The sequence below is a fragment of the Ptychodera flava genome, assembly GCF_041260155.1.
Source record: "Ptychodera flava strain L36383 chromosome 3 unlocalized genomic scaffold, AS_Pfla_20210202 Scaffold_27__1_contigs__length_13241970_pilon, whole genome shotgun sequence".
Taxonomy (NCBI): domain Eukaryota; kingdom Metazoa; phylum Hemichordata; class Enteropneusta; family Ptychoderidae; genus Ptychodera; species Ptychodera flava.
In genome coordinates, this window is record NW_027248281.1 from 3,299,791 (window position 1) to 3,440,941 (window position 141,151).

A 141,151-nucleotide genomic window follows, 5' to 3' on the forward strand; every position below is an offset into this window, starting at 1 on the left:
TGGGATTGAGAAACAAAATGCGTTCGGAGGACTTCTTTTCCCAGCTCAGCAGCTATACACTACCACAAAACGCATGCACGCAAAGCTATAGTGGTATTTAATGTTTTATCTCAGTGCGACCTCCATCTGCGTTCTACCATAGACAGTAGAGGGGGGAAGATCGTTCTACTAAATTTAAGATCGTTATTGACCATGCAAACAATCAGGTAGGATCGCCAGGGGGGATTCTTTAAGTTCAGGGTTTTGATTTTGAAATCGTTCACAAGCCAGGAAAAACCATTACTAGCGTTGACGGTTTATCGCGTAGGAAATATGATGAGGTGTGCGGTAATTCTGATCTCTTTAGCGAGCGCTATTCAATTGACGATTATCAAAAAAACAACTCGGCTACGGGTTTGGCATCGGAATAAGCGGAGACTAAGATAGTCAAATTGCAAAAGGGAATGTACTAAAACCACATTGAGAATAAATGATGTGCGTTTTCCAAAGACGTGTCGAAATTCGCAGACGCAGGAAGAGTAATGACCTTGAGTTAGGCCATACACGACGAAGCGGAAGAATGGATAAACGTTTGCAAAGAAAGGAACTGGAACTAGTAAAAGCACAGTTTAGGTTTATAAAGAAAGACGAATTGCTTGAAAATGACTAATTAACACTATACAGTGCATTTGGTAGTGATAATAATGTGATTGACGGTGTGTTGTATCATTATTGTAACGCTACGAGAAAGCCGCAAGGAAGAATAGGTGTGTTAAACAATTAGTTGACCCGAAATCATTACAACTGTACCTGGGTTAACGATTACATTACAATTCTATAGAAAATGATGAACACTCTTGCGTGCTAGCAATCTTACAAATTGACAAATGGTTGATTTGATAACATGATTTTTCTATCTCCGATATTTGCATTACACCAGGTATACCAACAGTCGTCTTTATCATCTTCACAAAGCAGGTTTCTCTTCCCACGACTCTGTACACTGATATGCTATCACCTCAGACAAAGAGGTCAGGATGTCGTCTCAGGACACATGTATCCCTTTGATAATAAAGACTTACTTTACTTAGATAAATGGGCCGGGTATTCGTGCGACAAATAGGTTTAACGAAGCGTCATCCATTTCTGTTTATCTGTAAGGATATTTCAAGATGGCGACTGCAATATGGTTAGTCTCTACACTGTTGTCCTTAGCTACTGTAGGTCAGTGTGTTCTATGGGTACCAGACCCTGATCCAGATCCACTCCGTAAGTTTTATTCGATTCTTTCCAACTACGACATGGCGTATTATTTTCCGCCAGGAACGATGGAAATATACAAGAGATATTTTACCAATGCTTGCAAGCAAGGATGGCATACATTTGGAACTGAATTGAATCTTGGATGGTAGTTTACCGTTAACAACTTGTTAGTACGATAAAATGTCATTCTGTCAAAAATGACACAGGCATCTGTGAGATTAGGCAAAGGATAATCGACTCTACAGGAGTTTGATGGAATTCTTCTCCCATCAGCGTATCTATACCTCAGCATCATTCTTAACATATTCCTGTCTACCACAGTCAAATTTGAAACTTTTTCAATGTCGCTGGCATGAAGAATAGGAATATCCTGGGAAATGCATTATAACGTTTGTTGTATAAAAACTTAATATGTATTATTTAAGGCCGTCAATATCAACTATACTGTGCATATTAACACCTCGATTTTAATATTTGTCGTTATAAGTTGGTTATGGTGCAGATCCAAGCCAGATATCGGTCAGTGGTATTGGATCGGGAGGTTACATGGCTGTACAAGTACAAGTGGCATATTCAAATAGTATTATGGGATGTGGAACTTTGGCTGCAGGTAAGCGTGACATTAATTACTGCATCCATAGGGGCAGGAGATAACACCCTGGCTTTGACAAAATATTTTTTCCTCCAGCTCTTCTGGCTCTTCCAACCAAATGTTGTAAAGTTCTAACCCTTTCGTGGATTTTACAGAATATTTCATGTTGACAAATTGCTATTTCTTTCAGCACATTTGCCCAGTCAGTCAATGTTTATGATATCTCATTAACCATAGGCACCTACGAGTATCTTTCGTCGCAAAATAATCTCTGAACTGAATGCCATGAAACTTTGACTCCGGCCACAGTGGAATTGTTGTTTAACTGGATACATCTCAGCTAGATCATCTCAGCGAATTACAAAATTATTTTCTTCAATTATACGGACTCCGAGTCTTAGAATGAACTTTTTATCGTCTTATTTATTTTCTTCCTTGCAAGGACCATATCACTGCGCAGAAGGCAGTACGCTTAGGGCACTTGGCGCATGTTCTGATTCACCTCAAGACATTGACGTCATCAGATTGATTGATTTCACATACTCTGCTGAAGGTTCTGGAGACATTGACCCCGTGACAGGAATTGCTGATGATAAAGTTTATTTGTTCAGTGGAACTTCAGACACAACAGTTGTACCCGGTAAGAATGTCCATTGGGGCTGTGATCTTCAAACACTGACAAGTTCAGTTCTGTTCACATATACGAATATGTAGATGTCATGAGTTACGAAGCAAAGACTCAAAAACAATGACAGAACGTATAGACGTTGAGCGTACAGAAAGCTATTGTAAGAGTACATGAAATTTATACTTCGCTCGTTGCCTTGACAACATTAATTTAAAAAAATACAATTGGACTGACGCATCCAAACACATTTTGAAGCACAGAGATGTAAATAACGGGATTTCAAATTAATTTTGTTTTGTACATTGGGAAACAGGTGTGGTATTGGAATTGGAAAGCTACTATAAAGAATTCATTAATCCGACTCAAATCATGACGGAGTATGGCACCAATGCAAACTTTGCTATGGTAGGTACAGTCGGAAATGAAATGGAAACGACACTATGCCAATGAAATGGCTAAGGGTACGACATGATCTATCAGTCTTTTCATATTCAGATCTCGTAGGTGGATGTTACCCTGTACAGTTACCAGGGTTTCTTAACGCTGACAATGCATCATCTAGTAAGACTGGCATGGCAAAGTTGATATGTTTCCATTCAGCTACTGAGAAACAATTGCAATAATTTTAAAGTTTTCAGAGACTGTATACGAACTCTACTATGTACAAATGAAGTCAAAAGTGATAATTTCCTCAGTTTTTAACGTCATATATATGATTTACTGTGAATGAATCGATTCATGCCATGAAAACAATGCCACGTTTAATCCATCAATATAGATGCAATACTTTTACACAATGACTACAATGACATTTGCAAGACTGGATGTCTAGGAGAGATACAAGCACTACCACAGGGACCTGCACGAAAACCAAGATATTCATATATATTTCCAAAGAAGAACTGTATTTTTTACCAATGGTCTCCTCTTACTTTAATAACACTTTAATCGGACCCCCCGATCACTTCACCACACACTGCTGTTTGTCTCTGAACACTGCCTAATAAGCTACCGTGTTGAAGTTATCTGGGGATTAAATAAGTAAGTCATTATCAATGATATAAAGGATTGTGTGAAATTCGTACCAGTCCCTGTGGCCATGCTTTGAAAGTAATGTAGATTACATTCATCTTCAGATCACTGAACACTATGGTAACGGTTGTACAACAAGTCGGAGACCCTACATTAACAACTGTAACTATCCTGCTGCATTTCATCTGATGAATCACATATATGGAGGTAATTTGCAGGTACAGACTCATCTCAACAACTTTTTACAACTTGAAATTAAGTGTCATTGAATAAGCTTACAGCGCGACATGGTATCTGACATGTCATAGCGAATTTTACGCGTCGTGTAAGCTTACACAAAACGTAAACTTGGTATAGGTCTTATCGCAAATTTGTGACAAATTTACGTGATTTATGGAGCATTTGTAGTAAATAACTTTTTTTATTTACTTACGACGTTTCAATACATAAGCTTGATATTTGCTGTAGTATTCAAAAATCAAGTGCAGTGCCCAGGATGATACTCCTTTTGCCATGCAATTCATTTCCATCATATCATCAAGAACGAATACATAACGCACTGACTGATAGAGCAGAATAAATGTATTCTGCAAATTTAGCATAAGATAAAATAATCTGGAACAAACTTGAGAATTTAGATTCAAAGATTTTTGGAAATGCAGCAACTCACATTTATGATCTTCTGGCAAGAGTAATCTTCACAGCCATTACACTAGTAATTTTTAATAAAACCGAGCAAGTATTCTTTATATGATAGTATTTGCTACACTCCCTCCGCCTGTTCTCGGCCAGCACCTATTCTCGGCCAGGGCATGAAAAAGAGTTCCGTAAGTCGTTGTTATGATATTTTTCGTCAGTTCCGTGGTCCTAAGGATTATTGATGTAATCAACAATCTCGGCACCAAATTTTAGGATTCCATTACGAATCAGCAAGTCGATATCAGGTATAAAAAGAAGAGATGCTCATGTCGATTCTCACTGTTACTGCGCATTTTATGGTCGCTACGATTTTGACCAGTTTTTCTCACTACATTTTTGGAAGTCGAAAAGAATTTTTTAACCACCAAATACTCATAAATGTTCTCTGGTAGTATGTCTATGTTACGATGTGTGTTATTTGTCTATCATTGAAGAATTTCGTACCGATGTACATGGTTGAAAAAAATTGTAATTTGCCTGAAATCGGCCATACTTCACGCTGACAGGTTCATTCACATTTTGCAATCGGTCTGCCTGATGCATTGAATTTTTCGTGTGTACATACGAATATATTCTTGTATTCAATAAAGGGAAAGCAACTCAAGGCAACACATCGTTCATATCTTAGTTCATATTTACATTTGTATGTATACGATCAAGTAGTTTTATATAACCTTGTGGATTTGCCTCCGGGATTTGCCTTGACGTCTACCCCGGTTATATTGTTGGCGATATCCAGTCACTGCGTAGTTATGTTTTGCTGTCTTTTTTATGTATCACTTCATTTTTATTTATTTAGTCAATATATATTAACATTTGATATAAATCTGGGCAGATATTAATAATAAATGCTATGGGAAATCAGACAAATAATGGTTGATTTGAACGCGAACTCCTGTATCCCACCGTTGTTATAATACACAGCACCATGTCAGCATGAACTAATTCAACCACAGCGCAGACCCAGGACTAAGCTACCTCTGCAAACTGTTATTTTTACGGGATTTAAGTGCGGTTTCAGTGTTTCTGTGTGCAGTTCAACCCTTAAACATTTTAAGATAACAAATCTTCATAAGCATGTGTGAAATCGCTCTATATTTGGCCACAGTCACGCTACAAACGCCAGGTCAACACTGTGGATGGAAATGGGGCGAAGTGGCCGATAACGGGAAGAGCGATAGAGCGCACATTTGTTGTTGTTTCTCTTTAACCTTTTGCCCTTTGACCTATGTTTGTGATTGGTTGTGAAGGCATAACTCTTGCCTACATTCAAAACACGTTAGACTGGCAACTGCCGCTTGCGGCCGATCGTTAATATCGGTTTTCATTCAAGTGGCCGAGAACTGGCAGAGGGAGTGTACCTTAATGTGCGTTTAGCTGAAGTTTTCAACTTCGCCGCAAAACATTTTTCGCGTGCTTTCTTATAGTTTTCTTTGTTTGTTACAGAGACCCTCCTACACGGCTGCACCTGGTGGTGACGTAAGTTTTGTAGAAGAATTGCAAATTTTAAAACTTTGAGCAATACAGCATGACACACGAAAATATCTGATTAAATCACACGACTTAAGTATGGTTGTCTTCGAAGACTATAATTCGATTTTTTTCGAGAAAACTTTACACAACCTACAAAAAAGTATGTTCGCGCAACAACACAAATCCAGCGAAGCTAGGATGGGAGATAATATTAAAATAAGATACACGCTGTCGATCAGACTTAGATGAATGAAAGAGTAAATTATACATACATTTTGCTTCTTGTTATAGTTGCTATCATTTGACCAGACCGAACTGGAGCCTTCTGTCATTGGTGGTACCAGCCTTGACAGTGTTGGCTACATATACGTACCGACAGGCTGCGCTCATAAACCAGGTAAATTGGTTTAGATATTCATAAAACCACGGTGAATTTGCAACAGACTGATCAGTTACCACAAATTGATATGTTAGTAAAACTTGTTAACGAAAACATGGACTTTTATCCTGTGAAAGTCAAATTTCTTTCACAACAACCAAACGATATCTTCCGAAGATATTGACATGTCCCATGAGTGTATGACTGACTGAGACTGGAATTACGAATATTGTCAACGGAGAGATCATCCTAACATTTCGTGAGAGATTTAGTATTCACAGTGTCACTCCACAACAATGTTGTCCATCTTACATCTTTGTTACGTTCTTTCTTTCGCTGCACACAGGTTGCAAGTTGCATATCGTTTTCCACGGCTGTAGTCAGGGAAGGTAAGATAAAATTTGCTTTGAACTCGTTAAACGAGAGATATCCTTCTCAATAATATTTATCTTTTCAGTAATATTGGTTGGGTGAGAAATTAACTTAAATAACAACCAAAACGTAGCTGTTTTATTCTCCACACATTCCTACTGGAAGCAGTGATGTCTCATCATGATTCGATATTTTTACAGAAACACACTGGAAGAAGAATTTGTTTTAAACTCAGGATACAACGAAGTTGGCGAACTCAATGACATCATCATCGTGTATCCCCAGGCAACAAGCAGCGCCGGAAACACCAATGGATGTTTTGATTGGTGAGGGTTTTTTATGCAAACAACTTAAATGATTACAGTTTGGTGAGACTAAAGTTGTGAATGCCTGAGTGAGGTCGTCGTTAAAACATTTGTTGTCCTACAATAATTAACAATCACAAATCAGCCTTAAAATAGATTTTGCATTGTAAAACAATGTTTGTGAATAACATTTTCGATACCACGTTTATTTCTTCTCAGGTGGGGTTACACAAACAACTCATACGGTAAGACAAAAAATTGACAATTGAATATGACTACAGCTTTGGTAACTTTTTCAGGCAAAATATAAAAAAGGAAACAGTTTTACAAAAATACTAGTTAGGAGATATTTTATTCCATTAAAGACAGTTTCTGTCAAACCATCTCCCATCACTTGACCACAACGTTTCACTTAATGAGATAAGATCAAACATACTGGACAAAAATACTCCAAAGGAATTCACAGACATGGCTACACTGTATTTTCTCGATGACAAAGTTTACAGAAATCCCCGTGCTTTGCTTTTAACAGAGGATTTCAATTTAACTTGTTATACCTCAGTGTTAAACGATAACTAGACGAATCATCTGTAATGGATTCATTTAAATTATAAAGTAGGTTACTCTTAGGTTCACAGCGGTCAAGTTGCACATCATTATATTGTGTTTTTTATTTCCTTTCTGTTTTTGCTTGCAGACCTGAAGTCCGGAGTGCAGATGCAGTTCGTCAAAAATATAATCGACCGAGTGACGTCAGATATGGAAGTTTGTGCCGTAATGGAAAACATGTTCTCCAGATACCAGTGTGTACCAGCGCCTCCTGACCCAACGGTGTTGCTTCCCAGTACAACTTGTCCTCCTGTTTATTAATTTGACTTTTAATTGTCTTATAATTCATAATTTTGGGAAATAAAGTCATCAGATTAACCGGCATTTTATCTTTGAAGTATTTATATGTGGCAGTTGCAGTTTTAAAATACGACAAGAATGAAACAGATCAGTAGCATGTTTCTTACCCTTCATATCGCTATAAAACAGTTTATAAATTACAGAACACTTGTGCTGTTCTTTATCGTTTAATGGCGGACTTTCTAGCGAAACAGTCACTATGGATATCATGGTCAGTGTGGTCAGCAACTCGAGGCCACATATAAATCTGATTTTGGAATATATTAGGACATGTGGTTTTGGATTGATCATGTCAAGTGAAGGTAGTATGTGCCTATAGATGACATAATTACATTTTTGTTCAAGCTTTCCTCTCGAAATCTTTCAATCATACTCTAACTTTAAACATAAAAATAAAAATTGTGGGGGTCACCATGCAAACTAGGGAAACAATTACCTTAAATTTATCGATGTTTTAGAATTTAACATGGCCGCCATCCCTGCTTTAACTCAATGGGTGTAAAAATAATATTTTCCATTTCTATAAAAGCATCAAGACACTGACAACTTCATTCAGCCAAACAGCTTAAATAATTATTCCACACAAGCGGTACATTAGAAAAGTATTGTAAATATTTGAGAGTCCGTATATCTGTCCCAGAGGGGCACTCTACCTCTGGAAATCAAAACGAAAACGTGTATGATTTGGATTATTGCAAGAGCGTTTCTAATGGCTAATAAGGACACGAAAAATAAGTGCTGAATACAGGGAGAGGTTGGTCAGCACCATACTACAAGTCAGTATCCTTTAGATCTTCGGCTGTTCTCCATAATGAAATGTTTCTATCAGCAGATATTTCAACTCAAAATTTTACAAAAGTTTTTACATAATCGACCTCTTATAATTTTGCACTGTTATCACACAACAACAACAGGCATCGAAATTCCATAGAGATGTTATCTCCAGTCATCACATATAAATATTTATCTCTTGAAAACTACAGATGTTAATTGTCCTTGTCACCTCTAAAAACGTGTATATACAATAAGCCTTGGCAATGTCTTACATCTTGCAACTTTGGAATCGAGAAGTGATCACGGTTAGTTGTCTAGTATAACTTCAATAAAGCTTTTAAGTAAGGCTGTTTTGATGCTGAGAAGACATTAAAACAATTTTTGTGCTAAGTCTTATGTTTATCATATGGATTTTGATCAAGATTCTTTGAATTGGGCAAACATCCGATTTTGCTAAGATATCCATTAATGCATATCGATAACACATACATGTTCACATCCAAGACACATACCCGCATAGTCAGACACATCCCGTACATTCCCAAACACAGAAACACATTAACGTATGAAACGTCACAGAACCGAGAGTCAAATGTCACCACAGGCGACCCAAGTATTACTGAGTTTTTCACACTGTTTTCTCTATCATTTTCTCTTCTTTCTTCATGCTCTGAATGATCGGAATAAATAAAATAAATGGTTTATATAACCTAACCTAACCTAACCTGTGACTCTTTATTTATTTTACACTCCATTACAAGGACGTATATCTCTCATACACACATGCTGTAATTAATTTGTCAACACAACTAATTATGCTAATCCGTGGACTTATCAGAGGTTGGTCACATCGGAAAGATAGTGATGTTAGTAACCATTCCTATCTTTCGCGATGTTGACCAACCCGTAAAATCCCTGATAAGTCCACGGATTAGCATAATTAGTTGTGTTGACTAATTAATTACAGCATGTGTGTATGAGAGATATACGTCCTTTCAATGGAGTGTAAAATAAATAAAGAGTCACAGGTTAGGTTAGGTTAGGTTAGGTTATATAAACCATTTATTTTATTTATTCCGATCATTCGGAGCATGAAGAAAGAAGAGAAAATGGTATAGAAAACAGTGCGAAAAACTCAGTAATACTTGGGGTCGCCTGTGATGTCACTGAATGTATGACAGTGTCCTTTTGACGTGAGAACTGGACCAAGTATTGTAAATAAGTATGAGAATAGAGGAGATACACATCAGATAACCAGTTCAGCTCACCACAGAGTTGACTAAATGAGAATGAAGTATGTCTTTGTCAGATAAAGGACGGCCCCGACGGACTTTTTGCAGCAAAACGTGTTATTTTACCTGTGCTAGTTTGAAGGTAGCCGATACAACTGCAGGTAATCTCTATAGTCATAGTTACAACAGATGACGAAACGAATGCAAGATGAACGTGTCGACAGATCTAGAACGATTGATTTATGGTCGGTATCTGTACATGAAATAATACTATCATTTATATTTTATAAAAAAAACTTTCAAAGGAGTTTGTTCTTATGTTGTCTTTTTTCTAAGTTTCATTTTCCCCCAAAACAATATTCCATTAGTTTCCATACAAAAACAAAAACATTTTATTTATTGAAATATTGAAATTTGTTTATCCCCCAGGGGTGGACTTTTTGGAATTAAGTTTTTCTAGTAAAAGTATGACATCGCTTGCAGTTGAGTTATTTCACAAAGTTTGAAGAATATTCTTGTGTTTAAAGAGTTAATTTGACAAATGACGATGTACATTCAGGTACATCTCTACACCATAGTGAAGCCACGCGCAGCGTTTAATTATCTGATATCAGTTATCGGTTCCAGCTCGGCTGAGACTCACCTTTGCATCGGACAGTGACAAGTATTTAAACGTAAATTTACGTATGCGTTTACATTGGGTATAATATATCGAATATAAAGTAACATAAAACATTTCCGTGCATGCGCCCTTATTTGATGCATCTTGTCGAGAATATATCGTACAATACTCTATGATGCGAAGTCCACAGGTTGAAGCGATAGGTGTACGATAGTATGACGATACTTTAAAAGTAAAACTAATGGAGCTTTGTAGGAAAGTAGTCATTCGTGGCAAATAATGCTGGACGACAGAAGAATGTCCGTTACCACGTCATGCAGTCAAACTGCAGCTATTTTCAACTTGAAAGAGCTTTCCTGGTGACTTGTAAAACAAGGCAAACGCCATGATCTTGACGACAAAATATTACTATATGATTTGTGTCTGAAGTATTCCGAGAGGAGGGGAAACACGGCCAACCTAACTCATTTCTCGGTGACGCGTCATACGCATCATCGCGTTACCAAGTTAACATTTCTCCATTTTCTCTAGTCAGACTATAATACTTTGACACAAATTGGCAAAAGAAATCATTTGGACCAGAAATCAACATAGAATGCGAGGCTTAGAGATATGACGTCAGGGAAATTATTTTTACGACACATATACAATCGGAAAGTTACGTCAGACTCTATAATCGATGATTTCAGAGATTGGTGTAAACCGGTGGAAAACAGATTTGCATTGATATCAGACCCTGAGAAAACACAGCCAGGAATTTCGTTGCATAAAAATTCATGATTTAAGAGTCATAATACATATAAAACTAGATCTGTTCTGAGGGGTTTTGATCAAATGATCAGCGTAGAAAACTGTGTGCGCATCATTGATTTACATAAAATTGGCTGAAGAAGGTTTCTCACACTGAAATAATCAGATTCCTGAATTCCTTAACGTATACGTAATCAATCAAGGCACACAGCCTTTTTGTGATTGGCAACAACAAATAAAAATTGCCATTTTATATTATTTAATTATGTCACTCGTATCAAACCGCTCAATGAAGAGATTCAAGTCTTGAAATTATACGCGATTTAGAATAATACATTGACCCTCACACAAAACAACGATACCGACAATATCAGATCAAAAGTCACAACTTTGACAAACATTTCATGACAATTTCAGCTTTGTATGGAGCGGATCAAACTCAAGTCAAATGTACGTTGCCTACTCCTCAGGCATCATGGATCAGTAATTTTGCTGCAGGTACAGTAACGCGACTCTCTTGTAGAATCTGCCTTTTAACCACAGACAATTTTTCTTTGTCTTTTTACATTATACACTGTCAGTGATAAGGTTGAGAAAATTACAGTTCCTCTCTTAACACAAACGACACTGTGAAAACTTTATTCACTCTTCTGGTTTTAAAACGACCGACACATCAGACTATCAGAGTATTGTAAACAAAATCAGCGTCAAAAGATTTGTCTCTGGAGCGAATTCTACTTTTAATAAGCTTAGTGTTCATCTTTTTCCGAAGATGTGATTTCAGAATCAAGAGCGAATTTTCTTATACTGTTATAAGGGACACGGTTCGTAAATAGGACAGTCATTCGTATGTGACAGACCTGTTGGCTGTTATACAACATTTGCATGTTTCAAACACGTCAGTTCAGATGTATAACCATCATAACAACGGGAGTTTGTAAGTTGTTGACATGTGAGCTCTAATGAAGATCTGCCTCGCTGAACGTTACACGCTCCGATGATGGTGATACGCATGCGCATTCATTCAAAGTTACATATACTGTGAATACGCTTACAAAAAGCCTATTTTCGACGAAGTGATTATATTTCATTTATCAGAGAATCACCATTTAAAAATGTTTACGACAGATTGTGTTTGATTGTGATATTGTGGTAGCTTTAGAGACAAAAAGGCACCATCTCTGAGAAAGAGTGTCCGTCATTAAGACGGTGACTTAAATGACAACTTATTGGATACCATATTGTTACGTCACAACCAATCAAAGTCCTAAAACAGACATTGCGGACATTCAAATTTCAAAACCGGTGTACACCATGTTAATAGGGTGAAAATGACGTCAGACAGTGCAGGTATTGCAATGATTTCCATATGATGTGAAATTTCTAGAACGAATCAAGCTGATTTTTCTGTAAGGATTCGTCATCACTTCCACTTCGTCATCAGATTTCATCCATGTGACGAAAACATAAACTAGAGTATATTTGATTATTGTAAGTCACAGATTTGTTTTGACGGCCACTCTTAATTTCTCTATATTTTGCTTTTCCGATCGATAGAACCTTTCTCTGTGATCTCCCCGGTGCCAGAGACCGGGGCAAGGTAGCTGGCGGGGCCGCACACGCATCTGCCGGGCAGAGTTGTGAGCCCCGTTCGTCCGCTGTAGACTGACCCCCGACAATAATACAAGTTTTGAGCCATGCCTCTCCCCGGCGACAGAGGCCATTGCAAGGCAGCTCGGCGGGGTCGCTGACGCATCTGCCGGGCAGAGCTGTGCGCCCCGTTCGTCCAGTGCATGGCGACCCCCGACAATGTTGACTCACTTGTGTTGTCAGACTATGGGCATGCAATAAGCTAGCAGCCTAGCCGGTTTACTCAAACCAGCAACTGAGCCGATAGGGGATATCAGTTGATCTGAAAGAGTGTCACTTAGATGATATTTATGAAGGGATGATTCGATAAATATATCAATATATTATATCTTTACTGCTATCACTGTCATATGTGTAAATTCCCAAGGATATCTTACTCTACCATATTGCAGTATTTCAAACGTACGTGTTAGTTGTCTCCGTTTTTTTACTGTTCGTCACCTCGCCTTTCCACATTTATAAACATACTTTCGCATTACAAGATAGTCGTAATACATGTAACATTAGTACAGCCAGAACTATCTATAAACTCAACCACTCAATTTACATCCCTTACTCACTAAATCACTCTTTTTGCCACTGTCTCTTTCTGTCTCTCTCAATGTCTGTCTGCATGCGTCGATCGGAGATGTCCATGATGAGACGAGATATCATTTACGAGATGCTCAATCTCTGTACTTGCCCCTTTCTCTCTAAAAGAAGATTTCTGGCAGTTAAATATCCACAAAACATACCATACACATCGCTGGGAAACGTGTCGCTCTTCACCAGACATCGTTCACAAGATTTCGTGTAATTTATCATCGTTACAAATTTTGACATGGATAACGACACCGTCCTATAATTTTTGGATTTATTGTGTTGCTGTTTTAAGATGACATTTAGGTTTAGATTGTTCCACACGTCGGAGTATATTTGTTGCAGAGCCATGATGTTTTTATCTTTTTCCATCCGGGACATGTCATGCTTAAAGTAATCAGATAATGGGAAAAAATCCGACCGACCTCAAATTGTGTCACACTGCAATTGATTCGGAATAGATAAGAGTTGATGTTTTCGGCAGCTGTCAGTGCGATGTGGCTGTATGTCTGATTGTCTTCAAAAAGTCCCCATCGTATGTAACTCTAAGAGCTGCTAACAGTACAAAGAATGGAACGTTTTGTTCTGGGAGTTTGTCTTGCTTCACTGCTTGTCTGTTTTGTCCAAGGCTGCCCGTACTGGTGGTGCCAACCTTCTGAGGACCCACCACCGCTAGGTAAGTTAAACTTAAACTGAAATCCAAGTCACAGAGGACAAGTCCACGGACTTGTTCCCCTTCGAGTTCAAGCAAGTCGAAGTTGTTGTTGTTGTTGTTGTTTGCACATTTAAAATGTATCAGCGATATATATATATATATATATATATATATATATATATATATATATATATATATATATATATATATATATATATATATATATTAATTACATATGTCCTTGTGGGAAATAACAGTGCTCGATGGTGAAGCAAAGCGTCATAAATAAATCAAATTAACAAATTACTTCAAGTACAAAGTAATTAAATTTGTTACTTAAGTTTCATCCATCTGGCAATCTTCTGAGTCTGATCTCATTGTGAGTACAAATATTAATGGCTATAGACTATGTTAGCGTTCTTATGCTCTTTCAAATTAAGGTCTACATTCGTACATCGCTATGTATATTCAATTCAGCATTTTTGAAATTTTAATCCATTGATTCAGCATAAGCTAACACTGTCTTACGCAACTCTTATTAAATTTCATTGTTGGCAGAGGGTTATGGCGCCGACAAAGACCAAATATCAGTAAGTGGTGTGTCGTCTGGTGGATATATGGCAACACAGGTACATGTAGCTTATTCAGCGAGCATTATGGGATCTGGTATCGTTGCCGCTGGTGAGTTTACACACACAGTTCTGAGTTCACTCATAAAGATAGACTTGCCTCAAGTCTGTGGACATATAATTATCCATGCAGAGTAAATTGTAGAAATAAACTTCAGCAGACTGTCGCGTTGATGGTGAGGGGATTTCGAAATTGATGGAGTAATATACTTTGGCAGACTGTCTCGTATATGAGGTGATCGCCAGCTCGGCCAGCAAGCAAAGATATACAGCATGGGGAAAACCAAACGACTAGGGAATCTGTCCACCACGAACACAAAGCTGCTTGTTTATTTGCTGTATCAGTAATATAACATTAACATGCACAGAAACAGCCATTTCAAAGATTCATGCATTACAAACTGCAACGGTTGTTGATTTTGATCTTAGTTCGCGAAAAATGTATAAGAACAATTTACTACGAATTAACTATTAAAAGTGAACTTGAAAATTATAATTGTAAATGACAAGTTTGATAACATTAAGAGATTTATGCGACAAATAAATTGTGATGTTCTTTTGTCACTGACAGCGATGAAAACAGCGACATGATAGTGACGATAATGACCACAACGACGATGATGGTGATGGGACTAATTTAAGTACAGTTCGTTTCATTCATTCTTCATTTTTCATTACCGTCCCTTCGAGTTGTTTGACTCGATGTATTTCACTTCACAGGACCATACCATTGCGCCCAGGGTAGTACACTAAGAGCCTTGCAGGATTGTATGAATGCTCCAAATAACATCAACGTACAACAACTAGTTGATTTCACGCATGAAAAGGCGCAGAGCGGTGAAATTGATCCGGTCTCCTTCTTCGAAAATGGAAAAACTTATCTGTTTTCTGGGTCGCAAGATACAACTGTTGATCCGGGTAGGTAGATAAATAATGGTGACATACTACATCATTTCTCTATTATTGTCATTTTATATTGAGAATCAATCTCTTAATAAAAGAGAGTTTCATTGAATAACTTCAAACAAAAATTCACAAATACTGAACACAAATTTAGTTAACAGATAAGTACACCGAAAAAAGTTGTTCATACAACGTCTTTTTGTATCGTTAAACCCACCATTGTGAAGAAATGAATTCCCAAAGAGTGTTATCGGCGTAAGAATCTACATGACCTATGTTGGTTCAGATGTGTCTAGATCTTTGAATGAATGATTTAAACAATTAGCTGATAACGTTTCCTGAATTCCAATATACAAACTTGTTGACCGACAATGACGAAATTGCCATCATCTTGGAAAAACGATGTCTAATTTCAAATCAAAATTAAATTTCTTTGATATCCATAAAGCGCGATTTCAACTCGATTTTACTGTATTTTCATAGCTTATTGGAAAGCCGAAAATTGACATTAATTTGTCTGGCGTGATAAATACAGTGAAAGTTACAAACTGCTGCTTTGGTCTTTCAGCACCGGTGAATTTGCCGTTTACCTTGGTATTTGTGTTCACAACATGGAGATTATCGAACTTTTCCGATTCGAATCATACCTTTCTCTCGTAGGTGTCATGTTTAAATGTGAAGATTACTCAAGGAATTTTATGGCAGATCAAGATATAACAACTGACTACAACATAGCTGCTGGCCATGCCATGGTGAGACACGTGTCTTCCATTTTGCTGCAATTTATAATGATTACATATTCATTTCGAGTCTCAGGTCTTATTGGTTTGTCATTTTACTGATGTATTGGTTGGTGTTCGCGTCATACTTCTACAAGTACGGTTACAAGCATAGTAATGTATACGTATTATAGTCTCCTCTACAGTAAAATTAGTATAATTGTGAGGTCGAGACGAAATGTCGATCAAATGTTAGACCCATCGATCGTAAGTAGTAAAGAAAACGTGGGCAACTGGGATGAAGTAAGAATTTTACACCCCATTTTATTCATTTATCTACATGAAGCGAAGGAAAAATTAACCATCCATGTAACTAAAGTATAACCCTGACCTATATACGAACTCACGCACGCGCAACAGTGCATTGTCCTGAACTAAGCGGGGAAATTCCCTGCTGAGTCATTCACATTCCAAATGGAACTTGCGCAATACAGTAGCTATGACTCACCCCCACTGAGCAAAACAGAACGACATTCTATTCTCTCTCTCATTTGTTAGATAGATTCTGACTGAGCCGTACCGGAGCTCTTACAAAGACCCGTATCGGAGCTGCGGGTCTCGTTTCTGGATGTGAATTTTATCTGCTGGCTGTTCCCTTTTCACTATGTTTGGAGTCGTCGGAACGAGATTTTTCCCCTACCGGAACACTGTTGCGCAATACCCCTATCGGTACGTTTTCAGGCAGGAACTTTCCAGTAGGGAATTTCGCAATACCGTTCCAGTTGCTTAGCAACTTATGATGTCATGTTCAATGTCTGTCATTCTACAGTTTTCAGACAAAATTTTCTGTGGAATTTTTTCTGAACCTAACTTTCATATCCATTCAATCCTAATATCGTAGATATCGCTCCAGCGGCGGACTAAATCCTTCTTGTTTTTGTATTTCTAATGCCTGATGAAATATGTTCTGAATAAGTTCTGACCCCGGAGCCTCTGTTGTTGCGCCTTTTTCTTGTATTTGTGTAAGCAGCTGTTTATATTGAACGTAATAATGTTTATATTTCTCTCGTCTCTTTGCTACACCAGTTTTCCCTTGTATCACATCAATAATAACACCTGGTATAGGAGTTAAGGCTAACAGTACCGGAACTGTTGGAATTGCTGCTATTACAGCAGAGCTTACAGAATTCCCTTAGTAATATTGAGAGCCATATCAATTCGACCCATTAATTTATAACTTCGTCGATATGCAGCACTTGTTCTTTCTATGTAATCAGCCAATTGTTCAACGCTTTCAACAACTGAGATGTGCATTTTTTTTTACTGTATATGTAAGGGATGATAAAAAATAATTGTAGTAATATAGAAATACAATATGGCAGAAGGAGGAGAAGATATACCACTCTCAGGATTCGATGATGCAAATGTAAATGATGATGATGACGCTACTGCTGAAACATTCTTTATAGAAGATGATAATGTCCTTGCAGAAGTCGATCCTTACCGGGATAGCCCACAGGTGGATATTTTAATTAAACAGAGAAGAGAACTTACACAAGATATGGCTGAACAACTCTTAGACAAATATAATATTACTGATCAGTATGCACGAGACGAATTGATTATGAATGCTGATATTATTGGTAATGATCTGTATTATAAAAAAATCAGAGTTACAACAGAAAAAGGAAGTAGATTTTTAGAGAAATCCACATTAAAAAAGAAGGTAGGAGGTTCTGAATTTGTAAACAAAGTATATAAATATAGTGAGCCCGAAAATGTGAGTTATACATTGTATTCTGTAGATGTGGAAAACGATAAAATACCGGCTGAGAAGATGACGCCAAAAGACATGGGTATATACAAAGATAAACTGACAGAGTTACGACAAGATGCTTCTGGTAATGCAGATAAAATACAAGCTTTTGAAAATAAAATCGAACAATGGAACAATCTAAATCCAGAATATAGAGCTATTAATGATGAATTAAGGATTGCGAATATGCGTATTAGCGACCTTAACACAGAAAAAGTTAAAATAAGGCTATTGAAAAGAGAAGCTGAAAAACAGTTAAAGGAAATTCCTGAAGATCACACCAAGGAAAAGAAAAAGCCAAGAAACTACTAGCTGAACTCATAACAAGAGAAGCTAAAGTTGACAATCGAATTGAATACGAACATGGTAAGATCAGTGAGGCACGTGAAAGTCTGGCTACGACTAGGTCTCTTCGTGATGTAATTTCCGATCCAGAATTGTCACTCAGGCTGAAGCTAACAGAGTTATTTAAACGAAATGGTATTACAATCGCTGCAATACTGACTGCCCTTGGAATGACAATATCAACAATTGCTCTGGGTGTGACTAGAGGAGGAGGAGGGGGAGGAGCGGGAGCAGGGGGAGGAGGAGCAAACGCAGGAGTTCAGGTCCGCCCAAGTATACACAAAAGCTAAAGAAATTGTAAAGCAATTTGGCGAATGGTTAAAAACCTGGCCGCAAAAAGTGCTGCTGCAATACCAGGTTTAATCGGCTCCCTTGTCAGTTTTCTATTAAAAACAGCAGGATCGGTTGTCGGATTTGTCGGAGAACAGCTATGGATATTTTTAACTGGATTAACATTAGTCATTATAAATAAAATTATGTATTAATATATGACACCCCTACGGCATCGACATGTTTGGTGAAAAGAATATTGCAAAGTTTCTTTCTAAAAATAAAGACCTGTTTGGTTTCTCTGTCGAATTGGAATGGTGCAAACTCCGGCGGGTAAATCGACATATCCTTCGAGCAAATCCAGGTGTCCGACTCAAAGATGATAATCTTTATCATAACATATTAGCTTTCGTGAAGGAATGTCAAAAGACTAACTTCTTTAAGCGACTAGAATTCATAAACGTCTTTCAGGAGATTGACAATGATGAAATGGAAGTCCAACATTTACAAGAATATTGGGTTCTTCGATTGATTCGCGACACAGGCAATCGATTTATCTTTCAGGCAGACGGAAATATTTACGTAAAGATGTGATTTTTTCTTCTAAGTCATTATATACACGAAGTGAAACTTAAGATGTGATTAATTTTCTTTTTTTCTTCTACTATATACATTACACGAAAATGGGGTACGATAGAACATTATCACCGACTTTCACCAACCGAATACCGAATGGAACGAAGTCAGAAAGAACTCATCATGTGATTGCTCATAATCCAAGTGAGGCAGATCCAGGCCAGACACTTATCATACGATGTCCGAAGTTAGAAAGCGGAGTACTCTTAGTTCCAGATACTTTCGACCTGGTTTTTGATCTCGAAGTAATGGGAGATGAATATAACCGAGTAGTACAAAATGTTGCAAAAAATTTGGTGGAGCGTATGAAACTCACATTTGAGGGTCAGACACTTTTCGATTTGAATAAATATAACCTTATTGAATGTTATCGCGATCTCTTCAAACATAAAAAGGAGAGAACTAACATGACACTGTACGGAATTCAGAACGAAAATCTAAGAAAATTGAGAAGCGGTTCTACCGATGCAGATCAAAACGTCGTGGGCGATAAGTTACTTTTCGACACATATAAACAAAATATGCTATTCGTCTCACTCACCCCCCTAATAACAGGTCATGGAGTTGCATATCCAAAAGCGTTAGGGAGTCATATTGAATGGGAAATTACGTTGGCACCCGCCCCCCAATTACTTGTCAGTAATCAGGTTGTTACAACCAATTATAAATTAAAAAACATTCAAATGGAATACGAGACAATTTCTGACCTCGATCTCGCGAGGTCAACTGCTGGTTATTACAACGGTGGAAAAAGTTACCTTTACGAGCATATACATTATTTTAGAACAATCCCATTCAAAGAATCGGACACGGTTATCAATGAAAATATAAATGTACCACGACGTAGCATTAGAGGTATCGCTATACTCTTCACTAAAAATCAGAATCAGGCAGAAATGAACAGTGAACTTTTCTTTAACCATCCATTGAATCTGTGTCTGTATCAATCGAAGGCATTGCAAATAAAGTGTACGCTCAGAAGATGATACCAAGACAATTTTGGAAAGAAACACGACGGTATTTTGCTGAAGATAAAGATTGGTGTGAAATTGATATAGATGAGGCCGATTATTTGAAGAATAAATTCTGTCTATTTATCGATCTGCATAGCTTTAAAGATATTGAGTTTCATGGAAATGGTTTAAAAGTAATGAACACAAAGGACGGAATTCAACTTGAGTTCCTGAAGAAAGATACCGCGTGGGTTGGCGATGACGCTCACAATGATAATATATTTGCCCACATTTATGTTATCAGTGATGCCCTGGTCTCTATTGAAAATAGTAGATTAATGTCTTTACAATATTAACCATGACCCGTCGTCCGTCCTATCGGCCATGTTTCTGCCAGCCATTCGCCTGTGTCTGGATTATAACTGTACACGTTTGATATCATTTGGTGCCATCATGATTTTACTACGCTTTTCACTACGGATTTCTCCAGCCTTTTTCCGTACAAACTGTACAAACTGTGCCGGCTCCGGCTTCTTCCCAGTTTAAAACAGATCTTTATAATCTTCAAAGTTCAAATGTTTTCTAACACAAACATCTTTCACCCCTTTATTTTTTTTCGTCTCCGAAGTTGGAGTTCGAAAAGCATACACTTTCGAGCGTATGCCGACAAAATCAAGAATAGGTTCACCATTCAACTCATCTTTAAATTTACCTATCACTTTTTTATTAATCTTCGGAAAGTTGGGGGCGGGGCCGCTCATCCCACTAGTATCATATATAGACTTCTCACCATTCTTTTCAACATCTTCTCGGACTATATCATTGAAAGTTACGTCCGGGTCCGGGATCGGTACACTGTAAACAAAACTGTCAGTATCCATGTAGGCTAATCGTATTCCAGGGAACTGGGCCTGAAAGTAATTGTAATGCGTCTCATACATAAGCAGCTTAGAAAGTTCCAGTACTGCGGCGCCGATGAAAACTGGTTTTACATATCTATGCTCATCCGTTTTCAGTTCCAGTAGGGCACTGTCGCAGGAATCGCCATCCTCTTCGGAAGTTATGAAAGTTATATGTTTCATCTTTGGATTATACTTCTGAATCTTTTTACGTCCACTATCCGTGCCGTTCCAGTCCGAAACAAATTTAAAGTCTCTGTACTTTCGAACATCCTCTATTGTCTTACCGAACATTGCATTATTCATCAGCTTATAGAAATTCTTTTCAAAATCTGTCTTCCCGTTTGCCCTCATTTAGTGTTAAAGTCGATATATTTCGCGAGACATGGAGCTTCATCGAAAGCAAGCACCCGATAATCTTTTCAATCTCACCCGAAAATCTTTTCAATCTCATTCCCATCCGAAGATAGAATTCCAGCAACTTGTAGTGTAAGACGTATCTCTCTCTATCCATCACACTTGTAATCAGTCGACCGCCCTGCCTCGGAAATTCATAGTGATGCGGTGCTAATGGCAAATCGCTGTGTTCTTCATGTAATTCGGCTGGGTATTCTAAGTCTACTTCTAGAAAACTTGGTGGAAAGGTGGAACCAGGTCCCCACGCTCCGCCAGCTCCGCCCCGCTCCGCCGCGGTCCATTCCTCCCACTCTTCCATCGTCATCCAATGAAGTCCGCCCGTAGGCATTGCCTGACTCATTGCCCAGCCGTAGAGATTGTTTGCATCGAGATATTTTATTTCGGTCACCGGCTTCTTCTGGATCGTAATTCCCGTAAGCCGGATGATTTGTCTGTAAATAATGAATATTACACTGGCTGATACCGCCTCGATTCCCCGTTGTACGAAAGTCATCTGCTCAGCATCTTGAATGAGTTTAAACTTATTACCCGTGTAAAGTAACATAGCATCCCATGTCAAGCCAGGCGCTGACATGTAATGGGCCGGATCTAACTTATATGCTTCTAAACATGTGTCGCGAAAATTTTCGAATATATTGCAAGAAGGAGAACATCCGTCTCACAATAGAATTCCATATAATCACGAATCGTCTTACATCCAACTTCGTCCCATACTCTTAATGCATGTTCGTAATCAGACTCCGAAATCCCTCTTCCGTCAATTCGCTATAAAATTCCCCCTCTCCGGGAGCTCGTCCTCTCCCAGTCTGTCAACCGAGTCTAAATATTCGTAGGGGAAGAAACCTTTCGCCCTTTGAATGTCCGGGTACGAAAGTGGCGCCGCCGTCCACCCATCCTCCGGCACAGTTTTTGCCAACTTCGCCAATGACCCCATCATCAGCTGAGCACTGTCCATAAACTTTATAGAAAAGAAACGTCTCTTTATCTCCCTCTTCCCTCCGGCAACAACAATTGAGGCGTGAAAAATAAATGTTTTCGAGAGACCCATAATTCCTCCATTGCTCGTCTTAGCTATGATTTTAGGCTCTGGTCCGGAACCCCATCATCTCCTTCGGTAACGATTTCATGTAATTCTTTCAAAATAAAAGAACCATCGTATCCCTTGAGGTTGTGAAAGTAGATAGGAATGGTTCTCGACGGCCGGCATCCTTCGCAATAGAAGGTCGCCTCCTCCTTCACTACTCGGTATCCTGCCGGCTCTCCACATGCAATACAGACTGGATCACATCCGTCGCGCCGGTAATTAGAAGGATCCCTCATCGGTATTATTTTCCAATAATACGATTTAGAATAATACTCGGCCCGTTCTTTCATATCCTTTAGAAAGTCTGTAACACAGGAGAGACCTGTGAATGTTCTTTTACCATAAACAGTGGGTCGGCCCGGGCCTCGTTCCGAAGGTCCCCCACCCCCGTTCCACCATAACATACGAAAGACAAATTGGAATGTGCCGGCCGGTCCCCTTCTCAATAATTGCCTCAGTATCTGCATAGACGACGTAGGGAGAAGGAACCTTCTTCCGATGTCCTTCAAATTGACACACTTCCTTAGGAAAATCTGGCTGGGCAGTGTCTGTTCCACAGTATACCTGATGTTTTTCTAATTCTTCTGTTGACTTAAAACCTCTTTTACAAACCATACAAATACACTTCCGTCTGCGCTCATTCTTTCGATTAGTACGAGAATTACGAAGGCGATTTTCCGCAGTAATTGGTACGAAGTGAGAACGGCCGCCGTCTTCGCCAACTATCAGTAAGATATTGCTATTTGATTCCTATCGGCTTCACCTTCGGAATGGGCACTATATAACACAGTTATGTCGGACGGGGGAGCGGGATCATTTTCGTAGATCTGAAATACTTGAAGTTTGATGCTGGATTTTGCTGCTCGAAGCGCCTGAATACAGTCAGATCGGCGGGCGTAGGAAAGGGAATACCTTCCCAACAGTAGTCAGCCATAAATGGGGCGTACGTATTCCATTTTCTCCTTACCTGACCACATTTCTTTTCACGAAACTCGGGGTCGGCCAACTTTAAACTTGCTACGATGGCGTATTGAAAACAGTTCTCGCTGCCCGAAGGTAGCACCAGATCGCTAACACAATGCTTATTTTTTAACCATCTGGGAAGTTGGACTCCAGCCGGGCCAGCCCCGAGTAAAACTTCTACTAGAATTACTTCAAAATTAAGTATCTCCTCGAGAACGAGACCAGAACCCTCAACATTTTCAATTGTATCAAGCATACGATCGTAGCGATCTATTAATTGTTGCCCCACATCCGATCCCGATCCTCTTACATCTTTTGTGTATGTATCATTTAATTTAACATACAATGAACGCGGTTGTGTATTACCAGTTTTCGGATCCGATAATTTGACTTCCATTTCGGTATAAACAGAGTACATCTTTCGTTCTTTGACCATACCTTCAATATCCACCAGCTCCCCGATATCCTTGACTCGCTTGACTTCAGGAAATTCTTTTCGTAAAACTGCTCCCTTGAATGCTGTATGTAATCGACGGGCCATAATAATCTTTATGATATATACTATCCTAAAATTTTAAAATGAAAAATAATTATTCTATGATAGGTCATCAAAATCCACTATAATATTTTTGGCAGCATTTATTTGTTTATATATCTCGCCTAATCTTTCTAAGTCGACTAGTTCTTCCGCATCTTGAATTTCTGGTTTATTAGGCGCAGCACAAAATAACCTCTCAACAGTGAAAGAAAGAGCACGCTTACTTAAGCGCGGTTTAAATGCTAAGAATTCTATCTTACTACCTTTTCGGATATTACGAGGTACAATAGCAGGATTTTCTCGGACTGGTAGTAAGGACTCACTGTTTTAAAACGCAGTCAATTTCTTGAACCATATCAATACATGTAGCGAAATCGTGATTTCTCCCTCTCCCTCTTTTAAACTGAAATTTAAAATACGCCACTGGCTGAGGCCCCTCGCTCCCTCGCTTCTGATACACTTTAGATGGATTGTAAAATCCGGTAGTATTCTTGGAGTGAGCGGCCAGGCTTGCAGCATAACTTTTAGCAGTGCTTGCATCGAAACTTTCACCTAGGGTACGGAATATTATTAAATCAGTAAACTTTTGAAGACTCGGTTGCCAACGGACACACATTTCATCGCATGTAGCAGGATCGTTGGATCCATATTTAGGTCCGATGTTGAAAACCACTTCTAGCTCACTGTCTACATATATATAGGATCTACCAATGATTCACCAAATATGAGTTTGCCGTCACTGATTTGAATATTCTCTTCTCCGGTTTCAAGTATTTTTATTGCAGTTGAAATAGAAAGGATTGTCATTGTCTTATCGTATATATCTTAATAAAAATAATTTAAAAAATTTTTCTATGATATAGTATCCAAAATGTCATACATATTCATAAATGGACCAACTGGAAGTGGTAAGAGTTACGATGCAGTAAATTTGGATCCGTATCACGTACCAGAATTTGACACTAGTTTTTCCAGCAACATTGCCGACTTTATAATGGGCGCCACGTTTCGATTGCCGATTTTCAGAACAGTTTATAGAACATACTCTTAGTTTACAATGTCAGGCTGGGAGGAGGAGGGAGGTTACTCCCTTCAGAACAATACATTATTTGTGACTCTTCCATAATTCAACATCTGACTTTTTCTCGAATCCGGGCGTGGCAACGGAAGGAAAAAAAGATTGTTTCTAGAGCATTTGACCATTTACCCAGTTTCATTATCATATTCAAAGATATGCCTTGGGATTATTGCAGGCGGAATGTGTTGACTCGAGCCAGGTCGTACGAAATAGGCGCCTTAGAAGAACTAGAAGAGATTCACAACAAGTTCAAACAGACTTTCTTAGAAATTTGCCACGACTACAGACTTCCATGTTTGGTAATTCGGAACGCTCTTACCCCCCTCGTTCTCAAGAATATACTTAATCCAACAATTGATACCGAGACAGTCGGACCAGTAGAATATCCACGAGCTTTTGACTTTGGAATTGCATGGAGCGGCGGCAGCCAGGGATTTTTAATAGACGTTTTCAAGGAGGAGGAACTTGAAAAAGCGTACTTCCCACCTGGTCAAGAACAACTAGAACAACCTCGAGTCTCACTAAAGAACCTACACAAACTTCTTAACGCTTGTGAATCTGTGTGTGCTTATAATGCTTCGTTTGACCTACGAGCACTTGACATTATGAAACCCTACGGTTCTGAAAGGGACTTTGAAGTTACTTGTCTATGGCTCATGTCAGTTGTGTACATTATACTTCAACCAGAACTTATAGATAAAGCTGAAAAAGGGGGACTCGAAAGAACGGACTATGGCAACATGAGAAGTCGTTTTGAAGATCTTGCAAACTTAATATGTTCAGGAACCGAGTTACCACCTCATCCACATACGGCCGAAAAAGATGCAGTAAGTGAACATTACTTACGACAGTACATGATAAATACTTGGCCAGGTGGGGGGTGGAAGTGGGTGGTAAACTGACACTTTCGGCTTTCAAGAAATTAAGACTTTTTCCATGGTACTTATTGAATAACTTTCGTAAATACTTACGTTAGTACTTACGTAGTACTTGACAAGTACCATGGACAGGACTTACGTAGTACTTGACAAGTACCATGGACAGGAACTTACGAAGTTCTAATAACATTTTCCTCTGGCTCCCAACTATTGAAACTTTCTGGATAACCTTTCATTTTATCAGATAATATTTCTTTCCTCTAATTTTTTTCGTCTTCAAAATTCGTTCTACTCTGTACAGCTCGTCGCTGAAAGGGCGCTCTGAAGTTCATCGGATAGAAAGTGCCGAGTATTTCCTCTCCATTCAGATCTTTTATTTTGTAAACTGGTGGCGTTCCCAGTCCAGCTGCGTACACAACTTTTGAAACCACGAAAATCTCCTCTGTCCAATTTGGTAAATACCTTTCTTAAAGTGGTCTTGTATTTTGTAATTCGGACCCGTTCTCCGGCTTGAATTCAGGGTTAACTCCCCCGGCTGCCAACTCAGGACCGAATAGTGTATAAAATGCCTGCCAATCGTTCTCCTCTGTTACGTCCCTGGGTTTCATTTTGATACTTCCGTGAACGGTGTTATTGTAATTCTCGAGAAGTTCTGGTAGAATAGAAAGCCATTCACGTGTCTGTTTATATGTAAAGTATTTCCACATCATCGTCTTAAGAGTCCGATTAAAACGTTCAACGACGCTAGCTTTTTTGTCACTGTAGGTGTGAAACCAGTGAATTCCCACCTCCTCCAACCACCCCTGCATTTTTTCGATTAGTAAATTCCCGCCCCTCATCTGTCTGAAGTTTGTCGGGCCTTCTCCCGGATTTCTTAATCACGTCTTGTAGTGCCTGCAACGTATCATCTGCCGTTTTTGACTGTATCGGCCTAGCCCATGCGTATTTACTGAGTACATCGATTACTGTTAGCATGTATCGAATGTTACGGTTCTCTTTTGCGAACGGGGGAGGGAATTCCACGAGATCCGCTTGCCATTGAGAGTCTATCGATGTTACAAAAACGCGACGGCCGCCCGTAGCATGAGAACGAGGTACCGGTTTATGTAGATTATAAGTTAGCTGAGTTTTTAACCACTCCTGCACCTCTTTCTTGGTCACTTTCAGTCCGCTGGCCCGTGCTGCGTCATACAATTTTTGTACACCTCCAAAACCAGTTTTCGGGTTGTAATATAATTCTCTAAGAGTACCTTCGCTTCAGCTTCCATAATTGCTATATTATACGAATAATTTTATGTCGTACGGATTCCGTAAACGAAATACTAGTTTACATTACTGAATGGCCTACTTTTCAATTGCTTGATTAGGCCCACGGCTTCCCGTTCTGACACCTCCATTCCATATTCTTTTATAATAGTTTTGTTGTCTATCTTGTTCGGTGTGTAAAATAGTACTAACATCTGTATGTTTTCCCTAAATGGTTTACTAATACTAGTATATTGTTGAGTCAGAACCCAGACAGATAATCCGTCATGTCCTTGCGCTGAAACCAAGTTGGACTAAAACGTTACTGCGCTTCTTCATATCTTTGGACGAGGCGCAGTCATCGAGGATTATTAAAGTGTTCGTTCCAGCCCATTCTTTATGCACGTAGGTTAATGTATCATCCACTGCATCGAGTCCGACTGAAATATAAACACATTATCATCGGTGAAAATGAATCTTCTATTATACGCTTTATTATTCATGAATGTTGGGCAAATGAATATCACATATTCGAATTTCCTTAAGTACGGACCGGTGAGGAGGTCCAACATAAATTCTGTTTTGCCAGAATATGTCGGTCCAGTTATAATCATGTTGAATGGTGGGGTTACGTATATTGACATTTCCTCTGGATCTATATACTGTAAATTAATGAATCTCTTCTAGTTCTTTTAAGTTACTGGTTCGAGTTAGATGAAACCCAGTCACATCGACAGCATCTGAATGAACTATATAGTTAGTGACTTTATTCCAGTACCTACAATAGTAATGAATATTGCTAAAGATAACAAACCAATTTTACCATATTCGTGAATAGGGTCTGCAGATGCTGCCCGTTCCGGGGAGGGGAGGGGAGGGCCCCGAGTCGTGTCATTGTGAGTGGTGGTGACTCTCCGGGCTCGTCCTGCCACTTCACAGGATCTCCCCTCCTCCTCCTTCCATCTCGTGTACAGCACTTTCTCGAACTTCCGTGTTTATATCACCATTCACCCCGAAGGACATAGATTCTGTTGCGTATTGCAATTCATTATTATAACCTGAGATTGCCGGGCCCGAAAGAATGACCATCTCAGACGGTAAGAGAAGTAAATTGGGCGAAACTGCCATATCAAGTTTGACACCAGTATTCATTATTGTGTCTTGATATCGCCTATAACTAATTACTTTGTCGGTATTGCGAATTTCATCTTCGAGGAGAACGCCGAATTCTTTTCGGACTTGCTCTGCACTGCCAGTATCGCCCACTATGGTACTGCGAATATTTGCTTGTGCGCCGAGTATGCAATATACGTAGGCTTCAAGGCTTTCATTGAGGCGAGCGAGACCGGCCTTTGTTAGTCCCGAGTCTCCTGTCAGAGGAATGAAACTATTATATTGTCCCTCCGATCCATCATTTCGGAAGAAATAGTAGTGCGGTCGGTCTTTGTCGGACAGTACATGTTTTTTCTTTCCAAAAATTGTATGTGTATAGAAAACGCCTCCGTCGGCGGAGAGGAAAAAGTCCGACCGTTGTATATCGCTTTTGGCTGTCGAACAGGCCCACGATTAGTGTAATATTCATATCCATAACCAAGAAAAAAAAAAAAAAAAAAAAACAAAAAAAAAAAAAAAAAAAAAAAAAAACAAAGCGGGAGGCACCAAGGTACTTTTCTAACAGATTAGTGTAATATCATATCCATAACCAAGACCTTATTTTGACCTTTTCGATAACGAAAGTCGGACTTCGTTGGACTTATATTTCCAAATTCAGTACATAGAAGTTCATATTGGATGAGATTGTACGAATTGTCGCCCGCTTTGAAGGTGGGGGTATCGTCTGGAAGTGCAACTCCCATTTCGTGAAGGATACGACGTATTGTAAAATATACATGGAAACGGCAGAATGATCGTATTTGGGGCGGAAATTTCTTATCAAAGAGATGGGCGAATGATATACCACAACCAGTAGTGCTACACCATACAGCGAAATTCAGTTGCTGGTCCCAGTATTTCATCTTTGGGCTGCCCAGCCAGACATTACTTTCTTTAGCTGATCGATGAGTGATTACGTTATCTTTGAACACATCCCGAGGATGAAAAGTAAATTTTTCTGTCGGCGTTACATATATTTCTAAGTCCATGAGAATAGGTTTTATTCCCCCGTCCGGTTTGGAAGGAATATCAGCATGCTGTACTGTTGGTATGCTCGTCTTATTCAATTGAAAAGCAACTGGGAATAAGTCTGTACTCATTATTCGTGTTTCTATATACATATAGATTTAAATGGAGGAGAATTTTCCCGGAATCCCTGTCGGAATCCCTATCGGAACGTTAGGGGTACTAACATTCCAGACTATGTTAATACTTTATTTCGGATTCAGGTTTAAACGAATTTTTTATTTTTTAGTAAGAATAGATAACATACTGCAAACAATGGAGAATTTAATAAAGTCATCAGCAGCGGCAAATATGGCAGCGCATTCCGAAGGGGCTTCGGCGCCTTCGGTGCCTTCGGACGCTCAATCCATAATAGAGACAAAACGTGAAAAAATACTCTGTGTCATCGCAAGTGGTCAAAGTAAGTTATTTTTTGGTAAGGAGTTTACAGTTAGAGAAGTGGAAACGTGGAAAGATGAATTCATAACACGAGCCTTTAAAGTCTATGAAGCGAAATACAGTTCTCTTATAAGTGATACCATCACTCAAAGTTTCATAGATCTAGGAGCCCGTGCAATAAGTCAGGTAGTTCCAATCGATGATCGAGATAACTATGCCACTGATCTTAAAAGGATTTATTCTAAACAGTGAAATAAAACGATTATCAGGACGGATAGCTTACACGTGGGGGCCCCTGATTGCTCTAATTTCCACCGGTTTAATTACGGGTAAACATTTAAATTTTAAAAAAATCGGGTTTAATATAGTACCTGAAATAAATGGATTCAACTTCACCGACTCAGCAAACGGCTCCGCCAGGGACTCCGTACCAGGGACGATCCTACCACCAACCCGTCACCTCCGACACAGCGCAACATAGAGAAAATGACGTTACCGCCGAAGCATCCAGGGAGAGTTGCTGCGGGCAAGAAATTAGCGGAATGGAACAGGCAAAACAGGGAGAAGAAACTAAAAGCAATGGAGGGGAATGGGGGGAGCGATGCGGTAGCGACTGAAGCAGACCTACCGCCTACAATGAAAGAACAGTGTGATAATAATTCACGCTGGTATAATAAATGTTATCTTGTTTTAGGAATTGTGGGAGTTTCATTGACTGCATTAGGGCTATATTGGGGGCGTGCTCGGCATATTTGTCCCGTTAATCGATCGAGTCCAGATCGGAAAGATCCTCCCCAAAATAAGAAAGCGGAAAAAACAGAGCCAGTAGCGGCTCCGGGGGCCAGCTCCTCTACATTGTATGAGATGGATTAACTCCCCATATTTTTTATTTTTATTTTTATTTTATATACTAGTCAGCAATCATGGATATTAAAACAGTTGTAACACAATGTACGATGGTATTGTAATCGCAGGACTTGCGATGGGATATCTAATGATCTCCAGCAAATTTCTGAAAATAGAGGTTGGCGATCCAAGTCGACCAAATTTAACTCGCTTGGCAAAATTAGGCGGTGCGACTGCTGCCGCGGTTGCGACCAAAGATCTCCTTGAACAGAAAAATATTATTCCTGCAGAACCTTATACTGTGTAATGGGCACCTTCGGAATAATAATAATATTCATCGAACACTTATACTTAGTAATATATACAACGTACAACAATGATCATTTGGATTGAAAGCCAAACAGGTGAACCAGTCACTGTTAATTTTTACCCTTGCATTGACACGACGCAGTTTACGAAGATAAGACTGCTAGAGTGTGGACTATATAATTCATGGCATAACATAACATCGACGAATAATGTAATAAAATATCAAGAAGGTGACCAACCGAAGAAGACTAAATCAATACGTCCAGGTAACTACAATATCGATACGTTAAACAAAGCAATCGGGTTGAAGCAAAAAATTAATTTTGAAAAACATCTGCCGACAAACCATGTTTATCTAACTTTGGTTAAAGATATTAAAGTCTATTTCAATGCCACAGGTAGCTTCGCCAACGTCGTCGGCTTTTCAGATAAACCTGAGAACAACCCAGTTATAAAAAGTACTATGAGTCCGAAGAAAGTGGATTTCTTAACAGTCACTAAATATATAGTTCATTCAGATGTAGTCGATGTTACTGGAAATTATGTTTCATTGGTTCGGGTGCCTCCGGAGGATACATACAGGGGAAAGTATCGAACTGTTTACAAATACTTCCCATCCGGGATACGAGAGAAATAAGTGAAAAGGTTACTTACGATTTTAAAACGGAGCAATTTCTATGCCATTGAGAAAAGGGGAGATTACATGAATTCAATGCGTATCTGGATAACAGATCAGGATGGGAACATGATCGATTTCAATAACTGGCCAATTAGCTTTTGTATTGAATTATTGTAGTCGTTCCGCCTACCGGTGTAACATAAACCATCCCACGACCAATCCTCCAGCAATATAAATCATTTCATATTTCTTTTGCTCAGGACTGGGCTGATAATAATCTGAGAATTGAACTGCCCCTTCGGAACGGCTTTGCACCGCTTCTGCTTCTTCCAGGATTTCTGCATCTGTATCTCTTAATTCTGCCGCAGCATGTGCGTCCTTTGCCTGATTTTCTCTTTCCCAGTCAGCCTGTAGTAATCTTTTTTCTGACCAGACGTTGCGATCATGTTCAAATTTTTCTAATGCTTTATCATGTCGGACTTTCTCTTCAATAAGAGCATCACCATTACCAGAAAGCTTTTGTCCGATAATATTTCCTCCTGTGAATGCCGTTGCATTTAATACAGCACCGAGAACTGTCATTCCTATAGCTGAAGCCATGATTGTGTATATTACAAGGCATTATTTTAATTTTCACTGTATATAGGTCCCTACGGAGTATGTCTGATCCAAGTGGCTTCGGTCTAGGTACAATTCGTATGCAAAATCTTGAGCTTGAAGATCTGAGTGATGTTAAAGTTAACAATAATACTAAGATGGCTGCTAATCATAATAAGGATTACGTCCTTCGTTATAAAGACCGCGAAAATATTTCGTTTTAGCCAATGCCGCGGCGCCACCCCACGAACATGCTGTAGAATTTTCCGAACTTAAAGACATTGATGAAACTGTAATTGACGCCACAAAGGCTTCGAATGATTCTACTCCTTTTGCTCTGACATGGGATTCAGCTAGTCAGAAATTCATGCCTTATAATGTGCCGCGTAACATCTTAGATATATTGGATAGTGAAATTGCAGGAGGTGTTGCTGAACACCAGGAACTCCGAATGTGATTTATTTTGATAGCAATGTTAACAAATACAAGTTGCTAGATTTTCGTAGTTGGCTTACTCCTACGAATCCATACATTGCACTTCTTGGTATACCGATTCACCTTAAAATTAGTCCTCTTAATACAATAATGAAGGCAGATAATACACTAAGAAGGTGGATAAACGAGGGGGAGAATTATTGCTCGTATACAGCTAGCGGAGTTCCAGTTAGATTATTTTGGGACACAACTTTAAAGAAACTGGGTCTTAAAAGTGTCGGTGATGAGGCAGCTGAATTAACTTTACAGACAGTAAATCAACAGATGACAGATAATATGAAAATACTTCAACATGGTACAGTTCTCATTAGATGTGTAAAGTTAGCTACTGGAGATGAATTTGACGATTTGGTTGGATATTATGCTATGAAAACAGATAACAGAACAACTTGTGATATTATCATAAGTATTGATAAAGATCGCAATGAAATGAGTATTGAATGTTTTGTTGGCGGGAATAGAATAGAGAACGACTTAGGAACTACATTTGTACGTAAAGATAAAAGAGTGAACACTTTAGATATCAGTACCATTCATCTGAAACGACTCATTTTGTTTGAAGTAATGGTCTTTCGTCATATTTTAAGTTCAGAGGAAATTACTAAAATTTTATCTATCGGGTGAACAAGTTAACTAGAGTCGTTCAGAAAAAATTCCACAGAAACCTATCGGAACGATTTTCTGAAAACTGTAGAATGACAGACATTGAACATGACATCACAAGTTACTAAGCAACATTCGAAGCCCGGTATTGCGAAAGCGGTATTGCGAAATTCCCTACTGGAAAGTTCCTGCCTGAAAACGTACCGATAGGGGTATTGCACAACAGTTTTCTGATAGGGGTATTGCGCAACATCCCTATGGTTCCGCTCGTTCCGACGACTCCAACATAGTGAAAATGGACCAGCCAGCAGATAAAATTCACATCCAGAAACGAGACCCGCACCTTCGGAACTGTTCCGGTACGGGTTGAAGAGCAGACCAGCTCCGGTACGGCTCAGTCAGAATCTATCTAACAAATGAGAGAGAGAATAGAATGTCGTTCTGTTTTGCCCAGTGGGGTGAGTCATAGCTACTGTATTGCGCAAGTTCCATTTGGAATGTGAATGACTCAGCAGGGAATTTCCCCGCTTAGTTCAGGACAATGCACTGTTGCGCGTGCGTGAGTTCGTATATAGGTCAGGGTTATACTTTAGTTACATGGATGGTTAATTTTTCCTTCGCTTCATGTAGATAAATGAATAAAATGGGGTGTAAAATTCTTACTTCATCCCAGTTGCCCACGTTTTCTTTACTACTTCGTAAGAATAATACACAAATGCCTTGTCATTCAATCTCTACTGTACCCTCTGTCTCTCTTCGAACTGACAAATACGGAATGAATGAATGAGTGATGGATGGATGTATGGATGGATGGATGGATGGATGGATGATGGATGGATGAATGAATGAATGAATGAATGAATGAATGAATGAATGAATGAATGAATGAATGAATGAATGAATGAATGAATGAATGGATGGATGGATGGATGGACGAACGGACGGATGGATGGAAGACGGATGGATGGATGGACGAACGAATGAACGGATGAATGGATGGATGGATGGATGGATGAATGAATGGATGGATGGATGGATGGATGGATGGATGGATGGATGGATGGATGAATTATTTGTTAGCAGCAATCTTCATTGCAGAGAATGACACTACAACATTTTTTCATAGATAACACAATCGTATGGTAACGCCTGTTCACAACAAAGAATGCCATACATCAACAATTGCAACCATCCACTTGCCTACCTTATGATGAATCACATATATGGCGGTACATTGCAGGTTAGTTTAATTCACATATACCTTTAACACATTCATCTAAGTACTGAGATGACTGAGTCTCGCTTTGTTTCCATAAATTGCATTCATTTCTCTACCTTAATGACAGTTTGATCTACGCCATAGACAGATTCATTCAAAGAATGTGATATTACTCTTTTTAGCACTTTTAAGATCAGTTATACAAGAATGGTGAGGGAATCGTCGCCACACGTTCACGTACATCATTCACTTTGATATACGCTTTTCATTCACAGAAACCAGATACATATGGCGTTGAACTGCCGGGAGATGTAAGTTATTCGTTCTTTGATTTTCATTGGTAATTTTGACGCATTTGTGCCCTATTTTGTCGTAAACCTGTTTGTGGAAAAATCCATGGTGGAGATGCGTTGGATATCCTTGGTAAATAGGATGAAATTACAGTGTTATGCGGAAGAAGAATATGATACTGTCGATTTGCAATTATGAGTTTCCACAATGGCGGCAAGCCAACTCGTTTGATGTTTAATGATAATAGAGACTAAAATATTGCAAGGAGCGCGTTGCATTGTTGATTCTCATAATAAACGTTGACTGGTTTGACTACCGATTCCTCGTGTCAAAATTTGGAGTCATCGAGTTGATTTCACGAATCCCAATGTAATTGTGACATCTAGGTTTATCTCTAGGATGAAACAAAGTCTCTTCTCTGCATGAAGGCTTACATGATATTGAATCATGATCGATCAAGAACACTCAAAATCAATCAGTCACTAAGTAGATCGTATTTGGTGACTGAAGTTCAATAATTCACTTGTTGTGTTCATGTAGATTTTGGCATTCGATCAGACTGAACTTGAGCCAGCCTATAGCGGTCAGACAAGTCTGGATACCGTAGGATTTATTTACATACCGTCAGGATGCAGAAACAATCCAGGTAAGTACTTTCAATGCTGTACAAACTATTGATCTGATCATTTGAAATCATTTGGAAATTATTGAAACCTGCTTTCGAAATTCAAATAATACATCACGGCACATACGGGATCTGTATTACATGCAATGATTGGATTTCAGCTGTTCAGTACAATCACCATTCTTTCAGAGTACAATCACCATTCTTTCAGTACAATCACCATTCTTTCAGAGTATACATTGTAATTCGTTCATTTTCTATCCAACAATAGGTTGTAAAGTTCATATTCAATTCCATGGATGTCTTCAAGGCAGGTAGGTCTTTTCTAAGAAGCAAGCGTGACTTATATTTATTAGAATAATTTAAAGTTAGTATTGAGCTACATGCTTTGATAAATGACGTGTTGTCACGGCACAGTAGCGGAGAGTCTTCATCGGTAAGGTGAAACAAATTGCGAGGATGGGGGCGATAGACAATCTGATTAATAAGATGTAGAGAACGGCGACGTTTATACTTCCGCAGTGTTCTCTTGCTGTCGCCTCTCATCAGATCGGAGCGATAGACTGACTTTACAGTAGTGAAATGTAGATGAAAGCCCGCCCTCAATGATAAACCAGCACTGAGGAAATTGTACAAGGGGTAATGTTGCCCGGGTGACGTTGTTTTAACGAAAGAAACAATTTGATTCTTTCAAATGCTTGGTAATCTATTCCAGGGGCAATCTTGATGAAGAATACGTTCTCTACACTGGTTACAATGAAGTCGGTGAACTGAATAACATCATTATCATACATCCTCAAGTTGTTTCGTCGATGGGAAACACAAATGCATGCTGGGATTGGTAAGTATGTCAAATATCAAATCTTAATAAATCAAAGTCATTGGCGATGTTGCTGAACTTGCTGGAAATTTTGTCTTATTGACAAATTAACGAAACTTGAACCTAGTGGTTCGAAAAGATGTGCATCATAAGCTAATTTTCTGAACCGTAATTTTTAGAATGTTGGTAAAACAATGGTAAAGAGAGTAAGACAGTTTGTTTCTCTTCATGTTGGTATCTATTAATTAATCAGTGAATAGAACTTTGGTCATCTTATCTAAAGTTATGATGTGAGAAGTTATAAACAGTTGGTTGTCTTCGTCGACTTAATTTAAACGGTCGCACGGTATTCTTTTCTGTGTTTGTCGAATCAAGTAGATAAGTGACATGCACATGTTAGCTAAGTCACTCTACGGGGAATGTGATGCTAGCCATAATACAAACACGTTCTTCCAACAAGAGCGGGATTTTCCGCTTTCCGTCATTAACATCATCCTAAATCCTGCAAACGTTCTGATGAGTGGAAAAATACAGTGAATATTAAGACAGCTGCCGCATTGAATGAAAGTTGCTCTGAAAACGCCTTAAGCTTGTTCTTGTATTCTCGCTCATGTTATGCAACACCAGTCATGTCTACATATGACAAACTATCGGCTTCTTTCTTACAGTCATCCGTATATTCTCTATTTTGAACATGTAAACAACCATAACTTTACCTGTACATGATGCCCTCTGTGTAGTAAACTGTAATTGTTGCGAGGCTTTGGGTAATAGCTCATCGGCAATCTTACATTTTTCACAGGTGGGGTTACACTGACCAGAAATACGGTAAGAACATTCAATTCAAACTTAATGAGTTACTTCAAAATGAGTAATTCATACATACAATATGGCATAATAAAAAAGTCAGTTAACCGTTAAGAACTTTGCAGTTCACAAACATCACATGAAACCGTGGTCTGTAATGAGCTGCTGCTGTCGAAATGCCTGCATACTGAGGTTAATACCGTATTAATGTAAACGACAGTTAGTCTGACTCAATACCAGTACAGATGAAAAATACGTGCGACATTGCGTTTGGATGTGCATGGTGCACTATAGTTTAAGTTGTGATCGCATAACATTAATAAAAAATGCCTCTTTTTAGTCAACATATATTCCACTGAACATATTATAGCAAATTAAAGGACAAACGGGAGAGATATGATTTTGTGACTCGAAAGTTGCCCACCTCTAACTATTTTATAGAAACTTAACATGCCGGGGAATATTTCACGACTGAGTATGTCTACCATTAAGTCAACTCAAAGAAATCTCTACCAATGTCTTATTCTTTTCTTAAAAGATCTCAAAGATGGTGTCCAGATGAGGTTTGTCAAGAATATAATCGATCGTGTTACAAGTGAACATCACGCTTGTGGTGCTGTGAGATCCAAGATGTTTAAGAAGCAATGTATTCTACCAACGACACAAGCCCCTCAACCACCACCACAGTGTTGAGTCTTATTATGAATAATCTTTGAAATCACTGTTCAGTTGCGTCTCTGAAAAAGTTGTGAATTTCACCAATTAAAGTTAAATTTCAGTAAAATGTTATAAGTTTGTTCGTTTCCTTATTGTCATTCCGATAGTTACTACAGGATCTGTCTTAAATTATACATGGTATTATTTGGTCGTAGTTACTGGCTATTCCATCATGACAAGTTGGTGACTGTTTAGATTGTCACAAAAAACATATTTTGCTAAATTGTAAACCTGTTTATCAAGGAGGCACATCACTTCCAAGATTCCTTATTACACTTCATGGTATCAAATGGAGTCTTCAGTGATTTGGGGAGGGCGGAAATGGGGGCTGTCTATTAAGCAAAATGACCCTCCCCATTCCGCTTTCTAAAATGTGACCCTCTCCTTTTCCAAATTGTAAAACAAGCTGGTCCGCCCTACTTTGAAAATTTTAAAAAGCGAGTGTATCTTGTATATTTCATAACTGGAGGCCTGGTATATTTTTTTTCAAATTACTGTGATAATCCGTGTCGAGCCAACCCAAAAAATATTGACACAAACGCTGTCCTGCAGCATTACAACCAATTGTCTTAAGTGTTCAGTGGACCATGTCATAGGGTGAGCGTGGAAGATGTTTTTGTGGCAGTTTATTTTTTCTCTGGTGCCTCTAAAGAATCTATTATTCACTCCAAGACATGGCAGATATTTTTCACACTTCACCATGGTAACAGAATGTTGTGTTACCGCACTGCGACAATTCAGTATGTTTTATCGGATTCAGTATCAACAGCACATACATGTATTTACAGTTCCCTTTGAGGTCAAAGTTCACTTGTCAAAAATCAAACGTATCGAAAAGTTCACATTTTGAATTTGATGCTCTATATCATTTCATGTGGAATTGACTTTACGCTGTAGGAGTGTACTCTTGCTCATTTAGTGGTTGAAGTAGTGACAGTTGCTGGGAACAAATTGTAAATTGGCTGTGCTTCATGAAAACTCTTATTCTATTTTCTCAAAATATGAAGTTAAACTGTTAAATATTGTTGATTGAGAATTACAATAAAGAGTGAAACTTGCACTACAATGAGCAGTCACCCACTACTGTAAATGGATCATACATACAACATGTTATTGTGATAGGATTGCTCTGTAGAGCAATGACAGATTTGTTTTTGCTGAGATCAGATAGAGGGCAGTATATCACTGACTTGTGAACAATTGTAATTTGTAACAATTCTCTGATGAGGCTATTATCACTGGAGACACACCTATTCACATACAGACACGCAGAAACCACACAACTACACCTAAATTATGTTTTCATCACTGATACTTCCTGTCACAGAGATTTCAACTCAGAGGGGCAAGGCATCATGGGAAATAAACATATGTGACTCAAAGGGGATCACTTCAAGTGTGAAACTCCTGCATAACAGAATCTGAAATGATCTGTAATCTGATGATCATGCTGTATTCTAGTACCTTCATTGACATGCAAACCATCGACAAAGAAATTAACAAAACTTGAAACCAACACCTCAAACATTTAATCTTTGTGTTTATCTTTACTACAAGGAGCATGTCAAGGTGGTGAGGGGAAACAAAACCAAAATACTCCTTAGTTTGTTTATTTCTTGGAAATGGTGTGAAGGGTGTCTTGAAATGCTTGATGAATTGATTTGGTTTGTTGACATCGTCAACTTCATGTGTTGAAGTGAAAATAAAACTGGAGAAGTTTAGAATGTATGTATGATACTCAGAACACAGTGGAAATGTATTTGCTTTGTTTTATTCTCCAGAAATATGAATTGTTCTCATTGTGTAGAAATGATGATGTAAGGTCTGGCTTTGGTGATTTCAAAATGTTCTTTCATAGTTTGATTTGAAACATATAGGGAGTCTATTGGATGTTCTTTCAGTTTGAAATCAGACAGTAATTACACTAGTACACTAGTACTATGCCAACTACAGTTTTTAAAGTTTGTACTTTCTTCTTGAAAACATTCACAGCCCTTGCAACTTTAGATGTAAACCATCTTTGATTGTTTTACTCTTTCTTTATCCAAAATTATTCCAATATATCATGAGTATTGGTCATAGGAGATGACTGTATCTGTGCCATTCATACAGAAACATTGAAACTGTCAGACTCTGGAGGGAATTGAAGACCACACAGTCACAGAAGCTGTGTATCACTGTTGTAGATGTGCAAAGACTTCCTTTAGCCCACTCCCCTAAACCTGAAATCAGTTCAATATCGGGCCATTCCTATTGTATAACCTTGAGGAGTGTGTTGTAGTGTGTGCTTTCCAAGCTGACTGACTATGTGGACAATTCTCTATAAATAATACACACAACAGATCACACATTGCTTTCTGTTGTTGCAGTTCATTTATTGCTGACTTAACAATTCTGTTGGAACAATTAATTTGTCATCATACAACATGAATGGGCAAAGAACTACAGCTATATCCTTGTAGCATTGACCATGTCACTCTGTGTGTATAAAATATCACTTATAACTTAATAAAGTTGAATACAAATTTCTTCTCAAAAATAATCACTATTTATCTGTGGTATCTACAAGTATGTAGGCTCATATATTCTGTTGGTTCTATAGTACAACAAGTTGAGTCAACATGGTCTTGCTGGCGAAGAGAAAAAAGTTCCAAAAGTCACAATTAGAAATAATATTTATGGCAACAAGGCATTCACTATCACTTTAAGGACAATTTATATTGCAATCATCTTTTTCATGTAAATCTGGGTTTTATTGTATAAAATGCTGTAAGATTGTATATTATAAATTTTACATTTGTATATTAGTGAATGCATTCCTAGGCATATCCATTGTTTTGACAAAGGCTGGATAAACAACTACAAACTGATATCATCCAAAATACGTTACTATTTCTGCAGCATAAGGGTGCTATTGGCCTTAGTGTTGAAAACAAAAATCATCTGACATTGACCTAGTATACCAGTACATGCTAGTCTATACAACTGTGTGAAAAGTTTCACAGCAAACAAACTGAGGATGGCCATTAAAGCAGTGTTTGAAGCTAAGTATTTTAAAGTGTATACATTACATTGCAAAAACATCTGTCAAAGATATTCCTGGTTAGTACAAAAATCGAATATCTTTCCATATACCGGTATTTGAAAATATTGGAAGCATTCCACAAAGCTGCTCACAACATCTAAAGCTGTTCTAAGGTGACACAATACGGTACAACACTCTCTGAGTGTCCCGTCACAATGTGCAAAGTACATCTATTGAAAGTTTGGACCAAACTGATCAAAATGTTTGTAAATATGAAATCTCTTCTCAATTCAGTGGTAGTGTGTCTTTACTGACAGTTGTAACTTATCATGAATCAATTACAAAGGGACATGTTCATGTCTTAAAAACAAGTTCATTGAAACTTTTCAACTCCAAAAGGAAACAGGGCATGGTAGCAGATACAGGTATACTGTCATTCCAGCTGAGATGTTGTACAAACTTTGGACATTTCAATGTCGTACACAGCATGGAAGTATCATCAATAAATTGATAATTTTAACGCAAATATGTTGTACTTGGATGATATCTTCTCCACTTCTAAACATGAAGTGACAGATGTACCGGTACATGTAAGAATGCATCGGAGTAACTGAGTACATGTGATATCAATGTTTGATTCTTGAGAAAAAGAAACAAGGAATTCCTGGTGAGTCTTTGTGAGTAAGTAGTCTGTGCCTTGTCTCAGCATTTACAGTATGTTTGATCACACATGTGATTTTACTATCAATATCATTTCAGTATCTATCAGTATCATTCTAATCATCATAGTCATCATCATAGATATCTTCATCATCATTATCATCAGTGGCTTCATCATCATCCTCATCATCATCTACATCACCATCACCACCAGTATCATATTCACTATGATCATCCCCTGTACCATGACAACTGTTGTCATCGTCATCATCATCATCAACTTCATCATCATCATCCTTATCATCATCATTATTACTGTCACCACCTCTGTCACCATGGGAATTATCATTGTCATCAATACCTCCATCTTGCTCATCATCATCACCACCATCATCATCATCATCATCATCACTGTCATCAGAAACATCATCATCACCTTCAAGATCAGGTTCAAGTTCAAAGAAATCCACAGCCATTTCAGGTATATGTATGTCATGTATTATATCCGGCCTGACATCCTCTTCCTGGTCTCCTCCAATGGCTTGATTGCCATTATCATCATCATCATCATCATCATCATCATTGGCATCACCTCCATCAGCTTGAAGGTTAGCTTGTAGCATGACATCATTGACAGCCTGTCTGATCTGTGACTCTGGTTGAAATAACGGCTGCAGACACATTGGACAGTTACCACGGAACTCCAGGTGTCTTGCAAGGCACTTTGCATGAAAAACATGTCCACACCTGGTGATTCTGCCTTTCTTAAGTGGCAGCAAACAGACTGGACAGTCATCATCATGATCCATCAGCTGTTCATCTGTTGCCTTGGCGATATCAAGAGTTCTTCTCATTCCATTAAACATCTCTAATTGAGCAATTTTGACTTTAAAACAAGGAATATACAAATTTGCAATGCATACAGTGATTGTGTTCACCCATGTAATTGGACTTGTTAAGTAAAAATCTGGGTCATAACCTTGCATCCATTGAAAGATTTTCAAGATAATGAGAAACAATGACATCATCACTATAATACATTGTTGCCATATAATGACTTGGTATTCTTCAAATCCATTCAAGTTATGTAAATTAAACCATATACTACTGGAAACAGACTTAGGACTTCTGACAGACGGAGGGATGAAATTAAATTCATGTCTGATAGTGTCAAACATTTCATCAAAATGATCTTCAACTAAACTCTGCAGCTTTCCTTGAACTTGGTCTTCGATGACAGCAACAACAAACACTGCCAAAATGATATACAATGGAGTTGATATGCTTATCTCACTCGGTAAATACCAAACTGTCATAGTGAGGTAGAAACAACAACGAAGTAGTTGGTTTCTTCTCATTGCATACATGGACACGGGATGAAACTTGACTTCTTTGTTTATCATGACTTGATATTGCCATAGAATGACTAAGATGCCAAGCAGATGATTCACAAAGCGGAGAAGTAGTCCACCACTGAGTAATGCTGTAACTCCAAAGGTACTTTGTAGGAGACCAACAAAACAGCAATGCTGTATGAATCGTGTTCCAACGTTGAGATGTTTGTTGTCATCAAGAAGCAGTCTTTGCAGATGATGCAGTGCACGTACAGGCATCACTATGAACAATCTGATACAAACAATTAGCAATACCTTCATACATGTCACAGAGGCACGTCGGAAAAATGATGACACTTTCTTCATTGTTTCGGTAAAAGACGCCATGGTTCTGTGCAGCGTATAATCTTTCTATTGTTAGACAAGGTGATGATGCATTGATGGAAGTCCTAGCTGACAAGATTTCATCACATTGGAAATGATCTTGAAATGCTCCCTTGTACTGGTAGTTGACACGGCAGCTTTTACATCTGTAATGAAAACGACAATATCAGTGGAAGCCGTCACCTATGACACTCTGATTACCATGCTAGTACATTACAAAGTGGCAAGATACCCTAGTTGTAAACAAGCAGGTTGCAAGTCACAGGATGACTTAATGCACCATGTAATGAGCTAGTCTTTGTTTGTGCATGTGCATTGTACACTACATTGGGATTACTGTTCACAATTGTTCACTATGGCAAGCTATTAACATTAATGACACTTACTAAAGTAAAAATAGAACACTTGTATAATGGTGAGTGTTAGTAAACATGACACTTGATTATTTTCCAGGTATTTCAGTAAGAATACATTTCAGAGAACCATAACATGACCCACAGTGTGGACTGTGCGTGACCACAACAACACGTCATTGTTTTGATGAATCAGTGTATCTACACTGAGTGTTGATGATGAGATGCCTTTCTTTTCACAAATCTCTGACAATTTTTTTGTGTCTTTTTGGTACTAGATATACTTGGTACTGTCTGTCCGTGTATCTATCTATCTTGGAAATTTATAAAGAGCCTAATATCAAATTTAAACAATGCTGAGTCAAAATTTGCATAATGAGGAGAATGGAAATGCTTAAAATGTTTATAATAAGCAACTTTTAAAAGTGTTGACTGACACTGGAGAGTTTTTTATGTCCCAAGGGTAGAGAGTTCCAAAGATTTTCTAATGGGAAATTGCTAAGGAGGCTAGACTATACGACATTACAAAATATATTATGCTATCACTTGTGCATGTCCAAATTTTTTCTGACTACATACAATTATTTTACCAGGAAACCATTGGTGGTTTCTACTAAGACTTTGTGAAGACAGAAAACTTTGGTCATGGTCAAATCAAAGCTATGCTGCCATTTTAAATTGAAATGCTGGTCAATAAAACTCTAACAATTATGAAGGAGTTTGTGTCTGAAAACATCTTTCTCATTCAAACTTTGTCAGTTGTTTTCACTCACACTTCTGTAAACATGATTGGAACTAATTTGGGGTACTTGGATGGTGAAGTAATGTCTGTTTAATCTGCAAATGTAAGCTCATTTCCTTTTCTTTCTAAGTTACACACTTGTCTTTATAACTAATTTGTAATATAGCAACATTCAGCTATAGGGCACCTAACACTTTTGAGAAATTTGAAAAACATGAAGATCCAATTATCCCAAATTAGTTCCAATCGTGTTTGTATAATAGCTACAATAATTGTAAAAAATGAACTGACTACTTGTATTGTGACCAAATGAGAAAACATCTTTCAAAACATTTCACAGGAAATCAAACTCATGCAGCCTGTAAAGTTAGTACCTGTGGTTATGCTAGAGCTCCTTATTGTGTAATATCAAGATGTTAATTGTATCATGAATTCAACAAAACTGATGCAGAAATTCCAACGCTATTTATCTTTCTTAAAAAAAATCACAGCAAAAACAGCGACATCACTTAACTGCGCATATTTTTCTCTTTACAAGATGCACTGTCAAGCGTTGTACAGTTGTGCAATACGTCAATGCATTGAAATGCACAGAAAGGCTCTTTGATCACTGCATTGTAACTGACAAGGTAAACATACAAAGACAATGTGTATAGATTCACAGGTGAACTACCCAATATTGATCTGAAGTGCATCAAATCCTAGTAAATACCTCAATGTAACAATCACAAAGTGACTGATTTGAATTTTATTTGCCTGTTTTTACAGTGATTTACAACAATAAAAGAAGTCTAGCAGAAAAAGAAATTTGATTCCCTTTTCTATTGGGCATGAAGCACAAAATGTGAATAAAGCAAATCTGTTCTGTATTTTTGCTACTCGAATCTTTGCACACTTATTGAGGTAGATAATGAGAGTGTTTGTCAGCTGTATCACAAAGACGACAATGTACTCCAACCTGTCTTGTCTAGTTATGTTTCTTATCTATTTCTTTCAAAATGTCGTTTCAAAAAGGAGAAGTAGGTCAACAAGAATTATGATATGAAATAATATGCTAGCATTGGAGTAGATGTGCACAATTAGAGTTTTGTCTTTCTTTATTAACTGTAACACTTTAACATTAAGACTAAACGCCAATATCTTTTGACCAAATTCTGATACAGTATCGGTATTTGATTCAATTAGAATACATGTTAATTAATATTGCCATGCAGACTGTAAAATGATTAATACCATGTTGTTAAATATTTATCTCTGTCAAGCCAAGCTGTTTAGGGCCAGTCACTGTCACTTTTGATTATTTTTTGTAAGTTTGAGGGCTACACCAAATCACTGAGCTATGGGCTACACTGGATCACTGAGCTGTGCACTACACTAGATCACTAAGCTGTGCGCTACACCGGATCACTGAGCAATGGGCTACACTGGATCACTGAGCTGTGGTCTACACTGGATCACTGAGCTGTGTGCTACACCAAATCACTGACCTATGGGCTAGACTGGATCACTAAGCTGTGGGCTACACCGGGTCACTGAGCTATGGGCTAGACCGGATCACTGAGCTATGGGCTAGACCGGATCACTGAGATGTGGGCTAGACCGGATCACTGAGCAATGGGCTACACTGGATCACTGAGCCAGGGTTACACCAAATCACTGAGCTATGGGCTACACCGGATCACTGAGCTGTGAGCTACACCAGCTCACTGAGCTATGGGCTACACTGGATCACTGCTATGGGCTACATGGATCACCTAAGCTGACCTCTACACAGCTCAGTACAGCCAGATGGATATTGCAAGCAAGCAACCTGCTGGACTTTGAGAGAGTCTACCTATACTCTATGCTCGAATATTAGTCAGTGATGGTTTTACAACTTATTACATTATTATTACTACAACTTGGCCATTACAGAGGACTTGACATGTTTAGTATTGACATATCAACTCACCTAGTTCCCTAGTTTTAGGACTTGTAGTACCTGAACGCCAATAAATGAATGCCATCATGTTAAAAGTGCAAATAAATATACTGATAATTACATTGTCCTGTTAATTAATGTATCATTTATCATGATCATCATCATAGTTTATTCGCTAATGTATGTTTAAAAATAAAAATACACCAGAAATGTGATTCATGAGATTTGAATACAAAATTCAATAATGTCTGTTTCAGAGACATTATTAGCAGCGGAAAACTTCCTTGATGCTCTTGTGCCGGGCCCATCATCTGCCAAGCCAGTAAAAAGTGGTATTGAGTCAAAACCTACATCAGTATGTCTGTTCTGACCTACTTGGCATGTGGTATCTAACAGGAACATTTAGTGTCAATAAAAATCGCATTTACAGTATCTTTGTTTTCAAGGGCCTTCACACGTTCATGTCTGGCTGAAATGCAACAAATGAGATATATTATGCCTCACTGGTTTTAATTTAATGTTGTTGATATATGAAGTTGGCAGGATAAGGGTTAAACTCAGCCATTTACAATGTATCTCGTACAATGTGCCATTACTTCAACTGTGACCCTACGTATACTGTGTCATTACTTCGACCGTGACCCTTCTATGCCATTACTTTGACCTTGACCCTACTGTTAATCCTAATTGTGACCTAACCTTTCTTCACCTTTGTTTGTCGTTTACAGATGCAACTATTACTACTGTTAGGGAAAATTTTGTGACTGATTGCCTTATTTATCTGTCCTAAATGTAACCTGGGTTTACAGCTGCTGAACGATAATATTATGTAGTGACTTTAACACAACAAAACTTACAAAAAGATGTGTATTAGAACTTGCCTTCTAATCACTTTGAATTTTTTCGAATTTTTTTGTAAAGTAAAGAAGAAGACATTGAAATCACAAATAACATCTATTCAGTATTTTAGAAAAAAAAATCCCTCAACCCACTATGTGTACTAGTGTAGAGCATTAGTGGTGTTCCTCTCACAAGACAGGCCTGTATTAACAGCCAGAAGAATACTCTATTCCACACTGCATAATCACACAAAAGCTCTGTAGCACATGTCTGTGTCAACCTGTATTTTTTTCCATAAGGGTATCAACCGTGTTGCGCTACCATCTCACCCTGGCAGGTGTACCTTTGCTCTGAATTTGGTACAGGTGTATCCAGTCACTTCAAACTACTACCGTGATGAACACAAGTGGTCTTTCAATGGGGAGGGGTGTCAAAAGTCCACATTTTGGCCTAGGCCTTCGGCCTATTTACTATATAGGCAATACACCGATGTCAAAAACGCTATGATGACTAAAAAATCTCAATAGTCACGCTAGAGTAAAAAATAAGGGTAAAGGTCTATATTTCATCAAAAGTAAATAGTCTACATGAGGCGAAAGACGGTTAAACCCGTGGTAAATACTCCTACCATAGGATTGCTCCATTCCAGCTTTTGGCCATACAAATTTTGACGTGGGCACTATACGGTCAAGGCCCTGAGAACCGGATAGTGCCCACGTCTATGAATATTCAGCGTGAACGAGGGCGATAAAACTACAAAGAATGCTTCGGATAAGGCTGGCAGGAACGCAAACAAATTATCTCGACTTTATTCCTAATTCTACACTTGGCTCTTCTAAGTATTTCTCTGCACTCCCACCAGGTCAGTCCACAACGACTGGATTGTCGGTAGCTGAGAACAGAGACACCAAACGATATTAGTTTAAACGGATACTAGCAAACTATTAAAGTACATGTTATGTTGTAAAATACCAAAGTCTACAATTTTGGTGGAAAATGAAAAGAAGTGCCTTGCGACACACGATAATTTTGAGTATTTTAAGCCCCACAGTCCCTCAAACCACGGCCGTACATGAACGCGCTCGCTTATGTCCATACGCTCTATGCTGACATTGTATGGTATGCAGTACGCGTCAGCGACAAGTGCTACACTTGCATTCATGTCGATCGTTGCGACGGTATGACAAGTCTCAATGGTCCAGTTCAAGTGACTTGAATGTCATGAGTTGCGTACAGCTTCCATGTGTTCGCGGCGTAGCCAGCATGTACTGGTAGCATTTTTTCTGTTTGTCTGTGATTCAATATAATGAGTTAGTCAGCATATTAAAACCAGATATGAACTGTAAATGCTCACGTGTTTCATTATATATTGAAGTTATGTGTAAATTTGAACCTTTGCCACATGTTTGCAACTTCATTGAAAGTATTATGATCAACATAATGAACAATATTCACCGTAGATTAACTTTATAGGCCATTAAGTATTCAAATACGCAATTAGCTGAAATAGAAATAGTTAATTTCTTTGACTGTTGTATCACCACTTTATATAGCAAGTGTAATTGCATGCCTTTGGTCAAGTCCTTCAAACTATATATTCCAAACTTTGAAAGCTCATTAGATATGCAAACTATAAATTAGCTGACACGAAAACTTAAGTGTGAAACGACTATCAATATTGGTATAACCTGGTATAATCATCAATGTACATAGCATGTTATGCCAACTTTGATCAAATAAATCCAAGTATATATCCCTAATTAGGAAAGTTCATTAATATACAAATTAGGAATTGGCTGAAGCAAAAATGCTTAATGCCTTTCAATAATGTTAGCCTACATAATAGTATCTTTAATGTACATAGCAAGTTTTATCAATTTTGGTCATGTAAATTCAAATATATATCCCTAATTTCAAAAATTCATTAAATATGCAAATTAGGAGCTGCATGAAGTAAAAATGCTTATGACTTTCAGTAACGTCGTATCATAGTATATTTATGTAAAAAGCAAGTTTCGTCAACTTTGGTCTAGTCAATACAGATAAATATCCCAAATTATGAAAGTTCATTAAATATGCAAATAAGGAATTGGCTAATGTTCAAATGCTTAATGACTTTCAATAAAGTTCTATCATAGTATCTTTAAAACCCTTTCCTGCCAAGTCCATATTTCACCATCAGGTCAAGATGGTTAAAATTAATGAAACACAACGTATTCCATATGATGTATTTTAACATAATACTGTACATCTGAAGGCTTGTTGAAAACATAATACTGTTAAAGTTGATTTTTTTTGGACAAAAGATGCTATAACTACCAAACCAAGTGGGTGAAAATACGTCATGTTTTGGCTCAATACCGCTTTTTACTGACTTGGCTGATGGGGAAGTGATACAGTTATTACTGTCTGGCAGGAAAAGGGTTAATGTACATAGCCAGTTTCGTCAACTGTGGTCTCGTCAATTCAGATAAATACCCCTAATTAAGAAAGTTAATAAAATATGCAAATTAGGAATTGGCTGAAGTAAAATGCTTAATGACATTTAATAATGTTCTATCATAGCATCTATAATGTACATAGCAAGTTTCATCAATTTTGGTCATGTAAATTCAAATATATATCCTTAATTTCAAAAGGCCATTAAATATGCAAATTAGGATTTGGATGAAGTAAAAATGCTTATTGACATTCAGTAATGTTAAATCATAGTATCCTCAATATGCATACCAAGTTTCGTCAATTTTGATCAAGTAATTCAGATATATATGCCTAATTAGTAGATTTCATCAAATATGCAAATTAGTAATTATCTTTCACGTCCATCCCTTAATAACTTGCACAGCTGATATATCTTGATGTGATTAACATTTGTAGCAAATCTCATCAAATTGTGTGCAGTCGTTCTTAATGTATAGCCGTTTTTTCTAAAATCATTAATTATGCAAATGAGCAAAAAGTAAGCAAGCCACATCCACCAAAAACTAATCATTTCTTGCCATTTGCAACTGAATGTATGTGCTGGATTTGATTCTGATCTGATGAGCCGTTTTTGAGATATTGAGCACACAGACAGACAGACAGACAGACAGACAGACAGACACACAGACAGACAGACATCGCTGCAACATATGCTCACGTGTGTCAACACGTGAGCAAATTAGACTACAATATATCAAAATAGGACCACATATATATCTCACATGGATATACTAGGCTTACATTAGAGAAAAGATAAAAACAGTTAACCGCCAGCTAAGTACAAAGCTGGGATCAAGGTACGGCCCGGGTACAGGCTATGAAAGCGAATCCTTTTCCCTAGCGCTCACAACATTGCACGCCAACTTCAAGAATCATGTCTCAATTTTGTCTGTTCTCCTCCAATAACCCCAAGATGATTTTACTAACAGTATTACACTATTACAAACCAGTCTTGTTGTGAGTGGACTGTGGATACACTAAAGTTTTCGATTTCATAAACTAGAATTCAGAGCTCTCCGTTCAAGTGACGAAGTTTCTCTTAAAACTCAACCAACAAGACTCAAATTATAACGATCGTTCTCTCTCATATGAAGCCGTAGCAGCAGCCATAGCTCTCGTACTTTGCGACGGAAAAACTCCTTTTTTCTGTTGTACGATTCGGAGTTTCCCGTTGCAATCCATATTCGTCCGGGAAAAACGAGAGCTACGACTGCACAAATGAATGTCGCCGCTTCCTTGTGGAATAGACTTTCTAGTCATAATCATTCAGCATCAAAGACCTGCTTCTTTGAGAAAGCATCGTCATGCGACACTGTGTAAAGCGCCATTGAAAATTTTGTTTTGCTTTGTCTAGAAAACTAAGGTGATTGTACTCAGCTTACGTCTTTCTGAAGTTTGACGATCTGCCGAAAATAACGTTTATGACCCGATAAACAAATTGTTACACTTGGTGGGGTTGTTCATGATAAGTGGAACGGCGTTTCTGTCCTATCACTGGCTATGCTTGGTTTAGGCCTCAAATTTAAATTTCATTGTTATCAGTCAGTACATTTTGACACACAGACCCACTAACTCATTAGGCTGGCAAAAGCTCTTGCAGAAATTTGTATGGCAAAAAGCTGTCATGTCCCCTCCAGGATCTGACCACATGCAGACTGAGACTGCTGGCTCATGTGACGCTACAAACAAATACAGACCAAATGCATGTCCAGTGCTAAATCTGAAAACGTTTACTAGTATACTACTACTGGCAGTACCTATGGACTAGGCTCCCATTGGCTGTAAACTTGTAGCCCTACGGTGAGGTGTTCCATGGTTTTAGTTTTTGGTATTTGGGACCTCTCTCACCTAAAAAGCATGGCCCGCCTCATTGTAGGGCTAAAAGTGTGCATGCAGCTAGGCTAGAACCATAGACCATAGACATTAATGTCTATGCATAGACCAAGCCCCGCGTACGATTCTGTATGTTACCGGCGTTGTACGGCCTCTGTGGTGGCACTGGGAGGCCGTACAATGCTGGGAACATCGAACACACAGCATCGTACGGAGGGCAAACATATACCTGCCAAGACTACGTTGTGGATGTCATTCTGACTTTGCTAATTACATGAATAAGTCACCATGATACTTACCTTTTAGCTAGTTAACGGTGCATGTTATACTTGCAGCTGGATTTGGTGATTCTGAACAAAACATTTTTTTTCACTTCCGCAATCAATCTTTGCGATCAAGAGTTTGATCACGTTTAACTTGTCCGCCTTCGTCGTTTTCGTGGTGATTATACAGTCACATTTATGTAACGGTTTTGACTTCTTCCACTCACATGTTTGATAAGATGTACCATCACTTCATCACAAATAACACATCCCGTGAGGTGAAGCCATCCCAAATTTACAGTTGTTGCACTTCCTTGTCTGCTTGCTAATATGACCTTGTATGACCCGGAAACGATGACCTGCCTGTGGCACTTTCCCACAATACTTTGCGCCGTAGGCACTTCGATCCTGCATGCCCAGTGCCATGACGCGCCGGTGCCGTGCCGATTTTATCCCTTGCCGATTTTGTCCCCGCGCATGCGCAGACTATCCAACAGGGCTTCACTGGGATAAGATCGGCAGCTATAGCTGCCGATTTCGGTTCTGGTTGCCGATTTCGACCCTCGACGCAAAATTCAAGTTCACGCTAAAATTTCTGCCGATTTCGGTCCTGCAGTTGCCAATTTTGACTCTCGACTCAAAATCCAAGTTCACGCTAAATTTCTTCCGTATAAATCAATCCGGTGGTCACTTTTATGTGTCTAAATAAGTTGAAAATGTAAATAAGTTTGGATCAATCATAGACCTTAAAAACGGAAAGTCTATGGATCAATCGGTGTAATTTACTCCGGGAATTTAGGCCTACTTGGAACATAGAACTGCTATAGCTGCCGAGTTGCCGATTTCGACCCTCGACTGAAAAACGAAGTTCACGCTAAAATTTCTTTCGTATATAATCTATGCGGTGGTCATTTTTATGTGTCTACATTAGTTGAAAATGTATTATAAGTTTGGGGAAGTGCATCAATCGATGTAATTTACTTGAAACATAGAACTGCTATAGCTGCCGATTTCGGTTCTGCAGTTGCCGATTTCGACCCTCGACTCAAAATCAACTTGAAGTTCACGCTAAAATTCTTTCGTACAATCTATCCGGTGGTCAATTTTATGTGTCTAAATTAGTTGAAAATGTATTATAAGTTTGGGGAAGTGCATCAATCGATGTTATTTACTTGAAACATAGAACTGCTATAGCTGCCGATTTCGGTTCTGCAGTTGCCGATTTCGACCCTCGACTGAAAATCCAAGTTCACGCTAAAATTCTTTCGTACAATCAATCCGGTGGTCAATTTTATGTGTCTAAATAAGTTGAAAATGTATTATAAGTTTGGTGCATCAATCGGTGTAATTTACTCCGGGAATTTACTATGAACATAGAACTGCTATAGCTGCCGATTTCGGTTCTGCAGTTGCCGATTTCGACCCTCGACTCAAAATCCAAGTTCACGCTAAAATTCTTTCGTACAATCTATCCGGTGGTCAATTTTATGTGTCTAAATTAGTTAAAAATGTATTATAAGTTTGGGGAAGTGCATCAATCGATGTTATTTACTTGAAACATAGAACTGCTATAGCTGCCGATTTCGGTTCTGCAGTTGCCGATTTCGACCCTCGACTCAAAATCCAAGTTCACGCTAAAATTTCTTTCGTACAATCTCGGATGCGTACGCGATCTTGCCAGTTTGCGCCCCATTATCGACCAATACTGTTTCATCTGCAGGAATTTCGGTACAAGTATACGATTTGACAGGCTATGATAAGAATGCTTCTCAACAAAAAGTCGAAACGGCTGACATAGAAGAAAGTGGCTTTAGATTCGGGGCTACATGTCTGGGGCCGTTTTATGAATAGAAACCATGTTGGATAGTCTGCGCATGTGCGGGGACGAAATCGGCAAGGGATAAAATCGGCACGGCACAGGACGCGACGCAGGGAGTATCAACTATTGTGTATAACCCTGATAACAGGGTACAAGCAGTCACAGGATCTCGCTAGGCAAGCCTAAAGGCCTAGCCTTGGTGACCCTTCCTGACTTTGGTTGTTTCTCGCTTCTGTACACTCGTCTGTGGGGCGAATATTCCCAGAGCTGAATAGCCCACGAGGGACTGTGCACAGTCGTTTGGAGAGCTATTCAGCGCTGGGACTATTCGCCCCATAGACGAGAGTACAGAAGCGAGAAATACCCCAAGTCTGGAAACAGAATGGCTATAAAAACCACGCCATGTCACATTCCGTGTCCGATTTCACTGTGAAAATTAGCAAGTTCATCTATCATGCAACCGTCGATCGTTCCTATCATTCTAAAATTTCATACCTGATACTTTATCTGATTCAAAAACGCTCGTTTCGTGTGATTTTCGGCCGAATTCGACGGACACCTCGCCAAACCTGGGGGTGAGCAACATTCCGGTCACCTCTTGGGTACCTCCACTTTACTGACGTTGGCGCCGCCTACCCATGAGGGATGACTGGAATGTTGCTCACGCTTATGTTTTGGCCAGGTGTCTCTCGAACTCGGCCGAAAATCACAGGAAATGAGCATTTTGTAAGCAGATGAGTATCAGGTATGAATTTTCGTGTGATATTCGGCCGAATTCAGAAGACACGTCGCCAAAACATAAGGCATGAACAACCTTCAAGTCACCCCTCATAGGTACGCGGCGCTAACGTCAGTAAAGTGGAGGTGCCCAACGTCCACTGTGAGGTGACCGGAATGTTGCTCACCCCCAGGTTTTGGCGAGGTGTCCGTCGAATTCGGCCGAAAATCACACGAAACGAGCGTTTTTGAATCAGATAAAGTATCAGGTATGAAATTTTAGAATGATAGGGAACGATCGACGGTTGCATAACAGATGAACTTGCTAATTTTCACAGTGAAATCGGACACGGAATGTGACATGGCGTGGTTTTATAGCCATTCTGTTTCAAACTTGGGGTATTTCTCGCTTCTGTACTCTCGTCTATGGGGCGAATAGTCCCAGCGCTGAATAGCTCTCCAAACGACTGTGGACTGTGCCAAGCCTTGGCCTTCGGTTTCGTCAAGCGGGTTTCTCCCACAGGCGCTCCTTAGCTGGGTAGTCTGTAGCTCTGCATGGCAGGGCTGTGTGTTACGGCGTTACACGGCCTCCCACGGAGGCCGTGTAAATTTTTTGGCACTGGAGGCCGTGTAACGCCGGTAACACACAGCCCTGCCATGCAGAGCTAGGTAGTCTGCTAAGTAGATCGATTTTCGGATCGATCAATTGATCCCGTAGTCGATTTGCCCGCCACTGCAACCGTGAGTATTTAGGTTGCAGTGGCGGGCAAATCGACTACGGGATCAATTGATCGATCCGAAAATCGATCTACTTAGCAGACTACCCAGCTAAGGAGCGCCTGTGGTTTCTACCCCCATCCCAATCACTTGTTCCCAACAACACGTACATGTACCTGTGAGAGTGACCCACAATCACTCAATGTGACTCATGCTACAGGGCACGCAGTCCCTCCACAATCCGTCTTATGTGGATCGTGTACAGAGCCAGGGCGAACGCCCTATTAAAGTTTGCATTCTACGTCGGGGACGTTTCGCTGAGCATCTACACTGCTACAAGCCACAGGAGTTTGAAAAAGATTAAATCATGAATTCACGAAATAATTTCATGTGAGGAAACTGCCTTGGTCATTAAGCTTATGTATCGGAGAAAAAAATTATTCAGTGATTAAATTATTGAGATAAAGCTATAAATTAAAAGAGATAAACACATGAAATAATGAATGAATTAAAACTTATGAGATCGTTGTAAATGATTGAAGGCGGGACGGTAAACATCTCAAATGTGATGTCACAATGAATTTTGAAATTATATTCTAGACCACCGTCCCTCCACCCACTAGATTATTGAATTAAAAATGTAATAAAAGCGATGAAATGATAAAATTAGATAGTTAATAATGAAAGGATAATAAGATCATTGAAATTCAGTCACAGTTGGAAAAAAGTGTCCTTGTAGTACTTGTTCAAAAGTAATGGCTAGACGTCTTTTTTGCACCTTTTAATAACTTTAAATACCTTGTCTTATTACAATATTGTGGAGCTCTTCAAAAGTCAATTTTGAGCAAAGCATGAAAGTATGAGCTGTTACACATATTCAATTTGCATTTTTTACAAATGGATGTGTAAAGGAAACAAATGAGAAAGTTCTACATCCATATATGATTAGGAGAAAACAAGGGATTGAATGAATGATGAAGAAAAGCGGATGATATCAGCAAAAATTTTCAGAACACACTCACTGTCCACTCCTAAAGCTGGATGTCTGATGTTGTTTTCTGTGGAATGTGTTCACAATTTGAATACACAGGTTCTATGTATTTGTCATCAAACAAGTTTTGTTTATTTGCTGATGATGTCATAAAATGAGGAGTTACATCTTGGAAGAGAACAGAGACAATGATTGCAACCTGACAATTACATTATACTTCCTGGTTTATTTGAAGAAAACTTCATTTATGAAAAATAGTACAAAGCAAAACAGAATGGACATTACACAAACAGCCAAGGAACTGTTGGCTGAGATGAGAAGCAATTCAGAATTTATCTGGGACAACCATGTTTACTTTTTGATAAAATCATAGAATCACTACCAGTGCTTTACAATGTTGTATATTTACAATGTTGTATTCTTTTAACATCTCTGTATTACTGGAAAAGTATATACATCTTATTTGACTGCAAGGGAAACAACATCATCCAAATTATCATCTACTTTTTGAATAATTCACAATTCTTACATTGTTGAAATATTTCTGTTGCTTTCAGTACACCCTTGTTTGGGACTGCTACTGCCTCCAAATAAATATCACACTTTCCAGGGAAAAAATTCTTTCACTGTTGAATGACTGCAAAACAGATTTTCTGAAGTAACAGATTTGAAAGTTATTCAAATAAAAACATATTTTTTACATAAAATGATGGGAGGCTGTGTACATAAAATGACTTGACGTTTGCACTGAAACACACACTGTTTGAAAAATAGCAATGACTAGTAATAAATACAACACTATACATCTACATACCATCTGAATCAATATGACTGAGCAACAGATCAACATTAGGAGATAGATATATCTTATTGTTGTTCCTTGTTAGGAACTCTATGATGTTCACTTACATGTACATGATGTATGTGTACATGTTGAACTAGAACATATAATGGTAATGCAAGTATTAGACAATGGAAGTTACATCACAGTATGGGTAATGTACATGGTCTATTAAACTGCTGTATAACTTAACCATTTCACATAGTGGTTTGGTCCAAATCAAATGTCATCAATGGTGATTTTGGACCTGCTGATGGGGAACTGGGGTGAACAGATTAAACACATGCTGTGCAGAGTCTTACTGACAGTCCGTGATTGTAGCATACCCTCTGTGCAAATTTTATACACCACTGACTTTAGACCATTCTCTCTGATGCACACACATGTACATGTGTACGTATACAGCCCTGTTGGGTGACTGAAGGAAATTTTGAGACATTGCTAGATTGACTCAAAGAGTTCAGAAATCTTGAAAATTGACTCAAAGAGTTCAGAAATCTTGAAAATTGACTCAAAGAGTTCAGAAATCTTGAAAATTGACTCAAAGAGTTCAGAAATCTTGAAAATTGACTCAAAGAGTTCAGAAATCTTGAAAGTTGAGGACAAAGTATACTGCCTGCTACTTTGACACAGAGTTTCATGTACCTCCACATATTTTATCTTTGTTAAAGACTTACACTTTGTTCTGATATTTTCACTTGCCATTCAATATCACTGTATGTATTCACATTCTGAGCATTGGCAATTGACATAATGAAAATTTAAATAAACTAAAATTAAATTGGACCAATGTCTGATCAAAGATTCATCCTAGATGTACATGAATTCTAGAATGACAATGTCATCAGACAGCTGTCAAAGTGTAATAAACAACAGTTAATATCTTTCTGAATTAAGTAGCTATCATTGTTCTTTTGTTCATGTATTCTATATGTATATCTGCAAAGTACTTTAAGAGTCTATCTGTCTTTGTGATGGAACTAGCCAATGAATTCACTGAATGATGGCTTGCATAATCTGTCAGTAACCATCTGGTGTTCAAACCACTCATCCATCGTGTTGTAAATGATGTAGACATCTATGTTGGAATTCCTAGACAAATCTATCTGTTTCGTTGCTTGGTTCAGTACCAGCTCCTTCATTGCCTTTAAGTTTCAGTGCATTGTCCAGTTTGTTCTCAGCAGCTAGGTTCTTAAAGTGCTGTGAAAAGAAATGAATTGCAAAAAAACACTTAAGAAGAGCAAACACCAACATCATGATAAAAAATTATTCCATGTCATGTACATTTTGAAATGTATAATATGGCCTTTTGCTGTCAGAGTATTGGTTGATATTATATTCCTCTTGAATTGGAGAAGCAGTCCTTTTTTTGAAACAAAATATTCTCAGCAATGCTTGTCTATTTATCAACCTGTCAGTGTGTCAAAGTACATATTGTTCATAGTTCCATGGACTACAAGAGGGTTGTGCTACATTCCTCAGCTCACATATGAAGAGTGTTTGTGGACTTTATCAGATATGTGCAAACAACTGTCTGGCAACTTACAGAGTAAACACATACATGTATGAACTTGGACTAGGCTATCAAAAATATTATACTTAGTCTATTGCATCAATGGGTGCATTGAGCTAAGTTCTAACTTGAAGATTTTTCAAAATGAGTCAGTTACTCCCTGTTATTTTTACTGTTCTTAGTGGGAAAATTAATTTAAGGGAAAAACACTGCCATAGATTACAACCTCAGCATCTCAAATAACTTAAAAATATTCCGTAGTTTGCAAATTACCATATCATTTGAAATGCACTTACTTGTGAATTTTTAAATTCTGAATAAAGAGTGAAGAGTACATGAAGACTCTGTATTTTATTTTTATAGATGGGGATATCAAGTACGGCACAGATCATTTCAACATATTCTGACAGGCTACAGTCCAGTTCAGCTGTGGGTAAACCAACTTTGTTGAGAAGATCTTCAAACTCTGGCGGCCATTCTTGCATTAACTCATCAATGTCTGGCATGGTTCTGAAATAAACAGAGGATACACATGTTAATTTGTTGGGGATCAGATTTACAGAACTCCAAACACAGCATCTCAGAGGCACAAAATACCAGCTGGGACATAAAAATATTTGAAAACATCCCATGGGATGCAGATATTTATTGTTTATTGCTTCCAAGTAAACTATATTGACTTATTTTGCATTGAAATTTCATGATTCTAAATGATACATCCTGACATAGCAGGCTACTCCTTCCTAAGACTCTAATTTATTCAGTAGACATTGCCACTCTATTTTGTCCTGTAGTCATTGCCAATCTGTGACCTTGTACTACACCTACACATGCAGGGCTTGAAATTAACTTTTTTCCCTGGTAGTCCACTTGGGCTACCATTTTCTGAAGTAGGTAGCCCAGTGACAATGGCTGGTAGCCCATGCGCATTTTAGTTCAGGGATATCTTTTTTCATTAACCAGACAAGAAAAGGCTATTTTTCAAGAATCTGCCAATTAAGTGAATTTTCTAATCATTTGATGTGAATATTGCACACCTTTAATACCTAAGGAAACAGGTATAATGGACGATAGTGATACTCAAAAGTTTGGTGACCTATTTGACAACCACTCTCAGAGTTGTATGCAAATTTTAATAGTCGTCATGACAACAACAAGACCTCCTCGACACTGAGACATACTGTAGCAGGGCTAAAAGTAGACTATGGAGTAGGGAGGAGGCATAATTTCCGTGTGATTATAATTGATACATTATGATCAAAATGCAGCAAAAATGCGTTTTCATTGGCTATCATTTCCTGTGCCTGTCATTCAAGTCCGTCAGTTCAGATATTGAAACTATGTTGCAAAGTTCCGCCACATAGCTGGTCGTCTTCATAATTTGCTTAACAAAGCCATAGTATGGACTTTCTGTGTCCAGCTGGGTTTGACTGCATTTAGATGCCGTATGTTGTGAGTTTGTAGCTGATTGAAAACTGACGTATTTTACGAACCGGACATGGCGTGCAAAGTACTAATTGAATTTCAGGTCCCAGGCTTTTGTAGTCTGTGTGGGCTACCATTTCATGGATTTTGCTAGCCCCAGAGAAAATTGGTAGTCTGTGGATGCAGTACTATCACTAATTTCGAGCCCTGACATGACTAAATGTCTTTCTTTGCTCATAATGAATTATGGGTGTAACTACTGAGACAGCTTTCATGATATGCCTCTTGATCGGACAAGTATAAAGTTTTTAAAACATGACAGGTCAAATAACCCTGCCACAGTGGTCAGAGCTCCAATAGTTCTTTGGCCATACCAGCAGACATCTTGATGACTCTGACTTGGTACATGTAATAAACACAGCAGTTCTACCTGCAATCATGGGGGAACTGTCAAACTGCTGTAGACTTCATTAAAAAGTCATTTGTTCAGACATAATTGGCAAGATAGGAAGCACCTTAAATTTTACCCCTGCTTGGCAGAATGACTGGAAGAATTCTGTAAACAACATTTAGACCCTACATGTATATCTTTGATTTGAAGTCATGCCAATGGTTTGAAGCTTACTCTTAATATTACCAACCATTGACATTTACCGTTGTGATTGACTAATTTCATGAATGTTTCTAGAACTCACTGCTTCAATTATTTGTTATTATAACACCATTGAATGGTCACAAATTTTAAATTGACATTGCTGCAACTATACTGTGAAGACAGCATACAATACATACACACATAAGACTATGCCAGCTAGATTGCCATTAAAACGACGCACATCAAAAATGTCTTACTTATTATAATGTACAGTAGGCGGTGGTTTGGATCTGTGTAGTTCACTGATGCTGTCAATCCAGTTCTGTACATTCTTAGGATGTTTATCTGCTTCATCAATACTGCGTACTTGTACTGATTTTGTAGTAGTTTGTTTAGAGATTGCTCTCATCTGTAGATCCAACACAGTGGGATCTGACTGCTTTGCGCAGGGTTCATCTAACACTGTAAGACCAAGGGTACCTGGTTTACCATCTGGTCTGTTTACCTACAGGTAGAAAAGTTACGTAACCAGTTAGCGATTTCTTCTACAATACACTTCACAGTGTGGTTGTGTTCATTCATTGATATATTTAAATTTTCAAGGAATCAATTTTATTTTCAGAAACTTTCAAGTAGGCCTTGAAAATCAAGGACTTTCAAAGATTTTCCAGGAGTATACACACTTTGTAACATGTTATCAAAATTCTTAGCTACTAATTTTAACTGCTGCTTGTATCACTTTGCTACCATTGGTCAGCCCTTTGTCCAATGTTGGCCATATGCTGGTTATCATGACACAAATTTCAGTCAATTACTAATTTTTCAAAAGAGGCTAACACTGATAAAAAAAAGAAACTAGAGAATTACTGGCCCTTTCAACACTAAATTCACATCCAAGTGGAAATTCAATCAACAAGAGTGAAGCCTGATGGATATGTGAACTGAATTATTTCAAAATGCATGTATTGTACTATAGGGAGTACATCAAGAAAGTCTACGATTAGCATGTGACACAACATATACAACATGATTGAAGAGTTATTTGGACTTACAGCTGTCTTGCAGGACTCTCTCATCATAGCATACTGTACATGTTATATGGTAAATGTGGTAACTATTTACATGTACATACCTTGATGAATGCATCAATATCACCCACTGCCGGAATGAAATCTGGGATGAATGGTTTCAATTTGTGATCCAATTCTATGGTCTGTGGTGTGTATCTTGTGATGTATTGGAACAATTCCTTGATGTCTGGAGCCACTGGTAGATGCTCATAGTCTGCAGGATCATAGGCACTGTGAAAATGACAAATAAATTTTAGATAATTCTATCAAAATGTTCAATTACCCTTGGTGTTTCTATTGTATCTGTGTGTTTGCTGTCATTAAAGGGACAAAGTCAGCCATTTTCCATGAATTTTGTTTGATATGAGATACTACTTATATGAAATCATCGCAAAAATGAATTAGTGGTCATAACCATTTATTCATTTTTGCATGGTTTCATTTGTCTAAAACCGGTGTTGAATATATGCATGGCCACCCATTCATTCAGTATCTTTCAACATGTCAAACAATATAAGTAGTATCTTGCATCAAACAAAATTCATGAAAAATGGCCGACTGTGTCCCTTTAAATATAATAGAAAAGCATTGATATAAAATGGTGTATTCTACCATTAGGGACTGTCTCACATTGTCGTATGGTGGAATATAATGAGAACTAAATATTTATGATAAAGAAAATGTTGAGAAAGTTAAATATTGTTAATGTTTGTAACTTGTATTTTGTTGGAGCAGGACATCAAAATGGTTTACAGGATGTATGTCTGTCATTACAGGTACAGATTTAGTGTTTAACCCTTTGCACCCTGACCCGCTGGTACCCTATGACATCATGTGGACATTTTTGTCCGAGCCGGGTTCAAAGGGTTAAGTCTCTGCCGTCATTATTGGCTATGCCCCATTATTCTTTTTCCTCACTCACACTGTAGTGATATTTTCCCTTTCTTATGCTGTAATGATATTTTCCCTCTCTAAGACCATATCAAGAGTGTAAGAAGACATACAATACAGACATGTGGTGTAGTAATGGTATATTCAAGTCATGTGTAAAGAGTGTGGCAGTGGTGGTAGTCTTCATCACTAGGTTAATCTACACAGCTGCTGCTTTGACAACACAGCATGTGAAAGGGAAATTATTATTCCAGCGTAAGAGAGGAAAATATCATTACAGCATGAGTGAGGGAAAATCTCATTACAGTCTATTGAACAATGACCATGACAAACAAGTTGTTGACTGACCCCTCTATAGCACCTCCATGTTCATCATCATCATCATCGTCATCATCATCATCATCATCTGAAGAGTCGCTTCCATCATCATCGTCATCATCATCATCTTCACTATTATACTGGGGTTGTTGATCTAGCTGGGATGGCTGACCTATGGGCTAATAAAGACATGTACAATATCCAAATAAGAACTGTTCTGATGATATCTGTAAGCATCTCCTGAGGAATACTGGGATCAAAGTTGCTCCATGGTAATGATCAGTTTCTGTTAAAGGTGCCTCTATCTACATTTACATTGTTTAGTTGATAATGAGTTGCATTACAACTTGAAATCAACCCAGTATTTTACAGTTTTGTTGGAAACACACTGAGAGACAATCACTGGTCACTTGGTATGGCATTCCCACAGGACATGTACAAAACTCTCCATGATATTTGAAGTATAGAACCACACTTTTCTACCATGGTGTAAACCACAGCATTGTCTGTGCAACATGTCTGTCATTGGAACAATAAGATACTGTAATGTACAACTACATGTACATGTATGTACACTGTATGACTATGCAGCAAGTTTGTTGTGAATGTTAAGACTGTCAGAGTTCCAAATACTTTACTAGCTTTGGCAAGGTATTTATATTTCAACAAATTGTATTGTACACATTACACAGTCATAAGGTGTCATTAGAAGAATTTTAAAAAATCTATTAATGTTCAAAAACCTTTGCCGACAGTGTTAGTTCAAATCAAACAATTGTGCTTGCTTGTCATGTGTACAGACTGTGTAATGAGATTCAGCTCTCTGAATTTGGAATTTGGTACAGTAATCTATATGTGTAAAAGTATTGTATTTATTCAGTGTACATATATGCAAGCGTGTCTAATATTCAGCTGGAATATTGCACATGAAGTCCTGTGCAAATTCTAAGTACCAAATGACCAGTTTGTTTTAATGGAAGTGATAATACTACACAAACACACACTAAAGGGTGAGGTCTCTGATTTTGAAGAGTTTTAAATCCATGAGTTAAGGTAAAGTGTGCAGTATTCTCTATGACTGGCAGACTGAATAAAGTTTCCTTGCTAGGTACTGTGTATACTGTAATACAGTAGACATCCATCTCCACCTTTAAAGCCCTTTTACATATACCCAGTCTCTTGTCCGTAAATTTATTAACATCTTCTGACAACACAGCAAATGATAGGTAGCTTGCAATAGGGAGGGGTCAACGTATAGTTACTTCAGGTTATTAAAATAAGATGAAATTCTGCATAAATGTCTCCATGGCACAAAGGGACACAAAACAATATGGTTTTATCCAAGTCTGGAAACATGATGCATTCAATTTAAAATCGGAATGGGAGCTAGCTAGCCATGCAATGATAACGCATCAAAACAAAAACAACACGAGGAAAAATTGCTTTTTAAAGGAGAAAATATTTTGTTTCTTGTTGGCTTGATGATATTACCCTCCACAGCCACTGTAAACTCATGCAGTCTGCTTTACACTGATTACATGCAGACCTATCACTGACTCATGTACTTTTAAAAAAAATTTCATTTTAAGAACTTCAACTAAAATGCATTAACTACTGTAAGACGATTTGATAATTGAAAAATTAAACATATTTCTTCACTATGTAAGTTTAGTACAGAAATATGTTTCACTTTTCAATATATATTTTTATGTACAGTTTTTATGTGGATGTTTCTATTGGCTACTTTTATTTTTCTACACAGTATATCATGGTAGATCATAGAATACCATTTGTATGGGAAATGAAGGACTTATCCTATGTAAATAAAGTACAATAAACAAATAAACAGAACATATCACCAAGACTGGCATTAGAAAGACATGCATTATGTCATGTACCGGTATGCAGCCTTTACTATTGGCATTGCTACAGTATGCCATGTAAAAGACACTTTGGAAGAGAAGATAATAACTCAGTGTTACCACATATAGACTTTTGTAATGAGTTTTTCAAGAGACGTATTTGCAATTCTTCCATTGTTCTGCCCGGTAATGCATACATATACTTAGAGGATCAGTAGCTGTAACTTTTAATGATTTTTTTCACAATGTTTGTTACAAGTTCTTGTTCTACTTCCCAAAGCATGTTAAAACATCCATTATTTAGCTTATCAACACAGTGTCTATACACGTACGTGTAAAATGAACTGTTATTACACATTTGAATTCTAGTCCAGATTTATATAAAATTTACTTGTCAGCAATAATAAGGCTGTCTACTCAAGTACAAGCTGGGTAGACAAGCTCAACACTGCATATTTCCACCTACTCTGGGATGTAAAACAAGAACCTGCTGTTGACATAAAAAACAATAACAGTGAAAATCATCAGCTAATAGAGCTGTCTTTCTGTCTCTGTTGATACATGTACATGTGTGGGTACAGAAAATACAGTGAACATAGAAATACACAGATTATTTGAAGCATGAATGGGAGTTTTTAGCAAATCTGATTTTCAAATCTATCATCTATTTACACATATCTGATTTGTGTGAGGAAAGTTAACAGCATTCATTGTTTATTTATTAATGTTTTCAATAATTTGACGATACATAAATGAAATGTTGTTCTGAATTTCAGCGAATAAATCCGTGTAATTAGACCCTGGTATCAAACAACACATGTAAGATTTAGATTACAATTTTTGAAATTACTTTAAAAGTGAATGGAACAAAGCGTTTTTGGGATAACTTAAATTTTGCATTATAAACAACATTTTAACCAAAGGTTATGAAGTGGCCACATGAGGTGGCTCATTGACAATGGCAAGGTTAAAGACAATTTAACCTCTTATTACCATCACCAATAGCTTCCACTATTGTTATATGATGATGTGAATTTAAACTTTGTTAGAGGGACACAAGCTCTTACTTTTGATGATATTTTCACTATTTTTGTTTTGTACATGTCAATTGCCAGTCCTTGTTCTACTCCAAAAAAGCACATTGAAACACCTACTTTTTAGCTTGTCATCACAACATGTAGACAAGTACAATGCAGTATTATTGTTTAAATTTTCAAATTCCAGCCTGGACCAGTATTCACTTGTCAACAATAACAACAGTCTACACATGTATAAACCTGGTTAACACAGGCCAGGGCTAAATAGGTCTGACAAAGCACTGGCCTAAGGGTTAAATTTAGCTTCCGTTCAGATATGATTGCAATGAAAAAATATGACGACATAACTTCAGCTCTGCGTAACCTCTGACCTTTCAAAGTTCCAAATAGCAGCTTGGATAACATCCATGTTTGTACTGCTCAAGCTTTCAGTGCACATTTTACGCACAATAAGGTCTTATATGACTGCAACTGACTATTTGAAGCATCGGAGACAACTTCAACACATCTATACTGAGCATACGAGTGAATCGGATAATTCAGTGGTGGAGAAATAATCAGTTCATGGTGTTTTTAATGATGTTGTTAACATGTGCGTCTCTCATTTGTACAGGCACTGTGCACCAATTACATGTAGTCTCATTTGCAAGATGAAAGTTGGCAGGGAAATGTCATTCTTACTACATGGGTTGATAAGGACTGGAGAGAAAACTACTGGTAGATGTAAACTTGACAATCATACTTGGCAATGGGTCCAGGGCTAGCGTTACACTGTACATGTCCACACACTGAAATCTGGGCCAACTCAGATTTTGTGGTGGCCCTAGACCCCTTCCAAATCAGGATAAAATTGGTCCAACACCAGGTTGACGCCCAGCGATCAGAATGATTCTATGGCACCGATGTAAAAGTCACGTCTCTGTAGAGGTGACATAGCTTTTTCTGTGTGAACAGGGTAATAGTATGAATCTACAAGTTGAAGACATAGTGTCATGGTATCTCAACATGCTTTTGAGAGTAAAACAAGATGTAGTTGACATTAAAAAAAATAATTAAAAAAAATCATCAAAAGTTGCAGGTATAGGTACTGGCCCTTTAAAAACTTTATAAACTGAAAGACAACTTAATGTGTCTTTGCATTTGCACATACATGTGCATCATTTGTTAAGGCTACAGAAACACGTTATAAAATTATAAAATATAAGTCTATAGGTTACTAAAGATGATAAAAAATATTGCAATGCTGACATGCCCTAAATGTAACTCATTTGATGATGTACGTGTGGGTGTTTGTGTGTGTGTATGTGTATGTGTGCGTGCATGCGTACACATGTATACACATTTATATGCATACATATACACACACACTCACACACACCATATTTCTAACTGTACATGTACATGTAATGTATGTACCTGAGTATATGTGTGTATACCGGGGGTACATATATACCCAGTACACAGACATGCATGTACTGTTGGTGTGCCGGTATATCCTTTACCCTATCTTATCTTGTTGTACACATTCACTATACTGGTGATGATGGGATAAACTATAAACTGTTAGATCAAGCAAAGAAAAAGAAAGTTACATAGATACCCACATTGTACGTGAAAACCATCAGTGTTGAGAAGTTGACAGTGACTGTGATAGGTTAGAGGTGACAAAAATGGTAGATTACAGGAGGGAAAACAGCTATGGACTGGCCAAAATGCGTTCCATTGATGTAACACATGCAGTATGCAAGGCACAGAATGAAGCATTCAGTTGAGAGTTAAGATACAGTACCTTCTTTATATTGCCTGTTGGTTTTATTTTCTGAAGAAATGACAGACATAATAGCAAAGCAGAGAGACATGAGAGACCATTACACACATCAAATTACAATACACACATCAATTATATAAAACCTCCATCTTGATTCCCACATTCTTACATTTGAAAAAGACCTGTTTCTAAATTATGTATATTCTAGACCAAACATGGGACTACATGTATGTGTCTGAGGGTAGGTGACCATTTGCCTGACGTAAGGAGGGCAAATGGTCTCATGCCCCGTAGGTACACGGTCCCATGATCGGGCTATGATATTTTTATTCCATGCCTCTCTCACTCTGACATAATTTTCTCTCCAAAGCTTTAAGTTTAAGTACAAATGACAATTATATGTTTTATTTCCATTTTAGATGAAAATCTGTTGAAAAAATAGAACAATGTTCATCATCGAACAGCACATTGATATATTTAAATCACAGTTATTCAGTTTATCAAAATTTTTTCACCTAAGTTTGTATAAAACAGTATTTCCCAAGTAAAAGATGTAATTTGATCATTTTTTAATCCTGAATTGTCAAGTTGAAAATAGTTCCGCTTCACTTTCAGTCCGATGTACTTTGCAGCCCACGACATCATCAACGAGTTACATGTACCATTGAATCTTATGGAGTGAGCAATGTTTGAGATACGAGGCATGTAATAAGGGGCTATCCTCTCACTGAAATTCTAGCATTGCTACAGTATTTACAACTAATACTGAGAACAGCAGAAGTGGCTGTCAAACGTAATAATTGAGAATGGCCATTTCACAATAAACCTAACCCTAACTCTTACCTGTTTGTTAACATAAAATCCTTCATTTGTTACAACTTGAATAGATATACTTTTGTTGGTTTTTTTCATCATAATTTAAAATCTGTTCATGATAGTTTTGTTTTACTGCCAAAAACATGCAGAAGTGCCTAGTTTTCAACTAATCAGTATCGACAGTAAATGTGTGATGCATAAAATTGTTGGTAAATGAATTTTTGAATCGGTGAGAATTCATTTGTCTACAATAATATTGTAGACAATTCATTGTGGGTGCAACACTGATATAAAGTATTCGTTGTATTTCATATTAATTGTCGGGGATAAGATGAAATGTTATTTTTGTAAAGAGCCCTTAAAATGTACATGTCATGCAACTTTCATACCCATATCATGTCTGCTTAGCTTTGAATATTTAGCTTTTAGTCATATACCCATGCCCATATTGCTACATCCTAGTGACGTTCAACGTAAAATATCAGCCGTGATATTTCACGGTAAACGTTGAGATATGCACGATGAACGTCATCAGTTTTAGAGTTTTCCCGAACTACATTAGCAGTTTGTTGGTAAACAACGTAAACAACAAAATGGCTGCCGCTCCCCGCCTGCGAAGCGATGTCGCCGACGTAAAAACTTGAAAGGCTTCGAGGAACACGGGTATTTCTGGTTGCAAAATACAGAAATATCACGTTGAGTCTTGAAATGTTTTCCCATGGTATTTTTTTGGTCAAGTTCTAGCAAACATTCTGCCGTTCGCACGGCGCCGGCACTGTGCACGGTCTCCACCGAACAGGTAGTGAGCGCGTGGCGTGACAGCGATGTCGCGCGCGCGACGACTGTTGACATGGCAACTCTACAGGTAAACTAACAAAATGGCGTCCCCTCTCCGCGCGAGCTCCGTGCCGTACGACGATCGAAATCAGGATAGATTTAAAGCTGAGCAGTTTTTGATCGGTTACAGTTGTAATAGCATATTGCACCTTAAAATGCTCCTTCTGTATGACGATTTTTGTATCCCGGTGTCTTTCTTCTTGGGTTTCATTGAGATATGGACGACTTGCAGCGATGTCGCGCGTGATGTTGACATCTTCGTCGTATACTTTATGAATGAAGCCTGTTCACATAAACATTCTGATATTTATGCGCAAGGCGTAATAAAGTAAAGCCTAAAAATTAAAGGTTTTTCGTTCTATTAGTAAAAATTCCCTAAAATTATGGGCATGGGTATATGATAAATCGGTTATTACCCAATATCGCCTGTTCCTTGTGTCGTATCAGCATTCGTGTCATTTGTGCTGCGTCAGACACTCGACTTCGTCTCGTGTCTGACGCAGCACAAATGACACTCATGCTGATACGACACAGGAACAGGCGATATTGGGTAATAACCTCTAATTAGTCACTGATGGTGACTGGTGGTGATGTTCCCAATGCCTGTACTCTATTAATACATGCATTGTACTAATTCAAGCAGCTTTTGACCAGTCACTGTTCTACTGACTCTCAATATGTTTTCATAACTTGGAATCTGTAAAATTAATTGAAGACCAACGAAGTATATGTATCCCTGTGGTAGATATAATGTGCCAATTGTACAGATCTACAGATCAATATCAAAGCTGTGTTTCATTATTACCGTATACTGTCATCCTTTAAAGCTGACACATTTGATTTTGAAATCAATGTTGTTAGGTCACCTTGAAGAAAGAAAGCTCCATAGATGTATCCAGTGATCTCCCCAGGATTTTCTGATAGAGTGGCGGCTAATTTGCATAACAATAAATGTAATTGTTATGGTAATGAGTTTCTATTGTTTACCAAAAATTATAGAGTGGCGGCCACCACTCTATAATAGCTCTAGGGAGAACACTGTATCATTTCAAGCAATCTTGACTGCCCCAAAGCCCACGGTAAAAATTAGTGATACATGGAAATTTCACTTTTTGTGATGAAAGATGAGAAGAGAGGAGATTACATATATATGCCTAGTGTACGGTACGTGTATGTATGAACAACATTATCTAGGAAAGGAAGAATCACCAAGGCTTTAGACTCAATATATTGTAGATACAGTATACATGTAGTGATGTACAATGTATAGATGCTGTAAACGTACCATACTTGTACAGAATTGGTTTTGAAATTATCAACATGGTACAGTTATAGAGACAATAGAGCAATTATATGTTAATGTGATTTAAAGTAATATGCAGAAGCTGTAACTTTGATCATTTTTCACCATTTTTTGTTTACAATGTCAACTTCCAGTTCCTTGTGCTACTCCCCTATTGATGTTTACATATGAATGTCTGCTAGAATTCACTTGTCAACAATAACAACGCAGTCTGTACATGTACATGTACAGCATTTTTATAGTTGACAAGGGAATTCTGGTCCAGAAGGAATGTGAACAATAATAGTGTAGTTTACATGTATACACAGTGTATGTTGTCAAACTATATCAGTACATGTAGATAGTGGGTGTTTCATCATGCTTTAAAGAGTAAAACCAGAACTTAAAATTGACAAATAAACAAAAATAGTTAACAAATTTACAGCTACTGTCACTCTAATATTTTCTTTAAATTAGCTTCTCCATGCCATGTCGGAATGCAAATAGAAGTATGTGTACTTCCATGAGCATTTGTACATGTGTGTTTGTTTGTACCACTGTCGCATGATCTTTTTGATGTACTGAGTCAGGAGAAGACGACGTATCCTTTTTACTCAAGAGGTGAACTATTACAACCAAATCAAGCTATAGTGTCTAAGTTACTGTATGGTTTATGAGGGAATTGCCAGACTCCAGTTTACATGAAATTAAAACATAATGTTTAGGGCCTGCCAAAAATACAGCTTCTGTTCATGCATAAACTTTTGCTGTAAATTTGGTCATGAATATACACATCATGTACTTGTACACATCAATGCATTCATATAATATACCTGACAGGGCTTCAACAATCATTCAAAGGCTTCCTACATGCACCAGCAACACTGGATTGTACAATGTACCTGACAGGTGTATCATGCATGATGCAAGTTGGAAGGTGTTTGGTCCAGACATGTTCATAAACAGCTTACAAATGCATAATTGGACAGACGTGCACATATACATGTATACACATTCCTTCAATTGTATCATGTTTGGATTGATGCAGAGAAGTAGCTGGCATATACACCCGTGGCCACTTTAGTGTTGATTAAGCCTGTCTGGTGCAAGCAGAAATTCTGTTTGTATAAACGAAACAAAGTGGTGGTCGGTGTAATAAATGTAAGGTTCACTATCGGCACCCCACTGTTAGGATTGAGATAACGTTCTACTAAAATGTCTCGCCTGCCCAATTCAAATCGATCACAACACTGCACTGTAGACACGCTGTAAGTCTGCACTCCGACAATGAACATCAATAACAACGGTGGCGAATATCATACGGGAAAATCCTTTAGTAAGGACGTGGGCAGCTTGATTGTTCAAAATATAAGACATTGTGGTGGCAATTTGGCATCTAGCGAGGTACCACGAGGAGCTACAAAAAACAAGCGAGCGACCGTTTTAAGATAAGCGTAGAGGGAGCCAGAAAAGTTTGGAAGAGATATACATCATGTATCAGGACAGGTTCCCTTCAACCGGGATGAGAAAAGTGTCGTTCATGGTTGCACACATGTGAATACATGTACATGTAAAACGCTACCCCGACTGTACTTTACTCTTACCTTTCCGTACCAAGTGAAATTGGAGTAAGTTTATTCACGGTTTGTAGGAATGAAACATGGCTTAGTGCAAGTGAATGTTTATTCGAAAGTTTTGCAGTCAAGACGGGCGATGTCTGTAATATAATTGCTAACATTTCAAAGTGGCATTTTCTCAATTCCCACGTCTGAACAAAGTCTGAACACGACACTTACGATACACGCTATAGTATCGTTGGTAAGCATTCACTGCAATATTGAAATCGGCACAAAATGTGTGATGTTCTGTAACACTGACTGCATTTGAAACACATGAGTTTTACCTGAAACTAAATACTGATAGGGCAAATGCTGTGGTCAACATCATTTGTATACAGTGTATTTTATAATCACTCCGTAATTTCAGGCTAATCGGCGTGTCCATGGGGTACGATAGTAGGATCATTATCACCACTGATACAGGGTAAAGTAACCGTTTTATCACCCTTCTGCAGACAGAATTTCTGCTTGCACCAGACAGGCTTGATCAACACTAAAGTGGCCACGGGTGTATCTATAGAGAGAGTCTATTGATACTCACTATACACAAGGTAAAAGTTACATCTGTAAACTATTGCCTAGAGCATTTGTTATAAATTCCTTCAAGTCAAACTATAGTATTCTTTTGTTTGTTTGATTTTAATGGAGGGTCAATAAATAATACGGAGCACATTATTTCATAACTCTAATTTCAGTGGTTACTAAAATTAATATTAAAAATCTGAGTTTCCTAGGATTTATTCACAACCATACTGGTACACTTGTGCATGTACATGGTTCTACATCAAAGTTTTAATGTTGAAACCAAAATTGACTAAAACAATATCACATGAAACAAGTAATTGGCTATTCAAAAATTCTGTAGTCATATTCTGTGGTAATAAACCAACCTTTAAAAGACATGTACAGCGTGTTGCTCATTGTTTCATTATCCTTCCAGGCTTATCACTTCCCTGCAGAGTCAGCAAAATGTTGTATTGTGCCAAATCCTACATGTACATGTACTTGAAATGGTATTGTAAATACCATGTGTATTCGGTGAAAATCATGTTTACAGTATGCTTCAAAGGGCCTTCAAATGTTCCAGTGTTTATAAGCACAATGTACATGTACAGGACACTTTATGCCTCACCAGTTTATATGTCACTAATAGTGACACAAACTGGATAGTGATTTATGTTATTTGTTGCTAACAATGGATGACATGTATTTTAAATGGAAGAGTTTGGAAAATATCCTGAACAAACCTCTTTAGACTGCAAGGCAAGGCTACAAGTATCAGAGAACTTTGAGGTTGCAAGGGGCCATTCTTTAAGGCCTGATTTCAATACTCTTGTTACAGTTCCAAAGCCTTGACAGTAAAACTCTGATAATAGTTGCCCCCCTACGTTTGGATTTGGTAATGCAAAGTGATACAGTATGCTGGTGGTCTTTGGACTCAAACGGTATTTATAAACTTGATAGTCATTTTGTGAATGGATAAACAGATCTTAGATCAAATTGCCAATTGAAATAATTCTGATGATGAAAATAATACAGTGATCACGGTTCCATTACATAGCGTAATTATAAATGTCACACACAATTGCATTACAGTGAACAAAAAGAATTTATTAGAACTAAAAGTGGGATGTTGGGCGAAGAAATCACATAAGTAACAGCTTTAAACAGAATAGCATTACCAGAGAGTGTGATGTACCATGGACCCTATATTCTAGGGTCTACTACGGTGATACACACAAAAGTTAGTGCACAACACAGCAAACCAAAGGCAAAACTACACTAAGAGAATCTGTATTGATTACAACTCATGTGAAATGCAGTGCTACCTGGGGATTTATTCACTGGGCTGGAATCCTGTATATTTCATTTGTTGGCTTGTCTGAATACCCAGTATTTGTATTTGTATTTGTATACATAAATAGCCGGTGGAATATAACATTACAAGTTACATGTACCTCTACTGGTACCTGTAGATATTCTTTCTCAACAATAAAATATGTTATCTTCAATGAATTTGGTTTTCAATTCTGAGTATCAGTATGTACTGTTATTTGTTGATAAAACATGAAATGCCAAATAACTCAGATACGTTGAGACACAGGATTCCAAACCAGGGAGGGAGCAATGACACACACACACACACACACACATACACACACATACACAAGTACAGTACACCACTGTTCTCCACATGTACAGCCTTGAAAATCACAGGAATGGCCAATTTACGGTACATAACAAAAACATAACTCGTATATTCCTTTGTTATGAATTTTCTTTTTTGGTTATTAATATATGAATAGATACACTGAAACATTCAGTCATATACGGGTCTTTGCCAACTCCAACCCAGACCACAGACCCTAATTTTGCCCAAACCAATTACATGGCTGGGGTTACAGTTTGCAGAGACCCTATATACTGAATGAATTGTTAAATGAATAGATTGCGAACAAAAAACCGGTGTGGCCCATTTCTCAAAGTCCCCTTATGGAGAACCCTGCAAACACACAGACACACACACTCAAATGGTACCTGTGTTGGTTGTATCAACTGATTTATCTGATCTGTTTGAGTGTCATCAGGCTGGAGGAAGGATAATAAAATAACAATAACATATTTTTACAAAATTATATTCAAATGTGACCCATTCACTAACACGTCAAAGCTTACAATGATACCCCAATTTCAGCACAAATCACAGAAAACAGCAGTAAAGCTACACAGCTAAACATTAGTGGTTATTGGTATTCTCAGAACTGTCCATCAGTTCAATAATGGCAGAAAATATGTGTACATATTCCAGAAAAATAGACGGGTTTCTGGTCTGTTATGAAAGTACTATCATGATCAATCTGATTGAAATCAGATGTAGAGTACGACGACGTCTATATTTATGCGGCATTGTCTTGCTGTCACCTAAGTGAGAAGAGACAGCAAGAGAATACCACACACGTATAGACGTCGTCTAACTCAACATCTAATTTCAAACAGATTGTATCATGATGTACCTTTTTTCTGACCACTTAAATCAAAGATAGCTGCAACAATTCATTTTTTTCTGACTCTAAGTGTATTGTGTTTTCTCTTCATGATTGTAATGAAAAGTTATTAGCTGGTTCACACCTTGAGTCTATTGCTGTAATTCTACATCAACGATGCGTTATCAGGAATCATTTATGTTAATTGTATGTTGAATGGTAATACAATAGAGAAATACACCTATACAATGTACGTGGGGTAAAAATGTTACACAGAGTTTTCATACTAATGCATGTGATATCCAGAAACAAATCTACTTTTGTTTTGCCAATGTCACATTACAGTTGTATTTTTGAGTTTTTCAAGCAGAACAAATGACCAGCTCTGATAATGCCTCGTACTGGTATCAAAAAGAACTGATAACTACATGACTGTAATACTGTACCTATCAACAATTTATTGTAGAATCTACAACAATGCTCAAACCTGGACAATAATACTTGTATGAACAGTAAAAACATGACATTTAGTGATATTTGCTGCTATCTATCTAGAGATATCAGTGATATTAAACATACATGTACTACATGTACTGGCTTAAAAGTTATAAGAATGGCACATGTACTTGTGTTCTCTAGTATGACCTGATAATGCCTTGTAAATACGGTGATAGCTAGTCACTGTGAAAGCAATTTTGTTGTCTTGTTGAGACCATCCTTACTTCTATCTCAAAGTATACAGATGTCCTCGTGGGAAATTATAGTGCTAGATGCGGAAAGCAGAACGTTATAAATAGTAACATAAATTACTTTAAGTACAAAGTAAGAATATCTATTACTTAAATTTCATGCATCATGCAATCTTCAGACAGAAGTAAAAGGATTCTTAGCAACACTCTCATTTATTTAATGGTGTGTCCCAAACATATAAATGAGAGTTATATATATATATATATATATATATATATATATATATATATATATAAAGAAAATCTGGTCATTATATTTTCATTGGAATTGTTGAAGTTAACTCTGATATTGATTCAGTGTTTCAGCATACATGTATGTGTTGTTTGAATCATATGCCCTGATTTCTATTCATTGTGGCTTCAGATGCAGAAAGATTACAAGTTGAATTACTATAGATCCATCCTCACCCTAAAGTTTACAATCTAATCATTATTGCCAAACTATAAACGGTACTCATATCCTAGTTCATGTGCCTGATTTGTCAATTGTATTGCACATTACTCAAGTAACACTTGCAATTTTAAGCAATGCTGAAAAGATGGTCTTTCAAAAGTTCTGTAGAACTCTGATACACACGAGTCATTTTAAAATTAGCCACCTGCCTGTAAAAACCTACTACTGCCTAATTAAACATCATAATGATATCATGTATATACCCTCATCATGCAGACGATGTTGTGAAATGTCCTTACCAACCTGTTGCTAGATTGAGAAGTTGAAAATCTAGGTGTACATGTAACTACCAATGAACTGTCCTGCTATAATTGCTATTCCATGCTATTTGGCTAAAATTTGAGTGCAAACAGAAGTATTCTCGTTGCATAATGATGTGTGTTTGCCACATGGAAATAGTGTGAAGACTGTAACTGATATAGATATTTATTTGATCTTGTCAAGGATATGCAGTGTACAGATTATACCTTGAAAGTATTTTAATTATTTTGTTTCAATTTCAAGAGATAGCACATCTCCTTTGCACACCCCCATTGTTTGATTTCTATAAGGAAAAGTAATACTATTTTACAAATACACCTATGAAATACCTGTACGGATGACCCTTAGTGTGTTGATATCATACCTTGTTTTCCATAGTATTGGCTTCATAGTCATCGCTGTCATCTGTTCGGTCCGTCATTTGTGTACCTGGCCGCTTGCCACTACCGCTGCCTTCAATGCAGATATAGACATATACATAACATTACATGATGTGTATAATAAATTCAGGGATAAATTGGCAAATGTTTCTTATAAAACAGTACATTTCTCAAAGGGTAACAAAACTACAGGATGAATGGTAACTAGTCCTGAGACCTTATTATCGATGGTACCGGTAGTCCTGAATAAAATACTACATGTACATTGTGTTCACCTTTATGGAAACTCTTCAGAAACACTGAAATTGTTAAAATATGTATTTCATTTAGTCAAAATATTGAAACAGCAATATATCACTGTTTTCTCTGGTGGAGGGACTGTGACAAAGTGTAGCAACCTGTGAATTTGCTGTTGTTGCTGGTGATATCACTCAATTGGAAAGGTCAAAATTTTGCCCCTCACTCTGCTTTGGTGATATGTGTAATGTAGAGTGTACATACTCAAAAGAACAGCAAATAACATCTTGTGGTTCGGTCTCCACAAAAATGATATGTGCAATTTTACGTTCATATTTTGAAGGCAGTAACATTTAGAAGCAGAATTTGAAATATGGCCCTTGCAAAATGTTCAAGCTACACAGACTTCTCTACCAGGCGCCAAATGTAAAATAATTATTTTACACATTAGAAGAACATATTCATACGAAAAGGGTGTATTTGCATGCATTTATCAATAAAAATAAACTACTACAGCATAAGTATAAATAAATCAATACAGACATAAGTAAATACATATATGAGTGAAAAAACATACATATATGTGAACCAATTCACACAAGACATGAAGACAGACACATACATACATACGTGCATACGTACGTGCATACATACATACATACGTACGTGCATACATACATACATACATACATACATACATACATACATACATACATACATACATACATACATACATACATACATACATACATACATACATACATACATACATACATACATACATACATGCACTCACGCACGCACATACATACGTGCATACGTACGTGCATACATACATACATACATACATACATACATACATACATACATACATACATACATACATGCATGCATGCACTCACGCACGCACGCACGCACATACATACATACATACATACATACATACATACATACATACATACATACATACATACATACATACATACATACATACATATACACACATACAGGATCGAAAAGTTTACATGAGGGGAACGAAGTACGCATGCGTATATCCAGTCGCACACACACATACACACACCACACACACATGCACTACATACATACATACATACATACATACATACATACATACATACATACATACATACATATACACACATACAGGATCGAAAAGTTTACATGAGGGGAACGAAGTACGCATGCGTATATCCAGTCGCACACACACACACTCACACACACACACACACTGCTACTCGGAAAAGTTTACATGAGGGGGAACGAAATACGCATGCGTATATCTACTCGCCACACACACACTGCTCTGAAAAGTTTACATGAGGGGGAGACGAAGTACGCATGCGTCATATCCACTCGCACACACACACTTACACACACACACACACACACACACACAACACAACAAACACAACACACACATTGCTACTCTCTCTGAGATACACACACTGACGCGACGATCTGCAGGCCCGGAAGTGCCACACCGGGGAGCTCACTCCTAACTCGGACTCTACGTACCTCGCGGCGTCGAAGGCTAGTGACGATGACAAAGATGTGCGACACTTTTTCTCTTCTTGCCTTTGTGTCGTGAGTCGGGTTCGTACAGGGCTTTACACAGTGGTAAAGTGGTAGCCGGCCTGAGTAATACTACACTGCTTAGAGGCCCCGTAAGGGTTTCTGACTTAATGGTACCTGCCATGCCGGCGAAGTTCTGCTGGGGTTAACGGCCCAACCCAGGCCAATAAAACACTGGAGTCGTGTATTACAGCTCTCTGCCATTCGGCTTATATTCTTTAATGGTTAAATACAGCATTCAACAGGAACAACAGCAACAGCTTACTGGAACTAAGCAACAGCTTTACTGCTAAACTCTCTGCTCTCTAAACTCTCTGCTTACTTTACTCAGGATCGTACGTAGTTCCACTCAGCAGGGAATGAATGTCTGGAATGCCAAGTATGCCCACTGGAACTAGACAGCAACGGAGTACGGAGAACTGGAATTTTCAAACTAATATTAAGAGCCACTGTGTATTTTCTAATAAACTCATTTTCACGCCTACGACATTTTAGTGCCTGATGTACAAGGCAGTGGTATTTTTTACGAATTTTCATTAGTTCTACGCGTGAATTTTTTGATCGAAAAATTGATGCTTTGTAAAGTTTGGTCAAACATCAAATGTATTCACTTTTCCCCGGACGTTTTTTGATGAAAGTCATATGGTCAACCCGGTCAATGTAGTATCATTCGACTCTTAATGGTACGAAATGTGTCAAACTGTCATCCGACCCCTATCGACCCCTAGCGTTTTCACGTAATGGGGGCTTTCTTTCTGCCTACTTTTAGTGATTTTCTAAAATGTGGACGCCTTATGTAAACATAGCCAGGCCGTCAGGCCTGCAGTTGAGGACCGGGGCAGCAGGTCACCTCGACCCCTGTCCGTTTCGACCCAAGTAATTCACACCCTCTTGTCGTTGTTTGTGGTCAAATCAATCCCGGTGCCTTAGTCACTTCGACCTCAGCCAGTTTTCATGTTACATGTACCTGACAACGTTTACTGAGTACATTATGCAACTTGTTTCTGTGAGAAAAACTGCTGGCTTCGCTACAACAATCCACGGGGTAGCTGTGATATCGCAGCGGTACTTGTGGCGTGTCGAACCATAGGGGGTTGTCTAAATGTCCGTCCCCAGGGGTGGGTAGGTGTTTCGTTGTATCGCTAATAAAGATATATTCTACCAACCTTTGGTGTTTCGGTCTTAACTTAGCACTGCCCTTGACAATCTTGCGTATACGTTTTATCAACATGCTGCGGCTATTATCTGATGAGTTTGAGTGCCTAATTAGCCAAAGTAATTTCAGTTATACCTTGCTGGTGCGTTCGTTGTTGACTTTGTCAAATTTAATCCGGTGATAATCTGGTGAGAGCGTCCACAGATTAGTAATTTTAATACCCTTGATTACTTTGGCTAATTAGGCACTCAAACTCATCAGATAATAGACGCAGCATGTTGATAAAACGTATACGCAAGATTGTCAAGGGCAGTGCTAAGTAAGACCGAAACACCAAAGGTTGGTAGAATATATCTTTATTAGCGATACAACGAAACACCTTCCCACCCCTGGGGACGGACATTTAGACAACCCCCTGTGGTCGAACGCGCTCGGGTCATTGGTTTGGGGTCATCGCCACAGTCCCTGTGGCGATGACCCCAATGACTCGATCGCGTTCGCCACGAGTACCGCTGCGATATCACAGCTATCCACGGGGCTGTGAACACTCTGATACTTGTGGGAGGCCTGGGGTACCCCGGCCCCATTGTCATTTACTGACTGGGGAACGTGTCTCACTGAAGTACGGATGGATAAAGCATGTCATTTACTGATTTTGGAAATAAAGCATTCGTCATTATCGCAATTGCTTGCCATATGCGGCAAGATTGGATGAGCGAGGCCGGTCCGCTCGCCTTGGTGTCTTGACGCCAAATGAGCCTATTTCGGTTTAGGCGTTGGGCTTACAGCAATGCATTATAGGATATCTTCCAGGGCGGCGTGGATCAGTGTTGGATCAGTGTGTGTGTGTGCGAGTAGATATACGCATGCGTATTTCGTTCCCCCTCATGTAAACTTTTCAGAGCAGTGTGTGTGTGTGTGCGAGTAGATATACGCATGCGTATTTCGTTCCCCCTCATGTAAACTTTTCCGAGTAGCAGTGTGTGTGTGTGCGAGTGGATATACGCAAGCGTACTTCGTTCCCCTCATGTAAACTTTTCGATCCTGTATGTGTGTATATGTATGTATATATGTATGTATGTATGTATATGTATGTATGTATGTATGTATGTATGTATGTATGTATGTATGTATGTATATGAGTGTGTGGGTTTGTGTGTATGTGCGTGCGTGCGTGCATGAGTGCATATGGGCTATGTATGTATGTATGTATGTATGTATGTGCGTGCGTGCGTGCATGAGTGCATATGGGCTTGTGTATGTATGTATGTATGTATGTATGTATGTATGTATGTATGTATGTATGTATGTATGAATGTATGTATGTATGTATGTATGTATGTATGTATGTATGTATGTATGTATGAATGTATGTATGTATGTATGTATGTATGTATGCACGTACGTATGTATGTATGTATGTATGCACGTACGTATGCACGTATGTATGTATATGTCTGTCTTCATAGGTCTTGTGTGAATTGGTTCACATATATGTATGTTTTTTTCACTCATATATGTATTTACTTATGTCTGTATTGATTTATTTATACTTATGCTATAGTAGTTTTTTATTGATAAATGCATGCAAATACACCCTTTTCGTATGAATATGTTCTTCTAATGTGTAAAATAATTATTTTACATTTGGCGCCTGGTACTTCTCTAAGCAAAGCAAAGGCCACTATAGCACAATCAGCTGTTGACAGTCTAATAAAGAAGATGAGTTTGTGCTTTAGGGTGAAAGGATTTTTACATTATTAACTATTCCATTCATTCACTTGTCTGAATGAGGTTATTGCATTGAAATAATTTCATTTGAGGATTATGTTATTTTATGTCTTTGCAAGCCCGCAGGAACTACCTGCTAAAAAATATGCCATTATCACCGCGATAAGTACAATTATTAATGTTGACCTTATCAGTGTAGGGCAGAGGAATGCTAGATTATTAGATGGTGTAGATTTTAACATTTACAGTTTGACAAGCAAATGTGATGTCACCATAGCAACTGCATATGACAGCTCCGAACAACTGAATAAATTTGGGTAAAATGGGCCGAAATGATTATCACACAGTCTCTTAGTTACCTTCATGTGTGAATGTATCGTGACACAAAACACAGTCATGTGTATCTATGAAAACAAGCTAATGTGATGTTTGATTTGCATTGGTCATGACGGGGACATCACACTGACACAGTACGGTACGTACCTGCGGCACCGGGAACTCTTGGTGTTGGTGTGTAGGTAGAAGCGACTTCTTCAGCGTCGGGGACTTCCAGAGATTCGTCGTAAGGTTGATTGACAACTAACTGTGTCTAGTAACGACAAAAGAGATAACAAATCAAGAACTACATGTACAATACACCTTGGTCACCAAGTTGGTGGGCGGACGGATTATATTAGTATGAGCGAGCAGACCCCATAGTTTAGTATCTACTACGAAATAAAGTCAAACTGAGATATACATTGTTTCTACTTTGATTCCAATGAATAAACTAGCAACAACAGCGTTCAAAAGGTTCGAATCACCGTTTTGACAAAGTTATTTCCCATTAATCATGGACGGTTCCTTCGTGACTGCACAGAGCTCGGAGTCGGAGATAATTACTGGAGATCCACAGACTAGACCTCCATAATAATGACTGTCAACACCCTCACTGCCTACTTTTATAAATATTCTTGATAGAAAGTAAAATTAAAACTTAAGATCTATTTGTGTATCTTAAGAGAAACCTCGTCAGATGAGATACGTCGTACATCTTTGCCGTGTACACACGCTGCCGTGCCACCGCGGTATGCAGGAAAGTCGTCGGTCGTTCGCACTCTGGCTCGTTAACTCTTTCGAATATCTTCACTTCAGTATGTCACATAAAAACACAAATTTTGATCAGTCTGAGTAATGGTGCGCTAATTCATACCTATTGCCCTCAAAAAGCATTTCATACACGATAAACAGATGAAAACGGCGAGAATTGTGCTTACCTTGCGCTGATCGTCGTCGGAATCGTCCATGGGAAGGTAAACTATTGCTAGGCAATGGAATGCGGGAGGTCACGAGATCTCACGAGAATTGGCGTTAGTTCAGCTGTTGGGCTTCGCAGACGGTCGGTCGGTCCCACTACCTCCTGATTACGCAGCTGTGCTATCTTTTGAACCTCAAAAATATGCCCTGAAAACTTCTGTAGAAAACGTTGAACTCTATGCGCAAGATGAGTGAACTGGCGAGGCCAAGTTTCTACTCCAGTTGTAATCACGTCGTCGGCCCTGGCCCAATGGCCTTGCAAGGCTAAACCGCTGAGGGCGCAGTGGATATCGGCGGATATTATGATGATGTATCAGGCCAGAGAGGAAAATATTATAGTTTCTTGGATGTTTTCGCAAAACTATAGAAACGGCGAGTGAATTTTTTTTCGCGAATAATAAAAATTTCCCACTAGTTATATTGTTAATGTTACAATGAATTGGCATGTAGATGTCACAAACTGTCGGCCACAATAGAGGCATAACATATACACACCATACAGGCAGCGTTGACCAAAATTCTCTAAGCATTATACCACGTGCTGCCAGAAGTAAACAACACTCTAAAAATATATACAACAAACATCCAAATTGAACGACAAAAATATTGTATTCTTAACGTCCTCATGGAAGGTGGGGTGGAACATTTGAGTTTTTACAGTTTTCGTCCACCCGATCGTTGAATGCCTGCACAGACCGTAACGGTTGGAGAAAACACAATGAATATAACAAACTTCATGCTAAATTCGATCAAGATAGACATCTCCAAGCGAACTTTGACATCGACGCAACCATGCGGATTTTTTTCATCGTTATAAATGTCTATGCTTTCAATGCCCTTGTCGTTCAAACCGATGCACCTTTTATCACACGTCAGTAACTTAATCCCTATGTGCCATCCTGACTAACGCTGATATAACTTTGGAACTAATTGGCGGCCGTCTTGTCGAATACTGGTGATCAAATTAATATTCATGATGCACTAAACCTTCACAAGACAGTGATATTATTGCTGAAAGTCGACTCTGTTGCGTTGCTCCACGTAAAACTTATGACGCTATTCAGCTTGTTGACAGTCGTTCTGCCCATACTCAATACAAGTCTCATTCGAAGTCAATCTGACGCGAAAACTCGAGAGACTAACCGACAGCACTACATTAATTGCAATGTGGATGTATGTAAGACAGAATATGCAAGACTTTCAGAATTATATTCAAAACTCTTTGAAATAAATAATGAGATCAAATATACAAAAGAATGAAAGATACATCATAAAGCGATTTCAAAGTCAAATCACTATTTATAGTGTTGAAAATCGGTCAATGAGAAATGTCATAAAGTCAAAGGTCAACTTGGTAAAAGTGGATTACGAAATAACCTTACTCTATCCAACAATAACAAAACCTCTTAATTCAGTCAACAAGAATCGTAAGCAACATAATGAATAATTTAAAGTCGAGGAAATTTCACAGAGGCCTATTCACACGAAGCATGGCGGCCATGGGCCACAAATAACTGTTGAGAAATATCAGAGGAATCCGTAATACACATTCATTTTGAGTGCAAATATTTCAAGGAAATTTGGCAAAAAATTATTTCTGTTATAAACATGTCAACAGCTAACAATTGCCGTCATTGCTAACGATAACAATGCAACGTCAGATATTGTTTACTTGATCACTTCTTGTGTGAAATGCAGTAGGTAAGAAATTATGTTATCCAGACTCTTAACATGAATTATGTTATCCTCTGTAATGCGACTGAAATTATTTTTTTCTAATGGATGATACGATTGTATATTTATTCATACTATGATGAAAAAAGTCGATGATTTTGTGGCTAACACGGATATGTTAAGCCTTTTGATATCTACAGGTAAAGGATGCGTTTTTAGTTTCTTGTTGTGATGGAATTATATTATTGTTACCGTCTCCATCTTCCTCACTCAGTTGCTGCTATTTCAGAACACCCGTTCGTTCTTTCTTCGTTTGCTTTTATTTAAAGTCATGTACACTTGACATTCCAAGTTTATTACAACCAAAAAAAGGTGTTATAATGGTAGAATCCATGTTGGAATCAAACTTACTAACAAACAGACTGACTTCAAAATAGCTATTCTTGTACTTCAAGTCGTTTCATCACGTGCACATGTAATCCACTAAGCTTTCCAAACTTCATCTCTTTCCAAACCCTCATCTCTTTCCATATCTCGTCGCTTCGCTAACGATGGAGTGAACTGACATGCCTATCATCCTCGCCGATTCGCCCCTCGCCATGTTTATCCATACTGCAAGAAGCACACTTTGCTTTGATGAGTCGTGAAGCGACCCGATCTGCAAAGCGAGACAAGTAATCACCCTGCGATAGAATGAGAGAACTATTCCATACAATGCGTACAATGATAAGACCTGTAATAGTGTTATACTCTACTTATTTGTCACATTTTCCAAATATCTGGTTTTGTTAGTAAACTTTGTTTGTGTTTTTTTTTTACTTGTTTGTTGTCTTTTTGTCTCTTTCGCTTATTTCCTTTTATCTTTTCTTTCGTCTGTATGTTGTTTGTCCGTTTGATTGTTTTGTCTTTAGGCCAGGAAGAAAAAATAAATTGTTCATCGGAATCGCCGCTTCTACTTTGGCATATTTGGAAATTTTTTTTTTTTTGATCGCGGCAAATTCTTACTTCCGCATTGCAAATATGTTTAGTACTGCCGCTGGTGGCGCCCTACACTTTGTCGGGTTTTCGCGGGCACGGGATTTTTAATGAGTGTTTGTACGGACTTAGTTGACCGCCAACACGTTGTTGTGACGTCTGAATTTGGCGAATCACGACGCAAAGTGGGTCGATTTGGTTAGGTTAGTACATGTCACATGAGTATTAATTTGATCGCCAACATTTGACGTGATGGCCAACAGTTAGTTCTAAAGACGCTATTCAGTGTTTGTCCTGATATTTCGTTCGGCGATTTGTTCAACAAGATCGTGACAGCAGATGGACGGTGCATCCGATTGAATGAAAATTGCATCGAAAGTATAAAAATTACGGCAATGACAAAACACATGGTTGCGTCGACGTTAAAGTACGATCTGAATGATGACTATATAACTTCACTCCGATTACAGTACAGTGTTGTTAGACCATTGTGTAAAATGTGTATAGACAGTGGTAAAGAGGTCAAAACATGGGGCCAAAGTAAAATGAAAAAACTCAGATGCTAGGTCCCACCAGGACAATATTAAAGGACAATACTGAATTGTTGGATTTTAGTGATTTGCTGTACATTTCAGTTTTATTCTGAGAGAATGTTGAAATACTCAGAATATGTTGTGCAAACACTAACTGTGAATGTAATGGCCTATGTTATTGTTGGGAAATATAGTCTTGAATTCAGTTACCAGTATCAGTGTTTCTTGTCTGAGATATTTCTGGTAAAAAGGGAAACAATTATCTTGCCTTGTCTGCATCTTTGCAAAAATGCCAGAGAACCGCGTTTACCTTCGGCCTAAAAAAAATAAAAAAAAAAATTTTCGCTCGCCGCTCCTGGAACTTGGTCCAAAAAATCCGATGAACAAGATTTTTTTTTTCTCTGGCCTTACTTGTTTATTATAAGTCTGAGTTAGCTGTAATCACGGTTTTAGAACTTGACGACACCGTCGAGGTAAGGCTTCCTCCATGAAGACAAATCAATGTGCGCAAACCATGACCGGACAGGGTTTTTTGTAAGTTGACGATGTGTCAAAATGAATTAAAACACTTTCTAATTCCTGCTCACAGTTTGCTGCATCCTCTGACAGCATTATATGAACGTTGATAAGGCGATTTCTTCACGTGATTTATCCTTGGTCAGGTGCTCGCGACAGTAACTGGAAAGATTGCCTTGAAATCGCTGATGCAATGCACGGTTACATATGGGTCATGCTGAACACCCGCAAACACCCAAAGTGCAACGCAAAGTTTTCTGTGACAGGCATGGATTATCGTAGCTTATCACTGAAAAGCCTTGTTCTGTGTCCAAAGACTCCATATCTACATGTAAGGTTATGTTTTGATAGGCAAGTACTTCTCATTTCCACCTGATATTTTCAGTTTTTTCACAAAATGAATATCATCGAGGCGAAGAAGGCCTATTTGTAAAGAAAACCCAGTCTAGCATCTCTTTGTTTTCCAGATGTGATTATCATGAATTATGAAATAGAATACTCTGGAGATGATACAAGTCAAAATGATTTACTCAATTTATTGAACTTACTGTAGCCGGGGCGCCCTTAGGGCTCAAAGTCGAACCGAAGTATTACGTCGTTATCAGAGATTATCGTTTTTATTTGAGGCAAGAGTTTAGTTTACAACAAGTTGTTATGCCCTTGAATTAGTGAGTGTCAAGTTTAACTGCATACACAGATAATCAGTTCATGATGACTAGTGACTTAATGTCATGTAAATCGGCGATTGTGAGCGAGACAACAGTGAGTTGCAAATATAAGTCGAATTGCCCTGCTGGTGTATGGGGTTCCTTAAATCGGCGACGTCACTCGATCGATGATATTCTTCATGAATCGCATCTGTACACCTGACTTGATATCTACGAACCGATACAGAGAGTCATGTTAGAAATAAAGAAATCAAATCGGTGACGTCACATAATCGATGGTGTTCTTCATGAATCGCATATTCGTCGGTAACTATAACTACAGAAGCAAAAATCTTCATTATAAAAAAAACTTTCGGTCATGGTTGAAACTTAACGCACTCTTATTGGTTAATTGAGTCAAACCAACTTACCGTAGCTGGAATCTGTATAGCCCCACCTGAAATGTAAAATTAATATTACATTTGTAAGCTTCACCTTTCGACACAATAATGGTGGTAGCATTGATAATAATAGACATTACAAACTTGTAAACGGTCGATTTTGTGCGTGTCAGAAATCGTCTGTCCTTACATAGACTATTTACATGTAGGAATACATTCTATGGAAATGGATTGTTGTAAAATTTCGAAATTATTAGAAGAACATTACCAATCCCAGCATCCATTGGTGTTGCCAAGCGCAGGTTCTGCCTGTGGCCAAATCATTATTATGTTGTTTGCCTCTGCAACCTCATTGTATCCAGAGTTGATGACGTATTCTTCGTCCAAATTATGTCTGTAAGCCAATAATCAAAAGATGCATTCAATCAAATCAGGAGACTGGGACATGTTACCATGAATGCGCATCTTAGGGAACTTTACTGTCTGCAGCATTCGACGAAAAAATAATTCGAATCTCGTACGATGATCAATTAAAGCAAAATAAAGTTTCTTGAATGGTTGTAACTTTTTGAGATCTAGAAAACAGATGAATTTCTCCTCTCCTTGTCTTTAATGCCAATGCGTTGTTCACGATATGTAGTTAGACTATTGTTGACAAATGAATTGTAAAGCCGGACCAGCATTGATTAGTCAACGTAAAATTTGACATAACGAGGTAATGACGCATTTCTCACTGGGCATTACAGTATAATGTTAGAAGTACAGCAGGAAACTATTTCACATGCCGACAGAACAAAAGTAATCGGTGACATTATTCGGCTAACCATTTTCTCACCCTGAAATCAGAGAATGAAAGTCGAAATAAGGGCAAATTTCATGATTTCATAGGTTCACTTGACCATTTACATTAAAATTGGACCAAATTTCGATCTTGGATTTGTTCTGTTAGCATTCAATTTCTCAATCAAGAATGACACATAACGTATTAAATGTCCCCATGGTTTAGGAAGACTTTCAATTGCCGAAGAATAACGGAAAATGAAGTGAAGATGTTCTCAAAATTTGTCAAGACCCCTGGATGGCCGTGATATTTATGACGTCATTCAACTGTAGCGAATTTGTCAGTTTACGAACAGATATGACCCCGCTGAGCGACAGTAACCTGGCAACTTGAGGTCTGTAACTAAGAGTCTGACTTTAGCCAGAAATCCCGAACAATGGACATGTGATTAAACATCTTTATTCTCTAGTGTGAAGATAAACGCCACAAAATTGTTGCACACATGCTATAAACATCAGGTTCATATTCGTATATACTGTCTGTGCACTTTGAGCTCAACTGCAATATAAAAAAGTTCAATAGCACCTATAACGTGGACATAAAATTGACACCATAATTCTCACTATACCATATATCAACCAATACGTACCTTCCCTGGAGACAACCGTGGACAGAAATATGTACCTTACAACCTGTAATCAATTACATTCCATATGTAAGGACCATTGCCAATATACACTTTAAATTGTTCATGACATTAGTGCATCGAATCACCTGACCGACTTCGTACAATGTCACAACAAACGTCTGTCTACAGAATGTTCTGCTCGTGGGACGCCTGGAAACAGTCAATGTTTGATTCCTAACGCGCGTTCCGTACGGTTTTTCGCTGAATTTACTGGTGCATGCAAAGGTATATCATTCTCACTGTTAGACGTACAGTGACGCAATATCCGAAACTACCAACATCGCACCTAACTGTAATTACTATATATATATATATATTATATATATATATATATATATATATATATATATATATATATATATATATATATATATATATATATATATATATATATATATATATATATATGTTTTCGCACAACATTCATGAAACACTTCTTACCTGGAGTGTCGATGCAACCACTTGGTACGTACACATAACCCATTTCATCTAAACTGGTTATACCTAGGTAGGGTGAAGGTTCCAGCTCTGTTTGATCAAATGTTATCATCTGCAAAACAGAGAAATTTTCCATTTATTTCAGAAATAGCTTAAAATATCATGTTTCATATCATTAAAAAAATCAGAAATCCCGACAAAGAGAGTCACTATGAACACGTTCAGGAATCCATAGAACCGCCGCCAACGTCACATTACAAACATTGACCCGAAATATTCGATGTGTGATCATCATCATCATGACGTCAGGACTTCTAATTAAGAAAGGGGAAACATTACTGGCTAGATAATATCCTACCTGACCAGGTAGCTCTCCCCCGTAAACAGGCGGTTTCTGAAAAAGTAACGAATACTACATCAAATAATACTGATTGACACACTTTCTGACGATGACATATGAAATGTTCATGTTTACCGTCATATTTTTAGGTGAAATTATTCAGTAATGCTCAACAGTCACAACAAAACAAACAGAATATCATTCAAACTGCAAAGACTAAACTCACCGACAGTGTACCACCATAGATGTGATTCAGTAGGATATATGCACAGGGAATGTCACAATTATTAATCCATGGTCTTCTCCCGGCGGAACATCCGTTGCCATAGTGATCGGTTATCTGATAGTCGACAAATGCAGTGTCATAAATGTACGTGGTCACTAATCGCACACACACATACACGTGTATGCATGCATGGATGCATACAGACAGACAAAAAACAGACAGGCTACATACATACATACACACATACACACATACACACATACACACATACACACAGGTGCAGCCAACGGAGCTATTCATTGAAAAAGCTATTCCGGGAGCAATTTTTGAGGGCAGGGGAAATTTTAATTTTGCTAGGGTAGGGGACATATTTTTAGGTGGAAGGGGAGCAAATTTTAGTTTTCTTTGTCGGGCAGGGCAGATATCGGTTAATTGTCCCGGGGACAGGGCTTGGCGAAAAATGAGGAGAGAGGGGAAGCTACTTTAAAAACGGGGAAAGGGGAAGTTGAGCCATTGTGTTTCCGGTAGAAGGCCACTGCAGTATGTGTCTGCATGGGAATATTAATTTTCAGGGGAAATTTTTCATCTCAGGGTAGGGTAGCTTCATGTCTGCAGGGGAAATGGAATGACAAATATTGAGGGGGATTTTTTCCTGGGCAGGGAAAATCGGCAAGTTTTTTTCACCTCAGGGCAGGGGAACTTCAAAATTGACAGTGGGGAGGGGAAACAGGCAAAAATAAGAGGGGAGTGGGTAAAAATGAAGTTTGAGTGCGGGAGGGTAAGTCGAAAAATTTTCAGTGGGAGGGCAAATTATGAACAGCTAATTAATTACCCTCATGACTTAAAAATAATCAGTTCACATTACTTGTCATGCAAAATATATTTTGTCATAGTAAAGACCCTTTTAAAAGTGCATTGTTCGTTGGCTGCACCTGATACACACATACACACATACATACATACATACATACATACATACATACATACATACATACATACATACATACATACATACATACATACATACATACATACATACATACATACATACATACATACATACATACATACATACATAGGCAGTCGCATACTACTGACTTACTCTATTACAATCTCAGGTGCTATAATGCTTATGCTGTTCAAATATTAGAAAACAAAGGAATCTAGAAAATGAGATACCGTTGCATGGCCAGCGGGTGTGGTGAAATCTGTCAGGATACTGGCAGCTGGCATGTAGTGGGCACAATATTCCTCCAAAGCAACCATTACTCCTGCCAGAGAAATTAAATAAACGTCTGATCTCATGAAGCTGTCGCTCAGTAAATGATGCATTGATTTTCATCGATAATTTTTCAAGGCAATAAGGGTTTTGCAAGGTTTACAAACGTTTTCTTCACAAGACAAAAAATAATCAATCCAGGCAGCAAGTAAGATTGTCTTCACAAAGTGGTAACATATATATTTGAATCCGCAAAACATAATAACAGAAGAGTGTAGATAAAAAAATAACAAATTTATTGCGATTAAAACGGCTTAAGCTTATTGAAACTGGTGTAGCTTTACACAATATCATAGAATGCGATAAGTGTAGGCTTGTATGAATATCCGTGACAGTCAGTTTATCTATTTCCATCAAGCTGTATAATTTTCATGTTTGATTTGGAACTTTGTACAAATTGTTGAATTCCATTGGTTCATTTTCAACTGCAATGTTCAACAATCATTTTAAAAAGATCCAAATCATGTCTGTAACGCAATTCTTACACATGGCGGATGGTATTAGCAAAGTGAAGTTGACCTCTAACCGACATAATATCAAATTATTGAACATAAATTATCAAGCTAGCCATATGATTATCTTGTTCACATTTTAATGGTTTACATGAATAAATGCGTTAACTCTAAATCAATACCACACTTAGTAGCGTGTACTGGCAATCACCGTCTTAATCAAACACCAAGGTCTCTCATGGCGAGAAACTGGTTTTCCGTTTGACCAGAATAAGTAGTTGCTTTCAATATCAATACAGACACGCCATCAATACGTCACTGAAAGTAGGCATTATGAATGTCACCAAGACATTTCATTGCCATATTACATACAGGGGAGGGGGGCAGCTTAATTTTCCGCACCGTTAATATTTAAATTTATGTAAATTACCCAAATCCTAGCTAAGCTAGGTTCTTCCCCTTGGCAATTTAGTCAGGCTACGCCCTGAGCGTGTTACGTTTCTGGTTTAGTTTTAATTTAGTTAAAGTGACATCTTTGTCAGTAAAACTTTTGACCTGCACCAGAAGCTACACAACAAATATCTTACCTTGGTCAACTGTAGAATCCTGAGTCCCACTAAATAGCCATGTTTTTCCTTTGGCAAAGTCTGATACAGGATCAATATCACCCGTTTGCGCAGCGTTGTCGGTAAAGTCGATCAAATCCTGTACACTAATTTCCTGTGGTCGACTCATACATGCACCAAGTGCTTTCATTGTGCTGCCTTCAGCACAGTGATATGGACCTGAAAATAGACATTGAACACTCAACGGAATCCTCATGTCTTGTAGCATTTTGTAATCTTCTTAATTCATGGCAGTCAGATCAAGACACCGTTGGTATATGTTTTGTGATTATACTTCATTGATTTTCACTGATATTGTTTGAATTAATTAATCGACATTAATCAGGACTCATTCAGAGTACTTACTGCAGAGTACTGCAGAGTTTCAAAAGGTGTATTACTCCATAATGTAAACTTTATATCATTGTACGAGTGGTGATCCATAGTTTTTGTGATAATTTTCTGTACAACACCACTGATATTCTACAAGGCAGCAGGAAGGCATTTAGGGGGTTTAATCACCTGCAGCAAAAATTCCCGATCCCATGACGCTTGAGGAGTAGGCAACGTGCATTTGAATGGCCATATAGCCACCAGACGACACCCCACTCACCGATACCTGAGTTGGATCCGCTCCATATGAAGCTGAAATTTTACAATGGTGTAGTGTTAACGATTTTGTAAATCAGATGAGTGACGTTGGAATTGGTTTTGTCTCCCTGTTTGATGAGTTTGTTGCCATTGAAAGGGTACATATGCGACCTCTTGAAAAGATAAATACCAGTAGGCGTTGAAAAATGTAAAGGGAAAGTGTAGTTACTTCATTTATTTGTCCGTGACGCAATGGCGTAACATGATAAGACATATGGGACGGTGAATTTCTCCCAAAGTCAACAATGAAACTTACAAACTACGGTCAGAACAAGCGATTGCGCCACCGTAAGTATTCACTGAAATTTTACTTTATTTATCATGCATCCTTCTGACTTTGTGATGTTTATTAAAAAAAATTGCCTACTCGAAATAAGTCATTTAGAATAGGACGGTAACAGTGTAAGCGATAAGTGTAACATCTGTCATACGCCGCTAACCCATTTACAGCCCGTTGCTGCTTACCTTCCTGTTTGGATGTCTGGTATACACAAATTGTGTGCACAGAACGCATGGTGTTTTTATCTTACATAAACAACAGGGTACCGTAAAAGAGATTGTGTCTTCACTAGTCTTTACATTTTGGTCACTACCGACTAGATGAACAGCCTGCTCGGTAAACAAACACAGCCGCATACTGTAGTTAATCTAATGTAATCTGAGGAGAAATCAGACCGAGAAAAGAGACCCTGTTGTTTGTGTTAGATAAAAACACCGTGCGTTCTGTGCACACAATGTGTGCATACCAGACATCCAAACGGGAACAAGTTTATCGGCGAGAGATTTGTACAGTGAAGAGAAACTGCAAAACTTTTCTGAATAAGATTACCTTCTTACTTAAAATATTTGTTATCTCGTTTCTAACTTTATGTACTCAACGATATCACATAAAAATCATAATATTTACACATTAAAGTTTCTACGTCTACGACGTTTAAAACAGATAGAAATCTACAGCCTGTCCTATCTTGTTATTTGCAAGACGATCCAAATACAATTTTGAGTTGATCAGTATGATGTTGATATCCCAATATTCACGGATATATCAAATGAAACACATTTACTGGTAGCACTGTAATGGTTCTGGCAACAACTAATTGCATTTTTTTGCGGGAAAGTTTGTTCGTCTTATGACATTGTGATGGCAGCTAAGTCAACCAAACTTTAATAATCTTTGCAAAATTCACTGCTTTTCTGCTAAAAACTCAACAAATATTTCGTAGACGTCTAGTGTTTAATCAGCCTCTGCTTTCTTGTTGGATTTTTTTTTTTTGGGGGGGGGGGACATGTCGCCAGCTACTCTGTTGTGAATGTATCATGAGTCAATTTATTCAAACGAACTTAGTGTTTTATATCACACAATCTATGCTCGCAATGAAATCATAAACTTAAAGAGAACATTTTATGTTGCGTAAGACAATGAAAAATAGAAAAAAATCCCTCGTCGCGCCATTTTTTCTATTTGCAAGAAAGGAAGAACAATAAATATTTATTATGGCTCGATTGAACTGTATATCATCAAATTGGAAAGTGTATAAATGCAGGAGTTAAAATGACTTACGTAACTTCTGTGGTGGGTTTGGATCTGGACACCACCACCATGGGCAGCCAACAACAAGCTGGATCAGTTGAAGATATAACACAATCGACTTCATTGTAAATTACTAGATGAAGATGTCAAAACTGAAGATTTTGTATCCAGTGATATGCAAATGATTACACTCATGTATAGCATCCCTTGCAATTTGCGATCAGACTAATTATCAGATTGTGGCTGCCCTTTTTCAACCATAGGACACCGATATCATTGAAATTATGGAGGGTTGACAGATGGATTTTGCAGCCCATCAAGTCAATATGGCAGGCAACACACCATTCCCATCAAAGGGGCAAGTACGTATTGACATCGTCCGGTTTTAGATTGCACTCACCGATAGTAATTTAAAACACTGCACTCACAAATTATATGAAACACTCTACGATATTCTGACATACAGATGCCGCTGCATGTATCCAATATTGCTGACGACCATGGAGGCAACGCTTGAAAAGAACCATGACTCTAACATTATATCTAAATTTTGCCTTGAAAGACATGAATCACTAAGCGAAACCGAAGTCGGGGTGATCGTAACAGTCAAACCACAATATGTCCAATGAAATTTGCAATTTCCTGCCGTGGTCTTTCGTAGAAAGGTTACTATTACTAGTATATGAGAGAGAGAAAGAGAGACAGAGACAGAGACAGACAGAGACAGACGGAGAGAAACAGACAGACAAACAGATGTTTGTCATGAAACGCATAAAATACTGAGTATTGCATAAATTGTTTATCGGTATTATGATGCGATAATCCACGACCTGACAAATTATCAATCACTATAAATATGTTTATACATTATTTATATTTTGTCATCCTTTATTTACATAACTTGGTCGTCCTCTCACGACTAAAGCTCTCCGTCCTATATTCATTGACATCTTCCTTGTAGCGGAACACTGACACCATTGTAGAATTGCAGGCTTTGTGTCTGTCTGTCTGTCTGTCTTACTGTCTGTCTGTCTGTCTGTCTGCCTGCATGTGTATGTAAATGTTACCGTTTTCTTTTATGAGAACCTAGGACGTCTTGGTAAATACAGACTTATACAAATTCTAATCAATATACGCTGCATACGATATAGTTTCATGAACTATTATAATTTTGTACTGGTGATTGAAAACAAAACAAATCATAATATTTAGAAGTCTATTCACGCACCTCAAGTATATTATACGTAACACAAAATATTCATATTGATATTGAGACGATCTATATCATACGATATCGTCGGGAAACGGAGCATATCTGTTTAATGACTATTGATACATTATTTTGCTGATTACGAAGGCATATCAATTTTCATATGAGAACAGCCAGGTGTTAATGGATGTGCCCGTAGGTTGTTAGCCGGAAAATTATAGTTTTACTTCGATATGAAATAACAAGAGATAAACACGGAACATAAATACAACCAATACTTTAGAGTTCTGAAGGTCGAAGTTCATAGATCTCATTTAATTCTTTGATTTCCTCATTTCCCGTTTTCCTCCATGGACATCTGTCTGCCAGTGTAGCTGACATTACAAAAGAGAATTACACAGTTAGGCAAACCTTCCCTATTGCACCTATCACAATTCGTAGGGAGCTGTCGTTATTTAGGGCCAGGGTCGGAGGAATGGGAGGCGGTCTCTCAAAAATTTATGGACACTGAAAGGGGATTACTAAAAATGATACGTCACAAAAAAGTCAGATGTGATCGGTGTTCCAAGTAACCAAATCATGGCGTTATTTTAACATCAAATTTTCAAACGTTTCAACATCAGGTAGATAACTCCCTGGCCACCCGTATACTCATTGCTTTACAGCCGCTTGGTCTTTTATAACTACCAAGTGTACTGGTACGGTATTTTCTTGCTACCTTTGTTACATCTCTGTGCCAGTGGATACTGTTGAAATGACATAGCTTTGATGTTTATAGTATAAAAATATCAGATGTGAAATGTTTAATACACATCTTGATAATTGGCACCAACTGTCCGTTCTTACTAACTGTGTGTGTCGCTCACCAACGGTCCTGAATTGCATTTTATGTCGGATAAACATCGTTCTGAACTCTGTGACTTAACTTTTGCGAGTGAATGAACTTAGATTGGGTGGATTTCATAACCAAAATGCTATGTACTTGCACAAAATTCTCAACTCTTCCTTCCAACATCTCACACAAACGTTGGTTCTAGCAAGACTTTTAACATGGACCAAACACTGCGTAAAGATTGGAGGTCAAAGATGCACACAGCCGAAGTATATTTCAAACCCTCGGGTAGTGTCGGGTTCAATGATCAGTTGAGCGTTTGGTCTGTACCATGTCAACAACTCATGGGCCACACAGGTAACGTTGCAGTCTGTAGTGGGGCTGATATCAGCTAACGAGAACAGTAAAGAACAAACAGCCTGTCAGGTGAAATGGTTGCCATCTCAACATCATAGGGACGGACCATTAAATCTTGGGGTGGTCACAATCAGATTGTGAAATTGTGATTGTACAATTGTAAATTTTTGAATTTTTTTTCGTAGTGAGTTACGATGTGCTAATTTTTTCTAAGTAAACTGTCAGGTTTATAATATTTTAAATTAAGTTTGACGAAGTCTGTTTAGAGGATTTTTTCATTCGTTGTATCCATATAAATAAATAAAGATTGTACACCATAACACCAACATATGGCTAAGTGATTAGCTGATAGTATCGCTAAATGTTGCACATCATCTTGCAGTCTGTTATCAAAGCACACAGGGTGTCAGCTATAGGGATTCATTTGGCTATATAGTTGCACGTACATTTCCAACTATTTTCTGAAGTGGGGAAATTGGTGAGTGGGTGTTTTTGCCCACGGTTATCCACTGAGTCCTTCCTATTTACAGTCCTACCTATCCAATAATTACCATTTGGTTTATCTTAAAATTTTCAGTTTTCTGGTGACATCTGAGAGTAAATTTTACTGAGACTCAGTGGGAATTTCTGCTCTGGTAATGAGAATGCACAAAGTACCTGATGACTAAACTCATCGACCAAATTACAGCCAGTTTCATGTCTGTTTGGTTTTTGTTACAGAACAGTTCAACACCAACAAACTACTGCACCTCAATCTTCAGCCTCATCCTCAGTGTTACTGCCACTGTTACTAGTCATAGTATCACCGTTTCAGGGCATCTATTTCTTTCTCAAGTTCGATACGGAGGGCTTCCTATGGTGTTTGCGTGGCACTGACAGTTTCATGTACTGCATATCGTGATTATCAGCAGCTGCTCTTGGTACATTTAGCATGTCCTCCTCCGCATGACAATAAATGGTGCTAAGGTTGACATATCTTCAATGTCTTGTATTCATGGAATAGGCAGTGAAGCAGTAGAAAGAGGTGAAAGGTAGAAGAAAACTGCCAACATATAATAAGTTTCACAATGTGTACAGTACTCAAAAAATTTAAAAAACGTGTTCACCCATTCTTGCCTTCATTGTTGCAAGAAAATACTGTGAAAAGTGAATGAACTGCTTAATTGGCCTGTATCTGTACACCTAGATCTTGAAAAGCAAAATATAACTTTCTATCTTGACAACCATACTATAGTTTCAGGGTCTACCTGGTTTACCTGCTACATTCTAGATTATGTATGAAGGAAACGAAAAGAAAACTGACTTTATTCTATAATTTTCAAGTGATCAGAGATATAAAATTCATGAAAATATGAGATGTTCGCAACTTCCAGATTAAGGGAGATATACAATACAGGTATCTGCTTCCTGCTGGTAAAATCTCAAAATATTCAAGATTTAAAAGGATTTTGCAGATTGTCTTATACACAATTGCAGTCTGATTTTTTATTTTGCAAACTAGTCTGAATATATTTTCCCCAAACTTTTTGGTTTGAATTTTTTTTCTGTTTCTGATCACCCCCTCCCAAGAACTAATGATGCGTCCCTAATTTTGATCAGAACGGATGCCTGTCTGGGACGTTCAGAATGCCAAGCGGAATTGGCTTACTCATTAAACTGGTATTTTTGGCCATTGTAGTCTTTATCACACAAAATTATTTTGAAAGACAAGGATAAAAACGTCTGCGACATCCCTTGAAAGCTGTGAGAGAGATAATAGAGTGCCCGCTGATACCCAATCGGCCTAGTTTTAATAACAGCCGACTGTATGGCAAAATTCTAACGAAACTTTGGTGAAGCTGTTATTCATTGATTTATAAGACAGTCACAACAACATTATAAATGCCCTGCCCTTGAAATGAATAGACATCCGTATAGCTTTATAAGGCTGGCCCTTTGGTGTACTTCTAGAAACGCACCGTCAATTCCAATGTCCATTCACTAAATACACCATCTGTCACCGTCGTTTTGATCGGTGACAGTAACACTTGTAACACAGATTTGATTCATGGCAGTCGAATGCGCAATAGAATGTAAAATATCTGTTGTTATATTTTCTTTACTAATGTACTAAGCTTTGCAAATAATTACATTCAACTATTGGGGACAAAAAAGGTTGAAGTTCTTTGTTAATGTACCGTTTATTTGTTTATTGATTATGTTTCTGTTAGCTGATTTGCCGATTTCATTCAACAAAGCATGATACTGATCTCATAACTTATATGTTATCGAGAATTTAAGTCCTCTCTCGAACCAGAAAAATATCTTTCCGTTGTTAAAATCAATATTCACATGAAGATGTTGGCTCGTCTACGTTGCTCCTCCCATTGTTTAAGAATCGAGATAGGTAGAAGACAAAATATCGATAGAATAGAACGAATTTGTATACTGTGTGAGAGAAATGAGATTGAAAATGAGTATCATTTTGTCCTACTTTGCCCCTTTTTTGACAACATAAGAAATAAATACATTCCACCGTTTTACTTCAATCCACCATCTGAAAGAAAATTTTATCTTTTAATGTCTTCAGAGGACACTTCTACACTACAGCGTTTAGCAGCATTTGTATTTCATGCGATGACATTAAGAAAAGAGAAGTATGATAGCTAAATTATTAAGTACTTTGTCAGATTGTTTTTCCTGTCAGTTTTTGTAAAGTTTAATTTATTGTGAAGTGTATTGGGCCGATGGCCTAGAATCACATAATAAAGACCACCACGAGATCTATCTCATGAAATCGATACATCATAATTGAAATCATCTCTGGCATAAGTTCAGTGCTACCTATTGAAGCGACTCTGATACCACTGGTGTATCTGCTGAGAAAAACATGGTTACAAATATTCAAAATAGTTGAAATCAGGCTGATATTGGGATAAATTTGAGTTACGCCATACAGAGTTGTCAATGGTAACAACAACTGTAACTACAGTATTACTTTGGTACTGTAGATAACGCTTCATTATAACGACCGTTATAAAGTAGATATCAATGCTCAGTATGGTGTTTACATCCATTGATGTGATGGGATTATGGGAGTAAAACAACATTTAACTGTCAGCGGTAAACATTTATCACATCTTTGCAAGAACATTTCAATAAAATGTTAATACAACGGAGTGTTGTGTAAAAACTGCTAAAACTATAACTGAGTACATGGTATAGTGCAGTCACACTAGTCTAAAGGTGACACTACAACATGTGAATCAATAAAGAGCATAAAGTAAATAGAGTTGCTCTACAATGTAAGAATGAAAATATTGGAAGTCAACACAGATGTCTCATTATAATATAATTTGACGCATGCGTAGTCACAATCCGGAGTTAAAAGTGCAGTAACTATGGCACAATTTCTTTTCGGGTCTCTGTTGAATTCGCCAACAACAGTTTCCAGATAATCTGATCATATTTATCACAGTGTATTGATGCCTTGTACTGAACATGTCAAAGTTGACATGCATTGTTAGTGTTGATATCAAATTCAGAAACAGACTTAAATTGAATTGCCAACCATGACGATTTACGTCACACACTGACTCGCCGTTTTTAAAAAGGAAACACTGGACCAGGAAGTCTAACCCTTTATTTTGAAAAGTGTTTTTTTATCATGTAAGGTAGTACGTGCCTCGAAACTGAAAGACTTAAAGGAAAGGTGTCGTCAGAACTGCGCATGTGCGACTTTCTGGTTTACAAACTATGTATTTCATGCGCTATATATAGACGCATCACGTCAACATAGCTGCAACATTTAAATTTTACAATATACATTATGAAAAACATGCTTTAGCTTTTATCTATAGCCAACGTACGTTGGATACAGTGTTTACTTCGGTCGTAGGGGTCTCAAGCGACCTTTGAGCGCATTTCCGACGACAGCCTCCCTTGTTCCTGAAACTTTCTTCAAGGAAAGTTCCAACCATTGTCTTTTAAAATCAGGAATACAAATCAAGGGTCACTGTGCAAAGTGAATACAAAATAAACGAGTTACATTTACAGACACCTCCGATTCAAAATGGCCGCCGTTCCTGTGTTAAAATTAAATTTTCGATTTCCAAAGTATAAGACACAGAAAACTGTATGTACTTCGTGAGCTTCAAAATGACCTCACATCAATGGTAAACCAGACAGTTTTTGTAACAGTGTAAGACGACGTATATCTGTTCCCAAGGCGCATTCTTCATTCCGGCTCTCAAATTTTATAAACACTTTTTCTGGTCTACCATCTAGGGCTGATTTTAAAGCTCTAGGTATAAGAAAACTTTACACGATCTTAGTTTTTCGAAAATAAAAAAATCTCCGATAGAGTTAACACAGGAATGACGACCGTTTTAAATTTAAAATATCGGTACTTGTCTTTCCAGAACTGAGTTTTGCACCGTGATCCCTGATTTTATTCTTGATTTGGTAAGAGAATTATGGTTGAAAGTTTCATGGAGGAAAGTTTGACAAAAGTTGACGTCTTTCACTTTTGAGGCGCATTCTACCTTAACAGCCGAAATTTCAAACAATTTAGCAATTGAGAAAACTCACGATACATACATTTCTAGTTTAACAATTTCATCATGTCCATTATCTCTAAGGTTTCGCGAGACCTTTGAAAGTCTGTTCGAGATTCTTGACACCATTTCCTCATCAAAAGCTTCAAAGACACTTCGTTTGAAATCGTCCGAAACGTCATCGATATCCAGCACAGGTATGTGTTTTTGTAGATTTTTCTCCACACATTCTATCCTTTGGTCGTTCAGTGACAGATCAAGGAACCTGACCATTTTACGGATAGTTCCCATCGGTTGTCTTACAAAGTCTTCATAATGGATGATTAATAGAGGTTTCTCAGATGATAACCAGACATTTGGAACATTTTCCCACCAATTAAGACGATGCAAAACCAAATCTTTCCAATCTGTGCGAAAGCAAATGTCAGAAAAAATTAATTTACAGTTATTTCTGTATTTGTGACATAAACTAATACTTTAAAGTGTGATACGAAGCAATATGGTAAATTCATGTAAGCTAAAATCTGTCATGAAAAATTAAAAGCGAGTGTTTCAGCGGTAACTCTCCCCTTAACCATTTCTTGGTACAAAGGTTTATGCTTACAAGACACTGGATGAAGACTAGATGTTTACACAGTATTAAGCATTAAGAGGGGTATATCTATCATTAGCTGTTTTAGAAAGTAATTTTATAAGCACTCGTGATCTATAGCTGTATTGGAGAATCAACCAGACTCGCCATTCAGTGGTGAGAATCACCTAGACTCATTATTCACTGGTGAACATTAACCAGATTGATTCTCACTAGTGAAAAACAAGTCTGGTTGATTCTCAATAACGAATGGCGAGTCTGGTTGATTCTCACCAGTGAATGATGAGTATGATAAATTCTCACAGAGAAAATAACCATTCTCACTCTGCTCGGTGAGAATTTTCAGTCTCACCGGCGAGAATCTGTTATCAAACTTCATTATCACAAAGTAGAGCATTTCTCACTGCTCACCTGTGAGAATTAAAACAATTCTCGCTGATAGCTGTGAGAATAACAAGAGATTCTCACCAATTGCGAGAAAGCGTCATTTTCTTGCTCCAGTCTGGCAATGTTTAGTGGTAGGGCACGACTTGCAGATACTGATTCAGAATATAAGTTATGAAATTAATATCAGTTACGTATGACTATGGATCTCTGGTTTATGACGTTTTCGTATGCTAGTTGTCGGTAATATAGCTTGGGCTTTCGATATCGAGTGCGGTGATGGTATTAACTTGAAGCTTACCGCTGTATCTGGTGATATCTTCTGCCGTTCGTAACGCTGTACCATTAACACCGTAGATTCTGTACAGTTCGGTCAATATCACATCAAATGGATTTCTCATAACCAGGATAGCTTTCTTAAAATCGTTGGTCGCTTTATCACTTCTATCGTGTGACGTCACTACTAGTGTATTTTTGTAAGTATAATCCATAAATTCTGCTTGAAATCCTGCAATAAAAGATACAGAACATGATTTCAGATCTTAACATTTGTTTTGTTTTCATAATATACTCATAAAAGTGAATTATACGTAAAGACTATAAATTTACTCGAAGTTTTTTACTACACAGTACGGTATCCTAAGACAAGGAAGTTGATTACGTCACTATCATTACAATACTGTTGTTGAGAAGGTGACAGTTATAAATTTCAGATTGTACTAATTAAATTTAAAAATTTACACCCTTTAAATGGTATTTACCGGAACTATATTTTTCCCTTCCCATTGACTTTTCCATCAACCATTCATGGACTAGGAATTAGGGTTGAAAACCTGGACAAATCTGATCAAAGTGTGTAATATGATATCGAAATTTTAATTTCTTCCGTGGTTGATCTAAATTCTCGATTGTAGCAACAAATATGGAGAGCTCATTTTACGATATCATCTCCTTGTATTACGATTACTGTCCCTGATAACTTCATTATGAAACTTCAAACTTTCAGCAATAGTAGACTTTACAGAAGTCATTCTTTTCACTCTGTGTCAATTTAAACAAGAAAACAATGAACATTATTATAACTCTGATATTTTTAAGTAGGATGACCGATACATCATTAGTTCGTCAACGGATTCTCTATTTTGCATATTTCAACACATTATTAGTAAGTGGATGTTGTAAGCATACCTCCATAAAACAGCCTCTTGTCCTTATAGATAGACCCAGTGTATATTCCAGTTGCTTGTTCCAGAGAATACCGAATACGATGGATGCCAGAGCCGGTGCACTGGCCAAGGCAATGAGAGGACGCGAAGAGACCGGTGCTAGACAGATACTGCATGGATCATCTAATGACAGCAACATTGATGAGTTTCAGCCGACATGATTTAAATCCTTGCAACTTTCACTTACAACACATTTAATACTTTCTGTACAGCATGAGGATAAAAGTGGATTTGAAGGTCTGAAAAAATGATGGCGTTTCTCCAACGAAGGCATGATAATAAAACTATTCCAACCAAAGGTAAGTAATAATACTGGAAGTAACAGTGTATCCTAACTATCGAACATTATAGCAAGGGACGTCAACGGGATTTACATATTTCATAGAAGCCACTGAGTACAGTAATAACTTTGATGAACTATAGCTTGCGATTTACGTTCACATTTAACATTTCTGTTTATGAGAGATGTCAAAGCAGTCATACCTATATCATAGGCTTCCCACATCCACGATTCATCTTCTTCAAGCTCTTTGATATCTTCCGGCGGAAACAGAGCATTTAGGTCATCCTCTAAATCGGTGACATGTTCTGTGTCATAACATACAAATACATGTTCTGTGTCATAACATACAAATACATGATTGTGTCAATTGTATTCTCAACATCGAACGGTGTTCGGCAAAAATACCAAATTATTGATTTCAACAAATTTTGTTTCACTTGTCTGGCCCTGGGAAGAGTAAGTGACGGGCAGCCAACGTATTTTCGTTGGTGATGTGAGTCACCATTAAGACGCATACTTTTCTTGTCAGTTTTTCAATTATTAATCCAAATTATTCTTTTAACAAAAAACACTTCTGAAATGTTGAACTGATCGCGTTCTGAGTTGTCATACTTTTTGTTATCAGTAGAAGGGCGTTTGAATCGATAATGGAGTAAGTGTAGTTCTTTGAGCGATTAATTAGCCGCCTGAAGATAGTGAATAGAAAACCCCTTTTGGTCTCAGTAGTGAGGCATCATCGTGGCGTTATCGTTTAAGTTGCCAACAGGACAACAATTTAAACCAAACAGGAACAGAAGACCTACAGTATCGATGATCATGTCTTACAGATTTAAGAAATTATTGAATTGATGCTAATCTGCTGTCAAAACAAAATCAAAAGCTGCAGAGTTACTCCGAGTTATGTCACTAGTTTGAAGCTTATCGACATTGTTTAGATTGTTCATCCTATATCAGGCCAAGTTCAAGGGTAAAATTTCAGAAAACATAAAGGGACATGTTTGAGTAATGCAGGATAAGTGCGCGATATCTGACACCAAAAACCAAAAAGGAGATTCAACCACAAGCTACAAACAGACAACATTGCGATTTCTGCTGACCGTTCGTCAAAATTAAGTTTGGCTTGCAGATTTACCCTCACATAAACTGTAAACAATAACAGTACGTTTTCACATTCAGCCTGTAGCTTCAGACTCTGGTTTTGTAATTAACAGGATTGTGTTATTATATTCAAAGTGTTTGAACCATCTCTGTATGAACTATTATATTGTTAGAGTATTGTGTGTATTAGTTATTGTAGCCGAGAAGCATTTTACAGTTAAACTGGTGCTAATTAGCTACAGCTAAGTGATCTGTCGGTAGATAGAAACACTTCTCTGTCAACACATTGTAACGTCGATGCAGATATCAACTTTTCCGTGCCGATAAGAAAGAGAATTAAGAACTCGGATCAAAGAGTACGTTAAAAAAAGAAAGAAAAAAAAACTTGAAAAGCAAACCTATCATCTCAGGATTAGTTGATTTAAACCAATTGTTATCTTGGTCAGTCATTGCTCCTAGATGTGTTGGTGTTTCCTCGCTTTCTTTTGAGACGGTCCCTTCTTCCTCAAGATCTTCTCCAACCTCATCCTCGTCTCCCTGTTCCTCTGCTTTCATGCCTTGAAGAAAATGAACATAGAGTACAATTAAAAATGGTCCACATATCCTGACCAAGGATACGTAATCCCGCATTAATATTACTGCCACTTATTAAAGCGTTTGTCAAGGCCAAGGCTGAAGCAAAGTTACATCGAAACAAGCATCAAAACACGAACAAAAACAATACATAACAATCGACTGTGTACAATGCAGTGTATCACTTTCCAAAAAAAAAAACCAGGCAGCAGAAGCAACAACATTAAACACCAAAATAAAAACATTCGCATAACAACAATTGTGGCGATCACAATCAACTGCCCGTGTAACTGCGTTCGTACACTTCGAAGTAGCGGCAAGCATTGACGAAACAACCCCGAATAACGTCAACGACAACAACAAAACCAACTATGACAACATCAGCGACAACAAGCATCGACTATATCATTTTAAAGTCCATCGTTCCCAGGTACAACTGGATTCGTGTGCATTGAATTGGCTGTAGTATCAGCAAATCATCTCTATAGTGACAATTGCAGCATCCGAACCGTTTGCTGTTTTGATGTAACACAATATGTCAGCACAGGCTGAACACCTTGTAACTTGATATGAACATTTACATATCACTTCAATATTTGAGTAAACTTTAGCGAAAAGAGTTTATGTTTAATGAAAGTGCATTGGGATGAAAATAGAACGTTCATCCACATTTTCTATCTACAAGACTATAGAAACAAGTTAAATCATTGCTTTGATACAGTTAAGTTCCATATGCAACCAAACAGGTACAACCCTTCTATAAAAAGACTCCGTAAAATCAGTAAAATGAGCTACGGCAATATGGTGGACAAAGGGAGACAGTGGATATGAATTATTAGACAGAATACATACACTTAGATAAGATAGCAAAACCAAAATGTTGGGAACACGATGAATAGAATGAATGTTAATTTACTCCCACACACTGAGTTGTCGTCACATTCACATGCTATACATTAATTATAAGCTGTTTTCTGATCTGCAGCATGCATGCAATTGAAATCTAACGCAAACCCTCTAGGCCTATATTTGTCGATCTGGAGACAGAGACAACGAACACACCGATGGCCACACTGCTAGTGCTGTAGTGTTGTACAGTCTGCCATGATATGATTCATGCCAATGTGTGGCGACAGATAGAAACGGTAGACGTCCCTTGTTTATCGTATAAAATAAAACATCGTTGATAATTTGGAATAGTTTGGTTCACTTAAGTCAATGAATTTGAGAACTTGAGCTAAGACAATAAAATGACACCCTGATACGCTCCACTGCACAGTTTTTGAGCTACCACAGCTTAGCAATAAGGATTATAAGAATGTATAGACGGTTTAGCATCAGGAATGTCCTCAACAATAGTTACGACATATCTTCAATCGACTGTGTAACTTGGCCAAGTTATATATTTGCAGTACAAATGATTTCCAAACAGCTCACTAGGCAGGGTTTGGTTTTATTTGCTTATAGAACTTAAGAAACGTAGTTCCTTCGTTGAGAGAGAGAGAGAGAGAGAGAGAGAGAGAGAGAGAGAGAGAGAGAGAGAGAGAGAGAGAGAGAGAGAGAGAGAGAGAGAGAGAGAGAGAGAGAGAGAAGGGGGCCAAAACCCATATTCCATTAAAACCACACAAAGGGCAATAAATTAGTCATGCTGCACTAAACTGAAATAGACCATACGATGAGTTATACATAGACAATCTCACATAGTATCATAATGAGCGAACGATTCATGCTACTGATCAATATGTTGAACGCTGATGATAAGATACTTTACTGCACTACACTACACTACACTACACTACACTACACTACACTACACTACACTACACTACACTACACTACACTACACTACACTACACTACACTACACTACACTACACTACACTACACTACACTACACTACACTGCACTGCACTGCACTGCACTACACTACACTACACTACACTACACTACACTACACTACACTACACTACACTACACTACACTACACTGCACTACACTGCACTACACTACACTACACTGCACTGCACTGCACTGCACTGCACTACACTACACTACACTACACTACACTACACTACACTACACTACACTACACTACACTACACTACACTACACTCCACTCATTGTACCTGGATACAGTCTACAAAGAACATGACTATTATTCACTGGAATAAGGAAGCTTATATATAAAACAGATATGAATTGAATATGCTCACGTGTTTTACAAACAGGTTCATTAATAGTAGTACGCTTCACAGAACAATAAGATATATGTTATCACTATATGTAGCAGGTTTTTTTAAACTTCGCACAGTACTCTAAGAGTTTAATCACTAATTACAAAACTTTATTTAATATGCGAATGAGCTGTCAATTAACTTGAAACTGCTCAATGCTTTATGGGACAATTAGATATCCATCAGATCAACATTTGTCGCAAGTTTTATTTAATTTAATGCTGTAATTTTAGAGTAATGTCACTTTTTACAAAGTTCATTAAATATGCAAATAAACCCTACATTAACTTGACACTGTTCAATGATTCATAGCACAATTAAATATTTATCAAGTCAATATCTGTAGCACGTTTCACAAAATTTTAGTGCCGAAATTTCAGAGTTATATACCTAATTACAAAGTTTATTAGATATGCAAATGAACCCTTAATTAACTTTATACTACTAAATGCTTTACAACACAGTTAGATATCTGTCGTATCAGTTTGTGCAGCAGTGTTCATCACATTTGATGCAGTTATTTCGGCGTTATATGACTAATTATACGACTTCATGGAATATGCAAATGAGCTAATTATTAACTTGACACTGCTCAATGCTTCTCAGTACAATTGGATATTTATCAGATCAACATCTGTAGCAAGTTTCATCAAATTTAATGCTTTAATTTTGGAGTAAAATCACTAATTACAAAGTTCATTAAATATGCAAATGAACCCTTAATTAACTTCACACAACTAAACGCTCTACACCACAATTAGATATCTGTCGGATCAGTATCTGCAGCAGATTTCAGCGCATTTGGTGCAGTTATTTTGGAGTTATATCACTAATTACTAAACTTCATAAAATATGCAAATGACCTATTTGTTAACTTGACACTGCCAAATGCTTCTCAGTACAATTAGATATTATCAAAACAATATCTGTACTCAATTTCACTGACTTGGGTGCCGTAATTTCAGAGTTATATACCTAATTACAAAGTTCATTAAATATGCAAATGAACCCTTAATTAATTTCACACTACTAAATGCTTTACACTACAGTTAGATATCAGTCGGATCAGTATCTGCAGCAGATTTCATCACATTTGGTGAAGTTATATCAGAGTTATATGACTAATTACAAACCTTCATAAAATATGCAAATGAGCTATTTATTTACTTGACACTGCCTAATGCTTCTAAGTATAATTAGATATATATTAGATCAATATTTGTTGCAAGTATCATCATGTTTGGTGCAGGAATTTCAGAGTTATCTTACTAATAACAAAAGTTCATTTAATATGCAAATGAGAAGATAATTGACATGACACTCACAGTTTCATCATAATGTTCTTAGATTGTCATCTGTGAAAAGTTTCATGAAATTTTGTGCAGTATTTCTTGATATATGCCTACACTGTCATTACCGTCTCCATAGGGAAACCATTGTATGGAAAAAAACGATATTGCATAACTTCATTAATATGCAAGCCACACTGACCAAAATCTAATCAGTTCTTGCAAGTAGCACATGGTACCTGTGCACCAAATCTGACTTGAATTTGTTCAGGCGTTTTTGAGTTATCGTGTAAACAGACAGACAGACACACACACACACACACACACTAACACACACACACACACACACACACACACGGACAGACAGACAGACATCGCTATGACAATAGCCCACGTGTTTACACACGTGAGCTAAAAACTGCCATGGCTTAAAATAATAAAAGTTTGCTGATATTCTTAATAAGGTATGCGGCCCTAATGAAATAATTACAATGTATGATATTACGTGATATAATTTCAGAGGAAAGGGGATCAGCACGGCAACAAAGAGGTTACTTTCTGCTTCTAAGAAGCAGTAATGAGATTGTACGATGTGTGTATGACTCATTATATTTAAACTCTGAAACGATAAAGTTATGGAATAAGCTTCTTTTTGTATAACTTAACCAAGCTGTGTATATTTATCACCAGATTTTCTTTCGCTGTTATATGGACAATGAGTCCGAAATAAAGTCTATAATAATAATAATAATAATTTACACATCAGTCGACACGGTGTTTTGGTCACAGTTGGACCACTCTCATATTCAGTGGAAAGGGGATCAGCATGACAACGAAGAGGTTACTTTCTGAATGACTTTGTCCTTTTATAATTGACGAATTAAGCGCGAACAATGGATCGAAGTTCACTGTCTTCCATCAGGGAACTGTCAGCGATAGGTCATCGACAAACACCAAGAGAGTATTGGCTTTCAGTCTTCAAAGTTAAATCCCGTTTATTCCTTATGTCTAGACATTACATATCATCTGAGATAGAGGTAGCGCTAGTTATATTGTCCTAGGCTTGGTTTTGAAAGCACACGTAAAACGTGGTTTCAATCATACAATATGTATGTATTGAATAAAACTGAATTAGCCCAATCATGAATATTATACAGTTGTTGAAGAGTATAATTTACATGTTATTCACAATTAATAACTTAAAAAATCATGATCACGTGAAATTCTCATGTTCGTTATTGAATTTTGGACAAACAGATAAAACCACTCAGTCACCAAAATAAAGCCACGTATAGCCACATGCCGGTAGAGTACCAGCTGTCTGTCTGAATGGTGTCCGTTTTATGAAAATCAACATATAATAAAATATCATGTTGTTTTAGTTAACAATATTGGTGTCAACAACCGCCAGATGCATTTATCTTAACAATAAACATTTTTGCTTTGTAAATGATAATCTGCCGTAACCATGGAAGCGTATTTTACATGACGTAATATGGATCTGAATAGTATGAATTTATCCTCTTCACTGTGCTAAATTCTATCCTTAATTTCCTGTCTGTCTCCAATTGTAACCCTAAAAGCCCCACCAGCTGTATCTTTTAGCATTATTTTTATGATTTTACTTTCATGCTAAAATAAGTTTATGAGAATATACTAATTTAGGTGTGTGTACACACTTATTATCAACTACCCGCTTGGAGCGTATATGCAATTTTGAACAATCTAAAGATTACACTGCGATTAAATGTGTGCGCACTCATTAAATTGCAGCCCCGTGCGGGAAAGCAAAAACCGTGGATACTGTGCATATGTGCACTGATATCGTCGCATAAACTGCACAGAGTAGTCAAATGTAATGCATAGGGGTGAATGTTTTCAACTGTGACATTGTATGTTCTTTTTCCTTTGTAATATTACCCATTTTTGTAAAATGGCGAGAAATGAAAATGACCATTAAAATTTGAATTTACTCGTCAAACGTTTCACAAAGGAATGGTTTCCTAATGCAGTAAAAGCCCATATCCCTTCAGAGGGTAGAATTCAGAGAAAACCAGGAGAGAATAGGAAGATATTTTGAGGTCAACAAATTTCACTAGTTACATCTATTGGCCCATCACCGCGACCTATGCTTTTCACAATCTGACAGTTATAACTGCGCTCCTCATAGTTAAAAATTAACGACTTGTTTTCCAAAATAATGCTAGTCTAGGGTAAAGACTTACACGTGAAGTTATTGACAAATAGCTGGGCCAAAAGTTTTAACGAAATGGTAGTCGAGGACAGATCTCAGCTAAGAGGAATCGTCTTTCGACAGAACACCGCTGTTTAATCTTTGCCAGTCCTCACCTGATACAATATGAAACGGTGTTCTATCGTCAACGTCATCTTCATCCATTTCGTCACTGTCTGTAATATGAACCACAATGACAGATAACGATTTTAAGAGATAGCGCAGAGTTTGAAAATCGACATTTCACATTGTCAGTTGAGTATGAAATCATCACTGTATTGACTGGAGTAGAGACACGGATATTATTTCAAAGGAGTAGGCCACAAAACGAAACCGTATAAAACTATAACACTAAACCCTCAAAATCAAAATACTGTCATTGATATTAAAACGAAAATAACTACAGAAATTACTAGAAATTAGAAGTTACTATTTACCTTTGATGACGTCATCTCTACGCATATGATCTTCTTTTCTGAGGTACTCCTCAGGATTCTTCATCAAAAGTTTTGATGCTAAAAATGGAGAATAATCTCAGGTTAGGCCATTTAAAGAAAAATCTTTGTTTGCCGTCCTTGGATTTTCGAAAAATCTACCAGCCAGCCAGCCAGGTAAGAGAAAAACCACAGACAAAAAACACAAGTGTATTGACATAAGCTCATTTTTATTTAGTTTCTTTTGGAAAAAATAACATTCTTTTGTAATAGTTTTAACATTGTGTTTGTTTTCTTGATTTTCTCTAACCTACCAGCAAACAAAGAATTTTATTTAAAGCGCCTTATGGTAAAACTGTTTGCATGACAGGAGAGCAGTCTAGCCCTTGTTACTCGGTGTAATCCCTCCTTTCCCGCTGTCTTTGTCTTATTCTGTCTATCTGTCTCTGCCCCCTCAATCTTCCCTTACACACACACACACACTCTCTCTCTCTCTCTCTCTCTCTCTCTCTCTCTCTCTCTCTCTCTCTCTCTCTCACACACACACACACACACACACACATACACACACATCCTCTGTATATAGAAATCTGTGAACTGTTGTCACCACAGAACAGACAGCGGCAAAACATGTAATAGTTAAGTTAGCCCACTGTATTGAATGTTCGATGATGCTTGATGTTATGTGAAGGTATGGGGTCACCATGGCAACCTCTGATACTGTCGGATTCGCAATGCAAGTATATGATAATTTTTACTGAATTCAAATTGGATTTCTAAAGTCTGAATGAAACGAATGATACTAGAAATTATCAAGGCAATAGAATGAAAACTTGATTCCATATGATACGTTTATAGTAATCATTGTTCATTTGTACATAATATATGAGGTTGTTACGAAAATACGGCAACGGATGGACAAGGACATTGGCGCAGCGTACCGCCCGACGCGAAGCAGAGAGCGATGCCCGGTGCTTATGTCCGAATGCATCCTTTGCGGTACTTTGATAATAACTTCACTATTTTACATCTTGCATTCGTGACTGCGGCGTCCAATAGGCCGAGTTTTACAGTTTTAATGCAGGTTCATTAATTTTTCTTCTTATTTACAGCCGTGCAAGAATGGAACATCAGCTTGTTTCTTGTGTTTTGTGAACTACACGTACGGAGTCTGAAACACATTTTGACAGTCGTCCTATGGGTCCCTTGAAACCGTTCAAGAGTCACTATGAATGCGATTATGCAGATGCAGAATGCAGACCATATTATCGGGTCTGGTTGGGAACGCCTTGAAACTGTAAGCGTTACGGAACGGGCGTTTCGTTCAGCTTTTTAAGTGCACGCAAAATTCTAATAGTATAACAAAAGTATTTCAGCAAACAAAGAACATCTGTGTTTGTCCCTTCAATTTGTAACAATTCTTACCCGTTAAATTGAACAATTTTGATCCACCGTGTGTCATTCTATACTCTTGAAGCATGACCAATATTGCTATCATACCCGTCAGTCCGATGAATATTTTGACAATCCTAGATCGCATTTTGCAGATGTCTTCGTTAAACCAAATTAAAAAAAAAAGAAATTTGCGTCAATCAAGCAGAACTAAATACCAATCAATACAAACACTCTGCTAAATCTCATGATTTTGTAAGAACACTAAGCTAAAGGAAAATAAAAGATACAGTTATACTGTAATATAGATGATAAATAACAGAGACGGAAAATACTTCGTTGTTGATACTTCAGAGCAATAGACATCAAATCAGGTCCAATAATCGTTATCATTCAAGGTAACTAAGAAATTTACCAGGTCAAGCAAGTTTCGTCACTGGGACAAACAATGACACATAATAAAGCAACAATAATACAGCATGAATCTCAAGGATGACGTACAAACGTAGCGATAATTGTGAGACTGTTTCGAACTAATAGTTTGTTGCTGTAGCAGTGACACTTTTCCTTTTTCGGTAGACACTACCTATCCCTCTTCGTGTCGCTGACAGATTGACGCATGCGCTCTACGCCAGCAGAGCCAACTACAGTGAAACTGGGAATACAATATTGACAGAATCAAAGAGTAAATTTTCGTACTAATCATGTTTCAATCATTTTCATATGATTAATACATCTCCATTTTCGACTGGACAAAGATCATGTTCTGGGCATTCAAGAATTTAAAACGAAATGATCTCTAAAATAATGATTGTAGGTAGAAACTTAAAGGGACAAAGTCGCCCATTTTTCACGAATTTTGTTTGATACGAGATAATACGTATATTGTTTGACATGTTGAAAGATACTGAATGAATAGGTGACCATTCATATATTCGACCCCGGTTTTAGACACGATATATCAAACCATCGCGAAAATGAATTAATGGTCACGACCATTAATTCATTTTTGCAATGGTTTCATGTATCATCTCTAAATCCGGGGTCGAACGAATATATGCATGGTCACCCATTCATTCAGTATCTTTCAACATGTCAAACAATATACGTGGTATATCGTATCAAACAAAATTCATGAAAAATGGGCGACTTTGTCCCTTTAAAGCGTTGGTACTGCTAATCGTAAAGGCACAATGTCTTCGTCGCAAAACTCGCCGGTCTGCTGGCAATATCCACGAAAAACATTTACTATCATAACCAATCAAAGAGAAAGATGCAGGAAAATTTGACATTATTTCAGAAGTTCAACTGGTAATCTTTATGAACCGTAATTTGATAAATCAATCACCATGGTTACCGACTATTATCCAAGTAAGCATTGGCAACAGCTGTTTGCAGTGTAACAGATGTTGCAATATCTCAATCGTTTTGCATTTTTTATGTATTCACAGTATTTTTAATGACTCAAAAAATTCTCCTTTGGTCTTCATTGTAATTTAGACCATTTATTTTCAGCATGGAACTACTACGTTCACTCAAGACGAAATTAGTATGCATATGTTGTTACTGGTGTTATTGTATACAAGCTTTTGTGTGTTCTCGGGGCGTTTTGCTCTGTGTTTGACGATTTGTATGTTTGGTAATGTTTTTTACTGATGACTTCCATTTCGTTGCATAGCTATGTAAACTGCCAATTGATCTTGTTATGGATGTTCGTGATTGATGATCTATCCCAAGTCTCTCCTTCGCTTTGATAAGGTGTACATTAAAGCCAGAAGTGATCGCAGCATTCCTCATGTAAAATCTCAAATCGTGATGTGCGGCTATTCGAATGCTTACCGCTTTGTTTTTACGACTGTGAACTATCGAGCAGGAAATGTCTAAATCCCACATACCAAAGGATAATGGTGAACAATACGAATCCATGCCTTTTTATTTGGTTACAATGAATCAGTCATTCGTGGCGCGAGAAAATGATAGTACAGTCAGTTTTGTTTTAGCCAATCTCGTCTACTTTCATTTTCTAATGCCGGAAACACTGTCTGTCATCCTTAAAGGAATGTCAGAAACTTTGCCCCGAATTTATCAGAAAGTGACTCACAATGAAGTTGTCAAGGTAATTGGAAATGTAAGTGAATTTCGACATTTTTCCAAACTTGCTCCCTGATGCAAAAATGGCAGTAAATGGATGTAAACTGGTGGAATTTGCAACATTTGTTTCATCACTGCTCTCTACACTTTCAAAGACATGTAAATTACCTACCTGTTGTTTACGACTGCACAGCTTTACGAATTCCCGTCGGCAAGTAAACGGTTTTACAGAAGAGTGTTAACTAAAATAGTGACACAATGGTCCAACACTTGTCATGCGAATGTTGATGACGTCAGCAACAATGAATACATTAAATATATAAGATAGCGGTCACAACGCTACCATTTATATGGCAGTATATTTGGTTGCGAGGCAACAGCATTTACGATTATATGGTGCGGTTCGATCATTTTGACAAGGTGACAGCCGATTCGAAATTGAATATGACGTAATTATTTTAATCAATTTTTGCAAAGTCTCGAGTAACTTGCCTTGGCATTCGAAATAAAAAAAAACCACGGAAACAATCTGAAATGGCAAAGGTGAGGGGTTAATGCACACACATTTATCATCATAAAAAGCACAGATGTGGACAAAGCCGTATGAGACTATTGTAATGCCGGGGTATGATGTACCGTGGTGCAATTCGATAGCACACTATAGGGTAGTGAAGGAATTTACATGATGTGCTTTCTATTACTTTTTATACTGAGAGCCCCCTACCATGTATCATCTTCAAGTGTTGATAAATGCAGTTAATATTCAATATCCTTTTGTCAAGCCAACATGTTATTGTAATGTTGCAACTCTGATCAATTTTCTCTTTTTTCCTCTAAATCTGTTGCTGATCTTGTACTTGATATTGGCATTTCAAGTTACAGATAGTGATAAAATCTGTGAAGATAAGGAGAATGTGTATATTTTGAAGGATTACACTTGTCAATCATGGAATTCTTTCCGTCTTTGCTATGGTATCAAGGAAGGAAGCTCTTAATGTCTGGAAGCACATTACAGTGTTCTAGAACATAACATGAGATATTGGAGGGTCAGATTGACTGAATTTTCTGCAATAAACCGAGCTTAGAACATCATTAAAGTATGTTTTTTCTGAAGACCTAGATATTGGCATCTATTATGATCTGTATTTTGTAATCATTGTTTACAGAAGGATCATTTTACAGTAAATTTCAATAACCTCTCAAAAATCTGTTTTTCCTTCACCTGTAAAAACCCTGCACTGCAGTGTCTCCGGAATTTGGGAGATAAAAAGCTGCCGTGTCAATATTACAAAGGGCTTCTGTAATTTTACTTGAGGCTCTAGATATTTCCGCTATGATAGCAGCAATGTTCCAATACTTCTAACACCTTTGACAGTCCGTAAGAAAAAAAGTGACAGATAAAAGAAATTCGAGATAGTGTTTTGAAGCCCATCATGTTGTCACTCGTTGGTACTAATTTTGACCGGAAACACCCTATCGTTTGTACATGGGGAGGAAACATTCCATCGTTTGTACATGGGGAGGAAACACCCCATCGTTTGTACATGGGGAGGAATACACCCCATCGTTTGTACATGGGGAGGATACACCCCATCGTTTGTACACGGGGAGGAAATACCCCATTGTTTGTACACGGGGAGGAAACACCCCATCGTTTGTACATGGGGAGGAAACACCCAATCGTTTGTACATGGGGAGGAAACACCCATCGTTTGTGCATGGGGAGGAAACACCCCATCGTTTGTACACGGGGAGGAAACACCCCATTGTTTTTACATGGGGATGAAACACCCCATCGTTTGTACACGGGGAGGAAACACCCCATCGTTTGTACATGGGGAGGAAACACCCCATCGTTTGTACACGGGGAGGAAACACCCCATTGTTTTTACATGGGGAGGAAACACCCCATCGTTGTACACGGGAGGAAACACCCATAGTTTGTACATGGGGAGGAAACATTCCATCGTTTGTACATGGGGAGGAAACACCCCATCGTTTGTACATGGGGAGGAAACACCCCATCGTTTGTACACGGGGAGGAAACACCCCATCGTTTGTACACGGGGAGGAAACACCCCATTGTTTTTACATGGGGAGGAAACATCCCATCATTTGTACACGGGGAGAAAACACCCCATCGTTTGTACATGGGGAGGAAACACCCCATCGTTTGTACACGGGGAGGAAACACCCATTGTTTTACGTGGGGAGGAAACACCCCATCGTTTGTACATGGGGAGGATACACCCCATCGTTTGTACACGGGGAGGAAATACCCCATTGTTTGTACACGGGGAGGAAACACCCCATCGTTTGTACATGGGGAGGAAACACCCAATCGTTTGTACATGGGGAGAAAACACCCCATCGTTTGTACACGGGGAGGAAACATCCCATCGTTTGTACATGGGGAGGACAAACGAATTTTAGAGGTTATTCAAATTTACTGTCACATGACCCCAAGTAAACAATGTGTACATAATAAAATCACAGCATTTGCCAATATATTGACATTTAGAAACTATATACTCTAATTGAGTTACGGTCTCAGTTTTTGAAGTTCTTTTGTTAATCTGTAAATATTTTCCCAACAACGCTGTTTTCGAGCGATGTATACTTTATTGAAGTTTTCTCTGCAAAGTATCTATAAATGTAAAGTATATCATTCTATAAAACATCCTTAAGGACAACATCTGAAGATGAAGAAAAGGGAAGTACTTCCATACACCATTGTCAATATCCTTTGTTGCTGTTAATTACATGTAAAATACATTGTATTTGTTGGGCCATACACAAAAAACTGTCTTTCCTTCGATATTTTAGCTAGCACTGTACAACATGTCTTCGCGATGCACAACGATCGTTATCTTCTCTGAAAACTCACATATGTTCCTCCTTCAAGCTGTTTTCATCGTCGGGTTGCAAATCACGTTAAAACATTTGCATTTTGAAATTATCGCTATTGTTAGAAACTGTTATACAGGCAAGTAAGTGTGGTATCTCAATAACAGTCGAAGCATTGTTGAACACATTGGAAGACAACCTGGATAGAGTTTGAGAAAGTATGAATATTTTAACAATAGTGTACGGTCTACTTTGAAATTTTTATGCCTTCTCGGACATTTTAATTAAGTAATAAAAAATTATAGATTTCGCGGTACCAAAGCTGATTACCCATGAGATGTCACATCTATTCCTATCAGCTGACCATTGAAACAAACAAACAAATATGATTGTGAACATGCGTTTCTATCATTCCTTTCACACAGAGAATTTATGTAATTCGCAAACAAGGAAAGCGGTACTTTTCCCTCATAAAACTTCGATTGCAACATGATACCATAGATAACACACATACATGTGCTGTCAGACTGGTTGACAGATCACAAGATGAGAGACCGATGCGGCCATAATCCCCCGAATCAATAATTGGTACAATTGATTTGGCCTAATGGAGGAGATTAAGTGAGAATTAACATATGTGGACTCTTGTTTAAATACAACAAGGGGATGGTGACGAGAACGCGTGATACAGTTCAGGTTTGTTTTATTAATGATTAATGTAATTTTGTTTCATCGCGATTTATCAATGTAGTAGTGTTCGTATGAGCCAGTGTTTCTACCCTCAGCTAGGTTGTCACGTGATGACCCGACAAAACAGTCACGATGTTTTGGGTGTACTGAGAGTAACAGTTCAAAACATTTGAAATCGTTGATTTTACATCCTTGGGGTCATTTCAGGTAAACTGCATGAAAGATAAGGCGAGAAAAACAAATTCATCGCCAAAAAACTTATCCGATGTTTACGCTGAGAAGACCGTTGAAATATCTTATTTTTATTTGGATGCAGCACACAGAATGTAGGTAGTTTACATATGATTTCATGTAGACGTAGAAAATACTGTAATCTGTTACTTGTTGCCAGATGTGTGTGCGTGTGTGTATATATATGTATATATATATATATATATATATATATATATATATATATATATTATATATATATATATATATATATATATATATATATATATATATATATATATATATATATATAAGTATACTTGAGATGTACAGATAGCTCGCAGTGTTTTTCGTAGCGTGGTTTGGTAATAGCGGATGGATAAATTTACACACGTCCACTGATTGGTTGTATATTTTCTGTTTATTCTGTTGGTAATTTTGATACAACGTTTCGTCCTAAAAGTAGGACTTCATCAGGTTAAGGTGTCTACAAAAGCAAATTACAGACAAATACAGAACAAGTACGGCTAGTGTTGATCTTCATTAAATGCTGAACGGACTTATAGGCTTTTGTAACTTTCTAATTTACTCAACCTATAAAGTCCGTTCAGCATTGACAAGAAAAAAACAGTTCATATTACAATTTTGTCGGACAAGTGAGATCTCATCCGTATTTTGTCAAAATAAAGAGACTAATCTCTTACTAAATGAAAGATTACAAGCAATACGCTCCTCTGGATATAAGTAAAAAGTGTTAGTACCACGGGCTGTGTTTAGATGGATGTATAGATTTAAACGACGCCAACGCACCGTACTACTAGATCACTGTGAAATCAAGCGTACCAGTGCGTTAAAATCAGAGAAATAACCATCCATATGTACCGAAGTTTTCCAAAGTTTTCGAACTCTATTTTCAGTAGTTTATTTCAATATCACATTGCCTATTAACCATTTCCCTATACACTGTATAGTGATGTCAACGCTTTGAGAATACAGACGGTGTGACATTGAAAGTAAATTGTCGACCAATGACCTCGCTCACACACTTTGAACAGCAACAGTTTATGACGTTCGAAAACACGAACCATAATTGTGACCCTCATTGAAACAATTTTGGATTAATAATATTTGAACCTTTCTAGAATTATTTGTGTTTGAAATTTGCAAATCATACTTAATAATTATAATTTGCCTGTAAATATTAAGGAATTGAAGTGAAGCTTGTCAATGATAATCGACCAGTAATGACAAAAAAGTTCTTATTACAATTTCGTCGGGTGAGTGCAATCGACCAGATAAAAACAAGGAGAACGGATAGATTTCTTTCATGTTATCAGCATAATTTAAGACAGAATTCAGAAACAGTATCTCAGTATAAATATCTAGGTGTGGTTTTCGATAAGTTCTTAAATTACGAACGGAGTAACAGCAAAAATCTTATGCCATGCAGTGGGAAGGGCTTTTGTTCTTTGGTCGATATGACGACATTGTGGCCAAATACGACACCTTGGTCACTCAAATGATTAGCGACAGCATTCCCGGCTTTGACTTATTACAGTAATTCATATACTGTATCACCTCATACATTATATACAATTTTGGGACCAATCCTGACGGGTGTAGCATACTAGCAGGGTACGCTTACCCATTCCAGACACCTGGTACCACCACTAACTATCAGTGGTTCAGGATGATCCTACTTAAATTTGTAAATCACAAATGTGCCATTGATCTGGTAATCATTTACCTCGAACGACAACGATTACTGGACCAGTTTTATGCCATATTCTAAATTCATAGATTTAAGGATTTCCATTACAATAAATTCTTCTAGTTTGTACAAAGCCTGTGTTGTACCAATAACTGAACCAACCCCCTCTGTGACTGGTCGTATAAAGATGACTTCGTTCGCTGATTGCCAAATAAGGAAGTTGGTGAATAGGACTGTGTTCACTAATAATGGTAAGGGGCAGAGGAATCGCTTTTGATTTTTTTCAGATCCCACTCAATACCCTAAAATTCAAATCCCCCATCTATATGATCAACTTATTTCAAGTTACCCAATTATAGAAATATCGGACAACGCGCTGACTATTAACGTTTATTTATGGGCAAAGGCGAGAGGAAAGCCAAAAATTAACGGGCAAGGCTTGCCGAGCCCGTTAATTTGGCTTTCCTCGAGCCCGTGCCCATAAATAAACGTTAATGGTCAGCGCGGAGTCTGTTATTTCCATTCTATTATCTACGAACTCCCAAAACCGTCAAAATTTACGAAAATTTCCCACGCGAACGACATTAGGGCCCCAGAACTTGTCAGTGAGTAGTGCGGTGACTATTCACTGTACAGTGTAGAAAATCAAGCATGGTAACCCCATCTTTTCTCTTTAAAGTTAGATTTTCTAACATACCAGAATTCAAAAATCCCTAATGCAAAAGTAAAAATAGCTTCAATTTTTTTGACAATACACCCGTAAAACAAACATAAAACTTTTGATGCTTTTCGGTATTTTTTCAGTATTTTCGATTTTTGTATTAACTCAAATATCTTGTCTTACATCTTATCACGTTCAAGTGTTCAGTATTCAGCCAATCTACACAATCTACACATATGTTATGTACACTTATATTGCTGTCAGCTGCATTTCATACACATCGAAATGTCAATATACCATAAGAAGACTGATGCATATTAATACTAAGACTGTGTGAATAAGTTTGAAGCATTTCAACATAATTTTAAAAATATTAAATTCAAAACAATGATGTTGATACACAATACAGTGTTGGAAGTTTAAGATACCTACTGATCATTCGCATCTTTGTTGCACTCTTGGACAATGTATTCATTGTAAAATGACAAATACAGGTAGCCATATAGGAATAGAAGTAAACTGTATCATTGCATTGTATGAGATGCACTCATTTTGTGTATCATAGTCAACACTATTTTGTGAACAATGATACACCTACTGCCTCTTTAGGTCATTGTCTATTGATAACTGTCAAATCTCCTGGTCTTCCATGTGTTGTTCCTGATCTTGTGTACAAGTATATTCACTGTCATGAGCGTCATTTGACCCGAACTCTTCTTAAACTACATCATAGTCAGAGCTATCACTGCCACAGCCAGTATGCAGTGACAGTGACGCTGCCCGTAGGCAGTAGCAGGGCAGTAACTGAATTAACTTTGATAATTTTGATATTTTTGTTCAGTTTATACAACTGCGCTCTTGTTCTACTCCATACAGCATGTTGAGCTGTCCAGTATTTAGCTTGCCAACACAGCGTGTGTAAGTGTACTGTGCATTTGTATAATTGACAAATGACTTTCAATTATCACCAATAGTGTTTACATATATATACAGGCTTTGTCCACAAACAGAGTATTGTGTGTTTCGGCATTTTATAGGGAGACATCCAAAAACTATTTGATACATTGCATAGAAATCTTGAAAAAAATTATCAACAGTTGCAGCTTCTGACCGTTCCAAAGCCCACTTGTTGTTTTTATGAAAATTCAATGGCATTCATACATTTTTATACGGTATTTTTTCGAAATAAAGGTCATGAATTGCGACAAAATGGTTATAGATTTGTTTAATTATTACTAGCATTAGAAACACTGGATGACATAAAAATGATATCTATTTTCCATTGAATTGCCTACCAAACTGTATAATCTGAAAATGTAAAAAACCAAAAGAAAACCGACATATTTTCCGGCCCCTTATACACAAAGCAAAACTTTCAAGTCCCGGCACCTCTACTTACAACCAGAATTTTCAAATCCCCAAATTCCCCCGGGCCCCCTCCCCAGTATTTGTGAATGCAGCCTAACGTGATCGTTTATAAAGTACGCAGTTGCTTACAGGGGACATAAGCTGTAACTTGTAGCAAGTTTTTCACTTTTCTACTTCTGTATGTCAACTACTGTGTCTGACCCTAATCCATTTGTCATGCTGTAATTTCGAGTATTCTTTTTGTCAGCGCAACTTGTATGTGTGTAGTGATCATTGTTTATTGTTTACAAATGAAATTATATTCCGGACTTGAATACAATTTTCAACATTAAAAATGGAGATATACTCATATAGGCTGTGTTGATATGCTAAATACTCGGTTTTAAATTATAGTTTAGGGATTCAATGCAGAAAGAGTGGAAACCACAAAACAAAAGTTCTGAAAAAATAGCCAAAAGATACAGCTTATGGAGCTTTAAACCGCGCGTGGTCACTTAGTATCTGTTACTATAGGAACGATGACTCTCCACCTTTGCCCAAGGCAAGTACTGTCATGAAGTCTATCTCGAGTGAAGGAAAGTTGACATAGACACTGGTGATACGTATTTTGCAGACAAACTGCTCTATACACACAGTTGTAATTCGCCATGGTACACAGACAAACTAGTCTCTACACTGAAGGAAGCAGCCCGGGAACACAGACAAACTGGTCTCTACACAGTGGGAAACAGCCCAGGAACACAGTACAGCACACTGGTATATACAAAGAGGGAACACGTCTCTACACAGTGGGAACACGTCAAGGAACACACTCTTCATACTCACTACAGTGGAAAACAGACCTAGAACACAAACAAATTGGTATCTACAGCGTGGGAAACAGCCCAGGAACACACAATAGTACTGAAATTTATGAAAAATTAGCGAGAAATGGACACCTCGCTTTTTTGCGAGAAGTATGCGAGAATACATACTATTACATGCTAGCTGCAATAATTGCAGCCTTGGTTGGCCGTGGGGCTTGGGTTTCTCTCGTGCGGCTCGCGCCTTGCTCAAACCAACTAGGCAACCGAACCTACAATTATTGCAGCAATATAACGCACTTCTTTGCGAGACTTTGTTTTCTCGCAATCAGCCAGCAAGAGCTGTGTTTTCTCGCTCTGCATCTGCGAGAAATTGAATTCTCACAATCAATCTGCTAACTAATTTCTTGCTTGTTGATTGTTAGAATTCAATTTCTGTGCGTAGATAAACTAGTCTCCACGCTTTTAATTTCAAATGCAATCTAAGTAAAAGCATTACTCAAAGTATTGTAGAAATATTCATCGACTTTGAAATTTACTTAGTGACTCATATATCTCTGTACCCTGGTGATGTCAAATGATTACTTGCGTATATATGAGAGTAACATGAGATAGGACATTGATACGGAGACCTCTATTTCTCACATTCCTGGCCGCTGGGAGTGCGGGATCGAGAGTGTGGGAAAAATCGATCCCACACTCTCAGAAACCGTCCCACACTCTGCAGTAAATATTACACGAGCTCTGATTGGATGATAAACAGTCGTTTTGTTCCACGCGCAAAATGTTATCCAATGGCACGACGAGTAACACACAGACCAGAACTACAAAGTAAGCAGGTCAAAGTACAGTGGCAGACGACAGACTTGTCACGATTTTGGATAATGTTGTACATGTCCAATGTGAATTTAACGCATTTTGTGGGGGATATGTGGTCATGTGAGAAAAAGAATCTCACACACCAAGGACCTGGGATCAGATTTCTTACACTCGTTGGGATATTTTGTCTCACACGAGCCAACTCGTGTGAGAAATCTGATCCAAGGTCCTTGGGGGTGTGAGATTCTATTATTCTCAGGAAAATAACGTCGCCATTTGGTTAAAGAGCATCAATTTTATTTATTTATTTATTTTTGTTTTTAGCCGCTATCTTTATTGAAGTATGGTCTCGATTGTTAAGTGTGCATGCAGACCTTACTTTTATACTGTGAAAAGTTGGCCTATGACTCAAACACCTGCCAATTGTGGCATTGTGGGTATTGTCCTAGATTTAGGATAGGCAATGCCGAAATGTCAACTCGAAGCATTTGTAAAACCAAGCATAAGAGAGAGAAAACATGTCCATTTCCGAGACCTACTTTCAGGTAGTACGCTCCTCGGAATTGAACGACTAAAATTTCTTTCAAACTTTCCCAAACGAAGTTTTCAACCATTATCTTAACAAATGAAGAATAAAAATTAGGGGTCATCGTACAAATGTAGGTACTAGAAAAAACAAATAACTTAATATTTACCGATATTTGCAATTCAAAATGGCCGCTATCCCTTTGAGGAAAATAAATTTTTTGATTTTCACAAAACTTTGACGGTGAAAGCTTCATTTACACCAATAACTTCAACCCTCACAAGCTGTAATCTTGCAGAAAAGTTTGTAAAAAATTAAGAGACGCAAGCATCTGTCCCCGAGGCGCATTCTCCCATAAATAGCACTACTAGTACTAGTACTACTAGTATACAAGTGAATTCAAATAATTTTTGCAAGAGTAACGCACACACCACAATTTAGTATGAGACATTGGGAAACAAAGGCTAACACACACAACAGTTTTTATCTCGGTGCCTGGACTGAATTGACACCGGGAGGGTTGGTGCAATTTAGGGCAGGGGAACTATTTTTCACGCAAGTGTTTGTTACAATTGGTGCATGCATTTGGAGGAGGGCCATTACTTTTCAAATCACAGACAAAAGCAATTCTCTTTGTTTTGTAGGCAAAATGATAACATTTTATGCATTACCCGCTATAAGACATCGTTTTTTTCATAATTTTTAGACACTTGGCCGGCACATGCCTAAATGTTCACCATAATGTCACCAAATGACAACATTTCAATGGCTAAATTTCCAAAAGTTTCTTCAAAAGGATGGGGACAGTCCCCTTTTGACCTCCCCCAAATGACCACTGCACAGTTGCATTGCACCACTTCGTGTCACATAATTCCATTTTTCTGTGTTGCGGAAAAGTTGACATTGTAATTTCATATCCTGGTTTAAGTTTATCGCTGGTTCATAGTACCGTAAAATTTTAATTTTTAAATAATAATACTTTATCACTAATAATTGTTAGAAAATGACGAGTATCACTTTTATTATATAATTGTATTAAAGCGGATCCTTGGAGAGTCATGAATTTTCCTGCATGAACTTTGGGGAAGGAAAATATCCCTTATACAAAGTTTGGGGGAGGTCATCATTTCCAGATTTTGAATCGCACCCCCCCCCCTACGTAAATTTTGTCCACGCCCCTTACTGTCAGGTCCACTTACTTCACTATCCTTTGTCTCGAACGAAACACGCATGCTCGGTGGACTGTTGACCGTGTTTGGGAACAGCTGTCGGGTTGTTGTAGCTGTAAACAAAAGGTAGTCTGCAATCTGCTGATTGGTAGCAAGCGTTGGCAAACTCATTATAGGCCGAGTACAGTAGCAAACAGTAACTGTGTGACTTTGCACAGCGTTAACGTTCAGCAAAAGACAATAATATTGGCAGGTTTGAGGGCGCACATCGATAACAATGAAGATAGCCACAGTAAAGACAGAAGTCCATGTCTATGAGAGACATTTGTTTCTCACGCTCTACTCTCAATAATTCCATGATGTCCCAACGCGGTGATATCACAATTGAACGTTTGGCGCCAACGCTTGCAGGTGATGTTCCAATGTATGGTGATTAGAATCTAGTCGAACCCAGTAAACTACAGGTGTGATGTATTTCCAGTGTGCAAATGTTATACCCAGTATCTTAGTAACACGTTTGACCCTTACATCACCCTCTAAAGCCAATATCATGAAACAGAACAGTGACGTTTTATTCATAAAATTAAGAAAACCCCGACAAAGGCAAATATAAAATGTTGCTTTTTAAACACACACAAAATGTTAAATTAATGACGTTATACCTGCTGTATTCGTCATTTCAGTATCTTTAAAACAACAAGCCTGGTGAAAATTATGTCCAAACTTCTCATGACTTGGTATAACTCTGCTAGCAGATAATGCATCATTTTGTTGATAATCATGAAAGAAGAACGACGACAATAATATTAGATAATCGAAAATTTGCATTTTTAATTCAGAGTTTCATAAAAGTTTACAATCATCAACAACTTTATATGCCCGAGAAAACGATATTCGTCGTGAGTGGTTTGTATCCTCGTTCAGCAAGAAGTTTTGAAACTTTGCTCATTCGTTGGAAGATGTCACGTGATCTTTGACCTTTCAATGCCCTGAGTTCCTCTGCTCTGTCCCCAACTGTTCTTATTTTGTGGAAATTCCCTTCCATGTTTCTGCGAACACACTTCAACCTCTCTTCAGACACTGTCATATTCAGAAAGCGGACAATGTTAATCAGTTGACTTTCGGTGTCAAGGACAAGGTCTTCGTAATGCACAACATGTAGTGGACGCGTGTATCCTAGCAACCATTTGACAGCTACATCTTCCCACCAATTCATGGTATCATTGATGACTTTCTCAAACTCTGAATGGCCGTTGAAGTGAAAAAGAAAATAATGAAAAATGAATAATCCCTCTGAGATCTTGGGTAAATTCTGGAGATGATGCAGTATTGTTCCACTCAGACGTCTAGTTTGATATAAAACTACCTTTCACCTGAACAGGTTCAATTACAATTTGTTTCTTCATGATATTTACAAACAATATAGTTTTGTGTTTTCGACAAAGCTATTAAAACAAATGTGGTGTCAAGTTCGTGTAATTAAAACATATTAAAACGTCTTCTTAGAATACGTAGATATAACAGCAGAGTCACGATTTATAGCTACAGAAATTCATCAGCAATAATTTTATTCTGGAAAAGGTGGATTTTGTTGCACTGATTCTTATTGGACACAATGGTCAGTTTACCTTGGCTATTTACTGTCTCGCTGTTCCATTCAACAAATGTTGTATGTTTTTGCAGCGTAAGCATTCTGTTACATTCTGTTACAATTGCGGTATAGGCGTTTCTCATCAATAGAATTGCAGCTGGATATCTCTTCATCTGGTGATAATTTCTGGTGTGAGTCTTGACAACAATAGTTCTTCCAGAGTCCCAGTCATCATATTCACCGAGAAACCCTGCATTATACAAAGTCATAAATCTCATTAAAGGAAAATCGTTGAAACTTCCCGAATCTTTGATAAATTTTCGGCCATTTCGGTCTCTCGACGGTTTATTATTTTGTATCTCCATCGATTTTCGTCATCCAATGACCTATAGTATACCGTGTGCGTCAGTCTGTTTGTCTGTCTGTCTGTCTGTCTGTCTTTCTGTCTGTCTGTGTGTCTTTCTGCCTTTATGTCTGTCTCGATGTGATCCATTTTTTGACGTACACCTACTGCGTTTCCATCCCTGTTAGTGTATGTATCTACAAACTGCTGACAACCCACGTGAGTATTATTTTTCTTCTTGTTCATCCAACAAACTTTTACAAGACCATCATTGCTGATGCTTAATATATCGAATCGTCTACTAGGTCGTACATATCTGAATATAGTTTGCACACTTATACTTAGTGGTTGCTCATTAGTACGATAACGTAAACCAATTAACCTAATTAAGGGACAATCGCTAACATATATATCTCTTCAATTAATTAGATTTACATGACGAATCTATCTTGTTGATCAATCTTACCTGAATCGTAGAGTTCTGGGTCTACAAAGACTGAGCCGGTATAAATTCCTGTAGCTTGTTCAATCAAGTGTCGTAACCAGGTGTTTCCAGAACCAGGTGCACTGATCAACGCTACTGGTGGAAGACTTTGAAAGGGGGCAAAGTTGACATCACAGTTAAAGTCTGAGAAAACAAAAGATATTTTAAATGAGCATATCCTCACGAATAACGTATTGGAAGTCTTCCCATATAATTGAGACACTTAGTTTTAAATTTTTTTATTGACTCTCAGAAAAAGAAAAAAAAACATTTCAGGAAAGAAAACCCAACATAAAACAAAAAAGTAGGACAGTGCTTTGATTTTACATCTCAAAAATTTCTAATTGCAAATCAGACATAATTTTGACCATTTTAAACCCATCTTTCTATAAAAAATTTAGTTTATATTTATGTTTTTTCTGTAACAGTCATTCTTTCCTGTACCCATATTGTAAATTGTCGAACCTTTGGTATTCCGTGCAATCTTCTGCAATGATATATGTATTTCTTACCTAGAATTATTAAAAAGTTGACAGAGAATAAATCATCTTTAGTTATAATTTCCAAGATAACATTCTCTGGAATCATAGTGATTGGAAAATTATAATTTCTCAGCAAAAGCGATTCTACATCACGCCAAAATTGAATCACACATTTTGATTCAAAGAAATGATGGACTGTCTTCCACCCATTGATTAAAGACACTTTGATAAATTACATTCATTGTCTTGGGACCTGAACATACAAACTATATTTCACACTATAACCTTCAACCCATATATTGTAACTTTACATAAATTTGTCCCTTTCTTTAAATAATAAAATGCCATTTGAACACTCACTGTGTCAATTATTCGTTGATATGCCTTGGCATTGTTTCATTATTAAAACCCTATTAGATGTATTTTTCTGCGTTTTACATGACACAAAAATACCAAGCCAGTCTTCGGAGAGATGTTTTAATTCCCGTTATTAAGTTATATTGTTGTTTAAAATGTCACAACATCAATCGGTGATCGATTTCCTCGATTAAATTAAGATGATAACACGTAATGCGACTCAAAAATCATTAAAATCTAAGTTGTGCGTTCATCAACGAGGTTTGAACAATGCTCTTTATTCTTCATGGCCAAATTTTGGAAAGAATTTTTGTATAATTTATATTTGATTTCAAACCATCTTATGATCTTATCGAAAATAAATGCAAGTAACAAATTGGGCTGTAACGTCATTAAAGTGTTCAAATGAGAATGGCTGAATGATTCATTAATATGTTTGTGATCATTTTATGATGTAGCTTGTAAATTGACCAATAATGGAAATGTTTATTCACTTCCCTGATTATTAATTACTTATCAATTTTGCAGATTCCATAAAGTACAGACAGGTTGAATTCTTACAATTAAAAATTTACACAATTTAAAGGTGCACACTAAAATCGCTCTGTTAAAAGTAATACAAAGACAATAAGTGGTTCTAAAAGCACATACATATGAAAAGGAAAGCTATTGTTATATACGGTTTGCAATGGCATTGCTACCAGTGGTATTAAAAATTACTAAATTCGATGTCAATTATTTATTTATTAATTTGATTGAATATGTAAGAATCTGAATGAATAAACGACATCCATTATCGGGTGACAGCTCGTCTGAGTACTTCGTCAATATTAATGTGAAATCATGGCGACATGACTCCAGACTACTCACCTTTGAACTCGTCTGTGTGTCTTCTGAACGAACCTACGTTGACGTTATAACGTAATTTTATGAAGACAAATACAACGCCGATTAAAGTGATGTACAATAACCGATATTTTATCATGGTTCGATGACTGTTCATTAAAAAGCAACGCGATGCATTCCGACGTACCTGTCAAGAAATCAGTAATGATTGTCCCGAAAAGTTTTCCGATATAAATGGTCTCCCATTCGACAAATAGACGACTGTTCGTTCGGCAAGACCGTTGTCTTGGTTTCCATTGACAGTTTATTCATGTGCTAGGCAGGCTGCTTCTTTATATTACACTAACGTTTGTATTATTTTCATCAAGGCTTAAATATCAATCTGCCGTGACATGTGCATCCATTTATCAAAAATTTGTGCAAGCTGTTACTCAGGAAGCTTGTGACGTGTGCTCGTCTGGTTTACGGCCTGTCATGTATGACCATTCGAACAAATATTATTCGGCGACTGGCGTCTGATTTTAATCGATGGCCTCAATTGGCTTTTTATCAAATGCCTTGATTAAATTTATTCATTTCCAGTGAAATATTTTGCCTTAAATATTATCAATAAGATTTACACGCGCTGATCAACTTTAAGCTTATGTATAAATGTTCTTGGTTCCTTATTGAAATTGCTACCCAACATTTACCCAAACGATAGTGTGACTCCATGTGTCATTTGCTTGGCCAAATACTTTTAGGCGACAGTGTTGAATGTCATAACCGTGTACAAGGGCATTGTATCTTCAATATTACCATTCTCTGACGTTGGTTTACCATTTTTAAAATTACGTATAATTTCTTTCAGATACCACGTACAATCAGAGCAAGTCTGTAAAATAATCAACGGTTGTGTTTTCACGTTGTGTCAACGAATGCACAGGCTTTTTCAGAATATCCCACTTTATTTCTAAGTAAATGGGTTAAATGTCGCAAATTCAATGGGACCGAATGAGCACAGCAATATATCACGTGATTAAAAGCAAAAGGCACGTGCTACAGTATATTAGCAAACACTTAATAAGGCAAGCGAAGCGAGCTTATAAGGGTGTACAGATTGTCCCGTGGAGGACAGTACCCCAGCGCTAAACATAAATGACACCGAACCTGGCATGATGACGTGTACAGAGTAGAGTACCGTACACAGTTGCAGGCGGTACCATGATATGAGTAGACTACCATACACAGTAGACGGTACCACAGAAGTAAAGTACCATACAGAGTAGCAGGCTGTACCATACAAAGTAGCAGAGTACCAGAGTACCATACAGAATAAAGTACCATACAGGGTCGAGTACTGTACACAGTAAACATGAAAACAAACAAATGATCATCGGTCATGAAGATAAGAGTCAAATTGACTGTTTTGAGTATTTCGTTCATCATTTTTCGTTGATGAAATATATATAACAGGCAACATTCTAAAAATAAACCATAAACTGTGAGAAGCTTTGTAAATTGACCGTAATTGACCTGATCTGAGTCTCGTCTCTAGTTCGCAAGTGAATCTATCATAGAAGTAAACAAACACATCATAAAACAATATATAGTGTGTGTCCAGGACTGAAAAATTAATTTTCAAAGTTATATTTATTGGTGATAAATATACACATATACCTCTAGTATAAATGCATACACGTAGTTCAAAAAATGAAAGAAGGACACTGATTTGCATAGATCAGAATATATTGTTATCACAAATATTTTACAAAATCATCGAAATAAAAGGTCCGGTCATGACCGAGTTAAGTCGGACTTTATTTGAAGCTAACAGAGCTGTAGGTCTATACTTGATACCTTGACACTTATTACTCTCTTGTTTGGCATTTAAAAGTTCTGTTTTTCATAGGACATGAAAAGATCAAGATAAAAGGGAGACATCGAAGTTGACGTCAAGTTCTTGCAATGCAATATTTGTCACACACATTGTAATGTGATGTCACAGAGAGAAAATGCAACATTAAAACATGTATGAAAAGGTATGACTGTCTTTTATATCTGTATAAAAATTCTCATTCTTTCGTCAACTTAAACCATGAAAACAAAATACCTGCTGGCGAAATTCTTTTCATTATGCTTTTGTTTACTTCACCAGCTTCAAGTCTAACGTCGCCCTTCTGGTGTCAGGTATGACATAACGAGACTTTGATGACATATTTGCTACTCTTATCTGGAATTTCATTGTCTAAGGAAAACTTGGTTAATCTACGAGCAAAGTGAATGAAGATTTAAAACTTGCCCTGTTGCTTATATAGCCTGTAAGCAAAATAATTAAAGTGCATAAAACAATGAATAAGAATATACAACGGCCAGTAATGGCTTCTGTACCTCTGCAAACCATAGCTATAGATTTTACAGTCAAAACATGACGTTTTATCTCATGAATTCGTGTAATGTATAACATCGTTTCAACAGCTTGCCCGAGTGTGCAGGCCACGCCCTTTTCTGGCCCTGCGCAGCACAGAGTAAGTTATATTTAATTTTGACTTGTCTTTTCTAGAAAATTGCATATTATGACGTTTTTAAACAGTGTTCTGTTTGTAAATCCACGCAGAAAAATACATTTATAAGATCTAAGATCTACGATAGTGTCGGCCACATGACAACATGAGAAGCCTTACGTCCGTAATCATTGGACGTGATAATGTAAAGCAATAATCTTTAATTAATTAATATTGAGATATCTGCCTTACATAGTTACTCTCTTGCATATCCTGAGAAAGATAGCGAAACCAATCATTACAAACAACGCCAACACGAATTTGCAAATACAGAATAAAATGCCGACCTTCAAAAATAATCTACAGATAACAAAGGTCACTGTTTTGATGGAATATAAATTTCCTCAAAAATGTAGAGCAATTTCTTCTGTAAGGCCGGGAAATTTATAAAAGTAGATAGTTTCTTTCTCCGATGCGAGTCTTTCATCAGCAACAAATTTAGACCAACTCGACAGCCATGTTGCTCCAAACACCTTTGACCCTTAAAATGAAAGAAATGACAATGATAAACATTGGATTAGTGACAACACTGAAATCACATCCTTTAAGAGATGTCGATGGCAGCGGTGTTTTCTGACCGGACACTGATGATGAAAGGCGATACAATACTCAATTAAACGTCCATCAGTCGACCTAACATATCTGACTACCGCATGGAAACTTATTAGCAAATAGATCGTATTTCATTTATATCAAAACTTTTAATATCTGGTGGTTGTCAACCATCTGTCTTTTTATAGAGTACAGATGTTTCATAATGATAGATAAAATTTTGATTGACAACACTCACTGGCACATATTTCTTGTTCCACTAAAGATAGCCTGTAATTATCATCCTTCAAAAAGAATATTCTTGGATCACGAATTGACAAAACATCATCAGCTGTGAACACTTTATTGAACTTTCTCTTCATGTATACTTCAATGTCCTGAAATAGATTACAACAAGTCAACAATTAACAACAGCTGCTGTGCCGTGAATGCAGTCTGCAATGAGGATTGGCTTAGAAATTGATTGATAATCGTTCTATACAGATATGATTAGAAATTTGGTAAGACAATGATTGTGCAAGCACGTCAGTTTACACGAACTAAGTAGGTTATTTTGCTGATGACCAGAAAGTGTATTCTCAAATTGGTTTATTTATTTCTGTAATTGAACTTCTCGATTTCATGGTCTAGATCATTGCCAGTATATATACAGACATACCCTTTTAAGCCAAACTTTGTGAAAAGTTCAATTTTATGGACACTTTTTAAAATGATAGTAGTTTTCAGCAATGGACTGTGACCACAATTTTCATGTTCCTAAGTTGCCTATGCATTATTTTTTCACGATCAGTCACTCAGGCAATTAGCATACTAATATTTATTAAACACATTGTTAAATTATAAACTTTAAAAATGTTTCTAAAACCTACCGATGAATATGATGGCCTGGCTATGTAGAGACAATCAAGACTGTTCTCTCTGGCTATTGATGAGATTTCATCTACCATAATGGTCTTTGTGATTTGCGTCAACATTGGAGCAATATCGTTGCACAATTGAGGGTCAGGTGATGACTTGCTACATCTGCAAATGACAATTTTATTTTTTATATTCTGCTGAAGGCAAGTCACTTGGAAATAAATACGAGACTGTTCGCATCAAACGCTTTGACAGTTTATCTTAGGTTGGTCGGTTTGCTGTATTTTTGTTGCTACAATCTGATAATTTTAGATGAGTGTATTTTATAACAACGACATCAACGTTCCAATGCATTAAAATCGAAGTGGGTTTTCCAAAAGACGGATCAAGGATGATTCTATCCATGACAACACGTGTGTGACGTGTCGTAAGTCATGAGTTGTTGCCATAGTTACATCGCATGTACATCTAACAAGCCTAGGGAACTGAACCTGTACGAACCAAACAGCTGTTAAAGAGGCACTCCCATTTGGTAACATTTTTAAAACACACTTTTTTAATGCCAACGGTCGATATTTGACGTGTGGATCGCGAGATATCGATGAAAACATGTCATTTCCCGGGCGCATTTTTCACATCCCGAAGTTTTACGATCGTTTCTGATTATGACGCGAAATCCCCCGAAGGTTTGTTGTAGTACTGATTGACGATATTCTAGGGAGTCCATCATAAGTTCGAACGACGCAATTTTACCTCCCACTGCGAAGACTTTATATACAGCATTATGCCTTTACCACTGGTCAGTTTTTGAAAACTTTTTGTTAGCTTTTGTCGTTTTCATTATTCTAAATCAGTTGTATTATATTTTGAAACAATACCACATAAACATCAGTTTTTACGTGTTAAATATTAGCCGCCTCCGATGACTACATTTTGTCGTCTGCCACACAGTACGTGTGGTTGGCCGCGCGCGTTGTATGCGTCTATGCATACCATGCGGTGGCCGCTATGTATCAACCGCACGTAACTGGGCTAGTCACCTATGCGAATTCTGGTGGAATCAGCAAAAATTGTTTTTCGTTTTATCACCAAGTCAGTAAGATTCAGCTTTCTCCCACGGGGCATGACCGATCACCGAGGCAAGTGGTACTGTGGCGTACAGTAGCGTCAGTGTAGACTCGTACTCCATAGCTTAGTTGACAATGGCCCAGTGCCGAACGTTCGATGTTCGGAAGCTGAATTCAGGTGGGCCACCGGAATTCAAACTTTAACTTTTTTGAGGACATGTTTTTATCGATATCTCGCAATCCGCGCGCAGTCGCCACGTCAAATATCGACCGTTGGCACTAACAAAATGTGCTTTAAAATGTTACCGAGTGGGAGTGCCACTTTAAATATGGATACTCGAGAATCACATTTAAGAGAGAGGCATGTAATATGTGAAAAATTAGCAAACGGAGATCGATATGACATGGTTATATTTGCAAAGTAGTTGCTTACCTTTCCCCCGTTTTATTCCTCCAATGAATTGCCATATATTCATTTCCATTGCAGATTTTCTTCATTGCAATGTCTGCCATTTGTTTAATATCATATGTTCTTTGTAAATGTTTGTAGGTAGCAAGTTCCAATTCCAGACCATTTGGAATTTTGACCCACGGTTCATATTCAATACAATCAGGCACTTCTAATCCGAAAACGTTTATAGGATGGAAAATAGCCAAACATTTAACCTCACTTGATGTGACAAATAACTCTTTTCTGGCTTCGTTGTCGCTGGGAACAGTTTCATAATCGGGAATAGAAATATTCCACATGGTTTTCAACATGCTTGCTGATTTTCTGTAATGGTTCTCATACATCTGAATAAACGTAGGGAAAATTGTGCTTGGTGTCAAAACAGCTTCAACGTGTCCTTGACAGTTACTAAGAAATTCATCAATCTTGGCAACAGGCAACAATTTCTCAAGTTCAGTAACGTTGAAAGTATCTCCAAACGGTCTGATATCGTTATGGTTACTATAATGCCCCATAAACGAAACAGGAATAATAGTTCTGCGGGATACTATGGCCAGTCGAATTGCCGCTTTGAAATTATTATACTGCCAGTTTGGTCCACCACCTCTCAAGTATAATGGTAGAAGATAACGTGTTGATGACGTAGAACTATCAGGTCTGACATTCTGAACAATGTTGATCTTTCTCTGAAAATGAATCGTTATAATAAAAATAGTTATATATTGTGATACTGTAACGTTGTAATAATGTTATCATATCATATCATATCATATCATATCATATCATATCATATCATATCATAGCAAAGAGAATAGCCGTTTTTCGTTAATTTCTACGAGCTGTAAATTATTAAAATAACAAATATTAATCATTTGTGATACGTCTATTTATCTATTATGGTTATCTTTACTGATTTGTGTAGTCGATTTCAGAACTGACTATCTACAACAACAACAACAACAACAACAACAACAACAACAACAACAACAACAACAGCCACCAGTTTGATTTTGTCACGTTTACACACCAACGCATTGATTTCGAACAACCCTACGATTAGTTTTAGACCGGGTGCAATATGTTGATATCATCGCTATCAGCTGCCATGTTTTATCTGATTGAGAATACATCCAAACATGTGTCTATCTCTTCCACATCTTGCAAGGATGCGAAAGGCATCATCTGTCATTGAACCACTGGCTAGTACACTTTGAATACATGGTGATCTTCAAGATGTCTCCGCCTTTACAATGAAATGATACGAGAAACACTGAGCAATTTGTCATTCAGAAAATCCATACGAATATTGATGTTTCTTTCATGATGAAGACACTTTTCTCAGACTTATCACTCACCTGATTTTTTACACTGGGTCGCACATTTTCTGAAGTTTTATGAATTTGAGGAACGATGTCCCTCGCCTCCAGATCTTTCAGTAGATCAGCCATTGGCTTGTCATAGGTTTGCCTGGCTTCCATACGTCTGCGATAATCCAGCTTGGATACAAAATACAAAGTTGCTAAAAATGTCAGCGCTAGCGTCACCCTCCATAGACGCATTATTGAAATCGGATGCGGTGAGGTATTTGAAAGGAAGAGGCACTTTGAACGTGTTAGGGCTTTAAAATCAAAGCGAAATAACTACAGCTACAATGACAGTGTTATCGATCTGATACTGGTATTACATCGGCACACACATTGAATAGTGTAGGCTAAACAAAGGTTAGTGCCATTAGAATATTTACATGCTGAATATAACGTTTGCAACATATGTTGAGTTTTACAAATCGAAGTCGGATTATGGTGTCATATTGATAGCATGGTTTGTTTGGTGATTGAGGGCTCATCTTTCAAAGACTATATATACAGTATTTTCGGCCCTCTGTTTGTAACATATTGTACTCGTATCCATGGTCCACCACAAAGCTTAAGACTGGTCTTTCCTCTGAAGCATTCACTGAGTACCTTCTCTGTTCTGAAGTGAATGATACCTCCCACTCTCCCCACTATCTTTCCGTCTGTATGTCTTTCTAATTGTCTATCTATCTGACCCGTATACTGCAGCCGTCTCTCCAACAGCTAGCTCTCCAACAGATAGTCGAATCATTTCTGTATCCAGTAGCAATTTTATATCACATTCCAGATAAAGTGTAACATTATGTCAATCTTTGATGTCAAAAGATGAAATCGTTGCTGTGAAATCTCTAAAAGTCCCTGACTTGGTCAGATAACAATTATTTTAATTTAGATTGTGACTGACCTGGATAATGAGTAGCCAACTCTGATAAACACTTAGCTGATATTAGGGAATATGTACAATTAAGGTAGTATGCACCTCGAAAGTGAAAGACTTAAACTTTTGCTCTAACTTTCCTCAAGGATCTTTCAATCATTCTCTTTCAGAATCAAGAATAAAAATAGGTGGTCACCGTGCAAATTTTGGTGCTAGAGAAACAAATTACCCAAGATTTACCGATATTAGTCATTCAAAATGGCCACCATCCCTGTGTTAACTCTATGGAGAAAAATAAAAATTTTCAAATTTCGAAAAACTAAGCCGGTGAAAAGTTTTCTTTCACCAAGAGCTTTAAAATGAGCCCTCATATGTAATATATCAGAAGAGAATTGTAAAAGTTTGAGAGTCCGAATATCTGTCCCCGAGGTGCGTTCTACCTTAATGAAATGGGAGCTGGGAAAATGACCTGCAGGAGAAATGCTATTCGGAAGTTGCCTCATAACGTGCTTCATATTATGGTTTTATTAATGGAGGAACGATCAGATTATTCACGTCAATATGAAAGTGGTTTGTTTGTCGTAGTAAGGAAAGCAATCAGTCAAGTGAAGGCCTTAAATATCAAGTGTAATGTCAAACTATTAGGGTCAAACGAGTCGCCATCATCTGTTACACTTATTTTATTACAGAGCATTTGGTAGGTTACTGGTTTCCTTGGCTGGTTTCTCACTACTAGACTCTAGAGGAGGTAGAACGAGATACGGACTTGACCTTTTAGTTCAAAGGTCAATAAAAACATAAAAACACGAAATCGACACGTTGGCATAAATTACTACGGTTGTTCGTCCGATTTCAGAATTTTCGAATTCAATTTCACGACATCAGGCTGAAAGGATTGAAACCATTCACAAATGTTTTCTCATATTTTGAAGGTTAGACAAGGTTTTAACAAGAATACTACATATCGAAACTAAGACTATAAAGCACTGTGTGCATATTTACAGACAATTTTTAGGCCGTTTGAAAAAATTCTTTGTTTGTCATCCTTAGATTTTTTAAAGAACCTACCAGCCAGCCAGGGAAAAAAACAAATAAAGACAAAAACACACAATTTTTTTTATAGTGTTAACATTGTTTTTCATAATTTTCTCTGAAAACCTACCAGCACGCGGACTGCAAACATAGAATTTTATTTAAAGCGCCTTACCATATATTATTTGAGACAAGGTTTCATTTTTTAGTCTCATCTTATCTCGTCTGTATACCAGAGAAAGGAAATTAATTAACGCACCGTGAAGCCATGTTGTGTAGACATCTTCAAGAAGGATGCCGTCTTTCAATTTTACATAGCATTAGAGCTAACATACCAGTATTTTATGAATCTACACAACATATATACAAATTAAGTACATTCTTTGTCAAAGTTTGTGTGATTCTCGTGGACTACGCATATCCTCTGTATCGTACACTTTGCTTCTCTATTATTTTTTCTCTCATTGTTTGTTTTTAAACAAACCAACTAGTCTGTAAGCTACATCACCTAGGTGAAAGAATGAAATTAAATCAGCTGGTGAGAAAATGAAAACAATGAAAGCACGTGAGTGGCGATTGCTAAGCAAATCGACTTTCCTTTAAGGTGGTTGCGATGCAAAATGCAACCAATATCGTCACTTTCTTACAATGTCATATATTATGGGACATGGGTAGACGGATAAGAAATATTTTGAAAAAAAAAACTGTTCTCCTCTTACCGATTGAAATACATCATATAGTACCATGCCTTACCCTAAGTGATTTTGTGATTAACCCTCAACAAGCAGGCGGCTGATTAAGACAGAAACTTTGCTATTTCCTGCAGCACAGGGTTCAAAAACATTCCTTGACAAATAACAGAGGAAAACTGTGTTTTGCTGACCACGCAATGAAGGTATACAATGAGAGCTGTATTCAATAAGGAATACTGTTGTGTCAGCATTTCTGCAATTTCTTTTGTACAGAAAGGAATAATCTTGCTGTTTTATCTTGAAATCTAGCACGGTGATACCACTTTTTGGGTATATTTTTCGAAATGACGTCTCATTCAAAGTCTGTCGTGAAAATTTCGAGAAAATTACAATATTACAAGGATGTTTTCTTGTACTGATACTGTGCTGTACCTATAGGTAGCTCCGTGTTCGGTACAAAACTTGGTGTCTAAGTTGAAATACATCATTTTTTTCATTTTTGGTCATTACATGACGCAATATACCTAGATTGCAATAGGTTTTACTCGTAAGATCCACTTTAACTTGATAACTTAGCGAGTGAGAGACAGATATGGGATTAAAAACTTCTTCGTTATTACGTGGGAAGGTACCGATAAAATGACTTTAACGCGATGTGATTGACTGTTATGTAAGTGCACACGTGAATTAGGACATGCAGCCTGCTAGCTGTGTTGAGAAAGTTTATCCAGAGGTGTTTTGCACATAAATAAGCTGTGTAATTTTGAATATAATATATAATCTGAGGGAACAGAGAAAGCTGTTCGCAACTGCCCCTCTTCTTTACCAATTCTTCCAATTACCGTCCGTCATAACTACATTAACTCATCCTCCCTATCGACAATCCAATAAATAAATCCTATTTTTGACTTTTCCATATTGTCTCTGCAGAAAAATTCTCTCACCCTCCCCCCCCCCCCGGGTTGATTAAAGATTTCCAATCCATCAAGAATCCACTGTTTTGAAACATCTTTGTTGGATGCCCCTGTGAGACCCTGTGTATATTTCATTGTAATAGCACTTGCAACATGGGTTTTACATTGTAATTGTGTTGATGAGTTATGACTGGGTTCAGCGGCAGGCGTTTGGTCATCACGACCTATATAGAAAACTTTGAAAGAGCATGACAGTGGGTTGGATGTAAGCTGGTTAGGTTTCTAAGTGATGGCCCAACAAACGTAATGACTTGTGTTTTTATCGGATGTTGAACTTTTGACATCACCCATGATTTGTATGTAATATAATATACGATCGTAAACGTACATTATCATCACGTTGACCTTCTTGAAGGCGATTACAACCTTGAACGAGAAACCTACATCAGCTGACAATATTGAAGGGAAAAAATTCCAAAAACGTTGAAAAACCATTGTTTTGAATTCAGTGGAAACGTTTGCCCTGTGAAGAGTAATTCATTGATCATACGACCTTGATGCTTTATCATCTCTGTGATGTACTCAAGTATACAAAAAAAGTTATATATATATATATATATATATAATATATATATATATATATATATATATATATAGATAGATATACACCGACTAGTCATGATACTATTTCAATTGCTGAGACTTCAGAAACTGCCAACCATAAGGAATTCTAACACAGTAATGCTATGCTCCTGAATATGATCGTATACGACCGATTCCAAATATTTATAGGTGCCATAAATTTGGTCAGTATCAGGTGTAGACATAAGCTTATCGAT

The 141,151-nt window shown here is 37.6% G+C and overlaps 8 protein-coding genes across 12 annotated transcripts; 2 read left to right on the forward strand and 6 right to left on the reverse strand.

Annotated features, from left to right (window-relative positions):
• The first annotated feature begins 1,076 nt into the window (after positions 1-1,076).
• Positions 1,077-7,655, forward strand: LOC139126164 (poly(3-hydroxybutyrate) depolymerase-like). 2 transcript variants are annotated; one of them, XM_070692211.1, is made up of 11 exons: positions 1,079-1,248; positions 1,730-1,852; positions 2,277-2,474; positions 2,776-2,867; positions 3,599-3,712; positions 5,640-5,672; positions 5,958-6,063; positions 6,392-6,434; positions 6,618-6,743; positions 6,942-6,967; positions 7,420-7,655. In XM_070692211.1, exons 1-11 carry the CDS (start codon positions 1,152-1,154, stop codon positions 7,590-7,592), a joined length of 1,131 nt encoding a protein of 376 aa, XP_070548312.1. In that variant the 5' UTR covers positions 1,079-1,151; the 3' UTR covers positions 7,593-7,655. The 2 variants fall into 2 exon arrangements, with proteins under 2 accessions (XP_070548313.1, XP_070548312.1); XM_070692212.1 differs by lacking the exon at positions 6,942-6,967 and having other exon boundaries at positions 1,077-1,248; positions 7,420-7,547.
• Positions 7,656-13,713: 6,058 nt separating this feature from the next.
• LOC139126467 (poly(3-hydroxybutyrate) depolymerase-like) lies at positions 13,714-37,845 on the forward strand. The gene is made up of 11 exons (XM_070692526.1): positions 13,714-13,914; positions 14,452-14,574; positions 15,243-15,440; positions 16,086-16,177; positions 34,418-34,531; positions 34,786-34,821; positions 35,342-35,447; positions 35,698-35,740; positions 36,142-36,267; positions 37,049-37,074; positions 37,592-37,845. Exons 1-11 carry the CDS (start codon positions 13,809-13,811, stop codon positions 37,744-37,746), a joined length of 1,125 nt encoding a protein of 374 aa, XP_070548627.1. The 5' UTR covers positions 13,714-13,808; the 3' UTR covers positions 37,747-37,845.
• Positions 37,846-40,124: 2,279 nt separating this feature from the next.
• On the reverse strand, positions 40,125-51,973 carry LOC139126468 (uncharacterized). Its single transcript, XM_070692527.1, has 2 exons — positions 51,643-51,973; positions 40,125-43,319 (listed from the first exon to the last, which is right to left on the reverse strand). The coding sequence occupies exon 2, from the start codon at positions 43,174-43,176 to the stop codon at positions 41,572-41,574; it is 1,605 nt and encodes a 534-aa protein (XP_070548628.1). The 5' UTR covers positions 43,177-43,319; positions 51,643-51,973; the 3' UTR covers positions 40,125-41,571.
• Positions 51,974-56,056: 4,083 nt separating this feature from the next.
• LOC139126204 (intraflagellar transport protein 46 homolog) lies at positions 56,057-82,850 on the reverse strand. Of its 4 annotated transcripts, XM_070692250.1 has the most exons (10): positions 82,526-82,839; positions 81,753-81,858; positions 76,537-76,625; positions 74,263-74,313; positions 67,192-67,221; positions 62,534-62,682; positions 61,357-61,525; positions 60,482-60,729; positions 58,501-58,714; positions 56,057-57,891 (listed from the first exon to the last, which is right to left on the reverse strand). In XM_070692250.1, the coding sequence occupies exons 1-10, from the start codon at positions 82,553-82,555 to the stop codon at positions 57,784-57,786; spliced, it is 1,194 nt and encodes a 397-aa protein (XP_070548351.1). In that variant the 5' UTR covers positions 82,556-82,839; the 3' UTR covers positions 56,057-57,783. The 4 variants fall into 4 exon arrangements, with proteins under 4 accessions (XP_070548351.1, XP_070548353.1, XP_070548352.1 ...); XM_070692252.1 differs by lacking the exon at positions 74,263-74,313 and having other exon boundaries at positions 82,526-82,850; XM_070692251.1 differs by lacking the exon at positions 67,192-67,221 and having other exon boundaries at positions 82,526-82,848.
• A 3,929-nt stretch (positions 82,851-86,779) lies between these two features.
• LOC139126544 (poly(3-hydroxybutyrate) depolymerase-like) lies at positions 86,780-94,501 on the reverse strand. Its single transcript, XM_070692612.1, has 11 exons — positions 94,333-94,501; positions 92,643-92,765; positions 92,103-92,300; positions 90,964-91,055; positions 89,785-89,898; positions 89,577-89,612; positions 89,222-89,330; positions 88,742-88,784; positions 87,580-87,705; positions 87,342-87,367; positions 86,780-87,141 (listed from the first exon to the last, which is right to left on the reverse strand). The coding sequence occupies exons 1-11, from the start codon at positions 94,424-94,426 to the stop codon at positions 87,074-87,076; spliced, it is 1,029 nt and encodes a 342-aa protein (XP_070548713.1). The 5' UTR covers positions 94,427-94,501; the 3' UTR covers positions 86,780-87,073.
• Positions 94,502-100,309: 5,808 nt separating this feature from the next.
• Positions 100,310-115,356, reverse strand: LOC139126520 (uncharacterized). Its single transcript, XM_070692572.1, has 9 exons — positions 115,237-115,356; positions 113,007-113,132; positions 111,585-111,662; positions 111,264-111,323; positions 105,218-105,376; positions 103,922-104,026; positions 103,401-103,561; positions 102,514-102,720; positions 100,310-101,643 (listed from the first exon to the last, which is right to left on the reverse strand). The coding sequence occupies exons 2-8, from the start codon at positions 113,119-113,121 to the stop codon at positions 102,676-102,678; spliced, it is 723 nt and encodes a 240-aa protein (XP_070548673.1). The 5' UTR covers positions 113,122-113,132; positions 115,237-115,356; the 3' UTR covers positions 100,310-101,643; positions 102,514-102,675.
• Positions 115,357-126,674: 11,318 nt separating this feature from the next.
• Positions 126,675-130,356, reverse strand: LOC139126557 (sialate:O-sulfotransferase 1-like). Its single transcript, XM_070692631.1, has 4 exons — positions 129,996-130,356; positions 128,269-128,430; positions 127,497-127,709; positions 126,675-127,110 (listed from the first exon to the last, which is right to left on the reverse strand). The coding sequence occupies exons 1-4, from the start codon at positions 130,126-130,128 to the stop codon at positions 126,740-126,742; spliced, it is 879 nt and encodes a 292-aa protein (XP_070548732.1). The 5' UTR covers positions 130,129-130,356; the 3' UTR covers positions 126,675-126,739.
• A 1,228-nt stretch (positions 130,357-131,584) lies between these two features.
• On the reverse strand, positions 131,585-137,197 carry LOC139126238 (uncharacterized). Its single transcript, XM_070692285.1, has 5 exons — positions 136,798-137,197; positions 135,425-136,128; positions 133,936-134,089; positions 133,305-133,443; positions 131,585-132,995 (listed from the first exon to the last, which is right to left on the reverse strand). The coding sequence occupies exons 1-5, from the start codon at positions 136,999-137,001 to the stop codon at positions 132,859-132,861; spliced, it is 1,338 nt and encodes a 445-aa protein (XP_070548386.1). The 5' UTR covers positions 137,002-137,197; the 3' UTR covers positions 131,585-132,858.
• Between the last annotated feature and the right edge of the window lie 3,954 nt (positions 137,198-141,151).

What these genes read in the sequence shown, in the direction of transcription:
- LOC139126164 (XM_070692211.1), top strand. Translation starts at nt 1,152, where the DNA reads ATGGCGACTGCAATATGGTTAGTCTCTACACTGTTGTCCTTAGCTACT. An exon ending in CCCTGATCCAGATCCACTCC is followed by an intron (nt 1,249 to 1,729) that starts GTAAGTTTTATT and finishes TGTCGTTATAAG; the next exon opens with TTGGTTATGGTGCAGATCCA. An exon ending in TTACACAAACAACTCATACG is followed by an intron (nt 6,968 to 7,419) that starts GTAAGACAAAAA and finishes TTTTGCTTGCAG; the next exon opens with ACCTGAAGTCCGGAGTGCAG.
- LOC139126467 (XM_070692526.1), top strand. Translation starts at nt 13,809, where the DNA reads ATGGAACGTTTTGTTCTGGGAGTTTGTCTTGCTTCACTGCTTGTCTGT. An exon ending in ATCTGGTATCGTTGCCGCTG is followed by an intron (nt 14,575 to 15,242) that starts GTGAGTTTACAC and finishes TTCACTTCACAG; the next exon opens with GACCATACCATTGCGCCCAG. An exon ending in GCGTTGAACTGCCGGGAGAT is followed by an intron (nt 34,822 to 35,341) that starts GTAAGTTATTCG and finishes GTGTTCATGTAG; the next exon opens with ATTTTGGCATTCGATCAGAC.
- LOC139126468 (XM_070692527.1), bottom strand. Translation starts at nt 43,176, where the DNA reads ATGGCGTCTTTTACCGAAACAATGAAGAAAGTGTCATCATTTTTCCGA.
- LOC139126204 (XM_070692250.1), bottom strand. Translation starts at nt 82,555, where the DNA reads ATGGACGATTCCGACGACGATCAGCGCAAG. An exon ending in CATGGAGGTGCTATAGAGGG is followed by an intron (nt 61,526 to 62,533) that starts GTCAGTCAACAA and finishes TCATTTTCACAG; the next exon opens with TGCCTATGATCCTGCAGACT. An exon ending in ATATTGATGCATTCATCAAG is followed by an intron (nt 60,730 to 61,356) that starts GTATGTACATGT and finishes TTCTACCTGTAG; the next exon opens with GTAAACAGACCAGATGGTAA.
- LOC139126544 (XM_070692612.1), bottom strand. Translation starts at nt 94,426, where the DNA reads ATGAAGTCGATTGTGTTATATCTTCAACTGATCCAGCTTGTTGTTGGC. An exon ending in ATCGGGAATTTTTGCTGCAG is followed by an intron (nt 92,301 to 92,642) that starts GTGATTAAACCC and finishes GTCTATTTTCAG; the next exon opens with GTCCATATCACTGTGCTGAA. An exon ending in TGGTTGCATCGACACTCCAG is followed by an intron (nt 88,785 to 89,221) that starts GTAAGAAGTGTT and finishes AATTGATTACAG; the next exon opens with GTTGTAAGGTACATATTTCT.
- LOC139126520 (XM_070692572.1), bottom strand. Translation starts at nt 113,121, where the DNA reads ATGCGATCTAGGATTGTCAAAATATTCATCGGACTGACGGGTATGATA. An exon ending in TAGAGATGACGTCATCAAAG is followed by an intron (nt 111,324 to 111,584) that starts GTAAATAGTAAC and finishes TTCATATTACAG; the next exon opens with ACAGTGACGAAATGGATGAA. An exon ending in CAAGAGGCTGTTTTATGGAG is followed by an intron (nt 102,721 to 103,400) that starts GTATGCTTACAA and finishes CTTTTATTGCAG; the next exon opens with GATTTCAAGCAGAATTTATG.
- LOC139126557 (XM_070692631.1), bottom strand. Translation starts at nt 130,128, where the DNA reads ATGAACAGTCATCGAACCATGATAAAATATCGGTTATTGTACATCACT. An exon ending in ACACACAGACGAGTTCAAAG is followed by an intron (nt 128,431 to 129,995) that starts GTGAGTAGTCTG and finishes TTGTTTTCTCAG; the next exon opens with ACTTTAACTGTGATGTCAAC. An exon ending in CCCAGAACTCTACGATTCAG is followed by an intron (nt 127,710 to 128,268) that starts GTAAGATTGATC and finishes TGTATAATGCAG; the next exon opens with GGTTTCTCGGTGAATATGAT.
- LOC139126238 (XM_070692285.1), bottom strand. Translation starts at nt 137,001, where the DNA reads ATGCGTCTATGGAGGGTGACGCTAGCGCTGACATTTTTAGCAACTTTG. An exon ending in CCAGGCCATCATATTCATCG is followed by an intron (nt 133,444 to 133,935) that starts GTAGGTTTTAGA and finishes AATCTATTTCAG; the next exon opens with GACATTGAAGTATACATGAA. An exon ending in GGAACAAGAAATATGTGCCA is followed by an intron (nt 132,996 to 133,304) that starts GTGAGTGTTGTC and finishes TTTCATTTTAAG; the next exon opens with GGTCAAAGGTGTTTGGAGCA.